Source organism: Meriones unguiculatus, chromosome 10 (genome assembly GCF_030254825.1).
Source record: "Meriones unguiculatus strain TT.TT164.6M chromosome 10, Bangor_MerUng_6.1, whole genome shotgun sequence".
In the NCBI taxonomy this organism is placed as follows: Eukaryota; Metazoa; Chordata; class Mammalia; order Rodentia; family Muridae; genus Meriones; species Meriones unguiculatus.
The window spans coordinates 85,394,568-85,538,746 of record NC_083358.1 but is presented as its reverse complement, the minus strand read 5'-3'; positions in this window follow the sequence as shown (position 1 = coordinate 85,538,746).

Sequence of the window (144,179 nt, the reverse complement as noted above, 5' to 3'; positions counted from 1 at the left end):
CCAACTGGGGAAAAATTGCATGATGGAAATGGCCGCTTGGAGAGCCCCCTTATTATTTTCCTAAAGGCTCTTTCAATGGCAGAGATCTTGGTGCTTACTGCAGAGCTCATGGTTTAGGCAACCGTCAGATTAAAACAACAAGGAGAGGTGATGGTTCTTAAGAGCAATTCAATGCAAAGAAATGACACCAAATCTGCCAGGTTTAAAATGTCCCCTGTTATTGATCACTTTATTTCTCTCTAGCCTTGTTTGTGAGAGTGTATTCATTTAACTGTCTGCCATGCTTAAAGAAAAAATTGCAAAACATTGAAGCAAGAATAGTAATGATCTTTGAATGAACTGAGAGAGCCATAGCAGGAGGCTCTGGTCACATTCCTTCTCATCTCTGTCCTTAGGTGATAGTAAGAAAATACTGAAGTACTAACCTGGCCTAATGGTTGTGGAACAAACTCTAACTGTAGGACACTGCGCTTTTGCCAAGGACTGTGACAACAGCAATACACTCTTAAGGCAAGAAACAAGTAACCATGATAGTTATGGGAATAAGAGTGTGAGCATGTGCCCCTGTCCCCAGCTTGGTTAGACTGATAACCGGTGTGCCACAGTAAAGAGTTCCATAGCAGCCTTTTCAGAATTTGCCCTTTGAAAGTATCCTTAAAACATGTTCTTAAAAACAAAACAAAAAAAAAATAACTTCATTCCTCATTATCTGGGCATTCTCAAGGTATATTATTTTCAATATTTTGATTTTTAAAACTGGCTAAATTTTTTCTTGTGTGGTCTTTTTGGGGTTCTGGGTGATGATATTTTTTAGCATGCCATCAACCTGGCACTGAATATATCTTGTTTATTCAAGTGTAACGTGGGAGTAAGAGCCAGCGAGCCTGGCCATAAATGAACTCTTGATCTGTACCTCTTTATGAAAACGAACCTACCACCTCTGGTGGCAGGAACTGTGACAGGGGATAACTGAGCTGAGCTCTGCACTGGAGCACTGGCTTGACAGATCGGCACGCACCACAGACAACCGAGGGATGGGGTTTGCTTTGGGAAAGAGCGCCAAAGCATCCTTGTGTATGCCTAGCAGGAGCGATTCACAAAGCTTTCCCAAGAGCAAACATCACTTTGCAGTGGTCACCACTGGCAGAGCCACTAATGAGCCCTAATTGGAGCCACTGAGCCTGCCTGTGCACATTAGCATCTCCAAGTTATCCCAATTAAGGGACAAGATACACTGGGGTGGGCATTGTTTGGATACCAGTGGCCTGCTTGGGTGTGCTGTGAGCAGCAAGGCCAAAGGCTGAATGCCTCTAACCACCCAACGTGTGACCTAATTGCTAATTGATGCACAACCTTGGGTGGCCTGCTGCTTCTTAATGATGTTCGAGACCATTTGGGGTCCTAGAACAACAAGCTTGTTTTGGAACAAAGCCAACAATTTATCTTCATTTATTGGTGTTTTACCCTTTCAAAGAAAGAAAAAAAAAAAAACGAACAGTGCAGCTTGTGACTAGGAAACAACTATTAGGTGTTATATGGTAATTTAAAGAGGATCATCACAGTAAAGGAGCAGGTGGACCCAAGTTACATGGTGTGTATGGTAATGTTACGTGTGGCAAATTTAGGAAGCATCAAGAGGTAAAGGAAAGACAGAGAAGAGGGCAGAGAGCACAACCAGAAACTTTGATTAACATTTGTAGCATTTATCTTAGAACTCACAGCCTATAGAATTGACATCATTATATGTTTGCCATGGTCCATTCTTTTCTTTATATTTCCAGGGTACTATTGAATGAATACATTTTTTTTGTTTGTTTTTTTGTTTTTTAAATGAATGGCAGAGATAAAGAAAGGTGGATTGTTTTGAAAAGAGGCAAAGAGGGGCTGACCAAACCTTCACCACTCTTTAAGTCAGTCATAGATGTCTCAAGCACTTAAGTTTCAGGGTAGACAAAGTGGTGTGTCCTAGTCAGGGTTATCATTGCTGTGATGAAACACCATGACCAACACACATTGTGGAGGAAAGGGTTTGTTTGGCTTACACTGTCCATCATTGAAAGAAGTCAGGGCGGGAACTCAAACAGGGCAGGAACCTGGAGGCAGGAGCAGATGCAGAGGCCCTGGAGGGTGCTGCTGACTGGCTTGCTCCCTTTGGTTTGTTCAGAATGCTTTCTTGTAGAACCCAGGGCCACCAGCCTAGAGTTGTCCCCACCGACACTGGGGTGTGCTCTCCCCCATCAATCACTCATTAAGAAGATGCCCTGCATCCAGATCTTTCAGAGTAATTTTCTTAATTGAGGTTCCTTCCTTTCAGATGACTGTAGTTTTTGTCAAGTTGATCTACAAACCAGCCAGCACCCAATAGAACTACTGCCTCCATAGAATTTAAACATTAACAGAGACGGTGATTTGACACAGACAAAACAATAATGGCTGAGTGGTATTAAGCTTATGAGTAAGTACTATTTAAGGAGAAGTCCCTGACTTAATCTAGGAGTCAAAAGAGTTTCTTTAAACACAGTCTATCTCGTGAGACTGATGACATCATCAGTTTTTATAAGAAAAATAACATTCAGACTGATCTTAAAATTAAAAAAAACATAACAATTATGTTTATCAAGTGTTTTATAATTTTGACCTCCACCTGGTTTTTTTGTTTGTTTGTTTCAAACACAGTGACAATTTAAGTGGTAAAAGATATAAATCATATAAAAAAAAACACAGAAAGAGAAGTAGGAAGACAGTAAAGAAAGAAATAGTGATGGGAAATAAAAGTGGGTAATAGAGAGGACAGAAATAGCCAACAATGAAAGGACCCAGTATGTTATAAAAGAAAAAAAGAAAACTTGTAATAAAGAAAAGATACAGAGATAAGTGAGATGAGATAAAGGGACACTGATAATGTGTAAACTCCTGGGGCATTTCCTCCTCTTATGTAAACTGCTGGGATCAGGCCTCCTACAGTCCTTGCATTATACTCTTTAGACATAGTTATTATTCATATTATAACTCCCTTCTAAACTCCAAAAAGCTGCTTTTTTCCATTGGGACAAAAAATGTTTGTTTGTTTATTTTTTTCTTCTTCTTCTTGAATTATTTCCAATGAAACTAACACAACAGCCTGAGAATTTTTATGGGTAATTTGGCAGCAGAAAAATTACCTGTGTATTCACTGTTTGATGTATTTATTTGGAAAATATTCATTATTCAACAAATATTTACAGCACTGGCCAAAGCATTGTTCAGGGTACCATTGGATGGATTATGGAAATCCACACATACTATTCACTATCTTCAATAATATTAAAGGCAGTTTCACTAGTGGTCCGCTCCTCACCCTTCTTGCTCCACCCATGGCCTGTGGTGTTCTTTCTTCATGTGTCCTTTCATAGGCCATTTCTGAAGAGTCCTGCTCTCTAAAGAACCTTTTCTATAATTCTTCTTTTCACTTCAAACTCACTATCAGGTCATATTTCTCCTCTCTGTAGAGGGTTGCAATGCTTTCAGCCCTCTAGTGGCAAAATTGTTCCTATAGAGGAGAAAGGGATTGTCTTTCTAGTCCCTAGGCTTAAAGGGGCATTCTGCTGGGTGAGATACCTGGATCCCCCACTTTAATATATATTTAATATATGTTCATATATATGGTTTAGTAGAGTGGCATACAGGCTGTTGTCTAGCTAGTCTAACGATGGCTGTCTACGAAGGGAAATTCAAGAATCCAGTAGTTGTTCAATACCTGAAGCAGGATGTTTCAGTTGGTCTTCAGTATAAGTTGTAATCCTGAAGTAGTAGGCTCTAATGCTCTTGATGGTAAAGGAATGAACTTGCCAGTGAGAGCAAGGAAAGCAGACAAAGAACAAAACTTCCTTCTTCTATGCCTTTTATATAGGTATCCAGTGTAATCTTTCCACCTCACAAGATTCAGATAAAAGGTGGGTCTTCCAACTTGAAATGATTTAGTTAGGAACAATCCCCCATGGTTTTAGTTAACTCCAGATTTAGTCAAGGTGATAACTAAGAATATCCATCACACTATTTCCTATACGAAGGATGCTGAAGTGTGTCAACTCCAAATCTCAGTATCTTAGCATTGAATTTAGAGATATGGTCTCTGAAGTGGTGATATGCTAAAAGTAGGTTTAGAGAGCAGGCATTGATACTCTATCTCTTCCATCTTAGCTGGGGGGATTCTAACACCCAGGGAGATACCGGGAAGCACCCAAACAGAGAAAAAGTATAGGATGCTGTGAAACATCAGCCTGTCAACCAGGAGGAAAGACATTGGAGAAAGAAACCTTATAAAAAATCATATTAGACCTTCAGCCTCTGTCATTGAGAAAATATGTTTCTGTTGTTTAAGATACCCAATGCGGGTATTTTGTCATGGTAAACAGAATAGCTCAATACATTTACATTTTCATAGCCAGGGAGTTACAAAGCTATAGGTATAGAACCCTCTAGGCTCTGGTCTCTGCTTATAGTTAGGACTTGGGTGTGTGCTGGCTACACTTTCTCACTCCATGCTACTTAGCAAATTTTTAAGTTTAGGTTACAGCTATTATTCGTTGTTTACAGTCTTCACATGAATCTATTAAAATGTCAAATAAAAAATAAGACCTATCCAGTCTCCTGTGCTTCATTTTCAAGTCCACAACTCTGCCTGCACTCCTGGAGGCATGTAAGCACCAGGGACAACCAGGTAAGACCTTATCCCAAACCCTTGCCTGCCACGTCACCCTAAAGCACACGGAGAGTGGTAAAATGCACCCTGTTCCATACACTCCATTTTCTGGCCTTTAATGCTTCCTGCTTTTCCAGAGGCCACTCTGGCACCAGGATCCCCATAGCATGCTGGTTCTAGGGACCCCAGAGGTTGCAGAGGTACTAACCATAGGTTAATACGTAATATCCCAGAGGCCACCCAGGCCACAAAAACCCCATGGGAAACCCCCTATTAGACCTGAAGTCTTGCTAGTCACCAGAACCCCGGGCCATTCAGGCCAGAAGACAGAGAGGAAACAGAAACCAAGGGGAAAAATCCAAAAAAACTCTACCCATTCAACAAACATAAACTCAGAAATCGGCATCTAAACCTATAATAACCAGATGGCTACAGGTTAACATAAGAATACAATCAATAACAGCCAGGGTAACATGGCCCCACCATAGCCCAGCTGTCCTACAAGAAGTCGTGGCCATCCTAACACAGCTGAAACACAAGAAAATTACCTTAAATCCAATCTTATGAAGGTGATGGAGGCCTTTGCAGAGGAAATGAATAAATCTATTAAAGAAACACAGGAAAATATGACCCAACAGGTGAAGGAAATGAGTAAAGCTGTTCAAGCTCTCCAAATGGAAATAGAAGAAATAAAGAAAATAAATTCTGAGAAAATCCTGGAGATGGAAAACCTAGAAAAGAGAACAGAAACTACAGAGGTAAGCATCACCAACACAATACAAGATATAGGAGAATCTCAGGCATAGAAGATATGATAGAAGAAACTGATATATCAGTGAAAGAAAATGTTAAATTTAAAAAGTTTCTGACACAAAACATCCAAGAAATTTAGGACCCTATGAAAGAACGAACCAAAGAATAATAGGAAGAAAAAGGGAGAAGATTTCCCACTTAAAGGCTCAGAAAATATTTTCAACAAAATCTAGAAGAAATTTTCTTTTAAAAAAAGAAATACCTATACATGTACAAGAAGCTTACAGAACTCCAAATAGATTGGATTAAAAAAAGAAAACCCTCTAGCTACATAATAATAAAAACACTAAAAGTACAGGACAAAGAAAGGATGTTAAAAGCATCTCAAGGTAAAACACATAGAAAGGCAGACCTATTAGAACTTTACCTGGTTTCTCAATGAACACCCTAAAAGCCAGAAGGACTGGCAGATATTTTGAAGTCTCTAAGAGACCACATGTGCCAGCCCATACTACTATATCCAGCAAAACATTTAATCACCATAGATAAAAAAAACCCAGGATATTTCATGACAAAACCAAATTTAAGCAATTTCTATCCACAAATCCAGAAAAACTATCAGAAAAACTCGAATGCAAGGAGGTTAGTTACCCCCCAGGAAAACCTAAGAAATAAATACTTTCATACCAGCAAAATCAAAAGAAAAGAAGCACACACACAGAGACACACTACCACCATCAACATCAAAATAACAGGAATTGACAATCATTGGTCTTTATTATCTCTCAATAGCAGTGGACTGAATTCCTCAGTGCTCATATGTGGGCTACTGGCAGCTCAGTCTCTATATGGATCTCTGAGTGAGGGGAATACAGTTGCCTGCTTTTTGATCACTTGCCCCTGGTGATGCAGCCTTGCCAGGCCACAGAGGAAGAAGATCCAGGCAGTCCTTATGAGACTTAACAAGCAATGGGCAGATGGCAATAGTGGAGAACTCCTCCTTTCAGCCGACTAGGGGAAGGGGCTGGGGGAAGAGGAGGAAGGGTGGGGCTGGGAAGGTTTTGGGAGGTGTCTTCAATCGGGATATAAATTAGTAAATTGTGAAAGAAATAAAGTTAATTTTTTTTAAAGACAAACTATTTGAATGAATTTAAAACAGGATCCATCATTCTGCTACATACAAGAAACACACCTAAACACCAAAGTTAGACATTACCTCAGAGTAAAGGGCTGGAAAAAAGTTGTCCAAGCAAATGGACCTAAGAGGCAAGACAGAGTAGCCATTCTAATGCCCAATAAAATAGGTTTCCAACTAAAATTAGTCAAAAGATATGGAGATGAAGACTTCATATTCATTATATGAAAAGTCCACCAACATGGCTTCTCAGTTCTGAATATCTATGCCCCAAACACAAGGGCACCCACATTTATAAAAGAAACATTGCTAAAGCTTAAAGCACACATCAAAACCCACATATTAAGAGTGGGAGACTTCAGCACCCCATTCTCAGCAATGGACAGGCCATTCAGGAAAAAACTAAACAGAGAAATAACAAAACTAACTGACATTATGAATCAAATGGACCTAACAGATACCTACAGAACATTCTATCCAATATATATATGTATATATATATATATATATATATATATATATATATATATATCCTTCTATCCAATATATATATATCCTCTTCTCACCACCTCATGGGACCTTCTCCAAAACTGAGTATGTACTCAGTCACAAAGCAAATTTCAACTATTTGGGGACTTTTGTGGGTACACTTGAGGTTTAAGACATGGGAACATCTATATAGTTTAAAGCTGTCGTCCATTTATGAGGCCATAGTTACTCTGGTACTCTAACCACACAAAGAATCAACCAAAAAAGAGAATTTCAGACCAATCTTCCTTATGAAAATTGATGCATAAGTACTCAATAAAATATTTGCAAACTAAATTTAAGAAGATATCAAAAACGTCTTCCACTATGATCAAGTAGGCTTTATCCCAGAAAAAATGAAAATCTGTAGGTGTAACCCACCATATAAACAAACTGAAAACAAAACAAAACAAAATGTGATCATCTCATTAGATGCTGAAAAAGCTATTGACAAAATCCAATACCTCTTCACAATAAGAGTCTTGGAGAGACCAGGATACATAGGACATACCTAAACATAATAAAAACAATTTACAGAAAGCTGAAAGTAAACATCAAATTAAATGGAGAGAGAAACTCAAGAAATTCCACTAAAAGCAGAAACAAGACAAGGCTGTCCACTCTCTCTGTATGTATCCATTATAGTACTTGAAGTGATAGCTGGAGCAAGAAGACAACTAAAGGATATCAAGGGGATACAAATTGAAAAGAAAGAAGTCAAAGTATCGCCATTCACAGAAATGATAGTATATATAAGTGACCCCAAAAGTTCTACTAGGGAGCTCCTAGAACAATAAACACCTTTAGTAAAGTGGCTGTGAATTTTATATATATATATATATATTTATATGTGTGTATATATATTACATATGTATAATATATACATAAATATGTACATACATACATATGTACATACACGTATACATATATGTATTATATGTATGTATTATATGTATTATATATACATATATGTATTATATATACATATATGTATATATATAAAGAAATTAAACAACAACAAACAGAATAACCAAGTTAAAAATGGAATACAGAGCTAAACACAGAATTCTCAACAGAGGACTCTCTAATGACCAAGAAGTACTTAAAGAAATGTTTAATATCCTTGGTCATCAGAGAAATGCAAATCAAAACAACTCTAAGATTCCATCTATACCTGTCAGAATGGCTAAGATCAAAAAAATCAAGGAAAGGTTCATGCTGGTGAGGATGTGGAGCAAGGGAATACTCCTCCATTGCTGTTGGTTCAATGTGAACGTCCACTTTGGAAATCAATATGGTGGTTTCTCAGAAAAGTGGGAATAGATCTACCTCAAGAACATCTATACTACTTCTGGGCATATACCCAAAAGAAGCTGCACCATACCACAAGGAAACTTGCTCAACTAATTTTAGTTTTGTTCATAATAGTCAGAACCTAGAAACAAACTAGATGTCCGTCAACTGAAGAGTGGCTAAAAAACAAAAACAAAACCTGTGGTACATTTACAAAATGGAGTATTACTCAGCCATTAAAAACAATAACATCATGAAACTTGCAGGAAAATGGATGGAACTAGAAAATATCCTGACTGAGGTAACTCAGACCCAGAAAGACACACATAGTATGTACCCACTTACAATTGGATATTAGTCATAAAGTACAGGATAACCATGCTGCAAACCACAAACCCAAAGAAGCTAAGCAATGAGGCGGATCCATGGGCTGGATTCTTGAATCTCACTGAGAAAGGGAAATAGATAGACATTAGGAGTGGAAGGAAGGAGGAGCCTGCATAGGAGTGGATGGGGATGGGAACAGAAAGGGTGAGGCAGGGGGAGAATGGAGGGAGAGAAAACTGGCAGAAACAACTGAATTGGGGCATGAGGGCATCACTGGGATGAGCCAAAAACATCAAACAATGGAAACTCCCAGGAATCTATGAGTGTGTACCTAGCTAAGACTCCTACCCATGGGAGATATGGAGCCTGAACAGGCCATCTCCTGTAACCAAGCAAAACCGCCAGTGGAGCTATTGGGACAGCAACCCAGACACAAAACCTTAGACCCACAATTTGTCCTGCATACAAGATATGCAGGGGTAAAAGATGGAGTAGAATCTGAGGGAAGGGCCAACCAATGACTGGCCCAGCTTAAGACCCATGCCATGAAAGGGAACCAACCCCTGACATTATTAAAGATATATTGCTATACTTGCACACAAGAGCCTACCATAACTGTCACCAGAGAGGCTTCACCCAGCAACTGATAGAAACTGATGCAGAGACCCACAGCCAAACATCATGTCCATCTTGGAGAATCCTGTGGAAGAGAGGGAAGAAGGACTAAAGGAGCAAGAGGGGTCAACGATAAGACAGGAAAACCTACAAAATCAACTAACCTGGGCCCATAGAAGCTCAGAGACTGAACTGCCAAGCAGAGAGCAGGCATGGAACAGACTGAGACCTTCTGCACACATGTAATAGTTGTGAAGCTGGGTCTTCATGTGGGACTCCTAACAGCAGGATCAGGGGCTGTCTCTGACTACATTGCCTGCCTTTGGATCCCTTTCCCCTAACCGGGCTGCCTTGTCTAGTCTCCATAGAAGATGTGCATAATCTTCTTGAAACTTGATATGTCAAGACTGGTTGTTATTCCATGGGAGACCTCACTTTTTCTGAGGAGAAGGGGAGAAGGGGGGGGAATCATGGAGGAGGTGATATGAGAGGAGGGACTGGGAGAAAAGGAGAGAAAAGAACCTGCAATTTGGATAGAAAGTAAATAAATAATTTAATTAATAAAAAATAAAACCCAGTTTGTCAATAAGGTTTTCTTTCATTTTTTTCAAGAATGGTAAACTTCCCCCCATAATTGTGTATAAACAATCTATACTTGCACGAAGAGGCAGTGGTCATGAATTTATACCTCAATGAGTTTTAACAAAGTTAGCATATCTGTCTGTCTCATGCCTGTCCAAAAGTGAAATCCTGACAAACTCAACAAGTATGATGCTTATTTATTTAAAGTTTTTTTGTAAATATTTTTTATTAAATTGAGATAATCATTCTAATTTGTAGTTAATTATTTTTAACCTTAAATAGATGTTCAATATCATCAGATGTGTTTTAAGTGTTTATTAAGATGGCCTTGGTTTTCTATCATTCTTTCTTTCTTTTTTCTTTTTTCTTTCTTTCTTTCTTTCTTTCTTTCTTTCTTTCTTTCTTTCTTTCTTTCTTTCTTTCTTTCTTTCTTTCTCTATGTTTGTATTTTGTACCACTTACCCCAGTAAGCAGGCCTGGAAATCACTGCATAGCTTATGCTCAAATTCACAGCATTCCTTCTGTGTAGGGCACTGTGCCTGTTTTCTCTGTGTTTTGTTAACATGAGTGACATTTGTGGATTTTGATATTAAATCTAGACTCCTGTAGTTGGTAGTGACATATGCTCCTTTTTATGTCTCCCTAGATTCCATTTGCTAATAATTTGCTTAAGAGTTCTTTGAAAGTATATTACTAGATATTTGCCTGCCCTTTCTGTGCTGTAAGTAGCATTGTCAAATTTTGGTATCCAAGCTATCATGAAATCATCTGGACGTATTTTCAGAGAAGTTCTCTGTAAGGTTGTGATATATGCTGGTCTTCTAAATACTGTAGTCTGTCCCCTTTTATTTTAACAGGTATAACTAGAATTAGATATTTTTCTGACCCTTCTTGGAACGTCATCTCATTCACGAAATATAGGAACTTAATTATGCACTGCTGCTCAGTCTACCTGAATCATGTGGTCTCAAAAGTGTTCCTTGGGTCTTCTAACTTTCTATTTCTTTTGCCCATAGCTCCCCTAACCCACATGAGTACATGAGCCACAAGTTGATGCTCTCCAGATCTTTTCTCAGTTTCATCTTCTCAGTGATGTCAACTTTGACTAACATGTCTAAGACCAAAGTTCCACGTAATACCTCACTCTGCCTGCAGTAGAATTTCCTATTTTTTTCTTTTCACACTTATCTGTTTTATTCTGTTACCGAGGAAGAAGACAAGGCTGTGACGAAAAGCAAGTTGAGGAGGACAGGACTTTTTTTTTTTTTTTTTTTTGGCTTATAGTCCACCAGTGAGGGAAGTCAGGGCGAAAATCTAGATGCAATAGTCACGAAGAAATGTTGTTTACTGGCTTACTTGGTACCACTCAGGCTAGTGCTCATCCAGCTTCCATACACAGCCTTGGAATGGTGCTACCCACACTGAAATGGTCTCTCCTACATCAACTAACAATCAAGGATAGGGTGTGGTGGTGCACGCCTATAATCCCAGCATTCAGGGAGACAGAGGCAGGTACATCTCTGCGAGTTCAAAGCTAGCCTGGTCTACAAAGTGAGTCCAGGACAGCCAAGGCTACACAGAGAAACCCTGTCTCAAAAAACCAAAACCCAAACTAAAACAAAACAAAGCCAATCAAAACAATCCTTCATAGTCATGCCCACAGACCAACTTAATCAAGAAAATCACTTAAGATTGTGTGTTCAGCCATGGATTGCTGCAGCCATGAATCATTTGAAGGAATGGGCGGGCATGGGAGCATTAGCAGGCCTTCTGGTGTTGGTCTCCTTGGTTTGCCTGTGGTGTATATGCAAGATTAGAGTCTCACAACAGCGTAATGCAGCCATGATCATTCAGGCCTTTACAGCCATTGAAGCAGGACAGTCTCCCCAAGCATGGTTGGCTACCATAAAAAGCTGAAATGTTATGCTCAGGATGCGAGGCTAAGCACTGCACTCAGGGTCAGCCGCTTTCGACCCAGAGAAGAGCATGTCTGATTGCATGCAGGTTGATGCCCCAGGTCCTGCCTCTGAGAAAAAGGTATCGGTCGGGTCTGATGCACTTTAGGTGGATGACACCTAAATGAACATCGGTACAAAGTCCCAATTTATTTCTAATATCAGAGATCAGACCTCTACTCTTGCCTGATGCATCTAAAACAAAAAGGGGGAACTGTAGAGAGCTGCATAATGCCGTGCCTTAAAGATGGAGCTGGTTTCCGCCTTCCACCTTCCCGATGGTGAGTGCTCTCTGTCACGAACAATTCCACATTTGGCTAAGGCTGAGGATCTGGCTTGCTTCCATGTATGTGGACCTATCTGCATTGCCCACGTGGCACGCTGGGGTTGGCTACCCAGAGGCTATATAAGCTGTGGGCTGGCTTTCCCCAGGGTCGGATGATTGTTCAAGGTTCCTGAATAAACTGCATTGAAAAAAAAAAAAAAACAGGATTCAAATAAAGGAATAAAATGTTTATGTGTTTTAAATTATCAAGAAAAAAAAAGATTGTGTGTTCAGGTAATTCTGGAAAGTATCAAAATGATACTTTATGATATCTAGATCAGAAAAGTAACAGCTTTTCTGTTATTACTATAATTTGGCCAGAAATTCTGGAATCATTTGGCTTTGTTGGGATTTGTTTGTTGATTAGTGAGTCTCACAAGAGCAGCAGCATTTGTTCTATTGAGCAGGGTTTCCCAAACACCTAAAACATTCTCAACATGTGTAACTATTCAATAAATGCTAGCTGAGAGAATATCTAAAAGCATGTCTTAAGTTTGGTTTATTTCTTTATCCCAATGGTCTTAAGGCTTTGGAATATACACATAAATGTATTCATCTACTTTCAGTGGCCATACTCATTGCATTGTATGAATATACTAGCATTCCTTACTCTAGTTACATTTTGAAGACATTTAGTTCATTTGAAATCTATGTGTCATTTGCACATTAACATTTATTTTTTGAAAATGAATTTAAGAATTGTGAAGAGTACATGGTACAGCATATTAAATGCTGTATTAACTCTTTAAATATACAGTGGTCAAAGTCTTTGAGGAGATTTGGCTAATCTGATTCATGAAAAATGTCTGTCATTTAACTTAAATGTCATATCTAGTATTCACTGCCAAAACAAATGGGCTTATTTTCTGTCAGAAATACACTATTTTTATTTTTAATTCAAATGGAGGTGCTTTGATACTCATCTCTATGACAACCATCTCACTTTGAGTTTCTATTTCCAAGACAGACAGAAAGGAGGAAGGATAGATTTAAAAAAAAAAAAAGACAAAGGCATGGAACTTCATCTTGATTTGTCACAGGATAAAGTGAGCGCTTGTCCCTGCCATATTTCTTAACCAAGTCTGAAGGTGATTATCCTGGGACCATACCTTACAAACGAGGTTAGCATGTTAGAAATCCTTCTTTGGCACCCGGAAATTTTTAGAACATTTTCTTTTTAAAGAGAAGCCCATGAAGCTGAGGACAGATTAAAAAAAAATAAGGTATCTGCCTTGTAAGGATTCTCAATTATTCCTGTTTAGACCCAGTGTAATCTCACTTGTAGAAAAACACCCAGAAGAGAACTATTATACTGAGAGATTATATTCTTAGGTTGATAACATGGTATCCTCAACTCTATTAAATATTAAGGAGCATTCCAGTGTATGTGACCCAATTTTCTATAAAATCAGAGCATGAGAATTGCCATTGTTCCACTTTTTAAACCATTAAATTGTGTGGTACATGAGCCACTTTGTCATATTATAAATTAGATCTGTATTCCCCTCATGAATTGTGAGGTTGAGTTGCTTTTTTATATCTTTATGGCCATTGTGCCTATCTAGTCCATAAACTGGTAGCTTACACCCCTTAGCATTTTTCAGTTATATGCATGTTTTTCAATTATTGGTTTTATAATATTTTATACTATCCTGATTGCTGATCTTTTCCTATTAGATGCATTGCAAAATATTTTCCTCTAAGACTATGGCTACCTTCTCTTTTTAACCAGGAAAATTCATGTCAGAATAGTTTTAGACTTACCAAGACTACAATTGCAAAGTTAGGTACTATTGTCTGAACGTTTGGCACCCTCTGTCTTTGTTGTTGTTGTTGTTGTGACTAAAAGAACTGAAGAGAGATGAGGCTTATTTTAGGTCACAGATCAAGGTGTAGAGTCCACCATGTTAGGGAAGTCAAGATAGCAATTGCTTGAAGCACTTAGCCATATTACATGTCTACCACTGTCAAGAAACAGAAAGCAGTGAATGTTTTCTAAGTCTTCACTTGTTTTTCTCCGTTTTATACAGCCCAGAGTACCCTGACGGGAAATGGTACTTCTCACAGCCAAGATGGGTCTGCCTATGTCAAATAACTTTATCAAAATAATAATCCACAAGCATGCTCAGAGTTCTATCTCCAGGTAATTTCAGATTTGCACTAACCATAGCCTCCCAAATTCTTAGGATGAAATCTAATCAGCAACGTGATAACATTGGGAAATTGAGCCTCTGAGCATTGGCTAGGTCATGAAGACTATACCCCTATGAGTAGAATTGGTATCTTATAATGTTCTAAATTTGAGACCAGCTTCCTTGTCTGTGTTTTTACCTTGCTGGCAAGAATGTGCCATCTGTGAACAAGGAAACAGGCTCCGACTAGAAATCAAATCCTGTAAAGGCTGATCTTAGCATTTCTGGCTGGTAGATTGTGAAAGCACAATTCTTCTATTTAAAGCTATCCAGTCTATTGTATTTTGTTACAGAATAACAAAGAGACTATGGTAATAGTACTGAAAAATTGTTGTACTCCAATATCTAGTTCCTTCAAATATTTTTTCCATCTTAGTGCAGAACACTTGTCACAAGTAATGAATACACCCTGTACATTTTTATGAAGTTCCTGCTTTATTTTTCTCTCTTGCAGGATCTTCTACTTAAGACACTACATTGCTGTGCTCCTAGTAGCTGTGATAACTCTCATACTTTTCTTTTCTTTCTTTTTTTTTTTTTTTTTTTTGTGGTCTGAACAATGTCCAAGTGAATTGTTCAATTGATTTTAGGAATCAATCTTCTCTCTATGTTCCTTTTGAAAAACATTTTACTCATTCTTTGATACTTTTTTTTTTTAAAAAAACATAGAGTATTTTTAAAGCAAATCCTTGCCCTACTTCCTCATCCAGGGCATCTCCATGGCCCTCTCAACTTCATGTCCCCTCTGCTTCCTTCCTCTATAATCAACTAATATAATTAGTGGTATGCATGAGTGTAAGTACCATCCACTAGAGCATGGGCACCTACCACGAGCCACACCACTTAAAAACAAACAAACAAATGGACTATCTCTCCCCAAGCAATCATTAGCTACCAGCAGCTTCTTGGGTAGGGGTGGGCTTCATGGGCTATTCTGTACTAGTAAAGACTACACTAGAACAGACTACACAATCTATCCTAGAATATTGGCTGAATTTTTAAATTATAACGTTTCTTTATTTATGATAATTTTGTATTTCTATAAAATGAAATATGATCATAGTCACTTCACCCTTATTGCCAACCATAACTCTCCCCATCTCCTTCCTAACTTGTTCCATTCCTAACTTCATATCCATTTTTTTTTTTCTTGAGACCCGCTAAGAGCAATTAATGTTTCCCATGTATGTATGAGTGTAGGGCCATCTACTGGAACACAAGAAATGTATCAGTGGGCACACCCTAAAAAAAATGATTCTCACTCTCCCAGAATATATCAAGTGTCAATAAATTATAGTGAAAGGAAAAAAAAAAAAAAACTCAACATTCCCATTGAGATTAGAAACTGGGTAAAGTTGTCCAATCTGTCCACTTCTATTCAATATAGTACTTGAAATCTTACCTAAAACAATATGACAAAAGAGGGAAATAAAAAAGGTATACAAAGTAGAATGAAAGTATAAGTGTCCTTTTTATTTTATTTTTTGAAGATAATAATATTATTGAAATCAAGGGCCCTAAAGACTACGACCTAAAAACTCTTAAAGCTGATAAATATGTTCAGCCAAAGTATCAAGGTACAAAATTAAAGCACAAAAATGAATATCCTTTCCACATACTAAATGACAAACATATCAAAAAGGAAAGCATGGAGACAGTATTACTCCCAATAGCCACAAATTAGAATTAATATGTGTGGGCATAAACATAACCAAGGAAATAAAAGACCCCATAATGAAAATGTTAAGACGCTGAAGAAAGAAATTAAGGAAGGCATTAGAAGATGCCTCGATCCTGTGTGTGTCTTTGACCAGCAATCACAACTGGTATAAATACATGAGTGCAATGGCCCTGAAATGCCCCAGATACATAGTTTCCCAGCAACATTTCCCAGATAGGGCTCTTACACTCTTTTTTATATTAATTACAGTTTATTTACTTTGTATCCCAGTTGTAGCCCCCTCCCTCATTCCCTCCCAGTCTCACCCTCCCTCTCTTATCTCCTCCCTGCCTCTCTCTAAGTCCACTAATAGGAGAGGTCCTCCTCCACTTCCATCTGATCCTAGCTTATCGGGTCTCTTCAGGACTGTCTGCAATGGCCTCCTCTGTGGCCTAGCAAGACTGCTCCTCCTTGGGGGGAAAGGGGTGTGTCAAAGAGCCAGCCACTGATTTCATGTCAGAGACAGTCCCTGTTCCCCTTAATAGGGTACCCACTTGGATACTGAGCTGCTGTGGGCTTCGTCCAAGTAGGGGTTCTAGGTTGTATCCAGGCATGGCCCTTGTTTGGAGAAGCAGTTTCATAAAAGACTCCTGTTCCCAGATATATTTGGTCCTTGTGGAGCTTCTGTCTTCTCCAGGTCTTTCTAACTCCCCTTTCTTTCATGTGATTCCCTGCACTCTGCCCAAGGTTAGGTTATGAGTCTCAGTATCTGCTTTGATACCCTGCTGGGTACAGTCTTTCAGAGGCCTTAGGTAGTAGGCTTCTGTCTTGTTTCTTGTTTTCTCCTATTTCCAATGTTCATCCCATTTGTCTTTCTAAGTGAGGATTGATCATCTTACCCTGGGTCCTCTTTCTTGTTTAGCTTCTTTAAGTGCACATATTTTAGTAGGTTTATCCTATCTTATAGGTCTAGTACCTACTTATAAGTGAGTATATATCCTGTGTCTTTCTGCTTCTGGGATACCTCACTCAGGATTGGCAATTAAAAACAAGAAAATCTTATGATATTTTAGCACTCTATTCCATGGTATATCCAGAGGCTTGAAGGAGAGAGGTAGGAGATAGGGCTAAGCACTCCATAGTCACTATTTTGCCCTGAATAAACCACCATCTCCTGCATAAAGAAGTTTCTCTGATGATGATCGAGAGTTGCACTGGTCTATGTGTATAAGGATAATATTCAGAATGTAGTTTGAATCTGTGTCTCTACAGAAAATGCATAGCAGTAAGGCTCATAACCCTTTACCATTGTGTGTTTTTCTTGGCCAAGTTTCCAATACCTGGAATCATTTCCCTCCAGGGAAGTGGGCCTTAAATCCAATCAGAATGAGGTTGGTGACTCCTATAGCATTCATACAATAGTGATTTCACCAATGGGCATATCTTGCCAGAGTAGTCATTACTATAGCTCACAGAGTTCATAGCTTGGTAAAGATGCTGATGGCTTTTCTCCCTAAGAACTGCCCCTCCCCCAAAGCATCTTTGGGCACTATGGAAACTCATCTTCTATTGCCTTCATATAGTGAGATTTGGGCTATGAATTTGGTGAGGAAAGCATAGATAAAAATTACTATTCTCATCACATTATGTAAAAGGCACATATCAGCATCACATTACTACAGAGACAGAACTTTCCTTGTTTCTTCTTATAATGGCACTGTTTTTTCCTTCCCTTTCCACCATATTCTTTGCAAAGAATTCACAATAGGCAGTCCAAACTTCAATTTTGTTACAATTCCTCTGAAAGTCTTTGCCAAGGAAAGATTTGTGTATTTGTTTATTTCCAGCCACTGAATTGTATCAGTGCTTTGTGTTACATTCTGCCCTGCTTTGTGTTAAATCACAATATTGCTGTATTTATTTTGTAGCTCAGGTTATTGTAGTTTTGCCTGTGATTATTTTTGTTCTGTTTACATGCAGATGTTTTCTTTTTTAAAGTTAACATGATAATACTCACTACTATTTAATGGCTTGTACTACTTTGTATAATTAAAAAAATTCTGCTCAATTTTACCACTTTTTAGATATATAATATTTTCCCAATTCATATGTTAATAAAATGAAGTAAAATGATCTATTTCTGCTTGAATATGTGTGTGTATCTGTGTGTGTGTATGTGTGTGTGTCTCCAAAGTTAAACTCTCTTATAAGCCATTAGAAAATGGAACAGGTATATGAAATCATGCTTTGTCAGTCATGGAAAATTGGTATCACTTAATAGGATCAGATTTTATTTTTGTGTATCTGTGAACTGTCCCTATAATTTGTTTAATAGATTATCCCTTTATCCCCTTTAAATTTAAAAATATTGTCATAGATATTTTCTCTATCAAATAGTTTTTTAATTATTGTTGAGGTGTGTGAATTTTTATTTACTAACTTATTTACTCAAACTTCAATTAATTATTAATTATTAATTATTTTGGTCATTTTTTTTCCCAAAACAGTCTTAGTTTGGAAATAATTAGCTCTTTATTGTTTACATTTTCTTTAGAAACACTAAAAGGCACTTTTCACACTGTCCTCAAACTCATTCTGTGTAATTCCTTCCTACAATGGCTCCTTTGTCCCCTGGAATAGTGATCTCCATTTTGACATTTTGGTGAGGGAGGTCTCTGCACTCCATCTGGACTCTGAACTGCAGTACCCTGGACCAGAAACCACCTCTTCATATAAACCTGAGTGACCACAAGGCTCGCACAGTCTTTTCTTTTCTTTCTTTTTTTTTTTTTTTTTTTTTGTGGTGTCAGTTTTGTGGTACCAATTTCCCGTGACCTACAAATCATGTTATCCTATGTCTGTCTAATGTTCAATTTTTTTATGAAGAAAGGGTAACTTTGAATCTATTTCTTCCTCATGTCTTGAAATTGAATTAATTTTCAGAGATTTCATTGAGGTTGCTCTCATGGCCAGCTTAAAATATACTTCAGGTGCAGACTAAACAGCAATTTAGTTTCAGCTGAAAAGTGGGTGTATATGTGTTTCTGGCTGGATTTGTGATTAGGCTTAATAGGTAAATAGTGTTTATTGGGATATAATTTAGCTGATTGACATGCACCTCTTCAGACTGAACATTTATTTATTGTTCTGTATTAGTTTTTCCTTGATATTTTAACTTTTAGAATAAAACAAGTATTAATTGTGAAACTGATTCGCATTGATCCTTTGTTAAATTCTTACATAGTTCAGAGAACAAATGCCATTATGCTGCAGCAGGTACTGGAGTTTAAGCACCAAATGGTACTTCAGTATTTAAGGAGATGTCCTCTTTGCCATGCCTACAAATGCATGAATTTTCTTTACTTTATTTAATGTTCATTTAAGAAAAAATCTGGAACTTCAATCGTTCCCTAGTAAAAATCTCTAAGTTAGTGTAACTATTTCAAATAAACATCCTTGGAGGCAAAAATAATCTATTTTAAACTGAATACAATATCCTGCCACATAATCTCATGCTAGTACAATTTTGGTGACTACTATCTTTTGCAGACAGAATCTGTCTTAAAGATCTATTTATAAAGCAGTTCAGCACGCATTGTAAACATTAAGGACACTCTGCTATTTTCTTTGGCATTTGGAAAGTACTGTTTTTGAAACCTAATTTTTTTTTATAGAGCTTGAGATAATTTTAAGAAATGTACAAAATTTTCTTTCAAAGGTCGTGAGCAGGTATAAATATAGCCATTTTAGAACATACTTCATCATCTTCCTCCAAGGCTGAAAAGTAAAGCATCTCTAAAAAATTGCAAATATGTGCTCATTTCCTAGAGTGGAACAAAACATAAAAATGTAGAAATGAGATTTATAGTGTTCAAAAAGAAGTGGGAAAGCCATCTTCCTGTCAGAGGGTGAGATCAAATTGAATGCTTTTGAACTCAGTGCAGTAATTCCACTTTCATTAAGGAGCCAAAAATTCCTTTGCATTAAGACTCTTGGATTTGTTGAACAACAATAAACTCTAGTCAAGAAAGATCTCAATCAAAGTATCGTCATGTTGTTGCCACCACCACCATCATCAACATCACCATCAGCATCAATCTGTCACACAAAACACAGAATTCAACAAGAGCAAGAAGAAACCAAAGATGCCTATAAAAATCACATTGAAAAGTAAGCCCTTGCCCCAAACTTCGAAATCGTTTTCCATATTAAAATATTTTATTTCCTTTTTTGCCATGATAACTGTTCAAGTCTCATCATGACACTGATTGTTAATGATTTATCTCTAGCATAGTCCTTGATTTTGGATGCTGTTAGAGAGTGAGAGAAGCACTCCAAACAAATATAAGTTTATATCTGTGAATACAGAAAAGCGCATTTTGATAGAAGGTTCTTAATTCAGAGGAGCATAAAGAATTTGAAGATTGCTTCAAAGGGTATTCAGAAGCACACACTTGAAATCCATGATAATAAAATAGGTACTTTCTTAAGAGCCAAGTTTTCAGGGAAACTTTTCACTACTTTTTTTTTTTTTTTTTTTGACCAAGATGCATTTTGAAGCTTGATGGCAGGAAATGTGCAAACTAGAGATATGTTAGTTCTCTGGCCCCTCTGTATTTGGAGACTAAAGGTACGATGAGCTGCTTTCGTATTTGGTTGAAATGCCTGGAGAAAGCAAACACTTTTTAAGAGAGCCGCTTATCTCCTACTTCTTTCAACTACCTTGACTCTCCTGTAATAGTTTGGCTTTTAATCTCTTCCAGCTGACACTCACTACCTCAGTCCTCTCTCACCAGCCCCTACTAATCCCCACAGTACTGGATGGCTCCAGAGCTCGCACATCAACTCTGTGTGAGGCCCCACTCACTGTGTAATTAAAATGATTGCCACTGTGATTGTGTTGTGCTCTTTGGAGGGTCAGGAGGAGTTGATCGGCTGTGTTATCGTGTATCTAAGAGCTCTGAAATTGTACCACAGTCAGCCCCATGCCAAGGTCAACTATTTTAAGAGCCGTGGCTTGTTTTTACCTAAAATGGGGCACATGCAATCAGTGCCTAAAACAAAGAAAATAAGAAACTTCAGGGTCACCTCTTCCCATCCCATCTAACCAACTTCTTTTCAGTTAAGTCCAACAGTATACAGGATTGGGATATTTTCTCTCTTGTTGTCTTAATTTTTAGGAAATCCCCATGCTTAACAGATCCAAAAAAACTCAGCTTTAGATTTCCTGTAACTTGAGACTCTCTTGCAAGCCCCCCCCAAGACATATTGCACTTCTAGAGATACTAAAATGTCTATTCATCCAGATTGCTTGAGGTTAGACAACTATGAAGCATATGCTTTTCCAAGACTAGATTATTAAAATTCTCTAGGGTACATTGAAATCTGCTTTCTTTTGTTATCAAATTTGACTGTGGACTCTGTAGTCAGTGCAAAGAATCTTCTTAATTTAACTCTGCTAGAAAATTACTGTGAAGTTAAGGAGGCAGCTTTTGTCCTTTTTTCAGCAACAGCAATGGCTCTGTTTTTGTAGCAGAAAGGGTTTAAATTAAGAAAAAAGCAAAAAGCTAAACAAAACAAAACAAAGACCATCTGATTAGGGAGTACAGTAATGAAACAAGCTTCTGAAGGCACTGGCAGAGGAGTCTAACCAAATTATGCTTCTATAACTATAACTATTCCTAGAAAATCTCACCAGAGTGGGGATGCCATAGGGCTGCCTGCTCTATATATTTTCCAGTAAAGACAGAAGAAAAAAAAACACATTTTTAAATTTGAAAATCTTTACTGAGGCTCTGTTTTCCATCTATGCTGATATCAGGGGACACAGTGAATGAATCCCTTTTCTTGCTGTTGGTGGTAGATGCCAACCAACACTCAAACAAACAAAGTCATAGTTTTAATTGTATGATAAAGTATGAAAGTACAAGCATTAAAGGTTTGATTTGACCATTTAAAACAAAATATGATGGGAGGAGAGGGCCATACTCATGATCAACAATTATTGAATGTTTCCAATGTGGGCACACAGGTGCTCTTGCTATCAATGTTTTATTGTCTGGAAATGGAGGCACAAACTTCTGACCTCGTCCATATTTCACAGCTTGTGGGCAAAGCAGCTTGGACTTGAACTCATTCTGCTATTAGGATGCATGTTCTTAGCTACTGGATAGAAGTCAGTTCTTATGAATTCAATTTTACTAAAATCTCATTGCACTGCACCCCCTTATAACTTGGGAAACAGAGAAAAGCCACTCTTCAAAAGCAACTTTTCCAATGATGACACTTGACAGCAGTGGTTTAACTTAAATTAGAAAGGTAAAGGACAATGAATCTTATTGTAGCTTTAGATTCTTAAGAGTTTTATTGTTATTATTGCATGTGGGAGGGACAGAGAGATGGTGAAGGAAAGAGGAGAGAGAATATGAATGATGAATGAATGAATGATTGAATGAGTGAATGTGTATACCATAGCATGTGTGCGGGGGCTAAAGGACAACTTTGTGGAGTGGGTTCTTTCCACCCACTTGTACATGGCCTCTAAAGACACAGTTCAAGTCTTGATGCTTGTATAGCTAGGGCTTTTCCTTGTCCAGCATCTTGATGGCCTTTTTAAATGCATTTGAAGTAGTATTTTATAGAACCTTAACCTAACTCCTGAAGGCACTGCATTTTTTAACACTTAAGTTGTTATTAACAAAATAAGTAAATGCCCCCAAGAAAAGGTAATATCATGAGGTATGCAGGTGATTACTTAGCATGCCAATTCAAAGGTAATTTTTTTATAACAGTAGTCATTTGTTTGGTTGGTTTATTCATTAAAATATAGGTATATACATTGTAAATGATGCATATCCCTTGCATATTTTATTCACTTTGAATATAGTCACAAAGATGAGGGGATACTAGAAATACAAAAACCGCAACACTTTCCAATAAGCATTTAATCTGACTTTAATGGGGATTAGTTATGTGAAGAAAATGGAAATTGATTATCAAATTCCCTGGGATTATGACCAATCTGAGAGAAAGACAACCATTTCTACAGACCTGGAATGAAACCAGTCCTTCACAATAAGCCCCTCTTTAGTACCCTTCAATTTATCAGACTCTTTTCAAGGCCCAAGTTACCTGTCAGCTCCAGGAAGGAAGACAGTAATGCTTTATAAAAGCTACTGGGATGTCTCACCACAGTGGGAAACCACTTTTGAGCTGACATCAACAAGCCTTGTTTGTGGGAGACCTTACAGAAATGACTCCTTTTCCTACAAGTGAGGGCTGCCTACTGTGGTGATGCTGAGGCCATGGGTGTGGACTAGGGACTTAAGGTCAGCCCTTGGGAGGGTAAGGACAGACTGTATTTTCTTTGCTTTTGCCCCATGAAGAGAACAAGCAAACTCTTTAGGCAAAGCCCTGGAAAGGAATGGTTGGTCAGCTGGAGCATGTTGTTATAGCTCTTTTCTATATTTTATTTGTTATGGACGGTAAACCATGATGATGCAACGAAAGGCTGCAGCCAGAAATTCCAATAGGCTGTTCAGTGCTGCTGCATGGAGGGCAAGTCCAACTGCTAGGAATTCTGATGACTTAATGGTTTAGGTCTCACTGTGTTACCCACTCCCTTCAAAGCTGAGGAAGACAGCGAGTAGGCACCCATCACAAATCCAGACACACACAAGCACAAAGCAGCTTTTAAAGAAGTGCAGAACCTTAGGCCAGTAAAAAGGTGGGTGATAATATAAGTAGGGAAAGTTGTTAAAATTTATTTTTCCAAAAAAAAAAAGAAAAAGAAAGTGCTCAAATACCTTTCTTTGTGCATATTTATATCTGCATGAATATAAAATGTCATTGCTTCTTCATCTTTAATACCTAGGGGATTTATAAGCATATTGCTTCAATAAAACTTGGTTCATCTGTACAGCACATGGCTCAGATATGCATATTTAATTACTCTGAAAGTAATTTACTCATACAGATGGTGGTATTAGAGGGTCTTACTTCAATTTAAATTACTTTCACTGGAAAAAAAAGTATTCCTTAGCTATGATTGCTGAGTAAAAATTTAACTTTTATAATATGTGGAATTCAGCTACTTACAGTCATCACGCTCAATAATGTCACATATTCAAAACAAACATTATTGTAAAATTTTGAAGCTATTCACAAAGAGTAAAATTGTATCAAGGTAATTCATGAGTCTCCCATGCAAAGTTCAGGGTGTTTCAAACTCATCCTGCAGACAAGAGTACAAAAATGAGCTTGGCCAAAAAAAAAAAAAAAAAAAAAAGCATAGGGGATCTCATCTGCAGTCGAAGGCAGCGAGCTGCACCCTTAGCCTACCACTGGGACTTAACTCACACATTCACCAACCTTATCAAGCCTGCCTCTCCCAACCTGGGAGAGCCTGGAAAGAAATGAGATTTCTGAGCCGTCTACCTGGGCAGACCTCAGAGAACCCCTGGTCCGTGGGCTCCCTTCACAGAGTCTTATTTTGTCTTTCCTTTTCTAGAAGAGAGCCAAGCTATCCGGACTGCCCCCCACTCCACCCCCCTTGCGGTTTGGTAGCTTCTAAAAATGCAGCATTCGTCCTGTGGAAAACAAGCCCCCAAACAAACACTATCCTTTTCAAAGGCAAGCCAGTCACAAAGGAAGACAAATAGCTCATAGCATTTTGTATTGATTATCACAGAGTAGCTGGGTATTAAAAATGGGGAAAATATAAATGCTTTTGAAAAAGATATTGTTTTCTATTATGAGATTGTAAGAAAGTGCCTGCGCCTCTGCTCATTCTTCACTGTGAGTATTTCTTTATTAAAGCACTGTGTCTCAGGCAGCGCGTGTGCTGTTCCCCACTCTGGTTGCTATGGTAAGTAGTCATGTTTTATTGAAAAGTAAATGGCCACCACCCACATGAATGGCTCCCAAATGGCCCTTAGCATAAGCTCCCTCCCTCTGCCCCTCACATTTTATGACTAACCTGTTTTTTTTTTAATAAACATAAATTTTATCTTTCGATTAAGGTAAAAAGCTTCTGCCTTTTCTGAAATCTATCGTTTGAAGTGGTTATGTCATTAGGACCCCTGAACAGAGAGCCCAACTTGATGACAGAGAAATTAAGGGGAGAAAACATTGCAAATGCGTCTCATGGGAAACTTCAAAGTGTTTTGTAAATTTCTTATATTGTCTGTATATTTTAGTTTATAATTTTATTCACCAAGATTGATTTTATACAATCACCTTTATTTCATAAAGTCCCATCGGCCTTAATCTTTGTGATCATACATCCGTATGTATATGTAATAAAAGCATATATGCTAATATACCTTGGGAGTGCTGCATTGCAGGATTTATTTTAAATAATAGAACCTGGAGTCTGCATAAAAGGTATTTTATTGGCGCATGCATATTTCGGAGATTTTTTTTTTTCAACACAGGTTTTCTCTGTGTGGCCTTGGCTGTCCCGGACTCCCTTTGTAAACTAGGCTGGGCTTGAACTCACAGCAGTCTGCCTGCCTCTGCCTCCCTGAGCACTGGTGTTCGGGAGACTATTGTAAGACTCATTTGTGGTAGGCAGCCATGCACCTGAAATAAGATTTCAAGCCATTTTCACTGTTTATATGTGTGTGTGTGAATGTGTGTACATATGTATGTATGTGTGTATGTGTGTGTATGTGTGCATGTATGTATTTACATATGTATCTACTTATCATTCCATCATCTACCATTTCTCCATCTGTCTTCTGTCATTTGCCTCTGTAAATGTAGTCTTTTCTACATGGCATTGGTCGCTTAAAGGGCAGCGAGTTACCACAAGATCAGTTTTCATTTTCGATCATCCCTGGTATATGTGTTTTCCTTTAAGATGCTTCTCCAGAAAGCTGGTATGTGGAGACCACACAGCAGCCATAATTTTGGACTAGGAATCCTCCACCTGATCAACAGCATCCCTTGTCTTTTGTCAGACTCAGTGGGAAATCTCTGACCCATGTCCCTTCTACTCCTTTCTGTCTTCAAATTTGTCTGGAAAATGACAGGGTTCAGTTGCTCACTTGGGACATGTTCCGTCTGACTCGGGGCACCAGGTTTCCTATCACTCGGTGTTAGCTGAATTGTTATCTTCTCACCAAGCTTGAAAACTACTACCATTTCACGAAGGAGAAAAACACAGGGCTGGCTGATGAGAAAAGATAATGGAGGGCGCTAGAGAACAGACTTTCTTAATTATGCCATTCAGGGACTCGCTCTGGCGGAACCTTCTCCCATCCTGCACTGTGCAAACTCCGTGTCACACGGTGGCCAGGGCCGGTGCGGCAGCGTCACGGCACAGGTAATAGAGTTGTACCTCAGACACACACAAGAGGAAACTTTTTTTTTCCTTCCATTTTTCAAGAAGAAACGTACAAATAAATAAATAAATAAATAAGGTGAACAAATGTGACTAAAAATTTTCATTTTACTCATTTTTCTTGTTTATTACACACTTTCTGTTGTAAGGCAACTCCCCTTCCCCCATAATTCATTTTATTGATTTTGATATTAAAGCAGTTGAAAGCACTCCATTAAGGAAAACTTACTTGCTAATAGGTAGAGACTAATGAGGCAGCGGAAAGTATAACTGAATAGCTTGCTACCTCAACCACAAAAAAAAAAAAAAAAAAAAAATTATACTCCATGTACAGCTAAGTAGGAGGGTCTGAAAAGAAAATAGTTAACCCTTAAAAGTGAATAAAGCATATGCTTTCCGGGAGGGAGGGGTACAGTAGTGATTGACAGAGTTACAGTAATATAGGAAATAAAGGTCCCTTGTCTTCTCGAGTAGATTGCTCTAAGACCAACAAGGAGATAACCTCAGCCTTTGATGGAATAGTCTTGGGTTGAGAAACAGCTTCATGGGTAAAGTGCTTGTTGTTAGGCTGTGGGGACCTAAGTCTTGATACTCAGCACCATATAAAAGTCAGGCATAATAGTGCTTGTGTACCTGCATGCATGCTCTCACACACATACACACACACCACACCACACCACACCACACCACACCACACCACACCACACACAGGAAAGGGTTTTTTTTAAAATGATTAAAGGTATACCTACAGACACATTTACAAACAGAACAAGTGAACATTGCCACTACTTCCATGTCTGCCTCTTTCTTTACTAGCTTCCTCCACCTTTTGTTTCCCTATGGACGTTGATCCTCATGCATACCCTGTATGGATTTACTGTTTCTTGTTCCATTAGCCACGTCTTTAACCCCCACTTCCACCAAAGAAGCATGTATGCAGTTTTGAATTTTGATAATAAAACTCTCCAGTATCCAATTCCTGACCCTCCGCGGATTTTCAGCTTCATTAACCTCACATTTGCTGACAGGTGGTAGTGCTTTGCTCTGAAATGCCATCAACACAAAATAAATGAAAACAAATGCAATTCAAGATACAAGGTGATACGTGCCATTAGAGATATACAAACGGGATGCTATGGGGTTTCGAGCTGTAAAATGCTACTCTCAGGGACACCGGGGAAGACTGGATTCAACAGACACAATATCAGAACTTAAGTCTAGGATTCCCAAGCTGTGTTAACAAAAAGCTGCCTCCAGATGTGTGACAGAGAAGCTTTCACAAACCTAATGGGATAACCAGATGCAGAACTCTTTGACTGCTTGAGAATGCATATATCCATGCTGGGAAACATATCCAGAAGCTTGGTAGGTTTTGTTTGGGAGGATTCATGAAAACGGAGATGGGCTTTATGCAGAAGCAAGCCAATTATTTCGACATGCCTGATATCTTGTTTGCATGTTAAATTCCTAATCATATTGAAATTAGCTACTTGGAGAACTGTAAAAGTTTCGTAACTATTTTCTTCCTCTTCTTCTTCTCTTCTTCTTTTCTATTTACATTCATCAGTGATGAAGACACAGTGAGCTATCTTTCTGTATGCACAGTCCTAAATTTTCTCAGTCATATGCTTCTAAGAAGCAAATGAGTGTCTTCGGTTTGGGATTTTTCACAAAAGATTCACGTTAAGAAATGATCTTTAATGCCTCCCTCTCTGACTCTGAGATGAGGCTAGAAGGGTACAGGGTTGGGGGAGAGAACCGCCAAGGCTTACTTGATTTGTGTGCATGTGAAGAAGAAACACCCTACTAATAGGAGAGAATTTATATCAGGGATAAAACAGAATGCTGTTAATCACCGCCCCCCCAAAGCAATACAAGAATGGCTGTTCAACAAGGAACAGCAGTTCAAAAGAGTAATAGAGAACCAAGTAGAGATAATTGGTGCTGGGTGAATAAAAGGAGGGAAAGTTGAAGTAGAGCTGGTCCTTAACAACAGCCTCTTTCCTGTCTAAGACGTCAAAGGACAGAGTGGTGGTAGGACCAGAGTCCATGTCCCTCCAAAGAGTATGTGAGTAGAGATGGAGATGATGGGTTCCTCATGGAACATTTCATTAGCTTATCACAGATCTGAATCAATTATGGGAGTGGCTGAAACTGAATAAACAGAACAATATTATACTTCAGCAAAATCTGATTGGATGACTGATGGATGCTGTTAGCTGCGACTCACTGGTCCGGTGTGCTTCCATTGTGTTGTAGGCATCTAGCTAGACTGTCAAGAAATGGCAAAGGAAAAGATTTTTCTATGCACACATTTTCAGCTCAGGTCGGCTTTGTACTGACTTGTTTTTGAAACCTGACTGGGTGTAATAAGATACTCCCTTTTAGAATCACATTATCTTGCTCAAGTATTGTTAAATACCAAATGAGTAGTATAATTCCCAATTAATTACAGAATAGTTCAATCATCAATTAACTTGGAAAAAGTGAGTAGCATGGGTTATTAATACACATAGATTTTCCTCAAATAGTCTTTTTTCCTTTCTCTCCTAACAAAATCTCTTCTAGAATTGAGTAATTAATGACATTACTGCATTGAAGAATTACCTTCCATATGATCCACAGAAAATAATAAATATAAAACTTTGGCATCTGAATATCAAAATAAATGATGTCTTGGCTATATTTTTGTCATCTGAGAAGAATGAACTTCAGTTAAGAAAATATCTCCATTAGATTGGCCCATAGGGAAGTCTGTGAAGTATTTTCTTTTTTTTTTTTTTTTTTTTTTTTTTGCAGTTTATTCAGGAACATTGAACAATCCTCAGACCCCGGGGAAAGCCAGCCCACATCTTAAATAGCCTCTGGGTAGCCAACCCAGGCGTGCCACGGGGGCAATGCAGATAGGTCCACATACATGGAAGCAAGCCAGATCCTCGGCCTTAGCCAAATTGGAGTTGTTCGTGACAGAGAGCACTCACCATCGGGAAGGTGGAAGGCAGAAACCAGCTCCATCTTTAAGGCATAGCATTCCGCAGCTCTCTACAGTTCCCCCTTTTTGTTTTAGACGCATCAGGCAAGAGTAGAGGTCTGATCTCTGATATTAGAAATAAATTGGGACTTTGTACCGATGTTCATTTAGGTGTCATCCACCCAAAGAGCATCAGACCCGTCAGATACCTTTTTCTCAGAGGCGGGACCTGGGGCATCAACCCGCATGCAATCAGACATGCTCTTCTCTGGGTCCAAAGCGGCTGACCCTGAGTGCAGTGCTTAGCCTCGCATCCTGAGCGTATCATTTTAGCTTTTTATGGTATCCAACTTCAGACTATCAAAGCAGATGCTGAGCCGGATGGGCAACTGTTGGGCAGGAGAACGGAATTTTAGGTAAGAACTGGGAAATAGTAAGAGCTGGAGAGGACAGGGTCTCCACAAGGAGAGCAACAGAACAAGAAAATTTGAACATAGGGAACTTCCCAGAGACTCATACTCCAACCAAGGACTATTCATGGAGATAACCTAGAACCCCTGCACAGATGTAGCCCAGGGCAGTTCAGAGTCCAATTGGGTTACATAGTAATGTGAAGAGGGACTGCCTCTGACATAATCTGATTGGCCTGCTCTTTGATCACCTCCCTCTGGAGGGGGGGGGGAGCAGCCTTACCAGGCCACAGTAGAGGACAATACAGCCACTTTTGATGTGAACTGACAGACTAAGATCAGAAAGGAGAGGAGAACCTCCCCTATTAGTGGACTTGGGGAGTGGCATGCAAGCAGAGGGAGGTGGGAGGGTGGGATTGGGAGGAGAGGAGGGAGGGGCTTATGGGGGGATGCAGAATGAATAAAGTGTAATTGATGAAAACTTTAAGAAAAAAGGGAAAAAATAATTTAAGAACCTTAAATGACTTTCAAAAGTATTTTCTTGATTACTGATTGATGTGGAAGGGTCTACTCCACTATGCTGATGATCCTGGATTATATAGGAAAAAGGCTGAGCAAGCCATGAGGGCAAGCAGTGTTCCTCCATGGTCTCTGCTTCAGTTCCTACCTCGAGGCTCCTGCCTAGAGTTCCTGCCCTAATTTCCCTTGAGGGTGTACTGCAACCTATGAAGTGAAATAGTCTTTTTTCTTTCCAAGTTGCTTCTGGTCATAGTCTCTTCACACCAATTGAAAATAAACTAGAACAAATGTCATGACAGAAAAAAATAAGAACCTAGGCAATAATGACGTAGATTAGTTTATGGGATGGTGTTATAAGTTCATATCAAAATAGGGCGCTGTGTTGGTAACAAGACTTTGGTGGGCATGTCCAAAGTGCCCTGTAACACTATTTCTAGGAAAACATGAACTAGCATCTCTTCATATCAGATAGGGAATCAATGGCAGACCAAACTAAGGACACCACCGAAGTCTTAACTTTGAACTAATGAGTTTATCAGAGAAACTTACAGATGTAGTGTGAAGAGTCCAGGGGTGCAGGTGACTTAAAGTCATACCTCAGCATGAGCAATGACTTAAATAAGCTAGAACCCTGGAGCTCACATTATGACTTGCAGGCAGCTGGACCAGTAGCAGAATCTCCTGTCCTCAGCAGTCCAAACTATTTATACCAACTTCTGAGAATAAAGGCCTTATGTATCTAGTAAATTTCAGTGACTTCCTGAGACTCTTGACTTGTTACTACTTCCTGAGCTCTCTTTTAACACTTCCCCAATCTTACTAAACTGAACCTCTAGAGTGAAAGGCTTTAACCCAGAGAAAAACTACTATGTACCTACACTCAACATCATTTTCGGGGGTAGCCATGCCAATATTCTGTTGACCTAAGAGGTTCCCTGAGTATGTCAGGAACCAACTCCCTGTTAGAAGAGAGGGAAGCCAGTTAGCTTTGATTTGTGGAGCATCAATCAGTAGTTAGAGATGTTAACCATACCAGGGTATCTGTTATTCATTCAGATATATAAGCAGGGCCTAAAAATGCAGGACTTGAGGGTAAACAGTAGCAGAAACTGTCACCAACTAAGGACAAAGAAGCACAGCTTAGAAAGCTATTCCAAGAGGGAGAGGAAGTGTGTCCATGAAAGATTTTCCTCTTATTTTGTTCCTAAATACTCTGGGTCTTCAGCTCCATAGACATTCAAAGCTTGAGCAGTTCAGTCTAAGAGCTGGCTAGAGTGCCAGAAGATGACACAGGAAAGCCCAGCATAGAGACTGCATCCAAGACAGGCTTGGATCCTGGTCAATGAGTGTGTCTTTTTCAAACGGAACTGACAAGGTTCTGCTAGAGGAAATTTTGAACGCATATTAGATGCTTTACAGAGGCTTCTGGAAACTTCTAAGTAGTAATAGAAACAATGTTTATGATTGTTGAAGGTTTTGAAATGTTAAGTCGAAAGCATAGCAAACAAACCAAATATATTGTTTGTTGTTTTTAACAAGATCTCAGTCATTTGATTTTATCAATAAACACTCAGGAGCCAGATGCTGGGGTGAAAGCCTGCTAGCTCAAAGAGGCACAGGAAGCACCCAGCTGACCTCCATACTCAGCCAATGACCCAGAAGGAATCTCCTTCTCCCACACTGTCTCAAAAACCCTTCAAACTGAATATTCCTCCCTTCAACCTCCTGTGTGATTCGCAATCCTCCTGACTTCCCATGGTTTATTTTCTTAATAATCCTATGTTCACTTCCTGTCAACTGGCTGCTTGTTCCACCTCTTGACTTTATTTAATACTTTATTTAATATTCAAGCAGAAAGAGCTTGGATTAAAGGTATGTGTGAGGGCTGAGACATACCACAGCTAGAAATAGTTTTTTTTTTCTAGTAAATAATATAACCTCAGGGTTCACAGTGTGAGCAAATATCCTGAAACAATTATTCATGTGAAAAATAACTTATTTATTGTCAGCCAACTCAAGGGCTCCCAAAGATGATAGATAAAAAAGATTTCACTGCATTTTTAGTGCATTTTGTCAATCACTAAATAAGTGAGAACTATATTTTATGGCTTTGTTGAAAGGGTGGAGAAATTCTGTGTAGTGTTACATAATGCTCAACAGAGACTTCTAGAAGCCTGTGACTAATCAAGAACTTCATCCCTGAAAATTCCCACTGCATTTGGTTACTATAGCAAAAATGGATCCAGAACTCTTGAAGCAATATCTAAAGCTTTGACAACAGTCATTGCTTAAGGAAGCACACAGTTCAAGAAGTCAAATGTAGGAAAAGTTGTAGGGAGTTCAATGCCTAGAAACTTTTATAAAGAACCGCAAAAAAAAAAAAAAAAAAAAAAAAAAAAAAAAAATTAAAAAAAAATAGTTTCTTTAGGGGAAGGGAAAGTTTAAAAAGTCAAAGGTTTGAGATTTTTTAATGTGACATTTGATAATATTCCACCAAGATATGGTATTTATGTGTTGACACAACTCATTCTTATTTCTTCTCTTTCTGTGTCATTCTTTTTTTTTTATTTATTACTTTATTTTTTTTATTTTTTTTATCAGTTACATTTTATTAACTCTGTATCCCAGCTGTGTCCCGATCCCTCATTCCCTCCCAGTCCCTCCCTCCCTCCCTCATCTCCACCGTGCCCCTTTCCAAGTCCACTGATAGGGGGGACCTCCTCCCCATTCATCTGATCCTGTTTTATCAGGTATCTTCAGGACTGGCTGCAAAGCCCTCCTCTGTGGCCTAACAGGACTGCTCCTCCCTTCGGGGGTGGGGAGACCAAAGAGCCAGTCATTGAGTTCCTGTTAGAAATAGTCCTTGTTCCCCTCACTTTGGGAAACCAATTGGTTACTGAGCTACCACAGGCTTTCTGTGTCATTCTTAAAGCTTTTTTCCTGTTTTTTTTCTTCCACCCCATTTTCTTCTTTCCATTCCCTTATTCTTCCTTCTTCCTTTTCATCCCCCTTTTCTTCTTTTTCTCCTTTCTCCTATTTGGCTCTTTTCCTTCTTGCTTTTTTTCCTCCTTTCCTTTCTACCTTACTCTCTCCTTTTCTTTTCCTTCTTTTCTCCCTCCTGTCTCCCTCCTTTCTTCTATCCCTTCCCATGTTATCCTGTTTGTTTGTTTGTTTGTTTGTTTGTTTCAGAAGATCTGCATCTATGGTCTGGATATTATGTCTCAAGAAACCCCAATTTTACTTAGTGACACTTTAACTATCAATTTCTCCACAAACTTCCTTATGCCTCTACATATATGCTGTTACTCCCCATAATTCACAGGAAAGGTTATAGATTTAAAGAGAAGCACATTCTTAGTATGACTGAAGTGGGAAAAATTAGTACTTTCAAAAGTAGCCTATCTCAGTGATGTTTAAACCCAAAATATTATCATAAAACCTCCACAGAGCTGAACTGATATATCTATCCCTAAATTGTTCCCTATTGTCTCATAAAGAGAAAACTGATTAAAGCACTTGCTCTGTAACTTTGCTTCTATGAGCTTCATTAATTCTCATCTCTAAATGTGTGTGCTTCATGTTATTACTTCAGACACTTAATTCTTTGGCCATATGGCTGCATTATAGTCTATATTACTGTGATTTTAGCTCCATATAGTCTTTATCATACTTTGCCTCACAACTTAATACATGTACAGATTTTGGAATGATTCAAGAAACAGGAAAGAAGATAAGAAATTAGAAAATGAGATACATGCCAATATTTAAAGTACTTGGATTTACCTGCTGCAAAGATCACTTAGTGGTCAAGAATACTTACTACTCTTGCAGAGACCCAGGTTCAGTCCGCAGCACCCACATGGTGGCTCATAACTGTCTGTAACTCTGGTTCCACAGATTCTGTTTTCCCCTCTGGCCTTCCTGGTTACCAGGCACTTGTGATACACAGATACATATGCAGGCAAACACTCCAACACATAAAATAAAAATAAACAATTAAAATATTTAAGTATTTGTGTAGCCCACGGGATGTTCAGTTTCCATGGAGGTTCCCTAGTAAGGGGAGCAGGGCTGTCACTGGTATGAACTCAGTTGTCTGCTCTTTGATCACCTCCCCCTGGCAAGGTGGCCTTACTAGGTCACAAAGAAAGAAGATCTAGACAGTCCTGATGAAACCTGATAGGCTAGCATCAGACAGTAGGGGAGGAGGACCTCCCCTATCAGTGGACTAGTGGAGGGTCATGGGGGTGGGTAAGAGGAATGGAGAATGGGACCCAGAGGAAATTAGAGAGGGTGTTACAATATTGTTATTATTAAATAGTAAATAAATAGAAAATTTAATCCATTCATTTAAAAATTTAAGTATTCATTCATTTTTTTGTCTCTGTATCTCCTCGTTATTTTATTTTCTCCATAGTACTTTTCAACTTCTGATGTGCTATACATTTGTTTTTATATCATATATACATGTATGCACATATAATGTGATACATGATTTATTTACTTCTTAGGATGACTGAGTCCAATTAGAAAGCTTCCTTGCAGACAGGTGTGGTCCATTTGCATGCACAATGCATGTGTAATGTTATCATGACTGTTAACAACTAGGATTGTATTTCACACACAGTAGGTAATCATTAAATATATGTTTAGTGAATATATCTTGCTTTGGGGGAGATTTATGATCAGTCTGACATGTAAAACATTTCTTTAGCTAATCATTATTATATATGATTGAGAGAAGATAGTTTATAGATAATAGAGAAGAGTTATTTTCACTATATAGCTTATTACAATCTGTATTCCTATGACTTTAGTTCCATATTGACAAGTCCAAATAAGGTAAAAAAAATGCTTTAAATTTTTCAAAGACCATTTTTTTGTGTGTGTGATGGAAAGAACTTACCAAAACTTCATTTAGTATGCCATTATGCATTATTTGTTGAAAAAGTGTAGTGTATATGTGTGCTGGATCAAAAACATAGTAACTATATTACAAGTCTTTTTGTTGGTATAATGTTCTTTTGGAATGTATACACCTTACCCTTATTCATTCAAATGCTGATTTCTCTCCCCTACTCTCTGGTTTCAATCAGGACATTGCATTGTGATGCTTATTCTAAGCATCACCTGTCTCACTTTTGTGTAAACATGACAAAATAAAACAACCAGCCACAATGTTGAGCAATGGAGAAGAAGGAGTAGGCAGGAGAGGGGAGTAGCCCGAGGACAAGAAGGAGTGGGAGGCAGAGGCTGGAGAAAGGTTTTGGAAAGACATGGAGCAATGGACTGGACCTAATATATCACAAAAAGCAAGTATAATGTATGAATCTAAATGTTAGAAAACTATGAGGGCTTGGAGGTTTAGGATGGAGGAACTGTTGCCCAGCATTATGTTCTAGCTTAACTAAATAAATCATAGTTTCTGTGGGGTGCTTTGGTTATACAGCTGTTTAGGATTAACAGCAGCTTTACTAAAAGATCAATCAATAGTAAATATTAATGACCAAATACAACAAATGGCGCCCAATTAATCTAAGTATCCACACCCTTTAAGTCATACTTAAACATAATTTGGTGGGGGGAATAAGCTCCCAGTGATACAAATCAAACTTAAAACCTGAAAACTCCTAGATCAATCACTGTCTCTTTAAGAGAGACTCTTAAAGAGGTCCTGGAGCAAAAGACAGCCTCCTGTGGGCAGATCTGAGACTTAATGAAACAAAATTGGCTGCTGCTACATTCTAACTGGAGGGGTACAGGAGCAAGGCTTCCTTATACTGTGGCTGGCTCAGCTCAACAGCCATGGCAGAGAAGAAAGGAACTGGAGGCAGACAAAACTCTAGATCAAGTTTGGCCTAAAAATGCATCTAAAATAAAAAAATGTCATGGCAGAGGGTGTTTTAATCCTTTTTGGCTTCATTTTGGCTGTCATAGTCATGGATCTGGTTGCAATATGTTTGATGGTGATGGTTCTTCTCCATGCCTTCTCCGAGAAAGTTCAAGGAGAAAATTGGAGAAAAAAACCAAGGATTAGAATAATAAGTTACAGACAAGAAAAAGGGCACTCTTCCTAATAATTAGATTAATAACTGCTAAAATCCAAAGCTCTCTGGCTGCAAGATACTTGTCAGCTCTTTCTGGTAAGGGTCCGCCAATTCATTTAAACATCAACTAAATTCCAAAAATAACCAACTGGGCTTTGTTTGTTACAGTGTAAATTGGCACAACTGATCCCAAACTAAAAATTTTCTTGTCTCTTTGCTTGATTTTCATTTAAAGGCTTTGAGTTACAGTAATATTGATTTGAATATATATATATATATATATACATATATATATATATATATATATTGAACAAGTTAGTGAAGGCACATGACTTTATTACCAACACAAAGTAAAAAGATTTCTGAGTTCAGGATCAAGCTAATTTACATAATAAAAGCCAAGATGGCAACTCCTGCTGCTTAGCCACTTTCAGAGATAGTCTAAGATTCAAAATAACAAAATTTTCCTTAAGGTTACCATGTAAATTCTTTTTTTTATTAATAATAGATGTTATGTCCTTACTCCTCTAAAGTTTGGATTCACAACAATTTTTGGTTTATGTAAAGAGAGATAATGTCACACTGCTCTGGAAACTGCCTTATCCTTTTGAATATGAGACATTTTCACAGGGGACAAATGTTAGTCATGTCTGATGTAAAAAAGACACAAGAGGCTTATAGATGGAAAAGTACTTGTCAGCTTAGTTAGGTCCTAAAAACTCAAAAATTATAATCCATATGTTTAAAAAACAAAACTATCCATCCCATATAAAAAAGGGGTCAAGCCAAAGATAGCCAAAATTAATGTAAAAGTCCAGGTATAAGATGCTTAGGGTATGCTTAAATGCTAAAGGTAAGAGGGAGTTTAAATAAAGTTCGGCTATAAAGGCATAACTGTCCATTCTATATAAAAAAAGGGGATAAGACAAATAGCTACAACATATCTAAAAACTTAAGCCTAAACCTCTAAACAGGTTCAAGAGGCCAAGGGTATGCTTAAATTCTAAATTAAAAATTTATATAAAGTTTGCTTAAAACATGCCTTTTCTATTGCTCAAGGCAACCAGCTTGTCTCTCTAATGGGAGGCCTTCTCTCGGGAGATAGATAACAGCTTGGCCTAGTACAACAGATGCTCAAGAGCCCCCCAAAAAAGATATTTTGATCTATCCAACCTTGTTTTGATTTCAACATGATAATGATTGTATGTTCAATAATAATGGTAACTTATATTGCTGATCCATTTACATGGAAACAACTCTGAAACTGAGACATATAAAAAACAATGCTTGGCCAATAAGTCCTTGGCTATAATAACCTCAAAATTTTATTATGCCATTCTTTTAATTGGTATAGATAAAATTGGCTTACAGTTTAGTTTCATCCTGCACATCTCATACATTTATAATTTTAGAACTGTATAATGCTTGTGAGAAATTATATGTTTGCAGAAAAAAAAATGACACTGGAGATGCTGGATCGAACCTGACAGGACTCATTCTTCAGCTTAATGAGACATTGACACATCTGTTCCAGCATCCCGCATGTTCCAGCATTCTGCTTGTTCCTGCCTCAACTGCTTCAATTGCTATTTTCTCATCAAAGCCTGCTCCCAAAAGATCTTTGAAGAAAGCTACTAATCTTTGAAAGACTCCCTGGAGCCTATCTAGACGGGGAGACCCCGCTTCCCAAGGAACAGCGAGACCAGCCTTCGGATGCAAGCCGCAAGAGGTTTATTTTGATACACGGGTACCCGGGGCGACCAAGCCTATCGGAGGACTTGCGCGCCTCTCGGTTAGGGTGACGGGTTTTTATAGGGCTCGGGAGCAGGAGGAGCAGGTAACAGAAGCGAGAAGCAGTTACAGGGTTCTGATTGGGTGGTTTGAACAAAGCCGTAGTTAAGTTACGTACCCAGAACAGGGAAGGCGGGAAGGCAGATTGTGAGCCAAGTCACGTACCCCCCGGAACCGGAAGGCGGGAAAGAATGCAGCGAGGTAGCTCTTGCTATACCACGCCTACTCTACATAGTGTTAACAATCGCTGCTATCTTTTGGTCTTTCATTTCCCCCTTTCCTATGATCATTTGAAGACCCAATCTTGGGTCTTCCAGATATGACCCCTTGTATCTTATAGATTATTTTTTTATAATGGGATCTGGGGTCCCTTCAGGGTGGATATAGGGGTAGTAAGCCAAGGAGAACTATTACAGGATCTCTCTAGGCTTTTAGCCCAGTTGCTGCAATATTAGTGTCCATTTCAGCTAAGCAGATGTCCAAGACAATAGCTAATGCCAGGGAGCCCCTTTTGACTTAGCATTTCAGCCTGCTAGGGGGGATTTGGGCGTAGATCCGTCTTCTGGAGCTTCTTCGAGCTGACCATTGGACCGTAGGCATCAGGGGCTAGGAAGGCTGAAATGCCAGTCAAAGGCTGGGCAATGGGGAAGTCCCAAGCATCTGGTTCGTTGATCCACCCGAAGAGGCAGGGAGCAATCATGTCAGTTTCCAGGAAGTCCAGATCTCAGCTTGCAGTCCACAGCTGATCCCAGACAGAGTTAAACAGGTGAAGATCTGCTGAGACAAATTCAGACTGGAGACAGGAGTTAAAATTTATCTATTAAATGGGAAAGATCAGGGAAAATCTCATCTGCGATCCTTTTGAGCTATGCCAGATCAAGGTCACATCCCTGAAACTCATGTGAAATTTTAGTACACAAAAGGAAATATACATAATTTTAAATACTCAGAAAAGTAACATATCAGCAAATCAAACATTTTGAGAGGAACAGGTAAAACTGCATCCCACTGAATGAGTATCAGTTAGCTGTTTGTTTTATAACCTTTATACACAACCTAAGTGTGTCCACAGTAACATTTTTTTTGTGGGCATAGCTGTTTGTAATTAGTCACGAATGAAGCTTGGCCATTTTTATACACTCAGCATATACTTTTAGTTTTCACTTTTACTTTATGTTTACACTGGAAAGTTAGGCAGAAATACATTACTGGCTTTTAGTGCTAAACCCTGGATGCTTGGACTTTCCTTAACAAAGCAACTAGAAGGAATAGGTTTAGGATATTTCTGTGTCAAAATCTACCCCAGAAATGGCAGATATTAATAATACCATACTAAAAGCTATGACTTTTGGGTCAGATACACACATTAAACAGATGTTTTTAAAATAACGAGAAGCACCTTTAGTCTATCTTTAGAAGCCAACAAAGGAAATTAAAATCTTAACCTGGTGACTGAATAATAAGCAGTTATTGCTCCATCAACTTATCAGAACTCTATTGATCAATGCCAACACTCTGAACTTTTAAAATTTTATAACATAAGCACAACAGTAGCAAAGAGGGGGGAGAAAATTAAAATATTTCCCATTTTTAATCTGCTTTAAAATATTTCTATCTCTTTATAATTTATAATTATATACCTAAAAAAACTACTTAGACTCTCCAATCTTTTGTATTTATCGACCCTGAAACATTTTTTAAACTAAATAATAACACTCTAGATTTTTTTACAACCTAAACTCCTATATTCTCAGACCCTACATAAGCTCCACTTATTTATCTTAAGACATGAGTCCTGTGAGCAAGGCAAACCTGTCTTTTTTTCTAAATAAGGTATCTAGTACTCTGTGGTTCTAGCCAATGAGCTGATCAATGAGCTAACAGTCGATCTAATTGTCTTTTCTCTAGCTGCAAAACTACCGTAAGCTTAGCATAGCCGTCAAGGTGTTCAGAGACCTGAGAAGGATAAATTATAAGCTAAATAAATACCAATCCATGTGCCAATCAAAATGACAGGGATGACTAGTTAGCCCATTACCTAGGCAGTGTCCCTGGCTCCTGTGTTCAGCATCCTGAACAGACGCAGTTCTGCCAGGCACATAAGATGAGAGACTGTTTCTGTGGAGAAAGAAACGAGAGAATGGCCTCACCTCGCCCTTAGCAACGTGAAACATTGACTCCAGGTGTCCACAGTTTTGGCTGGGCCCTAACAGTGGGCCAGTTGAGGCAGTATTGCCCAGTGGTTAGCATACCACAATCCAGAGTTGCAGTCATCTGTCGTTGTGCCCAAATCTTCTTGGAGACCTTGGGGGACCTACTGCCAGGATTGCGGGACTTCCTGTCACAATAAGCTTACACATGTTAAAATGCCTAATTCAGATTTCTGACAAGCTTGAGGGCCAGCATATCCGAGTTACTCTGTTTTTATCATCTGCTCTAAACTGTGTCCTATAAAACAGAATGCTATGATCTCTGATTCTAGCATATTTTCGAGATGCATGTCCTAGAAGTATATATTTTAAGACAAATAGACAAGAGACTAGGTAAGGCTCAACTGCAGTATTTAGCATGACTTTAAATCTGTTCTTTCTGAACTAAAATCAAAGCAAACCTTATAATCGGATACAGTTTATAGAGAGGCTAGCTAATCTTGCTGCTCCTACCACTTGCATTAAAATTGAACATTAAAAAGCTTTGCATTTAGCACTAATGACTAAACATATCTCCGGACCAGCATGGCGGCTGGCCATGTGTAACCGAACTGAGCTGGAATCCCTAAACAAACATGGCAGCCAAACTACAGCTTCACGCGTTCTCTATTGCTGAACCATCATGGCGGCTGGCCACGTGTAACCGAACTGAGCTGGAATCCCTAAACAAACATGGCAGCCAAACTACAGCTTCACGCGCTCTCTATTGCTGAACCATCATGGCGGCTGGGCACGTGTAACTGAACTCAGCTGGAAGTCTCAAACAAATATGGCAGCCAAACTACAGCTTTATGAGCTCTCCATTGCTGAACCATCATGGCGGCTGGCCATGTGCTAGCATTAGCACAGGCTGTGACTGACAATACCAAACATGGCCATTAGGTGCTGATGATACAGCAAACACTTCGGAGCTTCCATAATCCCCCACAACTAAAAGTTCCCAGTAATCGAACAAGCTTTAGAACCAACTGCATAACAGAACAATTTTAAACTGTAATTATTTTAGCCATACCAAACCTATCAGCTAGAATTTTTTTCCTTAAAAGAGCATAAAAAAACATTTTGTAATGAGGAATCACCAGCCTTTTAAATGAAGTATAACATTTTAAAATACAGTTTTTCTTTAAATCATATTAACTCTCTGGCTTTTTTATAACACATCCACTAACCTTCTGCGACATGCTATATACATTCAGATTTCTAGCTTTTCTTTTCTGGCTTAACCAGACATGCTTACTTTTTTGCTCTCTTTCTTGCTTTTCAGACAACATAAAAACTCTCACTAAAATCCTTCCCATTCTGACATGATCCTGCTGAAGCCCAGAGTCTACGTACGATTTGCTTTTTATAGGCAAAGCAAAAGCAAGTTACATTACTATAAAGAGGAGTTCTGAAACTGCCAAATTTTTTAAAATAACCTTCCTGCATCTGATAACATAAAGGTAACAACCAAACTCTAAGGAACTTAGAACAAGCTTTAAGGAACTTGGTGAAACTTCCCCTTTTCTTTGTCTCAAGATAAAGAGGGTGTAAACATGTTTTTTATAAACAAAGCAGCTTATCAAACAAACAGCTCTCCATAAGATACATTTCAAAAACTGCAATTTTCTCAGTCATAGTCATACCCAAATGTCTGATAAACTTTAAACAATTTTTAAAACCCGTTTTTGCAATATTAAAACAAAGTACCCCTTTTGTAGAAGTCACATGGCATAAACATAATCTTTAAAATTAAAACCAGATTTTAAAACCAGAATTTACCAGTGCAAGCAATTTAATTTTTAAAACCAATACCAATTTAAAACAAGCTATCCTTTTAACCTAGAAGGAAATGAGATTTGACCAAGGTTTTTCTTTTTTCTTTTTTCCATACCAAGATGGCGGTTACATTATAAAATCACATGGTGAAGTCAAGATGGCGGCGAGACACTGAGACACTTTAGACCACGTGGCAGCCTATACAATATGCGCTTATGGATCTAATAAGGCGCATAGGCACACATTTTGAACAAATTTCGTGAGGCCTTTCAGAACAGAAAACAAAAGGTAGACAAACAACACTCACTACACTTATGACAAAAATCAGGCAGACAGAAGACAACACAAACCGCGCGGTACGAGATCGGCGCCAAAGCGAACACAAACATTCAGATGGAGACCTTGTCGGAGGTCCGGTTCCTCTGTCTCCCAGATGAAGCACGTAGCCTTCTCTCAGGGGCGTCGCCCCAAAGAGTCCCACTCGGCTTGTGTTTCCAGACAGGAGGGAACCCAAGAAGGGTTACCTTTCAGACGGGGAAGCAAATGATTCCCTTACCAGGCACTCCTGAGACGTCTCCCAGGAGGCACGGAATAGAAGTACGAGCCCGTCGGCTCCTTCTAGTTTCCGTCTGATACAGATGACCTGGCCAAGTCCAGACCACAGGGGGACTCGAACCCCCTGGAAACGAACTCACACAAAGACAGACCGTTTAACACAACGATACACAAGACTCACAGAACAAAAAGCCGGCAGATCTTACCTCCCGACGCTGGGTCGGTGGTCCCTGGGCGGGGGTCTCAGATCTCGGTGGGACCTCCAAATGAAAGACTCCCTGGAGCCTATCTAGACGGGGAGACCCCGCTTCCCAAGGAACAGCGAGACCAGCCTTCGGATGCAAGCCGCAAGAGGTTTATTTTGATACACGGGTACCCGGGGCGACCAAGCCTATCGGAGGACTTGCGCGCCTCTCGGTTAGGGTGACGGGTTTTTATAGGGCTCGGGAGCAGGAGGCGCGGTTACAGAAGCGAGAAGCAGTTACAGGGTTCTGATTGGGTGGTTTGAACAAAGCCGTAGTTAAGTTACGTACCCAGAACAGGGAAGGCGGGAAGGCAGATTGTGAGCCGAGTCACGTACCCCCCGGAACCGGAAGGCGGGAAAGAATGCAGCGAGGTAGCTCTTGCTATACCACGCCTACTCTACATAGTGTTAACAATCGCTGCTATCTTTTGGTCTTTCAATCTTCATTGGTCCAGTATTTTAGACTGTTCCAAACAGGACTTTTATTAAGCCTGAAATTTCTCAACATTCAAAGACTTGGACCACAAATGCTATTGCTTGCTTAATTAACTCTTTTTTTCCCCTAATTTTCTTTGGGCCCCCTAACAGGATTTCTGCACATCCAAAATGTCAGCTAGAAGAAATCCATGAGAACAATGTCCAGTTTTCCTTAAAGGGGGTTGAGTATGTTTTTGGTTGTTTTCTTTGGCTACGAATTTTTATTGTCATTGGGAGATGTTTATAAATTATTAATGGTCTTACTCAGAGTGAAACAAAGTTATACTCAGGGATTTCTCTCTTTTCCTTTTCTTTTTTCTATCTTTTTTTCTTATAAGGAAAAAAGGGGTTGAAGAGAAAGGAATATTTAGGAATATCTTATAGAAATAAGACAAAAGGTAGATTATTGAATCTACTCAACTTAGAGTTTTATTTGTTATTCTCAAATAAGGTTAATTTTAACTCTAGTATAGGATCTTGCATATTAATACAAAAATAAGTATTTTTGATAAATTGGTATAAGCTTTAGTATATTGATACAAATTCAAGGTTACTTCCAATACTTTTAAACTGCTTTTAAAAACTGGTTAGAGTATTAGGTAATGAAAGTTAATTGCTAGTTAATCAACTCACAGTCATGTCAGACACTAATCTAATTTATCACAGGAGTATATATCCTAGGTTTAACAGATAGATATGATTTTGTAAACAGATCAATTACATAAAGATAGGTAGTCTTCAAAAACTTCAGAGATCTACAGAATATTGCATTTAAAATTGTTTTTATTATTTTAAAGATTCTTTGACAATGAGACAGGTCATCTCCTGGCAGCACCCTACCTACCTCAAAGAAGATGATGAGCATCAAAGAACTTCCATATGGAGATAGCTTCAAATGTGGCAAACGAGCTACTTGGGTAAAGAAAATAACCTCGCTTCATGACAGACAACTTCTGCCAAAAGTGGGCCAGCTTAAATGAAGGAAAGGTCAACTACTGAAATCTGCCAAGACAGGATAAGCAAATCCTAAATACCAATAAGGATAAAAATTAATTTAGGCATAGAACTCTAAACTTGTCAAGATAGATATGCTAATCAGATACTTTCTCCTAAGTTGTTAAATGCACATGGAGTGGACATTGCACATGTAGCTTTTACCTAACCATTTTCATAATTTCATAATTGTTATTGTATTGAAAGAAAAGGAACATTTATTAGACTTAAAGGGGGAAATGTTGGTATAATGTTCTTTTGGAATGTATACACCTTACCCTTGTTCATTCAAATGCTGATTTCTCTTCCCCACTCTCTGGTTTCAATCAGGACATTGCATTGTGATACTTATTCTAAGCATCACCTGTTTCAACTTTGTGTAAACATGACAAAAATAAAACAACCAGCCACAATGTTGAGCAATGGAGAGGAAGGAGTAGGTGGGAAAGGGGAGGAGCCAGAGGACAGAAAGGAGTGGGAGGCAGAGGAGGGAGAGAGGAGAGAGCTGGGAGCAGAGGCTGGAGAGGGGTCTTGGAAAGATATGGGGCGATGGACTGGACCTAATATTTATCACAAAAAGCAGGTATAATGGGTGAACCAAGGACCATTCATGGAGATAACCTAGAACCGTGCACAGATGTAGCCCATGGCAGGTCAGTCTCCAAATGGGCATCCTAGTAAGGGGAACAGGGGCTGTTTCTGACATGAACTCAGTGGCTGGCTCTTTGACCAGCCCCCCCCCCCCCCAAGAAGGAAGCGGCCTTACTAGGCCACAGAGGAAGATAATGCAGCCACTCCTGATGAGACCTGATAGGCTAGAGTCAGAGGGAAGGGGAGAACCTCCCCTCTCAGTGGACTGGATTAGGGGCATGGGAGTAGAAGAAGGAGGAAAATCAGGATTGGTAAGGCATGAGGGAAGGGGGTAAAACTGGGATACAAAGTAAATAAATTGTAATAAATAAAATATAAATTTAAAAAAATCTCTTGGTAAAAAAAAACTCTCATCTCTTTTATCATGATGCTCTTTTTATTTATTTATTTCCCATGATGCTCTTAAGTAGCCTCTTTTTCCTATCCTGTTCTAGTAAGAATTGGGTGTATCCTATTTCTGACTCATTCTGTCAAATCTTTCTTTGACTTGTCACTTTGTCTGACTTTCAATTAGTTGTCATTTTAAAACACGGTTGCTTTCTTCTAAAAACTAACCTTACCTTCATTGTTTGGATTTAGAGCTGTGTACTAAGGTTGTGTCTTATTCCAGCAGATCATTCTGTAATATAGAGTGTGCTTGCATTCCATTTGGATCACATAGACCTACAAGGTCTTTGGATGTGGTCCCTTGTCAGAGCAGCCATGATGCTGGATTAAAATTCTTCTACAATTAACATCTGTGTGCTGGAAGCAATCACATGTTGGATTGGTAGAAGCAAGCAAATGAGTTTCCTGGAGGCAGCCCACTTGTTTTTGCATGGCTGATGAATGGTGTATTCCTGGTGTAGGCAAGGCCCCAAGGATTTCCCTCAAGACTGCTTATTGTTGCTATACTGCCTTTTCATGATTGTCTTATAAATCTGGCATGGCAGAGACCCTTACTGCTTATTGCTTCACTCTGTTGAGCAGATTTCCTGCAGATTATTTTGAAAATGTACCCTCATGACATAGTGCTGTTTAAACAAATTGATGATTTCATAACCCCTGATGATGATTTTAAACAATTTCTGACTTGATTCAAGTAATGGAAAAACCTTCCTGCAGTCTATAAAGAAGTGCTAGGAGCTCTGTGGTCCTCCCTATGTAAAGCACTTGATTTACACCAAGAGGGGAAACAAGATTAAAACAAATTAATAATCAGGGAAATACATTCATTCTAGGTTTAGTCCAATGAAAAGGCTCAGGTGTACACCATGATAAGAAAGACCTTATGAATATAGAAACAAAGAATAAATTCTTAACTATAAAAGACAAGACAGACACCTGTTTCTTAGAAAAATCTTGACATAAAAACACTTGCTTTGAACATATAATGTACATTTGAAATAAGAAAAAGATAAAATTTCTGCTTTGAACTCATAATGAGCATATAGATAAAACCACTCCTTTAAACTTAAAATTAACAAACTATATAGTTAGCTATTAGGATCAATAGTCCTAATGCAACCCCTTTTTAAATGTAACAGCTGCATCTATATTTGAATGATGTAGTTTTTCCATAAATAGGGAACCTTTGTATTAGATATTAAAAAAATCCCAAGTCATTAACAGTTGTTGAGGCCATCCAGTTCATCCAAAACTGTATTTGTCTCTTTAATTGTCTGTATATATTGTCTATATGTATATATATATATATATATATATATATATCTTTATGTTTACATACATTGTGTCTTTGGGAACTTCCTTGTTTTATCTATTGTTTGTAAGTGTGCATGTGTATATGTGGTTCATAACAATCTGCTTGCTTTGTCTGCCAAATGTGTGTATGTTTTTGCATGCTTCTAAGTCTACTAAGTTTAGCAAGTGATAGGCAGTCTGGAGTGTTATTAGGACTCTAGCTCACTGCTGAGCCATTAAGTTAAAACGAACTAAGGTTTTCTTTTTACAACCCCTTGTATTTACAACAGGAAAATGTCAGGGCTGAGGCTGCTTGTATTCTGAGTTAAAAGAGCCACCTGGCTTCCCTGATTAAGACCCTGTGCTGTTAAACAACAAAAGTTTTTAACTAGAGAGATGTTTTGGTGGCAGAAACACACACACACACACACACACACACACACACACACACACACACACAACAGGCCTGAATAGCTCAATTGATAAAGCTTCAGACTCTGAAAGTTCATTGTTCAATTCTCTGCTCCCTCTCATCCTTGAGAGGTTCTTGTGACCAGCAGCCCCTGGGAGTTAAACTGTATATATAGAGTGAAACTGTATACAGAGAGAGCCCCAAATAGCAAAGTTACCAGCCTAAAAGATTAAGAGTCAAAGTATAGAGAGAAGTAACAACCACCACCTGGTCATCACCAACGCTGAGCTCCACCTTTATCATCCTGTGTGTTGGAGTTGGTCTCTAGCAGCTGCACTCTCTCAAATATATGTTTGAACTTACTGTGTTCTTTTTTCATTTCTGAGATATCTACAGTTACTGTACATTATTACATTATTATCATTGTTAGTACTGAAGAAGAAGGAAAGCAATAAGACATATTCATGAAGAAGGCAGAGAAAATGTAACACGGCTCTGGGTAGATTAGACAAAAATGTTATTGGTTTAAAAAAAAAGTCTTTTGCTGTTTGTTGGTGTTGCACACCTATAATCGCAGCATTTAGATGGCAAAAGCAGATGGCTCTCTGCGAGTTCAAGGCCAGCCTGTTCTACCGAGTACATTCTAGGACAGCCAAAGCTACAAAGAAAAACCCTGTCTTGAAGACCAGGAAAAAAAGAGCTGTTCAGATGGAATTTGAAGGGCATTTAAGGAGAAATTTTGTAATAACCAGCCTCAGGGACACAACTGACTCAGAGTTTTTCTCGCTTTTCCCTTTGATTCTGGGATATTATGATATCCCTTGGGATACAGAGACCAAATCCATCACCAGAAAACTCAAGTTGAGAGAGATGGGATTCCTACTTGCCAAGCCAGTTCATAGTTGACAAGATCACAAATTATTAGGATAAAGACCTGAGTGGCTGCCAAGGTATCTGTACATTGGACATAATAGGAAAGAGACCTTTCTCTCACTGAGATGAAAAAAATCCAAGTACCAGAGAGATTTATTATTCTTCAGGTCTCGAATTTAAGCTTACATTAATGAATACACAATGAAGATGAGTCACTACCATGCTGGAATCAACAATGGTATTTTTCTCCGGCTAAATTAAGTTGCTCTTTTTATAAGGGTTCAGAATGTGCAACATGAGTCACAAAATTCTCATCCTAGGGCTATCCTTCTTGTCAAATTTACCCAGAGCAACTATACACCTTTCTCTGGCTTCTCCTTAAATACCTCATTACTCTGTCTGTTTCTCAGTACTTGATTCTGAGAGCAAAACACAATAAGTATGTACATCTTAAAAATGACAAGGGCAATAAGTTCAAAAATACCTGTGATAGCACAGCTGCTAATATTTCAGTGTGCTGTCGTCCAGGATTTTTTCTTTTCACACTCATGAACAGTACGAAACTCAACAAACAAGTCAGCCCAAACAAATGTACATGAAGTACTGCAAATGGAAACAGTAGCATAAATATCTTCACTTCAAATATATTCAGACACTTTACTATGAATTGAGCTTGCCTCAGGTCATCATCTTTAATTATTATACAGAATTTTCATATACAGAGAAGTCACCATTATTTAATCAACCTGTTGTCTTCAGCCATTTAAGTTTTATTTGCTTTTTTTCATATTGCAATGTAGTGACATGCTGCACATAAATGTGTAATGTATCTGTAATCACTTCATTTTGATAGCATTGTAGACTAAATGCTTTTAAATCTTTCAAGGGTTTTGAAGCAGGTTGTTAAGTTACAATTCAGCCAAGCATGAAGGACTTTTTTCCCCAGAATATATTCCAACATTAAAAAACACACTTGTTTATGCAAAGAAATAAATACATATAAAACAAAGCAAAAGTACTCTGAAACTGTGGTATAATACCTTGTGTCGTTATAATTCACAGCTTCATTCCTGTTAAAGGTGAACATTCAAGACATGAGTCCTGATTTGTGTAATGAAATCACCTATTTGAACATCTGGTATTTTATTCTATTTAAAGCACTGTTCTTTATATAGTAGGGATAACAAGACTTTATTTTTCATATTTGAATTCTTACTTAGAATGACAAGAATGACACTGGTGGAATAGCCCAGTATGCTTGATACCCGAGTTCAATTCCCAGCACTGTAAACCAAAATAATAAAGGAACCACAAAAGTCGATGTCTACCCATCGTGGATTCATCATAATGTTGATATGTTTTGACACCTGCTAGCCTGAGATACACAGCAAATACATGAACTATATAGCAATATTTTGTTTAAAATAAATGGACAAATAAACAAATGATTGAGTACAAAGAACTAGGAAAAACAATTTGAAAGTAAAATATATTTTGCAATCATTATGAGCAAACAGGTTTTAATTATTACACCGGATGGTTTGCTATTAGTCTTTTAAGTCTCAAAAAGCAAATAAAGGATATTATACTCTGTAAACCTGGTAGCCATGAAAAGGCAAGCCAGATGAACCAGTTCTTCACTGGGAAAGCAAGAGACTCATGTGTTAAAAATATTCTGGAAAAGGTATCGGACGGGTCTGATGCTCTTTGGGTGGATGACACCTAAATGAACATCGGTACAAAGTCCCAATTTATTTCTAATATCAGAGATCAGACCTCTACTCTTGCCTGATGCGTCTAAAACAAAAAGGGGGAACTGTAGAGAGCTGCGGAATGCTATGCCTTAAAGATGGAGCTGGTTTCTGCCTTCCACCTTCCCGATGGTGAGTGCTCTCTGTCACGAACAACTCCACATTTGGCTAAGGCCGAGGATCTGGCTTGCTTCCATGTATGTGGACCTATCTGCATTGCCCACGTGGCACGCTGGGGTTGGCTACCCAGAGGCTATTTAAGCTGTGGGCTGGCTTTTCCCAGGGTCCAAGGATTGTTCAAGGTTCCTGAATAAACTGAATTGAAAAAAAAAAATATTCTGGCAATATTATCAAGACGTGCACTTAGTGATGAACTCCCAAATTCTTTAAAGTAAATCTCACTTTAGCTCCTCAAGTTCATTCTGGTTGCTTGGCTTATCCATGCACCTGTTTGAATGTCTGTTAGTCCTTGCACACGTTTATGACTTCTAAACTATGATGTACAATTAGAACACCAAGATACAATCTATGTTGCCATAAATTCATTTTCTGTATTATTTGTTTTGTTGCATCAAAAATGATATTGCCATGCTTAAGTTTTCTTTTCCATTTAGCAATCAGCCACTTCATACAAAACACAAAACAAAACAAAACAAAACAAAAAAAACATGTATATACTGGGAAGATATGATTCTTCTTCACAGACACTTCTGGATAAAGATCAGAACTCTAGTTAAAAACATCTACCCAGAATGATTAAGCAAAAGGTGCATTAATGTTGAGAACACAGCATGAAGATCCTTAAGCCATAGAGCTCCAGGGAAACCAGGAATATTAAGCATATGTGGCTGTATTTCCAAAGAGAAATATGAAAAAAAAAAACATTCTTTCATCTAGAAAGCTGAAAATCGGGAGTGAGTAATAACCTGCGTTATCTGTTGGGCCAGGCCACATCACGCTTCTCCAGCCGGGACTGAATGTGGCTAGTAATGTAAGTGACCCTTACAGCCAGAGCATCTACAAACACCCACAGCTGTGACCAGAGGTAGACAGTAGCCCAGAAGATCTCCACATTATCTGTATGGTCAAGACCAAGCCAGAGCCTGCCCCATGACCTAAGACATCTGTATAGGTTGCCTATCTCTAGAGCCCAACTTCTTGGAAGATAGGACATTTACCTAGAGTTGAGTTTCAATGTAATTACACTTCTTTGTGCATGGAGGATTGTATTATACCATGAAACTCCCCCCCCAATTATACTGGGCTTACATGTGTTATGAGTAAACATCCTGATATCAGACTCTTTAGATGTCTCGGTCAGGTTAGTAAACTCAATTTGAACCAGGTTTCCATTCTCATCTATTTGCAGTTTTCTTCTCAGCCTGGCACCTGAAGAGACTCTATTAAATTAACACATACACACACACACACACACACACACACACACACTTTAATAAGTTCTTATGGGCAATCATTTCATTGACATAGTGTTTGAAAATGGAAAAAAAGACAATTTATTCAGCCACTATGGATGGTTGGTGAAGGGAGTGATGAGATTCTAGAACATAAAGGAGCCATCTTGCTGTAATAGGGGATAGTTTTCTGTCTGGATTATAATGTAGCTACATGTTTCTATATATATGAGAAAGTAGCATTCCACCATGTAATCCAAATTGGATCAACATGTAAGCATTAGGAAATGGCAGATACCCAAGCTCTATTATACTAGCTGTGTACCATCATGTGATTATATAATTATTTAAAAATTATAAAGTTTTGAGAAACACTTAAAGAAATGCTCAATGTCCTTAGTCATCAGGGAAACGCAAATCAAACGACCCTGAGATTTCATCTAACACCCATCAGAATGGCTAAGATCAAATACTCAAGTGACAACACATGCTGGAGAGGATGTGAAGAAAGGGGAACTCTAATCTATTGCTGTTGGAAATGCAAACTTGTACAACCACTTTGGAAATCAATCTGGTGCTTTTTCAGACAGTTAAGAATAGCACTTCCTCAAGATCAAGCTATACCACTCCTAGGCATATATCCAAAACATGCTCAAGTATTCAACAATGATATTTGCTCAACCATGTTCGCAGCGGCTTTATTTGTTATAAATAAATCTGGAAACAACCCAGATGTACCTCAACTGAGGAATGGAATACAGAAATTGTGGTAAATTTACACAATGGAATACTACTCAGCAATTAAGAACAGGGAAATCATGAAATTTTGAGGCAAATGGTGGGAACTAGAAAAGATTATTCTGAGTAAGTTATCTCAGAAGCAGAAAGACTCACATGGTATATACTCACTTACAAGTGAATATTAGGCATACACTATAGGGTAAACATACTAAAATCTGTACACCTAAAGAAGCTAAGCAAGGAGGAGGACCCTGGGTAAGAAGATCAATCCTCATGCAGAAAGGCAAAGGGGATGGACAAGGGGAGAGGGAGAAAACAGGCAACAGGACAGGAGCCTTCCATAGACTCTGCCCAGCAAGGTATTGAAGGAGATGCTGAGACTCATAGCCAAACTTTGGGCAGAGTGCAGGGAATCATATGAAAGAAAGGGGAGATAAGAAGACCTAGAGAAGACAGGAGCTCCACAAGGAGAGCAACAGATCAAAAAAATCTGGGACCAGGGGTCTTTTCTGAGACTGATACTCCAACCAAGGAGCATGCAAGGAGATAATCTAGAACCCCTGCACAGATGTAGTCCATGACAGCTCTGTGTCCAAGTGGGTTCTCTAGTAAGGGGAACAAGGACTGTCTCTGACATGAACTCAGTATCTGGTTCTTTGATGACTTCCTCCTGAGTGGGAAGCAGCCTTGCCAGGCCACAGAGGAAGACAATGAAGCCAGTCCTGATGAGACCTGATAGACTAGGGTCAGAGGGAAGGGGAGGAGGACCTCCCCTATCAGTGGACTTGCAGAGAAGCATGGGAAGAAATGAGGGAGGGAGCATGAGATTGGGAGGGAATGAGGGAGGGGGCTACAGCTGGGATATAAAATGAATAAACTGTAATTAATATTAAAATGAAAATTAAAAAAGTTAAAAAAATAGATCTAGCTTTACTACTCCTAGGCATATACACAAAAGATGTCCCACCATTCAATAAGGACTTTTGCTCAACTATATTCATAGCAGCTTTATTTGTAATATTCCGAATATGGAAACAACCTAGACATCCCTCAGTGGAGAAATGGATACAGAAATTGTGGTACATTTACACAGTGGAATACTACTCAGCAATTAAACACAAGGAAATCATGAAATTTGCAGGCAAATGGATGGAACTAAAAAAGATCATCCTGAGTAAGGTATCCCAGAAGCAGAAAGACACACATGGCATATACTTACTTATAAGTAGGTGTTAGCCATATAATGTGGGATAAACATACTAAAATCTATAGTACTAAAAAAGCTAAACAACAAAGAGGACCGTAGGGAAGAGGTTTAATCCTCATTCAGAAGGACAAGCAGGATAAACATCAGAAGTAGGAGATGACAGGGAACATGATAGGAACCTTCCACAGAGGGCTTCTAAAAGACAACCCAGCAGGGTATCAAAGCAGATGCTGAGACTCATAGTCAAACTTTGGGCAGGGAGTCTTATGGAAGAAAGGGGGGGGGAATAGAAAGAACTGGAGGGGACAGGAGCTCCACAAGGAGACCAACAGAGCTAAAAACTCTGGGCCCGGGGGGGGGGGGGTGTTGTCTACAGAGACTAATGAATCAACTAAGAACCATGCTTGGAGAGGATCTAGACCTCCTATTCAGATGTAGCCCATGAGCAGCTCAGTCTTCATGGGAGTTAACTTGTAAGAGGAGCAAGCTGTCACTGGCATGAACCTGGTTACCAGCTCTTTGAGCAGCTTTCCCTGGTGAAGTGGCCTTACTTGGCCACAAAGAAAGAGGATCCAGACAATCTTAATGAGACCTGATAGGCTTGTATCAGATACTAGGGGAGGAGGACCCCCCACAATTATCAGTGGACTAGGGGAGGTACATGGGGTGGTGGGGAAGAAGGTATAGTGGGACCAGGAGGAAATGAGTGAGGGGGCTACAGCTGGGAAACAAAGTGAATAAATTGTAAATAATAATAATACTGAAAAAAATAAAATACATATTAGTTTATTTTTCTTAGCAATTTCAATATATACATTTAGCATCATAGTATAGCAGACTGGCAATGCGGGCTTATTAAAGATATTTTTATTTTTACATATTGGAGGTTTATTAGCATATGTATATGTTTAAATTTTGGAATTTTAGATGACAAGCTCTTGCTACATAGCACAGGCTTTTCTTGAACTCATAATCTTCTTCATCAGCCTCTCAAATACGTACATAAGCATAACATAAGCATATATGTTAGCATAAGCATGTTCTTACAGTATATAGTATATGCTTTTCCTTAGTAAATGTACCTATCCTGAAAAAAACAGTGCACTTCACAATTCCAAAAGTGGGCTGGATGTGATGGCTTATGAAGGTAATCTCAGCACTCAGGACGCTGAGGCTGGAGGATTGCCAAAAATTTGAGGTCAGACTGAGTTTCCTATGCAGAGTGATACCTTGTCATAACAAAGATAAAAACAAACCATCACACACAACAGAAATAGTCCCCTAAATTCCAAAAGGAATCAGCAACTTTAACGTATGCATAAAATTAGAGAAACCTGAGATTGTGTTTTGAAGATGAAGTTGGGTTTGCTCATTAGCTTTCAGCTAAACTGAATTTTAAAAATTTTGAAAGTGTATTTAAGCCTGTGGATTAATATGTTGGCTTTTTAAAAATAAACAGAACTTATGTAAACATGAATTCTTGATTTAGAAATTCAGTTAAAGGTGCCAGTGGCTTTGGTAGGAATATTTGTGTTTAATTTGCATAATATGGTCAATTATATACTTTGCATATTCTGTCATTTAATGTGTGGATGACCCGGGGCCAATATCGCTAAGCTTTCTGCATTTCTGAAGTTATGTGGATGATGGTAATATCCGTCCTACTTCTCCATAATGTAAAACACTAAATAAAGGTCAACACTGTTACCAATTAAAATGTCTGCACCGGGGCTGTTCCTTCACCTGGCGGAGCATGAGCCGACTATGATGTCTTTCTTACCTCAAGAGAATTCGAAAGAGGCATAATGCCATTTCCCTCATAACTACAAGTGACGACCATCAAATAAAACCACCGATCAAACATCGAGACAGGGCACACATGCAAAAGCTCTTCGGTAACAAATGTACAGGCATGCCCACTTCTTCTGTCATGATAGCTGCTGTGCTCGTCTCCCTTTGTGGCATTATTATTGTTTTTTTTTCTTTTTGACACCCAAGTTTTCAAGTTATCCTTACTCATTTAAAAACGCTTTATTGACTCTAGCCTTCGAAAATAAAGCTTGTGTTGAGGAGAACGGGTGGGAGGGGGGGAGGAAAAAATTATACGTATTCAACAAGTAGAAAATGAATAGAAGATGGTATGTCTGTTGCAGCCATGCATGCAGAAGTTCCAGGAGCTTCGTAATGATTGAAAACCAGACATGCATACTAATATTTCAAGTCTAAAACTATAGTTTAAAAATTAGCGTAACAGTCCTTAGTCCTGAGTGGGGTTTCCCTAGATTGTACAAATATGGATATAGACAAATCTCTTCTTTTCTACCTATTACTGTAAAAAGGGTTAGCAATGTGTTTTGTTACTTGTATCATTAGAAAAGAAAACTTTCCCAGAACTACCAGTTATAGACAGGATCTGAGATGACCTCCAATGACTGTTCTCTGCCTGGTACGCATTGCTTTTTACAGCCCTCTCTTCTAGGTTCAGCTGGACTCAATGACTGGCTAATAATGAACAGAATATGGTAAAAAAAAAAAAAATCAGGTCCTAGCCCCAAGGTTAGATTGGAAAATAATTAGTATTCTGATTCTGTCTTGGGCAATTCACTTTCCTTCTCTACTCTCTGATGACATCCAGCTGCCACCATCTCAGAAGCTGTCCTCTGGATAGAGCACATGACAAGAAACTGATGTCTCTGTGTCACAGCCATCAAGGACCCAACGTCTAACTGTACCCACAGGAAGGAGTTTGAAAGTCCTTTTCTGCTGGAGTCCGGAGGTGCCTGCTGTCCTTGTCAGCACTTTGTTTTAGTCTGGTGAGAGACTCTGAACTAATAAAACAAACACCTTGGTTATGCCTGGGATCCTGACCCAGAAAAACTGTGATACAGCTAACCACGTATCAGTGGAAATCATTGAATTTTGAAGTAAGAGAGAGCAAGAGAGAGAGAGAGAGATTGCAAGTGTTTGTACATGGGAATACAAAGACTACCTGCAGTTTAGTCCTCAAGAAAGCCATCTACCCCCTTTGACAAGACTGTCTGTCGTTAGCCTAGGGCTCACCAGTTAGGGTAGATGGGCTGGCAAATGAACTGCAGGGACCTTCTTGTGTCTGTCACTAGTGCTGAGATTATAGGCACATACCAACACTCTTGGAACTTAATAGGAGTCCTGGGGATTGAACTCAGATTCTTGTGCCTATGAGACAAGCACTTTACCAAACATGCTCCCTCCCTTGATCCTGAAAATACTTGCTAGGCAGCCTTATTTTTCCCAAACAGCCCTTTTTAACAATGAACTCTAAGGTCTATGTAAGTGTACAGATTTCATCTCTTCAATGTGCATCTGACTTTTATTCTTAGAGGAATAAATCCTACTTCCAGCTTTTTAGTGTATCATAGTTTTGTGAGCATAAACTCTAGAACCAAACATGAAGGAAGCACATGCGTTCCCTCAAAGATCTGGTAGTCTGTCAGAGCCAGATCAGATAGCAATGGACAAGTTGGTGATAAATGGATAAAAATGAAAAACATTGATAATGGCCTAAATAATGTACAATGGGGGCACAGTGGAGACACAAGCTTTCCCACGGTAAATTAGAAAATAATCCCCAAAGAGTTAATATGACTGTGTCAGTTTTTGCAAGAGGGCACTAACATGAAGGGTGAGGGATAGATCTTGATTTGATGCTACCTTCAGGTAGTATTTTATATAAACAAAGACAGAACCTTTTTTGTGAAGGCCATGTTGGGAAGCAAGCATGGCTGTGCTGTGTAGTAATTTCCTCAGAATGGAAATGCTCCCTCCTGGAGGGAGTAGAGGGACAGGAGACTGGAGAACCTTAGGAAACTCACAAGGCTAAGTCGGAAAATTGCAAGATTCACCAGGCCCCTCCCCAAGATAATGAGAGCAACAGATAACTGAGAAAGCTCTCTTCTGTGAGTTGCTTCCAAGTTGTGTGGAGAGAACCAGAAATGCACCTCACTGATAGAATCTCTGAATTATCCATGCTCCTCCATCTAACCATGCATGCATTCTTTTGAGCATAATCTCAATAAACTCATTGTTTCAGCAAGCTAGATTTTGGTAGGGTTGTATCTTTGTTCTGTGGCCAGCGCTATGTCTGGGATATATAGATGTTTGTTTGTTTCCCCAGAAAAAGTTACCCAATATATGCCATGCCAGAATTTAGAGTACATATTAATGGTGGAAAATGTTTCTGCTTGAGCAAAGAGCCAAATAATGAAAAGAATTAAAAGTCAAATAAAGGAATTAAGATATTCTATTGTTGGTATTAAAACATCATTACATCTCTTAACCGTAGGAGTAAACTAATTTATGCCATATAAAACTAACTCTGGCATAGAGGGAAGAATTGGTTTTGGTGCCAAATGAGACTAGTTAGGAGGCAATTAAAATAATCCACCATGATAATAGCTGCTATTGTTTTAAAACCCTCTGTAGAAACTAGTATATTCATTTAATCTTAACAATTATCTCTCCTAACAGAGATGATTCTATTTCACTTATTAGGAAATGGAGGCTCAAATAAGTTCAATGACCTTCAATATATTACAGCAACAACAAAATGCTAATTTGGAGAGCTATAAAGGGAGAAAATCAAATATAAATTTTAGAACTGAAAAATATAACAAAAGTTCATATATGTCAACAATATTACAGTGAGAAGAATGATGTTAACAGAAAAAAAAAAACAGCCAGTAAATTTAGAAATAAAATAGTGGAAACTATTTGCTTTTCAAATTAAATTCCAGAAATTAAGAGTCAATTAAAAGATTTTCAGAGACACGTGAGGTAATTTCAGGAAATAAAACATGTAACTGGAGTCCCAAAATATGATCAGAAATAAAATTAAATTAAAAAATATAGTAGGAAGGAAATGTCCTAAAGTTCCCCAAATTTGAGGTTTAAAAAGCTTAAAGGATACAAAGCAGAAAGAAAACTTCATATAGATGCATTATAATAAAATTGCTGCGAATACAATATAAAATGGAAAGTGGAAACCCATGAAAATGGAATGTGTACAGGAAGAAATATTATCCATGAATCATCAGCAATCATTCAGGGCAGCAATTAGTGAGGTGACATTTGTTATAAGTTAATGAAGCTCCTGAGAAAGAAGTTCCTTATCCATAATTATTCTTGGAGTATATAGGCTGAGTGTTACACTGGCCATCTTATCATGAAGTGTGTGTGTGTGTGTGTGTGTGTGTGTGTGTGTGTGTGTGTGTTGGGGTGTGTATTCACAGGTTGGCTCCCTGTGAATGAAATACTGAAAAGGAAGAGTAGAAAATAGTACTCCTTTCTAGACATGATATTTGAGTGGCTAATTCACAGTACTCATTTTTTTGAGAGTGTGTATTTTCTCTTTAGTATAAATAATTTTGAGCTGCCTTTCTGGAGGCTGCAACAAAATGAGAGCTGATTCCGAAGGAAAGACATCCTTCCTTCCTGAAATTTCTCAGGAAGCATCAGCTGCTTGTGATTCTTGGCACTCATCACATTGTATTCTATTTTTAAAACAAAATATGGTTGAATTGAGGGTGGATTTGATCTAAGTTTCTTAGTATCTAAGAACACGATCTGCACATAGTGAGCCAAATCCACCTAGCCTGTGGTGATGGACTCTGTCAGTCCTGGTGGTGAGTCCTATGGTCGCTGGAGATAAACTCTTGGAGAGACTATTGTATATCTGTTCCCCTCTACACCTTGTTTTCTTTTGAGGCTTCCCTAGAATGAATAAGCTTCTTCTGCCACAGGTTTATGCCATGACATGCAACTTCAGCATAGGCCCAAAGCAACAGAATCAACCACTTAAAGGCTGATATGTCCAAAACGAAGAGCCAAAGTAAGCCTTTCCTACTCATAAGTTTATTTGTGTCGTCTATTTATGACTGTATCAGAAAGCTGTACAATATGTCCTTTTGATTAGATAATTTGAGGGAACTAACTAACTTTAACTGACCAGCTAAAATTACTTTGGTTGAAAGGAAGAGCGACTTCAACTCAAAAGGACTTGCTGGTTGTAGAGAATTTATTGGTTTATGTCATTGAAAAGAAAATTTCCATTGGGAAGGTACTGAGTAACTTGTGAGGCCTCCTCTTAACAATGAAAGGATGTTAGTAATTAGCCTATAGATTCTATACACTGAACGGAAATGTAAGGGCAAGGAATCCTCTACATATTATATTTCCATGGGTACATTGCACGTACATGTAATGTTACAAAGTCATAACTGTTACTTCAAGAAAAAATATGCAATGGTGGCTGGTAAAGGAATAATGTTTTCTGTGTTTGTGAATCACGAAACTTTGAGGATCATAAAGATCATAAACGTTATCGTATCTCCAGTGCAAAATATAAATAGCTCAGTGTTCATTCAAAGCAGAAAAAATAACAGGTAGCTGCTGGAATTGGTGAAACCTGTCACGATAGACAAACACTTGAGTACGACAGCATTAAAGCACGAGCTGAAGAAGGGGTTGCAGGGAGTTGCCTTGGGATTTAGGATATACTACAGTGGGTGAAGAGAGGGCATCTTCTCTACTAAAATAAGTTGTCCATCATTGAGAGAAATGAAGCAAAACATTGTAAACATTAAAGTCAACTCAAAGCATTTGGAAGTTTTAGTGAAGCCTAAGACATACTTCAAAGAATTGTTTTGACAAAGAATCTTAATCTCAGATGCTTCTTTGGATGTGCACAGCTCTCTTAACCTGCTTCACACAGATTCACATGCCTCCTCTGGTGCCTTCCATTGTCTGCTGGTGACTCCTCTCTGAGCTCAGCATATGGACCCTGTCCTTGACTCTGCTCACACACACTCCACACACACTCAGCTTCTGTACTTCCTTGTTCTGATGTCCAAAGGTTACAGCTGAGGGCTCTCAGAAGTCATGTGTAACCATCTTTACCATATGCAAGTTATGCTCAGTTACTTATCAACAAATAGTGCAGTATCAAGAAGAAAACCTACTTTAGACCAGCAGTTCTTAATCTGTGGGCCACATTCACCCAAGACCACCAGAAAACACAATTCATAGCAGTAACAACATTACAGCTATAAAGTATCAACAAAGCAATTACATGATTGGGGGTCACCACAACAAGAGGAACAGCATTAGGAAGGGTCACGGCATTAGGAAGGTTGAGAAGCACTGGCTTAGACCTTCCTGACAATCTCTATTTTTTTTTTTTTTTTTTTGTTAAAGTCTTTATGATGTCATCGGTGGAAAAGGGAGATAAATGGCCTTCTTGAATCTATTTCACTGTTTACAGAGAAACAAATGTTAATTATCATGATGCCTTATACTTTCCTCCGGTAAACCAATGGCATAGTTTTCTTTATGCTGGGTCAAGGACAATAACTATACCTTCTTAAGTTCTATGCTCTACTAGGCCAAAACAAAAGGCTAAAGCTTCTAACAAATGTGTTTTCATTACACAAATCTAAACATGCTTGCTTCCTAGCTAGACGTTAAATCTCCCATGTCTATTAAGATTATAGACGCTTACAATGTTATATAGAAGTATATGACACACAACACAGATATTTACAGCAAGCTAAACTATTTGTTGCAATGCTTATTTCTAAATGAATTACATTGTGGGGAATGGCTAAGCAGAAAACTAAGAAATAGGGTCAGGTTCCTTCTGTGAGATCCCCCCTTGGAAAAATTACCCAAACACAATAATGCCACGTTATTGACTTAAGCACAGTTCCCAGTGACATGGCATAGCTGACCTGTAATTTTTATCCTCTATGATGCCAGCCCTAATAAAATGACACTTGTGAATGTAAATTAAGCTCGCAAAGGGGACAGATTGCATGATTCTGCTTTCTCTCAGATGCCTGTAGGCCATCACAGGTTCCATATGTGAAGTAATTATGTTCACTGAAGGAAAGAATAAATGCTGTCAAGTTGTGTACCGAGAGAGAAAGCAGCTATTATATTTCAGCAGTTGCTAGAGCATTGCCCCCAGACAGTAGCAAGATGTATAAGAAAATAAAAATGATGCTATATATTACACATCTGCCTTTACATTTGTACCTCCCTTCACATGTATATTATACAAAGGCAATAACTTACCAATGGGTGTTTCAGCTGTCTTCTTTGGCATGTTTTCCGTGGATCCATTTTGGAATGTGTGGCATGATAGTTACTGAAGGAAATATATAAATATTTGCTTCTTAGTTCTGTTCCCTCTGTTGAGCGGAGACGTAAGACATCTGGGAGACCTCTGATATTTAGTCTTGGCTTTTTCCTTGAATTATTCCTCGTATGAAGACCTATCCATGTCCACAGCTGCTTTCTTTATGCCTGATGTGAGTGGATGGGGAGCCTTTCTTTATTTTAAAAATGGCCTTATCAACTGAGAACGTGCCCTGCTTTTAAATGAACTCACAGGTTGGATCACAGGCAGCAATAATGCGGTATATGCGGTGCACTGTGTAATAGATTAATTCTCACTCTTAAACGTAGTATCTCAAGTAAAGAAGAAAATAACAATGCTTTAAAAGTTGTGTTGTTGTCAGCCTAGACCTCATGGTACTTCTCGGGGATGTTCTGTCCTTGCTTATTGAAAGTAGTTTTGAGGCACCTAAAGCCTGCATTAGGGCTTAGGCAATGAGCAGGAGGAATGTTTTCATTTGCCTCTTCTACTCACCCTCTGAGGAAGGAAGGTAACCTTTGATATTGGGATTGATCTCTTGCTGTTCTGCTGAGTGTCTCTTGAGGAACCTGTTGTACTTTACTGATTCTTTGATTGACAAAATAGGCTCAAAAAGGGGCTCTGAAACCAAACTAAAGGGCCTTGCGCACCAGCCTTCTTCACTGACAACAAAGCAAAACAAACTCTAGGAAAATCTTTAGAATCCTACGTTGGGTATTAAGATAAAAATATCAAAATCAATCCGCATACACATAATGGTGTTAAGTGAGAAGTGGATAGAATTGTTTACTTTTTACAAAGGAATTCTCATTAAATTAAGTAAGTGTTTCAGAGTAGATGACAAAATGTACTGTGGAATCTCAAACTCAAATCAAAGTAGATTTTGATGTAGAAACATCATTTAAGAAACCAGATTTTCAGAGGCCCTCTGTGGTATGCTCCTGTCTTGTTCCCTGTTTTCTCCATCTTCCAAGGTCTATCCCATGTGCTTTTCTGAAGGAGGATTGAGCATCTATGGGCAGAGTGCAGGGAATCTTATGAAGAAGGAGAAGGTAGAAAGACCTGGAGGGGACAGGAGCTCCACAAGGAGAGCAACAGAACCCAAAAATCTGGGCCCATGGATATTTTCTGAGATTGATTCTCCAATCAAGGACCATTCATGGAGGTAACCTAGAACCCCTGCACAGTTGTAGTACAAGGCAGCTCAGTGTCCAAGTGGGTTCCCCAGTAAGGGGAATGGGAGCTGTCTCTGAAATGAACTCAGTGGCTGGCTCTTTGATCACCTACCCATGGGCAGGGGAGGGCAGCCTTACCAGGCCACAGAGAAAGACAATGCAGCCAGTCCTTATGAGACCTGATAGGCTAGGGTCAGATGGAAGGGAAGGAGATCCTCTTCTATCAGTGTACTAGAGGAAAGGGCATGGAAAGAGATGAAGGAGGGAGGATGGAATTGGGAGGGAATGAGGGAGGGGGCTACAGCTGGGATGCAAAGTGAATAAATTGTGATAATTTTTTTAAAAGAAAACAGATTTTATTAGTTTTCAAGTTTATTATATTAAACTGGTTCCAAGTGACTTATATTATATCCATAGACTAAGGAATCACTCAGCCCTCATTGCAGAACCTTCTATTTGTAGTAGATTGTGATTAACACAGATACCCACAACTGACAAATGTACAGAGAATAAGATCTCATGGAATGCTCAGCCCTAAATGGAACATCTGTGCTGTAGACAGGGAGAAAATCTAAAAGCCAGCAGCTCTAAATAAGCACACAGAAACTGTCCCTTGGACACAACTCATAGGGCTTACAACAGCTTGCATAAGCTCCTGTGCAAACTTAAGCCAGATCAAATACCAGCATAAAGAAAGGAGGTGGAAATAATTTCCTACCCCTAACCAAAAAGAGCTATCAGCAATTCTTCGTTGCTGGGAAAGGAAGGGTAGGTTTTCTTCAGACTTACCGATTGTACCTGGCCGATTGTACTTTGACCATGCTCCCGTGGAAAGCAACACAGCTATGAATATGCCAGCAGCACAAACTGGTGGGTGGGAAAAAAGACATAAAGTTGAGTGTATTGGGAAGGGAACTGACTCTGGGGGGAGTTTGTCGAGGGGGTAAATAGGATCAAACTCGTGTGCTATTCTCAAAGAACTAATAAAAATAAAGCCTACTACATTCAATGTGAAAACCTTCATTCCCTGAGAACAGGATTTATGCCCTCACCATTGACTGCCAGGAGTCCTGTATAAAGGTTCAAGCAAAATGAGCATCAGAAGTATTTGTCCTGTGATAATAGATTTTCCTCTTTTTTTGAGAGAGAGAAAGAAGGGGGGGTGAGAAAGAGACATATACACATACAAACATGCATGCATACATAAACACACACACACACACAGAGAGAGAGAGAGAGAGAGAGAGAGAGAGAGAGAACAAAACTCAGTTCTCTCTCCAAAGTTTCAAAGTCTAAGGACAGTATAGACTACTATTCTTTTTCAATGTATCTTCCCCAGGGCTTTCTCCATCCTTCAGCACTGGATCCTCCAAAGGATGTCTAGAAGCCTTTCCAAATCTCAAAAACTTTCAGGAAACTCAGGGAATAAAAATTTGGAGCACATCATATTTTTAAAACCATATTGCATTAGTGACCCCTAATATGATAATAACACCTTGCGTTTGTCCTTCTTTGGTTGTTAATAATAGATGCTGAAGTCCATTAGGAAGAATTTGGAGAAGTCTGAACTACTGTTTAAACATCTAGTCAACTGCTCTCTGGGTTCTTTCAGGATATAACCGAACAAAGCTATCATGCTGGCATGTATGAAGAACAGGCAAAGGATGGTATTAAAGTAGAATGTATTTCTCAGGTCATCAAATGCCATATTTCACTTTCCAAGACTTAAAGGGACTCTATGAGTCCTTTCCATTTGTGTCTGTTAACTATCTAGATGTGTCTTGTATCCCTCTGGAAGGCCCAACTGAACAAAGGATGGTATGGTTAACTTATATAGGGTTTTAGATAGGTTATGTGCACATATTAAATTCATATTGTCTTATTTTTGTTGATTTCTTGTTTTTTTTAAAGTTTGAAAGTATTCATTGAATACAGATTCTTGATTCTCTTTTTTTACTTATTGGTTGTTCGCCTAATTTAATTTAATTTATTATTTTATTTTTAAGATAGAATCTAACAATCATAGTAACCTTAATAATCTAGGCTGGCTTTAATCTTCATTGTTTGATTTTGGTGAGTTATTCTTCATTGTATTCGTACTTCAAGATTAGACATTGCAAGTGATAATAATTTATAAAAAAATTATCCACCAATTAAAAGAATGCAGAATAAAACAACAGAGGGAAACAGATTGACCTGTTCTCAAGAAATAAGTTGTGTTCTCACAGCAATTTTTTCTGTACAATTAGTCAACACAATTCTTCTTTGATTAAGAAAGTTGTCACTGGCTAAAACTGTCCTGAGGAAGAAAGAGTTTTAATAGTTTGGTTGTTTTCTTGATTGGTCGGGTTTTATTATCTAGTCTGTTTTTATTGTTGTTGTTGTTTGTTGTTCGTAATGTTTTCAAAATTCTTGCATGGATCTCAAAGAACAAAGGAATTAGTCTAGGAATGGTATCTCTTCTCAGTGTCTGACCTGCTTTTAACAGATTCATTAAGAGAGAATTCGTATAACAGGCAGCTCTTCTATGTGAGGTAAACTCAATGGGCTGGGGAGAGACCCACTCACTGCCCAACCACTTGCCATGCTGAACATGACACCTACATGCAAAGCTGACCCACACTTACCATCCCAAGACTGGAGCTGCGGAGACAGACAGACCCTGGGACTGGTTACCCAGCCAGCATACACTATTTGGTTAAAAAAAAAAAGGTAGATGGTGGCTGATGGACAATAACAAAACAGATTGACTTCTGGCCTTCATGCACACCTCTCCCCCAGGAATGAGCTGCTTGCACACATGCTCACACACTTACACACAATGTGAAAACTTCAGAAGAAAAGAATTGAGTATATTAGAGTTGTATAAGCACAATCAATTTCAGAACATTTTCATCGTTCTAAAATAATACCCTATCTTTATTAGACTAATCCTTTTCTTGCAACAGTCTCTAGAAGCTACTGATCTACTTCTAATCCAGTGGATTAAGCCTACCAGTCCTGTCTACCTCACAATCAATGGACTCATACGTGAATCCATGTGGAAAAAAATAAAAATAAAAACCTCCTACAATGTATTACTGTTTGATCCACTTATTTCACCTTAGCATGCAAGTTTAGAGATTTGTCATTGTATCTGTTCTTCACTTTCATGAAAACTAACATCTCATTATAAGGATGCCACATTTTACTTCTCCATTCTATTTACATACATTTAGTTCTTACCACTTTTTGGCTAATTTGAATTATGCTACCAGAAATATATGGTTACTACTTTTACTTGGATGTCCATTCCATTTTCATTTCTCTTCAAATTGCTGAGTCACATGATTGCTATGACATTTGAAACAACTACTAAACAGTGTCAAACATTATTGAAAAAAAAAAAGCCCATCCTTAGAATCAATGACTAAGGTTTCTGAATTCACAGGGTCAAGCCAGCTTTTCCTTTATTTTGGTTACAGAACTTGAATGCCTGTGAAGTAATATGCCATTTTCATCTGACATGTGTTTTCTCAGCTACCAATTACACTCAGCATCTTCTCTTTCACATGTTTATTGACCGTTTATATACAATCTTGGTAGACATGTCTATTCAAATCTTGCTAATATTTTTAGGTTTTTTTTATATTAGTGTTTTTTTAGTTGTAAACAGAGTTTACATATCCTCGATACTATCCTGTGAGTGTGTGTCTATAAATAATTTGAAAACAGTTTCTCAAGTTAATGCAGACATTGGCTGACTACTCCCACAAGTTCTGTGCCATCATTGGCCCAGAATATCTTGCAGGCAGGGCAGGTTGTAGACGTAGGGTCTTGTGGCTGGGTTATTGGGCAGGTTTCTCTTTTGGTAGTCTGCAGAATACTTTCCTGCACCCAAAGAGACTAGAATGTAGGGGTGAAGGTTCCATGCAGTCACCAGTTCAACCTCCCTACATTTAATGAGCTGTGTGGTTATTTATCCTAGACAAGTGAATCCCACTGTCAGTTTTTGGAGAGCAAACTTCTGTCCTAGCACCAGTCTGCGTTGATTGAGGATCTTCATAAGAACCCCTCGATCAACAACCTGACACAGTGCAACACAGGCCCAACCTTGGAAGCCTTCCCTGGCTACAAAAGATGGCCAGTCCAGACTTCCTATTCTCCGTTCCTAGGAGCCCTCACTTGGGTCACCCTCATAGATTCTAGGAAGTTTCCACTGCACTAGATTTCCACACTGTCTGACATTCCCTGGATGGCCAGGAATAGCCTGGATAGGCCAGACTGGATATCCCAGAGACCTAGAGTAGAAACAAACACGACCGACAATAATAATAATAATAATAATAATAATAATAATAATAATAATTGAAATGATTACTAATGATATCCTGCTATACATATAGATTGATGCCATGTCCAGTTGTCATGAGAGAAGCTACCTCCAGCAGCAGATGGAAATAGATGCAGAGACCCATTATGAGGAGATGGTATCTAAATTTGAGGTCTCTATCACGTCTCTCCCCAGAAAGCTTGGGGAACCCTGTGGAAGAAAAAAATGATTGTAGGAATAAGAGGGGATCCCACCAGATCAACTAAACAGGGCTCACATGAGCTCACAGAGCTGGCAAAAAGCAAGCACAGGGCCTGCATGGGTCTGTACCAGGTCCTCTGTGCATATGTTATGGCTGTTAGCTTGGTGTTTTTGTGTGACTGCGAGGAGTGGGAGTGGGTGTGTCTCTGACTCTTTTGCCTGCTCTTGGAACCTTTTTCCTCCTATAGAGTTGCCTTGTCCATCCTTGCAATGAGGGCTTTTGCCTTGTCTTGTTGCAGCTTGTTTTGTCATGTTTGGTTGCTCTTTTCTGGAGTCCTGCTTCTTTTTGAACAGACACAGATGGGGAGTGGATCTGGGGGAAAGAGGGTGTATGTATTTATGGGTGTTGAGGAGATCTGGGAGATATGGAGAGAGGAGAAAATGGTTGAGATATATGGTGTGAGAGAAAAAAAAACTATTTACAATTAAAAAAATAAAAAATATGACAAAAAGAGAATGATTTCTCAAAGGTTTTGTTTTTGTTTTTATTTTATTGATAATAGAAAGATATTTCTGATGAGTTCCATTGTTTTGTTTTGTCACTTTTGTTTCTGATGTCATATCTTAAAACTCTTTGCTAAACCCAAGCTCAGAAAGATGTACTTGGAAACTCTTTTCACGTAAAGATATGGTTTGCAATACTGGTTAGGCTTGCAATACTGGTATAGGTCATTATAGCAATGTCATGTTGAAATCACATTGACTCTCCTGACACTCAGTTCACCATGACTTTATGTTGAAGCTTACTTTTGAAAGATGGCATCAAAAACATTTACCTTTATTGTTAGCATTCTCTTTCTGCAAAATTTGCACTGAGGCCCATGGCTGCATTAGTCGAATTCACTTTGTCTGGCATGCACATCTGCCAACAACTATAACTCATGGTTTCACATCCTAAGTTTGCTTACCAGGTTGTTGAGGTAACCACAACCACACGATCATTCATCTAGTTAACTAAAAACTCTCCCTTCCTCACGTGACCAGAAAGTGATTTATACTGCACAATACTTGAATCTATTAAGGTGACACTCTTCATTGTGATAGTGGATCCATGCAGACCAAAAGAAGAGAAACTAAGTTTACATTCCACCAATGGCCTGAAAGACTGTCACTGTCTTGGTAGGATGGGTATCTTAGGCCACAGAGTCTTAGAGTCAGTATAGGATCAGCCCTCCTGGACTGGAGTTTTCTCATGTGACTTCTGCTGATGTCTGGTAAATCACTCAATGGGCAAATGATCTTTGGAACAGAAACATGAAGGTGTTCTTGTTGGTATTATTATCATTACTATAATTATTATTACTATTATTATTGGGCAGCTGGAAAACTTGAATACCTAACTGTAAACCTCCAACAATGCAGTGCTGGTGCAGGTCGTCATAGAGAACCAGTGGCCATGGGAGGAGCATAGAATGTCTGTCACATATCTTCAGTGTGAATTTTTTTCTTTACGATTTTGGGGAGAGCATGATTCTGGATGAGGTTTCAGGGTTCTGTAAGTGTCCCTTAGTTATCCATGTGAGAAAATGGGTTCCATCCATCATCTACTTCCTCAGACTTAACAAACATTTAGAGTTTGGGATTTCGGAAGGAATTCCCCAAATTCTCAGATCCATTCCCATCCCCAGCCTCATTTATAATAACAGTATCAATTGCTCTCCCACATATGGTTCATAAGAAAACATCCTATCATTCAATTTTATGAGTTTTCTCTTGCTGGGTGAGAAATTAACATAAACACAGTGGCACAAAGCATGCTCATATATCAACTCACAGTCTCTATGGGTCTCATGTCCAGGCATGATTTAGGTAGGTTCTCCTCATCACAGATTTGCCAGCCTACCATACACATGTCATTGATGGCTGTGTTCCAGCCCAAATCCTTCATTTCATTCGTGTTCAGTTTGTTGCTGATAGAATTGATATTCTTGCAGCAATTCAACTCATCCTGACTTTTTTTAATTTTTAATTTTTTATATTAATCACAGGTTATTTACTTTGTATCCCAGCCATAGCCCCCTCTCTCATTCCCTCCCAACCCCACCCTCCCTCCCTCGTCTTCTCTCTGCCCCTTTCCAAGTCCACTAACAGGGGAGGACCTCCTCCCCCTCCATCTGACCCTAGCTTATCAAGTCTCCTCAGGACTGGCTGCAATGTCCTCTTCTGTGGCCTAGCCAGGCTGCTCTTCCCTCGTGGGAGGGGAGTGGAAAGGTACACTATTGAGTTCATGTCAGAAATAGTCCCTGTTCCCCTTATTAAAGAACCCATTTGGACAATGAGCTACCATGGGCTACATCTGAGCAGAGGTTCTAGGTTATATCCATACATGGTCCTTGGTTGGAGGAACAGTCTCGTGAAAGACTCCTGTGACCTGGTATATTTGGTCCTTGTGGCGCTCCTGTACTCTCCAGGTCTTACAAACACCCCCTTCTTTCATATGATTCCCTGCACTCCGCAGATGGTTTGGTTATATGAGTCTTATTATCTGCTTTGGTACACTGCTAGGTAGAGTATTTCAGAGGCCTTCTGTGGTAGGCTCCTGTCCTGTTTCTTGTGTTCTCCTACATCCAATATCTATCCCATTTGTCTTTCTAAGTGAGGATTTGTCATCTTACCCCGAGTCCTCTTTCTTGTTTATCTTCTTTAGGTGTATAGATTTCAGTATAGAGACCTATAACTTAGGATAAATATACTGAAATCCATCTTGACTTTTAGAAGACTGAATTAGTCTAGATAGGATATGACTTTAAGAGAGGCTAAGTCCCTCCCTTAGGTACTTTCAGCCTACCCATGTATACCTAGGATAACTTCCTTTTAGATTCACTCCAAATCAAAATCTTTGTATCACCAAATGTCTAAAATTTCCTTTCACCTTTGCCATAATATATTGGCTAGGAAGAAATCCCAATTTCTTCTTGCATCCAAGGTACACTATGTATCTATTGGGGTCATTTTGGATATCTACTTCATCATTCCAAAACCAATTTCATAGTTTTGCTTGTTTTGTTTCTTTTTCTTTACATTTCAGTTGATCGGCGTGAATATCAATTATGGCAACTCTTTAGAACCACATCTACTGGGAAACAAAGCCTCTTACTGATTTGAACCACTGCTGGTGTAAGAAACTCTGCTAAAACCTGATTTAATTTAAGAGCTGAAGACAGTGAGGCATATTCTTGACTCAACTGTCAAGTTACAAAGGAAAGACAAGAGAGAATATCATAGCAAATTTTTATTTAACTTTTTATTGATTCCTTGTGAATTTTACATCATGCACCCCAATCTCACTCATCTCCTAGTCCCTTTGTCCCACCTTCCACCCTTGCAACTTCCTCCCCAAAAGAAAATTTGAAAATCTTGCTGTGGAACTTGTGGTGTGTCACAGTGTGTCCCCAGTAAACCCTTTCATCTACATTTCTTTACTTGTGAATGTTCATTTCAACGAGCCATTAGTCTGGTTTGAGGTCTCCGGCTTCTGCTACATTATCAATATTGGATCCTCACTGGGACTTTTCTCGGATATCCTGTTATTACCCTATGTCATGGAGACCCTGCAGCTTTGGATTTGTAGGACTGGCCTCTCCGTGTGGTCCAGCAGTTCATAGATAAGGTAGACTTTGGGGTAGGCCAACTCAAAGCCTTGGATCTGTGCCTGGGTGGTAGCTGAGCTTGTCAGTGTGCTGGCTTTCCCACACCCACACCACAGTGCTAGGTTTCCAGCCCTGACCCAGGCTAACTCACCCAATGCCACAGCTGATAAGGGGCAGAGCAAGCTCCCCTGCTCCCATTCCCTTGGGATCAGCTCACCCACTGCCCACACCAGCAGGGCCAGCTCTATTCTGCTGCCCAGATGAGGCGCAGAGCCTGCTCTCCTGAGTACTGTAGCAGGTGAGGGGCAGGGACAGCTCTCTTGTTCTCATGCCTTCAAGGTTGGCTCACCGGCCACCCCTGCAACGAGGGCCAGCTACTCTGTTCTGTCCAGGTGAGGGGCAGGGACAGCTCTCCCACTTTCATGACCCCAGGGCCAGTTCTTCCACCTGCCACAGGTGGCAAGAAACGAGGTGAGGAGGGCATCTCTCCCTTGCCTGCCTTACCACATGGCAGACAAGTTGCAGGGCCAGCTCTCCCATGTTCAGGCCCTTGGGGACTGCTCACTGGCAACTACTGCAACCAGGGTCAGCTTTCCTATGCTTCCTGGGTAGGGCGTGGGAACCACTCTCCTCAGTACTGCAGCTGGCAAGGGGCAGAACCAGCTCTTCTGTTCTCATGTCTTCAGGGCCAGCTTTTCCATTACGCCCAGGCAAGGAGTGTGCCTAGCCCTGCATAGCCCACAAACATTAATATGGCCTCAGGTGGCAGCCCAGGACATTGCCTGGCCTTTGGTGGTAACAGAACCCCACGGCTTTAGGAGTATGGATCCACACATGACCTTGGTGGCAGGCCAGGCCAGGACCTCACCATGGCCTTAAGTGACCAACAGGCTGCCTACCCTCCAGTCTCAAGTTCTGCCTCTCTTCATTGTGCTCACATCCTTTTTCTTCTCTCTCCTTCATCACTCCACCACTTACTTCCTCACCCTAGTAGTGCCCAGGACTTCCTGGTGTTTGGGGTCATGTCAGGAGTGCTATGCCCTGCCAGTGCTGTGTGTTACTGGCCACAGTTTGTCTCAGGCATGGTCTGCCTGCCCTAGCTGAATGGCACTAGACTGACCTAGTTTCAGGCTTTTTCCCATAGGAAAAAATCTAAAAAGCACATTGTGACAATTTTTTTTTATTACGGTTATTTGTAAAATAAGAGGACCACAATTAAGATGAGAAGTATTTAAACAGAAAAACAAAAGGCTAAAGTACACTATTAAACAAATGATGACTATATGTAAAAATCATTCAGTTTAAACCTGTTGGTTGTCATAAATCTGCTAAAGAAGCTTGTATCAGGATAAGGGTCCAAGAATTTTTTTTTTTTTTTTTTTTTACTAATTGCTTGTATTTGTTTTATATTTAAGTGGTAAGAAATAATTATAAAGTAAGAATCTTTTCAGTTCTATCCCCAGAACTAGAACTAGACTTTTATTTCAAAATAAACTAAATCCATATGTCCATAAAGTTATTTTGTGTCCAGTGAAGAATAATAAGGCACCATGGCTGTGTGTGTGTCTGTGCATGTGTTCAGGCATGTGTTTATGTGCTCATGTGCACGCTGATGTACCGTTCATACATACACACATGAATTAAGTACAGAGTGAGAGAAAAAGACACATTGATGTTCCTTCAGTGGTATCTGATTTCCGAAAGCAAAAAATTTGCTTAGGGAAATTTATCTCAATGGTGATTTTGGTGTTTCTATGTAACGCAAAGCTTGACAAATACAATCCTTGGAATAGTTATGTAATCTGTATCTTCACATTTCTCTGATTTTCTTTTTAAAGAAAGATTTAGAATTGACCTAAGAGAACTCTTATTTTGCTGGAAAGATTAAAAAAAATAATTCATTTTTTCAAGTGCAAAACAATAACAAAATTTAAATAAAATGTCTGCTATGGAAATCCATGTGGTAGATAAAGTATTGGGCTTTAATGTTTAAAAGACTAGAGGCAAGCATCCTATGGAATTTACTGGAAAAAAATGGTTTTAAGTGAAAAGAAGAATACCAGAAAAATCAACACAGTAACAAAAATGGGAAGGAAGAAGATAAGCAGCCATGCTGTAACACATCCTATAGTCAAAGGTACGGGTTCTCTTGCGAAAAGATAATATAGTGAGATTTCAACACGAGTAACTACAACTACCTCACTATATTAACTGACCTTTAAATATGATTGTCCTTCTCATTTGACCAAATGACATTTACCTCATAAAAGAAGCTATTCATTCACTTTAGAAAACCAATATATGAAAATATGCTAAATTGACATTTAGAATTATCTCAAAATACCTTTATGATGACTTATGTTATTTCCATATGATTTGAATTTGAGATTTCAAAATGTATTTTAAATCCATTTACAATATAAACAGATATCAGGTGGCTAGTGGGAACAACTGATGATGATATTAGTATTTTTCTTAACAGTCAAATAATTGCTTTTTTTTTCCCCTCACGCTGAAGGAAGTTGAACGTGGTGCCCTTCTCAAAGGCTTACACCTGTATCTTTGGAGGGGGTGGAGCAGGAGACTGACATTTTATATACCTCAGCATTGGTTTATGATAGGAGAAACAATTTTTTATTTTCTTCGTCGGCCTGACAATTTGGGAGATAGCACAAGTCAAGCAGCAGGGAGTTCCTGGGATGCCGACACTGGATGACCCAGGATCCAAGATGCCTTCTAACTGCACATGAGCACAGCGTCCCTTTTGCTCTCCAGAACTTGCAAATCACACAGAACACATCCAATAGCATAATTTCAGTGAGCTTCATTCCATGGACATAGTTTTTAAGGGGACATGGACATCAAACAGAGCCCAGGAATTTTTACTTTCTTTTTTTAAATTTAATTTTATTTTATTAATTATACTTTATTCACTTTGTATCCCCTCATAAGCCCCTCCACCCTCCCTCCCCTTCTTCACTCATGCCCCTCCCCAAGTCCACTGATAAGGGAGGTCCTCCTTCCTTCTGATCTTAGTCTATCAGATCACATCAGGAGTGGCTGCATTGCCATCTTCAGTGTCCAAGTGGGTTACATAGTAATGGGAAGAGGGACTGCCTCTGACATAATCTGATTGGCCTGCTCTTTGATCACCTCCCCCTGGTAAGGCTGCTCCCCACAGAATTTTTACTTTCTTATCTCATGGAATCAGGAATAGAAATCTAAACTTTGTTACCAAGTGAAGCTCAGCCAGAGGTGGATTTCTGCACTCCTTACTCTTGGAGAAATATATTACATGACTCTTGCATATTAGATGGTAGTAACTGAAATACTCCCAAACACTTTCGGCTGTCAACAAATAATTGAGAGGGGGAAGGGAAAGCAGATAATTAATCCCCAGAATCAAAACTTATGTGATTCTTGAGTTTATCAGCCACTGCACTTTTTTTTTTTTTTTTTTTTTTTTTTTAGTATAACCATGAGGAGTAGTGAACTCTTTCAATGAACTTTGCTAATCAGAAAAGCTCCAAGGATACATGCCCTGTGTAAATGTGCGTTCCACGTGTATATCCTGTGTACATTCATATATAACATCCAATGTATATAAGTGTGCAAACATACATGTATGTATACATTATGTCCTGAGAATATGCATGCGTTTGTGTATGAAATAATGTCTGTTGTTCCCCATGAAAACAATGCCTAATTTTAGACAATTAATGAGCTTGGTTGGGTGATTCAAGCTTCAGGTTTGCATAGGTTCTAATGAGAGCTGCAGACTGGGGAGCATCAGCTGGAAGTCCTGCTTTTCACTTGTGCAAAGGATGGAAGAGAAGCATATGATAGCTTTCGCCTTGAGGTGATTCTCGGCTAGCTTTTCACTTAAGTCAGAGTCTCCTTTCCCCTCAGGGCTTCCTACAGACTTACCTACAGAGGCCTCTTTACAGGAACGGTTATTTTTGGACTTACAAACAATGGCTGAAAAGAGAAGCCTTAGCCAAATCTTTATTTGCAAATGGAAAACTAGAAATTTACTTTGCCTGTTTCCACTCCCTTCTCTTCACCTCTGTTATTTTTTTTTTATTATTTTATAAATAAATTTAGTGGAAGAAGTTGAGTTCCAAGTCGGCCTTCTCTCATACACACTGATCACACCCAGTTGCTCTTAGCTTTCATGCTAACATATTATCCAATTTATGATACATAAATTATGTCTTCCTGCCCTTTTGTTGTGAGTTATTTTGTGAGTTATTTAACATTCAATTGGTACAAATTGGAACCATGGAGTTTCCATGAAAAATAACCATCGCTTCTCCGTGGGCATTGATATTAAATTTAGTCATATTAACAGCATAATAACAACAGGCATAATCAGCATTACTTTGGACAGAGCATTATCCAACAAGACGCCGCGGATTAAACCATTTCTGTAGCACTAAATACCTGTCATTTTACTTCCATCACTTTTCAGTGGGTGGTTGATTGGGATAAGTGGGGAGCTTAGTCTTTTATGGAAATGTCTGTGTTGTTCAAGAAGTGTACCCTAAATGGCTGGCTGAATCCAATGCTCATTTGTCTTTAATATTTGTATAATCCATCCCGCCTCCTGTCTAAGGGTGAGTGTGGTATGGAGAGACACTTAGGATTAGGATGTGCTTTTAAAAGCTTTGGTTGCAAAAAAGATGGATTTACTATTTCTGTTTTGTGTCCTCAGTTGCTTTTCAGTCTCAAAATCCAATAAATAATATAAGAAGATTTATTGGACAATTGCAAATTGGAAGCAACTTTTAGTTGAGTACCCCCCCAATTGGGGGAGGGAATGAAAAATAAAAGAAGAAAACAGCTTAAGGAACATTGTGAGGAAGGGACTTGGCACAAAAAAAAAAATGTTTTCTGAGCACTGGAAGGTATATATGAATTCTCAGTAGTTGAGACAGCATGTACACATGCCCAGAGAGAATAGAATTGTTGAAAACTCCATGAATCAGAGATGAATAATATTTATATAGCTGCAATATTATAAACACTGCTTTAGTAAGGCCTTATCTACAGACAAAAAAAAAGGCTTTCTGTTAAAAAAAGCTGAAGCTAGATTGTGAGAGATGGTTGGAATGGAACTGGAAGGAGGTGGAGGGACATTTGGGAAGGTCAGTATGATTGTTTTTAGGTTTTTAGGATTAAAAGCTACCATTGTGTAATAAGAAATAGGGACTAAAACTTCTCTTTTAAACTGTAAGGTGGACTAGTACAGAAACTGAAAATAATGGGTTGAGTATTTGTTGGGAAGTAGGGAAAGGAAATTTCCATCAGAGCCTCAGGGAAGAGATGATGCCTAAAACAGGTAAATAAAAATATTGGTGGAATTTTCTTTTTAGAGGAGAAAGTGGTGGCTATAAAATTAAATCCAGAAGAACCACATGGGCAGCCCTCCCTGGAGTCTATGGAAGATGAATGGAGTAGGCAGAGCTGAGGCTGGGGCATGATTCCATTTCTCTGTGATGTCTATCCTTGGTTATCCACTTGACAACTGGGTGCACTTCAATTGTGGAATGGCCTATTTCAGGCTGGCCTATAGGTACGTGTGTGGGACATTTGATAATTGATAATTAATGAAGGAGGGCCTGGCCTACCTGGGTGAGTGCTACTCCTTGGCAGGAGGACCTGAGCTATATAAGAGAGGTAGATGAGCAAGCTAAAAGAAGCAAGCCAGTAAGCAGCTTTCCTCCACGATCTTGGCTTCAGTGCTTGTGGCCTTATTCCCACCCTTTCTTGGCTTCCTTGCATGGCGGACCTGCAACCTGTAGCCACATAAACCATTTCCCCAACAAGCTAATTTTGCTGAGTGTTTTATCACTGTGGCAGGGAAGAAAACTAGTCTAGACTTTCCTTCAGATTAAAACAATGTTTTCTCCTACTTCCAATGTCCATCCCATTTGTCTTTCTAAGTAAGGATTGATCATCTTATCCAGGGCCCTCTTTTTTGTTTAGCTTCTTTAGGTGTACAGATTTTAGTATGTTTATCCTATCTTATAGATCTAGTATCCCCTTATAAGTTAGTATATACTATGTGTGTCTTTCTGCTTCTGGGATGTCTCACTCAGGATGATCTTTTCTTGATCCCACCATTTGCCTGCAAATTTCATGATTTCCTTGTTTTTAATTGCTGAGTAGTATTCCATTGTGTAAATGTACCACAGAGAACCTCTGAAAGACTCTACCTAGTGTGTATCAAAGCAGATGCTGAGACTCATAACAAAACCTTGGGCAGAGTACAGGGAATCATATGAATGAAGGGGGAGTTAGTAAGATCTAGAGAGGACAGGATCTCCACAAGGACCAAATATATCTTGGCACAGGGGTCTTTTCTGAGACTGATTCTCCAACCAAGGATCATGCATAGATATAACCTAGAACCCCTGCTCGGATGGAGCCCATGGCAGCTCAGTATTCAAGTGGGTACCCTAGTAAGGGGAACAAGGACTGTCTCTGACATGAACTCAGTGGCTGGCTCTTTGACCTCCCCACCCTCAAGGGAGGAACAGCCTTGACTGGCCACAGAGGAGGACAATGCAGCCAGTCCTGAAGAGACCTGATAAGCTAAAGTCAGATGGAAGGGGAGAAGGACCTCCCCTATCAGTGGACTTAGAGAGGGGCAGGGAGGAGATGAGAAAGGGCAGATGTAATTAGAAGGGAATAAGGAAGGGGGCTACAGCTGGGTTACAAAGTGAATAAGCTGTAATTAATATAAATAATTAAAGAATAGTGTAATTTAAAAAAAACTGGCATGACAGTATGAGACAAAACACACACACAAAAAAACCCAATTTGTTTACATTTATTTAATAAGCAAGGAACAAACTTTTATTTTAAAGCAACTTTCATTCAGGGGAAAATGGAGCGATATAAAACAGGCTAGTTCCCCTCTTGGAATGCTCAGTTATCACTTGCAGTGACTCTGTGGCTTAAATTTCTAAGAGACCAGAGGTAGTTACTGAAATATGAAGACAGCCTACGAGCCTGGTAAAAGTATGACTTCCTTGTCTTGTAAATTAGATTTTAATTAGTTGATTGATGAACTGACTGACTGATTGTATATAAGCATGTGTGAGTCTGTGCATTCACACGTGTTTTTGGTGAAAGTGTGAAGGCCAGAGGACAACTTTTAAGAGTAAGCATTCTCCTTCAATCTTGTGTATGGGTCCCAGAATCCACCTCAGGTCATCAGGCTGAAGGGAGGGTACTTTTGCCTAATGAGCCATCTCACCAGCCCCAGGAATCATAACGTTTTTCACTCTCTGGTTTTCTTTGATGGAATGAAAGTTTTTTACGTCTTTGATTTTGTGAAGTATGTAACAGATGCACAGGATCTGAGAAAATTCCCAACCTCAGGTAAAAAGGAAGCTCTCCTTAGAGATCCTCAAGGAAACCCTGGCTTGATTGTGGGCATGCCCAATAGAGCAGTAACACACACCTGAAAACAAAATTGGGGGAGGAGGGATTATTCACATTCTTTCATCCACTGTTTTCTCTCTTTCATAGATATAAATTTAGAATTCATCATTTGAACCTGAAGATAGAGCCTGATGCTTGAGGTACACTTAAACTTTTTATGTGGTAAATGTTGACAAGCATGTTCGTTTATTTACAAAGAGCAAAAGGTGTAAGGTTTTATAGCTCTGCACACATAAGAGTCTCCAGGTGGTTCTCACAGGCCAAGAAAAGCCATCAACACCTCAGTTCACAGCTCCCAACTAGGCACACCTCAGAACAACTAAGAGCTAAGCGCAGTATTGTATTTTGTGAGAACAACCAAGACTGTGCACATTTAAATATTTCCAGCAACAAACTGGTTTCTCCTTAAGGCCTTTTGGTGGGGGTGGGGTGGGGCATCTTTTTAAATGTGTGGATTTCCTTCCCTTTCAATTCATAATGAGAATTGGAAGAATACATTCTTCTTTGTGGACTATTCTGTAGAAATGAGGCCTTTAAATTGCTGTGTAGTTAAGGGACTCTTTGGCCCAACAGCAGATGTCACACCACAGTCTAGATTCATACTTGCCTTGTGTGCTTGAAGATAAAAACAAAACAAAACAAAACAAAACAAAAAAACGCCTTCTTGCTTTTGCTTTTCACTCTTCGTCAAGGTAACTATCAAGACAAATGTAATGAATGGGAATGCTGGGTCCCAGCTAACTCATTATGGGCAAGCCGTGTGCAGGAGCTGTACTTCAAGCTGTACTGTGCTAAATGTGCAGTCAAATTAGCACAGACAATTACTGGGATGTTGGAAGTATTCAGCTGTTAGGCAGCTTCTCTTTTGATCTGGCCCTGCAATCTGGGAGCTGATTGTAGACAAATGTGCCTTTAACTTAATATTTGTTGTTACGCCGACCACTCTAGTAGTTCAAATGTGTTCCATAATGCTGAGACCAAGAGCTATTCTGGAAGACACACAACTGTGAAGCTGCCTAACAAGAGCGGGATTGGGGTGGTTCAGATGGTCAGACAGAGCATCTCAGAACAAAAGCAGACAAGTGTCCCTATAGGTTTTCAGAACTGCGGTTTTTATTATCTCTTTTCTAGGCAATAAGGATGAGTGAGATATTTGATTGGCAGGGGAGCCATTTTGAACTTGCAAAGACATTTCAGAAGAGTGGACATTGCACATATCTGTATTTGAGGTATGAACACTTGGACCAATAGCTTGTATAATGTAGCAGTTTCTTCCAACAGAAAGCATTCTGTCTTTCTGAGGAGACACTTCACTAAGGTGTTGAATGTTATAAAGCAGTGGTTCTCAACCTTTCTAATACTGCGACCCTTTAATCCAGTTCTTCATGTTGTATTGATTACCAACCATAAAATTATTTCGTTGCTACTTCATAACTGTAATTTTGCTACTATTATGAACAGTAATGTAAAGATCTGATATGTGACTCTTGTGAAAGGGTCCTTTGACCTCTTTGGGGTGGCAAAACACATGAGAACCTCTATTCTAAATGGAGGTGAAACATTTCGTCGTGCATCTTTTTTAAAACTCAGGAAGTAAAGAACTCAAAGCTTCAGAAAATCCCTAAAACTAACCAGGTTTTTTAATACCCCCTCCCCCAGTTTATATCACTCTCAACCAGACAAATAGACACTCTCTAATTGTCCTGCTCCCTGAAAGTGTTTCAGGTACAGCTTTCCATTGTTTGTGAGTGACCACACATGCTGGAGTGGGCTAATGGTGACGCATCTATCTTTGTGTATTTTTTGTGCAGGGGGGTCCTGGTTTTTTTTGAGACAGGGTTTCTATATGTAGCACTGGCTGTCCTACACTTGCTTTGAAGACAAGTCTGGCCTCAAACTCTCAGAGATCCGCCTGCCTCTGCCTCCCCGAGTGCTCGGATTACAGGCACACAGCAATGCACTTGGCTTGTCTTTTGTGTTTTTTATCCTCATCTATACTCCTGTAAGCAACTCCAAGAAAACTCATTAACTCACCTACATGGGTAGACATTTGTTCAAGTCTCCCTGGTGCAGTGTTGCATAACAGTTTCATAGTATATCTTGGGTAGTATAACACAGTCCTCAGGAAAAATATTTAAATGTGCTACAAATGAAAATCGTCCCTACATGTATGTCTCAGTAAATAAAATACTAATAAATACAGTCTAATTATAAGCCAGTGTCAAATTGTCTACTCTCTGGATTAAACCCAGAGAGCAGTGACAAGAATTGCTTTTTTGTTGAGACTTAGCATTGATGGTGAGGTCTTTCTGGCTATAATCCACACTAAAGTTGCTCTTCCGGGTCAGCTGTGGCTGCTGTGTCATTTGAGCTTTGTCTCCTGAACCACTTGTTGCCACATTGGCTGTGAGAAATTTTGTAATCTCATATTCAAAAAAGGAAGCCTTCGCTTGTCTGTGTGTATGTGTCTGGGTGCTTCCGTGAGTGCAGGGCTCTGGAGCTGGAGTTACTGGCAGGTGTCAGCCAGCTGGTGGGTGCTGGGAAGTTAACACAGGAGCAGCAGAGACTCCTAACAGCTGAGCCGTTTCTCTGTCCTCTCACCTAAACCCCAGATAGTATTTCTGAGTGTCCAAACAAAGCGACTGTGTTGTGTTTTTTGTTTTGTTTTGTTTTGTTTTGTTTTGTTTTTAACCCATGGAGTGGTCTAGTTTGGTGGTTTACCTGTATATACCTGCCTACATGTTTGTGAAGCACAGAGGTCAGCTTTAGGTGTCTTCTTCAATATTTTGCACCTGTTCTCTGAGGCAGCGTCTCTCACGGGACTCAGAGCTCTCAGTCTGGCTACACTGACTGAGCAGCCTCCAGATTACAAGCATGTGAGTGCAGGAGAAGCAAAAACAGTTGCTTTCTCTTGCCCATCAAGCCTCTTATCTACAGTATTCTTTTTCTTTGTATTTTGTAACTAAATTGGGAAGAGGTATGTATGAGACGGGATCTCAATGGCACAGACTCCGGCCTTAGCATCCCAGGTGGGATACGTCTACCGCGGGCAGCCTAACTTGCTGCAGGTTGCACCAATGGTAGGCCAGAAGGGTATGTAAACGCTCTTTCCTCGTGCCCAGGCTTTCTGTGACGTGTTTCTGACTTCCTGTCGGTAAATTCGACATCTCTCCCTCTTCTTCTAAACCGCATTCTCTCTGTATGCGCTTAGTGTTTTCTATGTGGTCATCCAGAGTTTCTATTTTCTTAATCATGATTGTTCCCATTCTTCCCGATATCTTCCAAACCTTCCGCTTCTGAAAATATTTTCTATTTCCTTATTTCTTTTCACCAAGTCCAGGAGGTTTTAAATTTGCAACATGTGAAAGATGGTGGAGAATAAGAGTGGGTAAAGGAGACCAGCAGGAGCATGGGAAAGATGAGCTACACCTTGTGGTACTGTTATTTGAGAGCCAGTGAAGGAAGAAGGTCATAAGGAAAGGAATGGGGTAAGAGAAAGGTGGAAGAGGGGGAATGAGAAGTCAGCTCAAAGGAACCAGGCTCCAGGAAGGATGAGTAACTCAGAGAAAAAGAAGGAGGTCCTGATTTGTCCTTTCCCTTGTCTCTCTTCTGAATGACTCCTTGCAAAAAGCCACAAGGAACCCCGGGTCTAATTTCAGCCAGCAATGAAGCCTAAACAAATAAATACAACAAAAAGCATGCAAGCAAACAAAAACCCTGTATGGCTCCAAAATATTTATTTATCAGGCTGCTACATCAGTCACACTAATTATCCTGTAATTGCCAAGAACTGAAATTAATGTGATTTTTGTGGAAATCCACAATCCATCTCAGGACTAATTTCTGTCAATGAATGTACTCGAAGAAAACCCTCGGTTTAGAGAGCATATTTTATTCCTAGAGGACTTGGCAAAATGACATGGGGATGGGAAGGGCTGTAAGATGTAATGGGGTGCTTCAGCGCTAAACCTGTTGTTATCCAGCCAAGTCAGTCCATTCAACACTGCCGGATGATAAGGCAGATACAGCAGTAAGGCTGTGCAGCGAATCTGCTGCTATGAATCATCAGACTTTACCTCTAGCCCCAGGAAACCCCTGAAGATGGCAGAAGAAGAAGTTCAGTGATCTCAGAATCTTCATAATATGCCCTCAGCCATACATAGCTGTACAACAAAACTGAGTTATTTTTTGTTTAGATAGCAGGTGTGAATGGGGGAGGCAGAAGCTTTTGCTCCTGATCTTTCTCAGCATATACAGAATGTACTATGCATGGGGCCCAGTGGGAATGTGACCCGCTCCGCGTCTGTGACTGTGGACTTGGTTAAGATTTTAAATTCCACTTTACTTTCATTGTGTGGCTGTTTCTCCTGGGGAGTGTCTCTCTGATATTACGGAAGCCGGAGTGGAGCTAGAACTCTGGGTTGTGTTTCAGACACTTTAGGAGAGGCTGAAAACAAGAGACCATTTCCCGAAACATTCAATTTGAGCCTGGAAAACACTGTTTACACAGCCCACAGTCAAGGCAGCTGCTTCAGCTATTTAAATGGTATAATTACACATTTCGGTTCTACAGTGCAATAGTAGCAGTGAGTTTACTAGTGAATCTCAAATTGAATGTACCAACTCCTATATAAATATTACAGGTAACCTATCAATAGCTACTGCCAATTATAACTGAACTGTAATTTGGTCTTCATTGGAGCTGCAGTAGTTGAAAAGCACACTTTTCTTCACAGTGTTGAACCTTCCTCCACCCACCCCCCCCAAGACGAAAAAAAAAATAGTTGTCAGCATAATGTCTTGACATTCATGATGCCAGCCTGTCTTTACTAGTGTCAGATGTGAAAATAAATAGATATTAAACTGTCAGTCAATGAAATTGCAAAGTCAAGAACAGCTCTAGCTGTGATCCTGTGTGTTCTATTTGATGGACACAGGTGTTTAAGTGTTATGAATTCAACAGGACCAGGGAACAAGTGAAACATTTCTAACAGTTCTATTTGCTGAAATATCCGAGATGAACTTTGCCTCATCTCAGGACTTCACTAGAGACTCAGAGGTTTGAGAAAGTGCCATAGAGTCTTTCATGGTTTTCATCGCTCAAATGTGAGGAGTTGGCCTCAATTTCTTCGGGTGCATTCTGCAATCATCTCTGTGTGCAAGGTCTCCAAGATCAAACAGAGAGTACCTAGCTCCCCTGCCCTTGAAAACATCTTTGTGACAGACACCAGGCACGTGACTAGTGTATTTTTTTATTTATAAGATACTTAAAGTTTATCATCTGTCAATGATAGACATTAACCCTGTTAAAAATTAGCAGTCATCTTCAGTATGCTGAGACCAGGTAGCTCTTAGTTTCTGCTTGGAACAATTGTGATACATCACTTACAGCACCTGTCACCAGTTAGCCTTTGTAATTATTACTGCTACTGTTTTTATGACTCCTTCTTAGATGTGAAAAGGCTTGGCCTCCTGCTGATACAGACTTCTAAGTTATCAATGAGTGTCAATACATTTCCCTTTCAATATGTCTCATTAAATTACCCTGTAAGGAAAGGTGGTTTTATAATGATATCATAAGCAGCACCCTAGACTTGGATACTAGGTATGGTGTAAAGAAAGCCAATGCCTGATCCAGGAGACTCATAAACTGCATTTCTATATGCAGCACTTGTAACAAATGATTTGGACGTCATCTGGCCAGTTGACATGTCCCACCTGATGAAAAGTTTCTGGAAGCTGAAAAAGCATCATTTATGCTTAACTTAAATTGCATGTAGAAAGTTCCAGGTAAGAGTTCCTCTACCAATTCCTCTACACTACAGTTGTTACAGCATTTGCTTCTCCAAGGAAGAGAGGAGAACACACGGTTGTATTAAAAATCACAGTGGCTAATTAGAAAATGGGATTCAACAGAAACACATCTTCCCAGATCAGACAAAAAGAAAAAAATATTATTCTGCTTGACATCTTCAAACAGATACTAAATTTCAGGTAATTCTGATTTTGGGAATGGGTCGTGTTTGTGGTGATTTTTAATAGAACACAAGACTAATGCTGATGATCTATAGAACACTAGAAAAAGCTGGAGAAGCCAGAACGCCACAGGCAAACCTGACTATCCTGCTTATGAGAATATACATGTAGAACTCTCCTTTTCCTTCAAGGGTCTCCATTTTTATCACATCAATTCTTCACTGATGACTCTAGACATGTTACCATCCCCTCATCACCACCTCTGGTAGGTTGCAACAAACGCTGCCAGTTTTTCTCCAGTCTTTGCATCTTCTTAGAAAGTACTTGCCATTGCTTCCATTCAGAGACAAAGGGCATTTCTCTTTTCCCTGAATATGGCTGGGATTGACTCTGAAGGACAAGGCAGAACAATGGTGATAATATGCCAGCCCCAGGCCAACATGAAAGAATTCTTGCATTTTGGGGATGCCATATCAGCAAAGTACAGCCAGCAATGCACGGTACAGTAATCGCTAGAAAGCCAGACAACCCCCAGAAGTTGACCAACCACCAATAGAAGAAAACCTACCTAAATCCAACTCATGGCTGAAAACTCACCCGGGTGTTTGTGGCCTAAATTACTGTCCCATATTGCCAGATCACAGCAAATGTTGAAAAAACACAGCAAGCACGAACTGATACTCCCTTTTAAACTCAGTACAATGCGATTATGGTCTTCATTAATCATGGTCACTAACTAGTGTCTGCTCGGGCCAGTTTGGATGACTTAATTATCATCCTTTGTCTCTCTCCCTTCTCGGGAGCACTGCTGTGGATTCCCCTTCCCCTGCACACTGGCAGGATGACCTTCTTCCTGCTTTTTCCCTGACAGTTATAGATGCTACTTTTAGTTTTCCTTAAATGTTAGTGTTCCTTTGGGATGCAGCCTGGGTCATTTTCTCTGCCTCTCTATGCTGCCCTGGGCTTATTTCATTTGTTTGGATGTCCTCAACTTGGACATGTACTGATGACATCTAAATATGCCTCAGGTATATCTGTCAGACACGAGGGATATCTTAATAATGGTATCTTACAAGTATTTGGGACTTTATAAACCTTTGAATTTGACCACAATTCATTCCCCCCATCCAACCCCCACCATCTGTGACTCTCAGTATAACACACCTAAGAAACTAAGCTGTTCTTGCCCCCTTCTTCCCTTTTGGTGTCTCATATGCCACCTTTGCTAAGTTTATGACCACAGGTCACCAGCTCAGACCATTGAAAAGGCCATCAGTCTTTTTGTTACCAGTCTTTCCCTAGAATGCCTCTAGTGAGACATTCCTCTAGAGAAGTACTCTCAGGGCATAATCTCCTTTGAGGCCGCAGTTACAGGTACAGGATGAGCCTGTGAATAGGTACCTTAGAAGAAGAACGATATGCTTGAGCATCTCAGTGTCCTAGTTTAATAGCTCTCTGACTTTGGGCAATGTGGTTTCTTTGAGCCTCAGTTTCATCACACATGTAATGTAACCCTGAAACGTCATGAGTGTTGAAACATGTAAGTTATGCTGGGCTCTTACCAAAGGAACTGATTCACTAGACTATTTCACACCAATTTTACAGTCTAACTTTATACTTTACATAATTCTTCAAATAGCTTCACTTGTCAACTGTTCTCATCAATATGTTTATGTACTCATGGCCTTGAAATTCCAAATGTATTGGCCATATTTACTTAGCATCACTTTCCTAATAGCTGCTTTTATCTTTATTAATTTAAAAATACTTTTAATATCTCAGTCATGAGGCTGTGTGACGTAATTTATAGTGCTTATAGTTAATGTTTGGTTTGTTGGATAGTTGGTTGACAACACTTAAATATGGTCTATTTGGTTAGATTGTATAATATTTGCTTCCTTCCACCTTCCTTTGCATAGACTGTTCACTGTTTCTAGAATAACCTTAAAGTCTGGCTTTTCCCAGGCATTGCTGTTTCTTTTCTGTGACTTTCTAAAGCCTTATATTCACGGAGAGGTTGCCAGCTACACAATCAAAAGAACACAGTCCACACCCACTTCTGACATCAGGTACAAGCTATAGGCCACCTTCAGTTTCAGTTAACATTTACAGCGATGGTTTCTTACAGCAAAAGGATTCAGATTAAAAGTAGCAAAAGAAAGAAAGCACAAGGTGCATCCTGGCAAACCACTAAACCTAGAGGTTTTGGTGACCTACCTCATGGCATTCCACTCTCTTATGGTATCTCTCCTGGAATCAATGTGTGACAACCTGACACATCAATGTGCTGACAGCCTGCAGAACTGTCCTTACAATTTTCACTGTGTTTTAATGGTGTAACCATGATTGTGCAATGCCTACCCGCTAGATGTAAGATTCTGGGTAGTCTGATATCCTTTTGACCATTGTTAACCTTTCTGGCTTAGCCATCTTTCCCTATAAATGCTATCTGGCAGGGACAGAATCTGTCTAAAGTCATGTGACCTCACACAAATGCACTCTTAATAGGCACGACATTTCAATGAATTAGATCTTATTATTTGAAACCAAGGTTAAAATTCACACATTAGTATATATTTATTAACTCAAATTATTGATATTGATGTGTCTCTCTCTCTTTTTTTTTTTTTTTGGATCCACTTATTTCCGGAGGTTCAAGAACAAATGCTTTGACACCAGAAGCGTCTTTTGTTTTCCTGCAGTGTGACCTTGGGCCCCTTGTCAAACATTAGTATTCTTATCTAAAATAGGTGAAATTGTACTAATATTATTATAGGATTATTTTAAAGCATTAATTAGATAATACATACAGGATATTTATTAAAACATCTAGCTATCGTAATCACTTAATAGCAACAAGTTATATGATAATTATCATTTTCCTTTAATATCTACATGGATTGCATCAAACACTAATCTTTTTATTGTAAAATGAGAACAAAAATAAAAGGTGTTTTAAAAAGCTCATGAGGCTCAGGGACTATATCAGTTTTCATTTTATATTATTTGAATATATTATATATTTGAATATATTATTATATTCAAACCATAAGCTATTAACTCAAAAATTAAATTCTTGTTTATAAAGTGAGATCTATTCTTAGGAAGACATTGACAACCCTGTATAAAGTAAACTATGCTTTCTAGGCATTTTCTTCACTGCAGAAAACTAATTTCAAAAGTGAAAATGACGAATTTATAAAAGCTAGGTAACATTTCATAGTTTGTAGTTGACAATGAAAATCCAGTCCTAAATTTTGGATGACCTTAACAAAAAATAACCTTGAACTTCCAACCAAACTAAAAATCCTAGTATATACATCAAGGGCACACTGAAGAAGTAACTTTGCTTCATAATGGGTTTTGTTTAAGGCATTTAAGACTATATGCTGGCTGTTGATGAGGAGGGGCAAGATGGCGGTGCCGGGAGGACTCTCATTCTGAGCAGCAGCACAGCAGGATCAGCACAGTGACCAGCAATCAGAACTCTCGGCCATAAAACACAGTCATTGTGTTTCCCAGGTGAGAGGATACCCCACGGTGGGGGATTCAATCAGCTTTTAACTCACCCGGCTAAACCACGGAAGAGATCCCGGTTCCGCCAGATGCTTGGCTGCCAGCCCCAGCCCCAGCCCCAGCCCCAGCCCCAGCCCCAGCCCCAGCCCAGAGCCACAAACCAGTGTCTCTGGTCACGGTCCCAGACTGAACCTTGGGCACCACACTATCAGAGACTGGAATTTTCAGTCGAGAGATAACCCCAGGGTACAGGAAACGATTGGGACCAGCCTTAGGTCACCCAGACATCCCCTGGAAAAGACTCGGGCGGGTTCCACGGGCACCCCAGGAGCCAGTCCGGAGCCAGAGCCAGGGACCCAGGTTCCGGCACAGAGCCCTGCCTGCCTGCGTGCCTGATTCGCCGCCGGAGATAGAAACGGCGGGTCTGATCTCAGAGCACTCAGCTCACCCCCAACCTGAAAAGGTCCCCAGAAAATTACCCAGCTTAGGGAGGCACCCAGGCTCCCAAAAGCCGCAAAGGCAGACACAGGCAGTTTCTGCGCACCAGATAGCTGTCAAAGACTGAGCCGCCATCACACAGCTGTGCTCCAGGCACAGGCAGTTTCTGCTGCCAGCCAGCTGGCGGACACTGAGCAGTGTGCACCAGGGCAAAAAAAGACACTGGGAGTCCGTGTCTCCAGAGAATCCACGGGGAAGGAAGGAAACTGTACTGACCTAAATCACCCAATCCTTCCCTAGAAAAAGTCTAGCAGTCTAGTGGGGCCGAGGCGCCAGCACTCAGCTGTGCTCCAGACACAGACACAAACAGTTGAGGCGCGCCTGATATCCAACTGGGTCACAGCAGCTGATCATTAAATTTACAACAAGAAACCCAGAAACAGGGCAGCTGCCCTCAGGACTTCCCTGGTTGAGAGGAGAACCCTCTCGACTAACAAAGACCACAGTTACCACTCAGGTCTATATCCCTGAGGTGAGCAACTCCTGAAAAAACACCAGCCATCCAGGGACTATACCCAAAAAGCTGAGAAGATATCCTTCAGGAAAAAACAGCTTTCTGCAAAGGGAATTCTCTCCACCACAGGATACCCAGGAACCACCAGAAAATAACCTCAAACACCTAAGATAACACAATGGGTAGAGGCCAGCGTAAAAGCTCAAGCAACAAAAGACAGAGCAATATGGCATCTCCAGAACCCAGTTACCCAGGGGCAAGTAGCCCTGGACACCCCACCGTAACTGAAATCCAAGAAGATGACCTAACAAGTATGCTCATGAAGATGATAACAGAGGAAACAAATAAGATTCGTAAAGACATAGAGGAAGATAAACTCAAACAGAATATTGCCATCCGTAAAGAAATAGAGGAAGCTGCAGCCAAACAGTTTATGGCCTTTAGAAAGGAAATGCTTAAAACACTGAATGAAATGATAGAAACAGAGGTGAAGGAACTAAAAGAAAAACAGGAAAGTACAATCAGACAGGTGAAGGAAGTAAACAAAACAACTCAAGACCTGAAGATGGAATTGGAAAAATTAAAGAAAACACAAATGGAAGAAATAATGGAAAGGAAGAATCTAGGGAAGAAAACAGGAACTACAGTGATAAGCATAACCAACAGACTACAAGAGATGGAAGAAAGAATCTCAGGTGTAGAAGATACAATGGAAGAAATCGATGTATCTGTCAAAGAATATGTTAAATCCGAAAAATTCCTGACACAGACCGTCCAAGAAATGCAAGACAATATGAAAAGACAAAACCTAAGAATAATAGGTATAGAGGAAAAAGAAGACTGCCTTCTCCAAGGCCCAGAAAATATTCTCAACAAAATCATTGAAGAAAATTTCCCCAAGCTAAAGGAGAGGCCAATTAGAATACATGAGGCCTACAGAACACCCAACAAATTTGACCAGAAAAGAAAATCCTCCCGCCACATAATAATCAAAACAGTAAGTATACAGAACAAAGAAAAAATACTAAAAGCTGCAAGGGAAAAAGGCCAAGTAACATATAATGGCAAACCCATTAGAATCACACCTGACTTTTCAACAGAGACTATGAAAGCCAGAAGGGCCTGGATGGATATCATGCAGACCCTAAGAGAACACAAATGTCAGCCCAGGCTACTATACCCAGCAAAACTCTCAGTCCTCATAGATGGAGAAAACAAGATATTCAATGACAAAAACAAATTTCAACAATACCTACAAACAAATCCAGCATTACAGAAGACACTGGAAGGGAAAATACAACCCAAGAAAGCTAGCTACATTCAAGAAAACACAGGAAATAAATAACCTCACTTCAGTAAAACAAAAAGCAAACAAGCACACAACCGTATGACCACAACCAACATCAAAATCAAGAGATCTAACAGCCACTGGTCATTAATCGCTCTCAACATCAATGGACTCAACTCTCCAATAAAAAGACACAGATTAACAGAATGGATACGTAAACAAAACCCAGCAATCTGTTGCATACAAGAAACACACCTAAGACACAAAGATAGACATTACCTGAGGGTAAAGGGTTGGAAGACGACTTTCCAAGCAAACGGACCCAAGAAGCAAGCAGGAGTAGCCATTCTAATATCTGATAAAATAGACTTTCAACCAAAATTAATCAAAAGAGATGGGGAAGGACACTTCATACTCATCAAGGGAAAATTCCACCAGGACGACATAACAATCCTGAACATCTATGCCCCAAATACAAGGGCACCCACATTTGTGAAAGAAACATTGATACAATTTAAAGCACATATAGATCCCCACACATTAATAGTGGGAGACTTCAACACCCCACTCTCAACAAAGGACAGGTCAACCAAACAGAAATTAAACAAAGAAACAATGTCTCTGACAGAGGTCATGAATCAAATGGACCTAACAGACATTTACAGAACTTTACACCCAAACACAAAAGAATTTACCTTCTTCTCAGCACCTCATGGAACCTTCTCCAAAATAGACCACATAGTGGGTCACAAAGCAAGCCTCAACAGATACAAGAAGATTGAAATAATCCCATGTATCTTGTCTGATCACCATGGAATAAAGCTGGACCTCAACAATAACAGAAATAACAAAAAGCCTACACACACATGGAAACTGAACAACTTGTTACTAAATGACAGCTGGGTCAGGGAAGAAATAAAGAAAGAAATTAAAGTCTTTCTAGAAATCAATGAAAATGAAGACACAACATACCCGAACTTGTGGGACACAATGAAAGCAGTGCTAAGAGGAAAGTTCATAGCACTAAGTGCCTTCAAGAAGAAATTCGAGACAGCTCATTCAAGCACCCTAATGGCTCACTTAAAAACCCTAGAAAAAGAAGAAGCAGACACACCAAGAAGGAGTAGACGGCTGAAAATAATCAAACTCAGGGCTGAAATCAATCAATTGGAAACAAATAAAACAATTCAAAGAATCAATGAAACCAAGAGCTGGTTCTTTGAGAAAATCAACAAGATCGACAAACCCTTAGCCAGGCTAACTAAAAGGCAGAGAGACACGACCCAAATCAACAAAATCAGAAATGAAAAGGGGGATATAACTACAGACACTGAGGAAATCCAAACAATCATTAGGACTTACTTCAAAAGTCTATATGCCACAAAATTTGAAAATCTAAATGAAATGGACAATTTTCTTGATCGATTTGACTTACCAAAGCTGAATCAGGACCAGGTAAATCAACTAAATAGTCCTATATCCCCCAAAGAAATAGAAGCGGTCATCAAAAGTCTCCCATCCAAAAAAAGCCCAGGACCAGATGGCTTCAGCGCAGAATTCTACCAGACCTTCAAAGAAGAGCTAACAGCAGTTCTCTTCAAACTATTCCACAAAATAGAAACAGAAGGAATATTACCAAATTCATTCTATGAAGCCACAGTCACCTTGGTACCTAAACCTCACAAAGACTCAACAAAGAAAGAGAATTTCCGGCCAATCTCCCTTATGAACATTGATGCAAAAATACTTAATAAAATACTTGCAAACCGAATCCAAGAACACATAAAAGATATTATCCACTACGACCAAGTAGGCTTCATCTCAGGTATGCAGGGGTGGTTCAATATACAGAAATCCATCAATGTGATCCACCATATTAACAAACTGAAAGAAAAAAACCACATGATAATCTCCCTAGATGCTGAAAAAGCCTTTGACAAAATCCAACATCCATTCATGTTCAAAGTATTGGAGAGATCAGGGATACAAGGCACATATCTGAACATAGTAAAGGCGATATACAGCAAGCCTATAGCCAACATCAAACTGAACGGAAAGAAACTTAAAGCAATCCCACTGAAATCAGGGACAAGACAAGGCTGCCCACTCTCTCCATATCTCTTCAACATAGTGCTGGAAGTCCTTGCTAGAGCAATAAGGCAGTTGAAGGAGATCAAGGGGATACAAATTGGAAAGGAAGAAGTCAAATTATCACTATTTGCAGATGATATGATAGTATACGTGAGTGACCCCAAAAACTCTACCAGGGAACTCCTACAGCTGATAAACACCTTCAGCAAAGTGGCCGGATACAAAATTAACTCAAAAAAATCAGTAGCCCTCCTGTATACAAAAGACAAAAGGGCTGAGAAAGAAATTAGGGAAACAACACCCTTCACAATAGCCACAAATGACATAAGGTACCTCGGAGTAACCCTAACCAAGGAAGTCAAATCTCTGAAGAAAGAATTAGAAGAAGATATGAGAAGATTAAAGATCTCCCATGCTCATGGCTTGGCAAGATTACCATAGTAAAAATGGCCATCTTACCTAAAGCAATCTACAGATTCAATGCAGTGCCCATCAAATTACCAACACAATTCTTTACAGACCTGGAAAGAAAAATTTTCAACTTCATCTGGAATAACAAGAAACCCAGAATTTCTAAAACAATCCTCTACAATAAAAGATCTTCCGGAGGTATCTCCATCCCTGATCTTAAGTTGTACTATAGAGCAACAGTTTTAAAAACTGCATGGTACTGGCATAGAAACAGAATGGTGGATCAATGGAACCGAACAGAGGACCCAGAAATAAACCCACACACTTATGGACACCTGATCTTTGACAAAGATGCCAAAACCATACAATGGAAAAAAGATAACATCTTCAACAAATGGTGCTGGTCTAACTGGATGTCTACATGTAGAAAAATGAAAATAGATCCATACTTGTCACCCTGCACAAAACTGAAGTCCAAGTGGATCAAAGACCTCAACCTAAAACCAGACACATTAAATCGGCTTGAAAAAAAAGTGGGAAATACCCTAGAACTCATTGGTACAGGGGAAAACTTCCTGAACAGAACACAAACAGCACAGGCTCTAAGAGCAACAGTCAATAAATGGGACCTCATGAAACTGAAAAGCTTCTGTAAAGCAAAGGACACAGTCATCAAAACAAAGCAAACACCTACAGATTGGGAAAGAATCTTCACCAACCCTTTATCTGACAGAGGACTCATATCCAGTATATATAAAGAACTAAAGAAGCTGAAAAGCAGCAAACCAAGTAATCCACTTAAAAAATGGGGAACAGAGCTAAACAGAGAATTCTCTGTAGAGGAATACCGAATGGCAGAGAAGCACTTAAAGAAATGCTCAACCTCATTAGCCATTAGGGAAATGCAAATCAAAACAACCCTGAGATTTCACCTTACACCCATGAGATCGGCCAAGATCAAAAACTCAAGTGACAACACATGCTGGAGAGGTTGTGGAGAAAGGGGAACCCTTCTGCACTGCTGGTGGGAATGTAAACTTGTACAACCACTCTGGAAATCAATCTGGCGCTTTCTCAGACAACTAGGAATAGCGCTTCCTCAAGTTCCAGCCATACCACTACTGGGCATATATCCAAAAGAGGCTCAAGTACACAAAAAGGACATTTGCTCAACCATGTTTGTAGCAGCTTTATTTGTAATAGCCAGAAGCTGGAAACAACCCAGATGCCCCTCAACTGAAGAATGGATGCAGAAATTGTGGTACATCTACACAATGGAATATTACTCAGCAATGAAAAATAAGGAAATCATGAAATTTGCAGGTAAATGGTCGGATCTGGAAAGGATCATCCTGAGTGAGTTGTCCCAGAAGCAAAAGGACACACATGGTATATACTCACTCATATAGACATACAAAATAGGACAAACCCACTAAAACCTGTGCATCTAAAGAAACTAAGCAAGAGAGAATATCCTATCTAAAATATCCAATCCCCATCCGGAAAGGCAAAGAAGATGGACATCAGAAGAAGAAGAAAACAGGAAACAACCTAGGAACCTACCACAGAGGGCCTCTGAAAGCCTCTGCCCTACAGACTATCAAAGCAGATGCTGAGCCTGATGGGCAACTGTTGGGCACAGTGAATGGAATTTTAGGTAAGAACTGGAGAGGACAGGGTCTCCACAAGGAGAGCAACAGAACAAGAAAATTTGAACACAGGGAACTTCCCAGAGACTCATACTCCAACCAAGGACTATTCATGGAGATAACCCAGAACCCCTGCACAGATGTAGCCCAGGACAGTTCAGAGTCCAATTGGGTTACATAGTAATGTGAAGAGGGACTGCCTCTGACATAATCTGATTGGCCTGCTCTTTGATCACCTCCCTCTGGTGGGGGGGGGGGGAGCAGCCTTACCAGGCCATAGTAGAGGACAATGCAGCCACTTTTGATGTAAACTGATAGACTAAGATCAGAAAGGAGAGGAGAACCTCCCCTATTAGTGGACTTGGGGAGTGGCATGCAAGCAGAGGGAGGAGGGAGGGTGGGATTGGGAGGGGAGGAGGGAGGGGCTTATGGGGGGATGCAGAATGAATAAAGTGTAATTGATGAAAAATTTTAAAAAAAAGAAAAAATAATTTAAGAACCTTAAATGACTTTCAAAAGTGGAGGAAAACATGGAGTTAGTCAATTGGCATAGAGCACGTCTCGCCCCTGGTGGCAATGGTCTCCTGTACCTACTGAGACCTCGGACACCACCACTGCTAGTTCTAGAACTGACGCAGGATGTTCCAACGAGGGGGTTAAGGCTTCTCATAATATTTCCTATAAGCCCACACCTGTTTGTCTATATCCCCCATTTTATTCATTATTAGCCAGATAGAGCCAAGTAATTGTGGTAATGATACTTGCTTTTTTGCCCAATGCTGGAATGCTAGTAAATTTAGGTATGCCTTGGTTACTCTCATGCCTCGCATGCCCCTCACGCTATGACTCTCTTCAGACAGAAAAGGGATCTTGGAACTACAGCCACCATTGTTACTACCATCTCATTGGCGGCTGTTGGAGCTACCACCGGGGCATTAGCCATGAGTCATACTGGGCAGACTGCTCAGACCCTGAACAATCATTTAGCCAATGTAGCTCATGCCTTAGTTGTACATAAAGGAATTAATGCTCAACTAAAAGGAAGCTTGATGGTGTTCAATCAGAGGATTGACCTCGTGCAGGAGCAAATTGATACCGTATGGCAAATCGCTCAACTTGGCTGTCAATGAAAATATGCTGGACTTTGAGTCACTAGCATATAACATGAGAATTTTTCCTGTGCTGCAAATCTGTCTAAACAATTGTCGAGCTATATTTTAGGTAATTGGACTGGAGAATTCGATACTACGATGGAGCAGCTGAGAGTGGCCATTGTCACAGTAAATTCTACCAGAGTGGACGCAGGACTAGCCACAGGATTATCATCATGGATTGCTGCAGCCATGAATCATCTGAAGGAATGGGCGGGCATGGGAGCGTTAGCAGGCCTTCTGGTGTTGGTCACCTTGGTTAGCCTGTGGTATATATGCAAGATTAGAGTCTCACAACAGCGTGATGCAGCCATGATCATTCAGGCCTTTACAGCCATTGAAGCAGGACAGTCTCCCCAAGCATGGTTGGATACCATAAAAAGCTAAAATGTTATGCTCAGGATGCGAGGCTAAGCACTGCACTCAGGGTCAGCCGCTTTGGACCCAGAGAAGAGCATGTCTGGTTGCATGCGGGTTGATGCCCCAGGTCCCGCCTCTGAGAAAAAGGTATAGGACGGGTCTGATGCAATTTGGGTGGATGACACCTAAATGAACATCGGTACAAAGTCCCAATTTATTTCTAATATCAGAGATCAGACCTCTACTCTTGCCTGATGCGTCTAAAACAAAAAGGGGGAACTGTAGAGAGCTGCGGAATGCTGTGCCTTAAAGATGGAGCTGGTTTCTGCCTTCCACCTTCCGGATGGTGAGTGCTCTCTGTCATGAACAATTCCACATTTGGCTAAGGCTGAGGATCTGGCTTGCTTCCATGTATGTGGACCTATCTGCATTGCCCACGTGGCACACCTGGGTTGGCTACCCAGAGGCTATTTAAGCTGTGGGCTGGCTTTCCCCAGGGTCCGAGGATTGTTCAAGGTTCCTGAATAAACTGCATTGAAAAAAAAAAAAAGACTATATGCTAGTCTCCAAATTCTAGAGAAGTTTTAAGCAAGGAGGTATAAAATTTTGTCTCTGTCAGTACCGAGTCCTATTATTATGGTATAAAATGAAAAAACCAGCCATGTAAAAGCTCTATTTTTGAGGAATTCAGGAGTGTCTCTAGGGACAAAGAAGGAATGTGAACTCCAGCACTGAAAGCAAATGAGGGACTGTGGAAGCTGTTTACTTCCTGGAGGGCTTTGCTATTGTGTAATCCACCAAGTGCTCTGTCTGCTTGTGGGGAGAGAGGAGGCCAGATTAAGGGCCACTTCAGGGAGGAGTATGGATAGCGAGACCCAATCTGAAACTCAAAGTACTGGAGCGTACTTAGTGCAAAAACAGTATAGAATGGGTTAAAGTCAGAAATCCTTTACAGAAAGATATGAAGAGACTCGGAATTTGTCCACTTAGACCCAGGTTGTGGGAGGAATAAATTATGCTCTTATATATTTCATACCTTCTTTAGCATATAGAGAATTTCCAACTTAAACAAACAAACAAAATCTCCTAGCTATTGTGAATAGGGCAGTAATGAACATTGTGGAATTCTGTGTAGTTGGATATCTGTGGAGTATCTGTGGAGTCGGATATGCCGTCTTCCAGGCATCTGCCAATGACTGTTACAGTGGGTCTTACAAAAGAATTTTTTAGTCTTTTGAAGATTTATGCTGGGGTGGCTGCAACAGCCTGCAATCCCACCAGCAGTGAATGAGGACTCCCCTCTCCTACATCCTTTTCAGCATTTGTCTTCAGTTGTTTTGTTGATCTTAGCTCTTTTGACTGCTTTGAGATGAAATCTCATGATTGTTTTAATTTACATTTTTATAGCTGCCAAAGATGATGAGTACTTTTAAATATGATTTCTTTGCCATTTTTATTTTCTCTATTGAGAATGCTCTGTTCACATTTGTAGCCCATTTTTCAGATGGGTCATTTGTTTCCCTAACTATGTTTATGCAATTCTTTATATATTCAGGGTATGAATCCTTTGTCAAGTGTGCAGTTGGCAAAAATTCTCTCCCATTCTGTGGGTTTCTTCTTTATGTGATTGTCTTCTAAGTGATGAATGGGTAATGAAAGTGTGGAATGTATACACAATAGAATACTATTCAGGTGTAAAAAAACCCAAATAAACCATGATATTTTCAAGTAAATGGATGAAACCAGAAAATATATTGAATGAGATAACCTACACCAAGAAAGACAAAGGCCACCTGAGGAAAGGAGTAACACCAAGAATGCAGGCTGAAACATCAAGGAATTATACAATTCTTATACTTATCTATACTTATATGCAATATGTAGACATGTAGCTTAAATAAACCTAGCTGACTCAGGGTGACCATGGCATAAGAGTCAAAGAATATGTAACAGAAATCCAGTACCAAGCATGTGAAACCTCTCATTGAGTTGTTGGTCAGTGTTGTCGATCAGGGCCATCCAAGTGACCCCTAAAACAATTTAGGCTGTTGCTGTTGCCCTTTGTTGTCCTTCAGAGGTTGAAGGTAAATCTGTATTGCTGGAGAAACCACACACTTCAGACACAGAACTTGGAAGATTCAAGTGGGATCTAGCCAGGAAGCCTTCTTCTTGTGGTCTAGCTTTTACAATACCAGAAAGTACTATGTAAACTGTCGAGGGAGAAAAACAACTGTGATGGCAATAAACTATAACAATGATGAACATGGTAAGATATATCCACAGGTACAATAGCACTATTCACATATTGGCAGTCTAATGGAACTTGAGGCTTACCCAGTAGGAGTAAAATCATAATCTGGTACTAGAAACTTGGCTAACTATCCAGAGCTAGTTGGATCATGGATCTTAGAAGAGAACCTACCATCATCAGTTTACTAGATCAACATTATTCCTAACTGCATTCTAAAACCTCTCCTTGGATCTACAGATAAAGCTCCTACACCTTATTATTTTTTCCAATTTAAAAAATGGGGTACAAAGCTAAACAGAGAATTTTCTCTTTTCTATTTTATTTATTTTTTATTATTAGTTACATTTTATTAACTCTGTATCCCAGCTGTATCCCACTCCCTCATTCCCTGCCAATCCCACCCTCCCTCCGTCATCTCTTCCCTGCCCCTTTCCAAGTCCACTGATTGAGGAGGACCTCCTCTGGTTTCATCTGACCCTGTTTTATCAGGTATCTTCAGGACTGGCTACAAAGACCTCCTCTGTGGCCTAGCAGGACTGCTCTTCCCTTGGGGGGGTGGGGAGGTCAAAGAGCCTGCCTTTGAGTTTCTGTCAGAAATAGTCCCTGTTACCCTTACTATGGGAAACCAATGGGTTACTGAGCTACCACAGGCTTCATCCAAGCAAAGGTTCTAGGTTATATCTATACATGGTCCTTGGTAGAGTGTCAGTCTCAGAAAAGACCCCTGTGCCCAGATGTATTTGGTCCTTGTGGAGCTGCTATCTTTTCCATGTCATACTAACTCCCCCTTCTTTCATATGATAGAGAAGATGGAAAGATCTCCTGTGCTCATGGATTGGTAGGATTAACATTGTGAAAATGGCCATCCTGCCAAAAGCAATCTACAGACTGAAGGCAATTCCCATCAAAATACCAACTCAGTTCTTTACAGACCTTGAAAGAAAGATTCTCAGCTTCATATGGAGAAACAAAAAACTCAGAATCTCCAAAACGATCCTGTACAACAACAGATCATCTGGAGGTATCTTCATCCCCGATCTCAAGCTGTACTACAGAGCAATAGTAGTAAAAACTGCATGGTATTGGCATAGAAACAGAAAGGAGGATCAATGGAACCAAATAAAAGACCCAGAAATAAACCCACACACCTATGAATACTTGATTTTTGACAAAGAAGCCAAAACCATTCAATGGAAAAAAGACAGCATCTTCCATAAATGGTGCTGGTCCAACTGGATGTCTACATGCAGAAAAATGAAAATAGATCCATATTTATCACCCTGCACAGAACTAAAGTCCAAGTGGATCAAAGACCTCAACATAAAACCAGATACTCTAAATTGGTTAGAAGAAAAAGTGGGGAACAGCCTGGAACTCATTGGCACAGGAAACAACTTCCTGAACAGAGCACCAACAGCACAGGCTCTAAGAGCAACAATCAATAAATGGGAACTCATGAAACTGAAAAGCTTCTGTAAAGCAAAAGACGCTGTTGTCAGAACAAAACGACAGCCTACAGACTGGGAAAGGATCTTCACCAACCCTATATCTGAGAGAGGGCTGATATCCAGGATATATAAAGAACTAAAGAAGTTTAAAAGCAATAAATCAAGTAATCCAATTAAAAAATGGGGTATGGAGCTAAACAGAGAATTCTCAGTAGAGAATAGAAGAATATAGAATGGCAGAGATAAACTTAAAGAGATGCTCCTACACCTTATTAAAGAACTTTTTACATACAGTAAATGGAGATGGTTAGAGAAAACCCACTGCTGTTAGTAATGCAGAGATCTATAGACTATGGATAACTCAGCACCAAAAGAAACATCTACAATACAAGCCTGCACCTACATTCATGTTACCTTAACACTGTGGATGCCTAAATAATACCAGAACAATAACATTATATATTAATAGACATGTTAACACAGAAGGGCTAGACAAAAAATAATACAGACAATTAATGACCACTGAGAGAGAGAGAATTAGCCTTTTCCAGGGATGATGAGTTATCTGATAAAAAGATGGTATCTCTGAAATCATACACACATGCTATAACAAATGGACTCAGAAGGTTTAATTTGTATATTCATGTGCATATATGATATATTATGTTTATATATATTCATACATCAACAACAATCAAAGAAAAAGAGATCACCAAGGGAATAAGAGGGGAAACATGAGATGAGTCAGAGACGGAGACATGAAAGATATTGGAAAGAAAAGTGGAAAGGGAAAGCAATCTAACTATATTTTAATTAAAAATGTTAGTGAAAAGTCAAATAAAATTACCCTGCAACTGATGATACTTGAATGGAATCTGATGTTAACATATTCAAATGCACTGAAGGGACATGCACCCCAAACAGACAGTACAGTGTCACAACAGGTCAGATCAGTATAAGCTCTCCTCTCAATCTTACTAGCAGTTAGGGAAGAAGGGCATTTGTGGAGGACTGTCAGCAGAATGTCACACACCTGCAATGAACCTCTTTGACCTCCAGAGACAGAGCTAAAACGTTTAAACACAGGAGATTTAAAATGTATCAAAATGTTGAACGATATTTAAGTATAAAGTACATTAAAAAATGAAGATGTGAAATGACTAAAGTAGAACATCCAGAACAAAGATGTAGTCAAGTGTGGTAATTTGAATGGGAATGGTCCCCATAGGTTCACACTTTTGAAAAGAATGAAACACAAAGAAAAGTAGTCCCTAGTTGGTAGAGCTGGTTTAGGGAGAATTAAGAGGTGTTTTGATCTTATTGGAAGAGGTATGTCACTGAAAGTGGGTTTTAAGGTTTCAAAAGACCATGGAAGGCCCACTCTCTGGTTCTCTTTCTGCCTTCAATTTGCAGTCAGCTACTGCTCTGGGTCCATGTCTGCCTCCCTCCTGCCTTGCTTCCTGCCATGATGGTCATGGACTCACCCTCTGAAACTCTAAGCAAGCCCCAGTTAAATGCTATCATATGTAAGTTGCCTTTGTCATGGTGTTTTGTCATGGCAATAGAAAAGTAACTAAGGCATCAAGAATATCAAAATAACCTAATGGAAGATTAGATGAGCATTTCCACACTGCTAACATGGAAATATATAAATACAAATAGACATATTAAAAGACAAATGGAAAATAGACATACAAAAAGTCTTTTGCCACACAAGGCAACAGTCAGTATTTTCCTCGGTAACAGTGATGATAGCGCCAGCAGAGAGAAACTTCAGCCCATGGTCTGAGGATTCAGGCCACCAAGGTAGGAAAGGTTTGTAATGATAGCACGTGAGGTGGCAGATAACATTGTGACTGTAGTTAGGACACACAGAGACAAATGTCCTTTCCTTCTCTTATTCTGCCCAGGGTGCCAGGTCATTTGGTTTTGGCAGCTCATATTCAGGGTAGATTTCCAGGCCTCGGTTAATTCAGAAAACACTCGACGGACACGTTTGGAGATAGGTTTCTTAGGTGAATCTAAATCTAGTCAAGATGACAACTGTAATTAAGCGTCACACTCAGGTTCTGAATATTGATCTCTTCAGGACTATCACACAGTAAAAGAAAGGAGCTGAGAACTTCCTAGATTTAATGAAAATACAATGAACAATTTTCAAGCAGAATTAAATAAAGTATGAGCAAATGAAAAAACAAATTATCATAAACCCATTCATACAGCACAGTAAAAATACAATCATTTGACTTAAAGGCAACTAAAATAACAAAAGAAGACAGGATAATAACTTCAATGTCTAAGAAAAGAAACTGTCAATAAATTCTAGCTAAGAGGTGGTGTTATCTAAAACTGTTCATGACAGAGTGTTTGACATTATCTGATTCACAGATCCTTACAGAAGTACTTCTGTAATCCCACCACTTGAGAGGCTGAGGCAACAGACTGGTGAATTTGAGCTGAGACTACATAAGGGAACCTTAAAGAACATAAAAAACAGAAACCAAACAACTACAACAAACAAACAAAAAGTTAGGATAGCTAACTCCTGGCAGAAAGAGATTTCTTTTTTTATTTACATTTTTATTTTTTTATATTAATTACAGTGTATCCACTTTGTATCCCAGCTGTAGCCCCTTCCCCATTTCCTCCCAACCTCTCCCTCCCTCATCTTCTTCCATGCCCTCCTCCAAGTCCACTGATAGGGGAGGACCTCCTCCCCTTCCATCTGACCCTAGCTTATCAGGTCTCATCAGGACTAGCTGTCCACCTCTGTGGCCTGGCAAGGCTGCTCCCCTATCAGGGGGAAGCAGTCAAAGAATTAGCCACTGAGTTCATGTCAGAGACACTTTAGGGGAAAGAAACAAATAAGCCATGAGATGCTAGAAACAGAAAACAACAGCGGAGCACATCTAAATAATTATTTGCAACATAACACACAGCAATTCTTTGTTTTAGAAATGAGCTACCAAGAACTGTACATGCAAAGTGATACCATTTTGTATTAATGCCATAATATCTTTGCACTGAGGGCAGATGACAGCGAACATTAAACTTAGAATAGCAACTTGATTTGAATGAGAAATGTCTCCCATGAGCTCAGTTGTTTGAAGCTGTTGTCCAGCTTGTGGTGCTGTTTGGGACAGTGATAGAGCCCCGATTCTCAACATTCCTAACTCTGCCGTAGCTCTTTAATACAGTTTCTCATGTTGTGGTGACCCCCAACCATAACTTTATTCCATTGCTACTTCCTAATTGTAATTTTGCTACTGTTAGGAGTTGTAATGTAAATCTCTGTGTTTTTTGATGGTCTTAGGTGACCTCTGTGACATTCGACCCCCAAATGCATGACGACCCACAGGTTGAGAACCACTTGCTATGGAGCCTTGCTAGAGGAAGTGCATTTATGTGGGTGAGCTTTGAAGTTTTACCACCTGGCCCCATTTCCAGTTCTCTCTCCCTCTTTTCCAGCGCGCGTGTGTATGAATGTGACTACTCTGCTTCCTGTGGGGCTCATGCCTCTGCCTCCATGTCTACTCCCATGATGGAGGATATCCCTTCTGGCACTAGAAGCCAAAATAAACCCATTCTTTCCTACGCTGCCTTCACCTTTCTCAGGGATATTTTTATCACAGCAACAGAAAAGTAACATGTCTGATAAAATTGAGGCCTATCTACTAAACAAATAGAAATAAAATATTCAGGTTTTAAATCAGTAAAGAATAGAAAGGCAGTCCCGTATTTGGACTCCAGAGAAGACAGAAACAACTCTCTCATCACAAAAGACTTGGAAAGTAAAGAGTAAAATGTCAGATAACAGAAATATATACAATTATAACATAGTAGACAAACAAATGTAAACTGCATTGAGTCATTGAAATGAAAACAACTTCAAATCAGCTTAAAATTTACCTTTGTGTTACTTGTATAAAGCAAATCTAAACATAAAAAAGTAAAAGATATAAATATGCAGAGTAAAATTCAATAAAACATCATGGTATTCCATTCATATTAGATGGAGTACAAGATGGTGTTAGGGATTTTAAAAGATCAGAACAGTTGTAAAAAAGCCAGTTTTCTTTCTTTCGTTCTTTCTTTTTTTTTTTTTTTTTTGATGGTGGGGGAGAGGGTTGGTATCCTTTTCTTTCCTTTTATTTTTATTAATTACAGTTTATTCACTTTGTATCCCAGCTGTAGCTTCCTCCCTAATTCTCTCCCAATTCCACCCTCCCTCCCTCTTTTTCTCCCCAGTTCCAATGATAGGGTAGCTTCTCCTCCCCTTCCATTTGATCCTAGTCTATCAGGTCTCATCTGAACTGGCTTCTTTGTCTTCCTCTGTGGACCAGTTTTCTAAAGAGACAAAAGGATAAACTTTCTAATATTTCACAATGTATTCTTAATCTATATTAGAAAACAAATTGACAGAATTACAAAGAAGAATTGATTAATTTAAAATGTTATTGGCTGAATTTAAAGGTATCCAATAATTGGTGGGTTACTGGAAAATTTATATCTCATTTAATATCTGACTAGTTTCATAACTAGAAACATAGATAGATTATAGATGGATATAGATATGTTATAAATACATTCATGTAGATTGACATTATTCTAAAGGACAAATAAAATAGTCATGAAGATTGGCATAACAGATTTCAATGGAAATCTCACAGCAAAGAAAGAAAGAAAGAAAGAAAGAAAGAAAGAAAGAAAGAAAGAAAGACAAGGAAAGAAAGAAAGAAAGAAAGAAAGAAAGAAAGAAAGAAAGAAAGAAAAGGACAGAAATTAAGAAATTAAGAAAGAAAGAAAGAAAGAAAGAAAGAAAGAAAGAAAGAAAGAAAGAAAGAAAGAAAGAAAGAAAATCATTACCACTGATCATGATCTCTAGAATATAACTGAATTACTACAGTTTTCCTCCCACCCATCTCAAGGCATCAAAAGGGGGAGGGGTTAAGTAGACCTCCAGACTAAATGTAAAATGAATGAATAACTGTTGCCCACTTCAAAACTGGACAAATATAAAAAGATTATATGCAAAAACCATATAAAGCTACGATTAAAGAGGTTATAGGAGATTTTTATCATTAAATGTGAAAAAAGAAAAGAGAATAGCTTGAAATCACTGAGTAGATAACAACACCGATCAAAAAGCCAAGCCAAACCAAAGAATTATTTAAAGCAGATAATGCAGACAAAAAGATATTGAGCTAGGAATAACAACTACAAAAAACAAAGTTTCTGTGGCTCTAAGGTAGAACTAGGATAACTAACTAAATTAAAAGTGAAAAAAAAATTGTCATGACAAAGAAACTAGAGGAAGAGTTTTAAAATACCTTCAAAATATTTTCAGACAGACCTTGAACTTACTCAACTCACCCCCCAACAGCCTGTTTAAACGGTGCTGGGCACTGACCCTAGTGCTTCTTGTATACTAGACAAGCATTCTACTAACTGAGCTATATCCCAGGCCTAAAATTTATCATTTTAAAAGTGATAATCAAGCATTGATTATAATTCATGGTTCCTAGAGAGCCTGAATAGCACATGAGAGGAAAAAAAAAAACTCATTTTTTCACAGACATAGTAATTACTTACACAGGAAACCACAGATAAGTTATAAGCTATTAGGAAGGATCACAAATATCAGAATGCAGTATTCTGGTCACAAATTCAATTTTTAAAAGTGAATTAGAAAATGTAATGCTAACGCTTGTCATTTCAAAGGGGCAAAGAAATTAAAGTGATTATAGTAGCACATTTCAGAAAATGCTCAGCCTCTATATGGAAAATAATAAGGCTGTGTTCAAAGATAAAATGAAGACCAAGCAAGTGAAGTAATTAAATCTGTTCATGGGTGGAAAGACTCGATGTTTGTAAAACATTTCTCCAAAATAGTTTCCCCAAATTAATGTGTTTTTAAAAAAAAAACAATTTAATTTTTAATCTGAGATTTCTCAAAGAATTTGACAAGTTAACACCAAAATGTGTATGGAAAATGCAAAGGTCGATATAAAGAAAATTTGGGGGAATTATAAGGTGAGAGGATATGCTTCCAAAATTCTTTTAAAACTCCAACAATCGAGCACTATGGGTTGTGTAGAAAAACATTTTGGAATACAATAGTGTCTGTGACAACAGACCTATGAATTTTAGGGTTATTATACTCGACGAATAGTAACTCTTCATGTCCCAGACACAGCCCAGTTTAACAGAAGAGAATAAACATACATGTTAACACATAGTGCAAACAGCCCTAATGTAACTCCATTCCACTTAACCTACAGATAGAGGTCCTAAGGGGGATTTAAGGTCTAAATGTGAAACAAAGGAACAAAAACAACAACAAAAAGCCCAAAATACAGGAGAGTTAACCAAGCCTCAGGCAACACACTGACGCTTAAGCCAATAAAGGAATAAAAGTTACTTTGATGGCTTCCACATCAAAGCCGTCTCTTCAAAAATGAATACTGATACAGAAGAGACTGCTGTGTATTCACAGCTTCTGTTCTTGTGATTTGCATGTCCTGGTACCACTGCAGCGGTCAGAGTGGTAACTGGGTCATAGGGTTAATCTGTGGATGGAGGAAGGAAATAGGTTACTGGCAATATTGTTTCTCAGGTGGACCTCTCCCAGGTCCTGACCTATCTCCCTCTCTCTCTGCTTCCAGGCTTTCAGGAAGGGAGCAGTTGTGCCCTGCTGTTCTCTTCCATCATGACATCTGGACCAATCAAGAGGTATAAGTACAGAGAGAAGCTGGTGGATTACTCACCAAAACTGTACCAAATACATCTTTCTTCCCTAAAGTTGTTTCTGGCAGGTATCTTGGTCACAGTGACACAAATGTAATTAACATACCTATTTATCTGAGAATTTCCAAACAATATACATTGTTACTCTCTTTTTTAATTCTTTAGCTATCAAACCAACAATACAACCCTGTTAACAAATTATTACGCCTTCTTTCAATTCTTTTTGAGAAGTATTTATTCAGTATAGTCTCCATCTAAGGCTTTGTGACACATAGTTGGCAATGCATGAGCAAACTTTGTTTCCGCTGCCTTTTTGTTTTTGTGTTGGCAGTTAACATCCTCAGGAATATGCATAATGTTCCAGGAGCCTCCATTTAGCTTTGGAAAGGTTTCAGCAAAGTAGTTTTGATTCCAGATCCCTGAGTTGTTGGAGTTCGGTATGAGGCTTAAGAACATGATGGGATGCTGTCTTGCTTGTATTTGATGGAAGTGTTACTTTCTATCAAATGCCTGGCAGTGTCAAATGTTCACAGAACCCAAAAAAGAACAGCACTATCAAAAGACTTAAATGTGTGTGTGCGCATGTGTGTGCGCGTGCGTGCGCACACAGACAGACACACACACACAAACACACAAACACACACAGAGAGAGACAGAGACAGACACACCCCATCACCATTTGCTGTAATTCTACCCCTTTTGTGGCTACCTCATTTCTTTCTCTCAGTAATATTCCTAATTGAGAGCTTGTTTCAGTGGGCAAATTCCCAGCTTGAGTCATCTTTGTTGTTCTGGGGGAAGCAGAAATTTCCCATCCATGTTTAGACAAGCGTGTCTAGCTTAAAAAGTCAAGGGAGTGGGCATAGGAACAAATGTAAACATGTTTATATATATGTTCGTGTGACTGTTTTCATTTACCATACATAAACAGTCTCCAGCGGAAAGCAACCCTCTGTTTCAGCTCTCCATACCATAAGCTCTTCCACTGTAATCTTGTTTCCCCCAGTAGACCTGGTCCTAATTTGTCTTTTCTTTATCTCAAAATTCCTAGGCTGTCAAGCCAAGTTACTCTTAAAAGGACTCTGGGAATTGCAGTCAAGAAAAAGATATATTAAAGTATCATTATTCAAACATAAAAATTTAATAAAAATGTTAACTAGGTTTCCCTGAGGTGGGGGTGTTTAGGGCTTGCTTTTTTTGTTTTGTTTTTAACAGCACAATTACATTGCTTCAGATGGAGGTCAGGTGAAGCACACAGCACTTGCTTTTTGCAGAAAATGTGAGTGTAAGAAAGGGGAAAAAAATCTCTCTACCATTGTATACACAACTTTCTTTCTTGTGTAATTTTAAACTCTTAATTTTTCCCCAGTTTCTAAAGGCAGCTCAATCATGAATGATGGTGTCTTCTTCTTCTTTAATCTATGACATCTAATCTTTACTTTCGGCTTTGCCAGTCACATCTCACTGTGTCTCATTGCCTGTGCCCTGACATAATACATCATGGCCAAGGTGATTCGATATTGTGTGACATTTTTTTTTTCTCAAAAAAAAAAAAAGACAGAAAGAAAAAAAGATATTAAATGGTGGCGGAAGATATGCCTGAAACATGTCAATGTGGGTCCAAGGGGCATTGTTCTTCCCTAATGGCCTCTGCTCTTAGAGTCTGGCTGAAAGAGTTATTATTCTCCTTTATATACAAACACCCTTAACCAATAGTGTCTTCTTAGGTGTAATGTGTGCATTCCTACCATCGGAACACTACTTGGTTAAGCCGCTTTCCTGTCTGTTTCTAGTCTGTTCAGACACACCCCTCAGCAGGTGTCCAGCTCCATGAGTCAATGCCTCAGATTTCCTATGGCGCCTACGCGGTGCTAGCTCAGCCCCATAGTTTGTAACCATGATAAACCAGAGAGAAGTAAGCAGAGCTCAGGAGTCTGAGCATCCTGTTCAGAACAGCTTCCCAATGCCTTGCTTTGCTCACAATAAATGAACAATGAGCTCCTTACATGCTCACCTCGTATGGCAAGGAGAAATTATACGATCTCAGTTGAGTTAAATAAGGGAAGCTGCATTTAGAGTGAATCCCCTTAAATGAGCAGGTCAATAACTAGTTTACAGAGACCAGAGCACCTGGCTAATGGGGGAAGAAAGAATTATGCTTGTCACAGAGAAAGAAAGATGCTGTCCTGGTTTAGTGCTAACTAATTACATTCATTACACTGAGAATAACTCCGCAAGTGGTCGGCTGCACTAGTTAATTCATTAGCAAAACCAATCGGCAAACCACAAACAACAACTGGGGGGCAAATTTCACCAATTCCAGTGGAAGGCTAGGAAACAAGATTTTTCTTACACAAGGCCCAGAAAATGACAGTGCCAAGCTACATAGGTGACTGTGTATGTCATCTTATTTTTTTCCAGGATTTCAATGTGGAACAAGGGCATTGTGGCTGAGGCAGAGAAAAAGCACAGAATGATTTCAGAAGACACGGGATGTGCGAGTTTCACTGTTAAATCACAGCAACAAACAGAAAACAAGTTGCACAGAGGAACATTTCACTGTCCTGGCTTTCTAGTCGGACCTTGAACCAAATGTAATATAATCAATATTACCTGTTTCATATATTACATATGAACCATGGTATAATGCCTTGGAATGTTAATATAATTTAGGTCCATCCAACAAGAAAAGCGTGGAGTGGTTTTTGCTTATTGAACGAACCACTTGTGGACTGAGTGAGTCGATGGCCGTTGGAGCAAGACTCCAGTGTGGCGTAATTAGAATGCTTCCCACTCGTTCTCTTTATGAGTTCCTGTGCATTTGATGTGCATCAGGGTCCGACAGGGGCAGCAGCAACCTCTGTAGAGCAAGCAGGTCATGTTTTGATTGTCATGGGGCTCTAAGAGTCTTTTTCAAATGAATGTTTGGAAGTTTTACTGCGGTTAGTTTTTACTTTCACATATCTATGGGACACAGCCTTTGTCTGTTCTTTTAGGGATGAGGGGATTCAGACACGCAACTCTGGAAAAGAAGAGAAAAAGGATGATCAACGTACTGAAACTAGCTTTTCCCTCCTGTGTCCTCACTGAGCAGCATAACAGGCTAGAATTTCAAAAAGCATTTTTTACTTATCTTTTGGATTTTGGAGAAATCACTAATTTTTTTCAGTTACAGAGTCTTGCCCAAACATACTGTTTCTGTGGAAAGTTCCTTGAGAAGCCCAAAGAATCATAGATAGAATTAAATATGTATCTTCAAGAAAGTTTTAGAAAAATCAAGGGGACTCAAGTAGATTTCCCATGTCCTTCTGCCCCAACACGCCTTCGTTAGCCAGTCTTCTCTGTCATAAGTATGTCCCGTTAGAATAGATTGCTACAACCGAGCCTACGTGGACATGTGATTGCTACTCAGAGTACTACAGAGCTTTGAAAATCACTGTAATAGCATACTATAGTTTTGTGTATGGCATAGTAAACATTAAATGATGGATTTTATTTCCCCCACATACTCATGCTTCACAGGTTCATACTAATCCCTGGAAAACCACTGCTATTTCTAAATGACTGTAGTTCTAGTTCTGGGCATTCCATGATGCCTTATAATGGGAACCATACAGTGGAAACAGCCTTTTTATTTTGGCTTCTTTTACTTAGGGATATACATTTATTTTTTCTCTGTAGCTTTTAAAGTTTGATAGGTAATTTCTAATTAATTTTAAATATTGCCCTATCATCAGTGGGTACCAAGATTTATCTATGCAACCCCTGAAGGATATCTGTAAGTCTAAGCCACTTGGGTGATTATGAATAAAGTTACTGTAGATACTTATGTATTCTATGAGCAGAATTTTGAGTAGACATAAAATTATAACTCCTTAGAGTCGATACCAAAGAACTGGACTGATGGATGATGTGGTCAGAATATATTTAGTTCTATAAGAAATTTATAAAAGCTATCTTCCAGAGGAGGTATACCAGTTTGCTCCCACTAGCAAAGAGCAAAAGTTTATTTGTCCTTCATTGTCACCACCATTTAATGATGTCAGCGGTGTGGATTCTGCCACTCCAACAGGTGTCTAATGGTATCTTGTTTTATTTTGCATTCCTGTTAGCTTATGGCACTGTGCATCTGTTTTGCTATTTATTTAGCAATTGTATTTAGTCCTTGGTAAGATGTCTGTTAAGGTATTTGACCCAGATTTATTTTGTTTGTATGTTTGTTTGATTTTGTTTTTTGAGACAACATTTCTCCATGTAACAACCCTGGGAGTCCTGGAACTCCCTTTGCAAACCAGGCTGGCATTGAATTCACAGAGATCCACTTGCCTCTGGCTCCAAAATGTTAGAATTAAATGTATGCTCCATTGACTCAGATTTTGATGATTCTCTCCCCCCCACACACACACCCTCTCTCTCCCCCTCTCTCCCTCCCTCCCTCCCTCTCCCCCCTTTCCTTCTCTGTTGATTTATTAGCTCTTAATAGATAGGAAACATTTATTAGGTAGCCTAAGCACCTACATACACATTTTGTATATAAGGACAAATTCAAAGGAAAGAAACTATGACAGAGATGAGAAAAAGCCATCGTTAAAAAGGCTTTCAATAATAATTTCTCAGTAGCAAGTTTATATGGAAAAGTTCTACTAACCACTGTTATAAATATAAAATATTAAGAGTAAAAGCACAAAGCATAAGTACTTTATTGTTCCACGTAACATCAGAATCAATTAACTACAAATAAATTAGGTAAGCTTGATGTCTGTGATTTGGGGTGAGCCTGTGTTTGCCTTTATCCTCAATAACTGACAAATTAGCCTCTGCAGCCATGAGGAATCCATGTGACCTGTTTGTTTAGAAATTATGTCATAGATCCTCTATTGATATTTGAAATTAAAGTGCTTTTGAGTAGAGGCCCTGGAATTATGCAGAGGTTTTTAGTTTTTGCCTTTTAGAAGATTTTATTTTCAATTCAAAGATTTTATTTTCAATTAGGTTTCGCGGTATGTGTAGCTTGGGGTTTCTTAAGCCCCATTGAATGGCTACATGTATAACCAATTTTCACTTTGAATATTGCATTGAGAATTCCGCTTCGTATTGAAAGCAGGCAATGTGATGGCTATTGCACGTTCAGAAAATACCTACTTCGGAGAGAACATCTTAAAGTAGCAAAGTAAAGAGAGAGGACGCATGGGACCACATGTTGGAAGAATGCAGATTTACTTCTAATTGTGATCTCTTCTGAAGCAATTATTCTCACCTAATTCCTCCCAAAATGTAGATTGGATTCCATGATTTCTTCCTTTTGTACAGTAGTCAGTCTGCCAAGAGAACTTAAATACACAATGAACAATTTTCTCTGCTCATGTGTTACTTTTTCATATAGGCTGTGAGGAAGGAAAATGATCATACAATTGGCTGAATAACTGCCTCAGATACTGTCTCTGTTAGGGCAATTTGCATCATCAACCCACTGATGAATTAACTTAAGTTGGCCTTGTCTGGGGGACTGTTCGGTAGGTGCTGACCTCTACCTGCTGCTGAAATGTGAGAGCTGCCCAGAGTGTACTGCAGAGTATGGGTGAGGGCTTCTCAAAGCAAAGCCACACAACCCAACATTCTGATCATCACCAGATAATTTATGTTAGCAATACTTTTTGTAAGACAATACTGAAAAGCATTTAAACACAAACCTGAGACAAATATGACTAGATTAGCTCTTAAGAGTAAAAAAAAAGCTCTTGTTTGATAAAATTAAAATATTAAAATTCAGGGAAATGTCCAATTTAACAGACACACACACACACACACACACACACACACACACACAAAAGCTCGTCAAAAGAATGAATAGTTTTGGTCCCTCATAATAAAAAGTATAAAGGTTCATAACATTCTTACCAAGGGTAAAAATAAAAAATCTATGTGTAAATGATTGTGTTTATAATGCTTTGGGAAAAGGTTAACTACAAGCCTTACCAAAACTGCTCTCATTATCACTATCATCACTGTCACTGTTACACAAGTTTTTTTTGGGTTTGTTTGTTTGCTTGCTTGCTTTTTAAGGGACAGTGTTTAAAAGATATCTGGCTGAACTATTAACTGTATTTTCTTTTCTCCATTTTGTCCGTTATAAGACAATGAGCCGAAACAAATAATAATAATAATAGTAAGTATAGCGGTTCCCATCCATTCGCACCAAGAATAAAACTAGAGATTCTATGTGTCCCAAGAGAAAAGTTAGCCAATGCTTGGGAAGACAATGACAGTTTATTAGAATTCTCATCTACACTAAGAGAAACAAAGATATACAATTTATACAAAGCTACCAGAAACATATACACATCTTCTTTCTTCCTCAAGGGTGACACAACTGAAGCTGACATGGTGGCTGGCTCTTTTTCTCCCTTTGTTTCTAATTTCTGTGTAGCAGAATATGCATGGAAGTGGCCCCAGACCGTTGCATGAGTTGCCATCTGGAGGTAATGGTGACTTGGCTTCTCTGGCCAAACAATGGTGCTAGAGACAAAACGACAGGTGCTTGGGGGAAGGAATCCAACCTATGTATCTGCATAAGGATCCAACGTGCTCTGTCCTGGCACTTGAGAGGGTGAAAGTCATTTTCTGGGATTTTTGTGAAGTTTTTACACTGACACATATTTAAACATAGAATTGTTATATTATTTGTTTATTTATTTTGTTATTTGTTTTCTCTCTACTACTGAAGCTCAGTTAGAATAAAGACTTGTTTTTGTTCAGGGCAACAATTCAGTGGAAGGGATAGAGCCTGGAACACAGTGACACTTTGTGATTGAATGCATGAAGTTATAATATGGTATGCACACACACACACACACACACACACACACACACACCACATACACAGTATGGTAAATCCAGTAGCTAGCCTTGGGCAATCTGGCTCAAAAATGCATGCTCTCAAGTCATTACTGTTTACTGGGCCTAGCTTAATGCAATCTAAGGCTATTCATTTGCAATGCTCTATTATGCCTTTAATTGGTTTCTCTGTGTCTACATTTGCCTCCCTACAATTCATTTCTCATTCTTCACCAAAATCTTTCATAGATCCATTTTTCTTCTCTTCAGTACCTTATCAACATCTTTATATCAAACCTAGATTTTTCTCTTCTGATTTGTATAAAGTGTGTATAGAGGAATAGAGACCCAAGTCATCTTAACGACAACCTCTTTAAGCCAGAAATGATACTAGAATATGCAACATTTGAAACAAAGCCTGAGTTGAGTCCTAGCCAAATTACATGACCAAGAGTAAATATACAAAGCCAGAGATCTGGAACAAGGGGAAATGGACACCGAACAGTGGCTAGGAGGGTCTGGGGGTGTCTTGGTTACATTGCTGTTACTGTGGTAAAACACTGAATCAACACAGGGGTAGCTTATTTAGTTTTATAATTTTCATGTCATAGTCTTTCATTTAGGGAAGTCAAGGCAGAAACTCAGGTCAAGAACCTGAAGCATTTGGCTAAGGCTGAGGATCTGGCTTGCTTCCATGTATGTGGACCTATCTGCATTGCCCACGTGGCATGCTGGGGTTGGCTACCCAGAGGCTATTTAAGCTGTGGGCTGGCTTTCCCCAGGGTCAGATGATTGTTCAAGGTTCCTGAATAAAAAAAAGAACCTACAGCTGAAACCGTGGAGGAACGCCATGCCATTCATTGCTTATTCTCTGGCTCCCTCATGCTTAGCTTCCTTTCTTATATGACCCTGGATGAGCTGCCTGAGAAATAGCACACCCTACAGTAGGCTTAGCCCTCCCACATCAACTTGTCATGAAGACAATCCTTCACAAACAACCCTGACCTAAGCAATTCCTCAACTGAGGCTTTTGCTTTCTGACTCCAGGCTGTGTCAAGCCAGCAATGATGGCTAACTGGGATGGGAGACGTTTCTGAAAAATATCTTGCCACTACATCCATTGTCCCTCGCTGGATCTGCCCATTCTTAAAGAGAAGAGTGAGAAGGAGTAGGCCGGGTGAGTGTGGATTCCAGTTACAACCCACAGAACAACTTCACTTACAACACTGTTGTGAAGCTCAACCAGCCTCTGAATAGCTTCACTATGTAATTTTCAGGAATATGTAAGGTATTGTAAAATACTTCACACAAGGTCAGTTAAAGTAGCTGTCAGTGAGCAGCTGGACAGTATAAAAGGAGCAGACACGGGTAAAGGACCATGACTGTTGTCAGTGAAAGACTCACAAATATTTCCGAAGTCAGTCCCAGCTCTAAGACACAGTGCTGTCCAGTCAGATTTATAACCCGTGATTGCTTTACAAGTAATTTCTAAATCTAGCCATCAAGCAAAGAACATTATCGGTGTCATTTGTTTTGTTCTTATCCGAGATTTAGGAGTTTGCAACAGTCTGGCAGCCAGTGCTATGATTTTCACGTAGGGACATATTGCTAGCTACTTAAACTTAGCTCTTCTACCTCTTAATTTAATATCTGTAAATTCAGATGACATCCCAGATGGTTTGAGCAGAAATTCAAAGCATTGACCTTGTCTAGTGCATATTCTGTCACAATTGAGGAGTAACCTTCCATGAATAACATAATTAAAATGTTAAGTGCAGTGGCTTGACAGAGTCTGAGAACACTAAGAAAGTGGCCATGTCTAAACAACACAGTAATGCATTTTGTTGTTTTCCCTTTAATGTCAGTGTCCTAGAAAAGATGTTTGGGCTTTTCTCTCAAACTGTCTTTTCTTTTAATCTTACACGTTGTTATTTGAACAATTTTATGTAAGTCAGTAACTGTGTCTGAGTTTGAATGTTTTTCTTTGTTTCTGAGACAGAGTCTTTCTAGGTAGTCCATGAACTCATGATCATTTGACTTCAGCTTCAAGTATGCTAGGGTTATAGGTATGTCCATATACTTGACTCTGAGTTTCTGATTTTCAGCTACAAATGAAAACAATGACAATGGTGTCACTACAACTTTGGGTAGCTGTGGTGGTCAGTCCTCATGCTCAGCTTCACTGCATTTAGAATGAACTAGGAAATGATGAATGAGTCTCACTTGGTGACATTCATTAGGGTGATTTCAGAGAGGACAAGCTGAGGGCCAAATGCTTACTCTGAATGAGTAGCACCATTCCAGGAGGTGGGGGCCTAGATGGATTCAAAAGGGAAAGGGAGAAAGACAGCAGAAGGGTGGCCTTCCATTTCTCCACCTTTTCGCTTCCACGTTGTGAACTATTATGCTCCCACTCTTCTTGCTGTGAGGGACTGAACTCTGTGAAACCATAAGCCAATGTTAAGTATTTCTTCCCTTGAACTGCTTCTGTCCCGTGTCATAGTGATGAGAAAAGTAACTAATAATCCCAGTTATGAACTAGTAAGATGGATCAGTAGATAAAAGTACTTTCATCAAGGCTGACAACCTGAATTCAATCCTCAGGACCCACGTGGTGGAAAGAGAAAACTACTGTCTAAAATCTACCTTCTAATCTCCACCTATGCACCCTGGTATGTATGCATTCACACACACACACATACACACACATAAAATCAATAAAATGTATTTTTTATTTACAAACAAGTTTAAAAAATATTTAATGTAGGATGATGTTTAAATTGGTACTGGATTTAGGACACTTCAGAAACCTGATATTAATTTCATAAATACTTACCTACTTGAAATCTGGTCCTGTTTTTAAGCATTGGATTCATGTCCTGCCTGCCTGACTTACACATGACAAACTACATTCACACAGAATGAGACCTCAGCTTCAGTCCCACTAATTCAAAACACAATGAGAAACAGAAGCAGGACTTTGGAATTTTTATCTTATGAATCAATCAACTGTTTGCTAAAATATTGTGGATATTTAATAATATCCTTATTAAAAATCTCTCATGGGTGTATGTTCACATTTAAGCTTCTTTTCAACACAGAACAGACATACACAGCACATGTATGTATATGTAGATATAGATGTAAAATACACACACACATATATCCTGGTTAATTACCTCCACTGCTTGCCAAATGAAGACAAACTTTCCAGGATAACTGTATCAGTTTCTTTTCTCATTGCTAGGACCTGACACAAAACAACTTAAGCTAGGGAGACTTGGATTTAGGTGACATTTTATGAAGAGGATTGCATGACAGCAAGAGCATGAGGCGTCGTGTATGGCCAACTGGGAAACAGACAATGGCAGAGAACTGAGACCCCAAGGCTGGTCCCAAGTGACCCACTTCCTCCTGCGAGGCTCCATCTCCATAAAAGTTTCCCAGCCTTCCCTAACAGCTCCCGCAGCTGGTGGTTAAGTGCTTAAGCCCTTGAGCCTGTTCTACACTCAAACGTAACCGTGACTTAATGGAAAGCATCATTTCTTTTCTAAACCGCGTGTCTTCTTAGGTCAAGTCTCCACGTGTTTGTCTTGGTCTGATTGCCCTCCGCGCAGTCCGTGCTTCTCTTTAACCTATCAGCGTGGCTTCTGTGTGATTTAGGACTGGAGGTCACCTCCTTTTGCCTGGGCCTTGCTTTTACTCCAAGGTGAATCTGAGTTCCTCACTGGTCTTTTCTCCCATTCACCTTTCGCTGTAATACCTGGCAGTCTTTCGAGAAACTGTTGCCTATTTGCCCAATTCCTTGATTAATATTGGCCTACACTGAGGGTAGACTTCCGTCTGGCACCACGGCACCTTCATTGTCAGAGAGCTTTAGCCGCTAAGGAAGTATCTGCCTTTCTTGCACAAAAATGTAACGGAGATTTTTCTTTAAAATATGTTTTTCCTTTCATGTGAGAGTGCATTTGTGTCTTTGTTTAATGAACTGTGAACTCACAGAACCACAGTGACTAAGTACTGGCTTCTTAGTTATCGACATCATGGTTTTTGCCAAATACCAGTTAATCAAAGATAAGTATGCTGCTATATGGTTTGAATTTTACTGATATGGAGCTAGTTGGACGGGCAGTTGAATGGAAGCATAGTGGACAAATAGATGATGGATGGATAGACAGATGATAGGTGATGGATAGATAGATGGATAAATAGATACATATTTAGAAAGAAAGATGATAGAGATACATAGATTGATTGATTTGCATATACATGAGCTGACCAAAATGGAAAGATTATTATATATTCTTTCTTCTGTGTGGCTTCCTTCCCAATAAGGAACCTAGCAGATGAATCTCCAAGAATATGAAGCTTAATATAGCTGTTCAGAAAGGAATCACTGTCCTGTTTACTGCACTTATCGACAATTTGTGAAAGAAGAGACCAGAAATCAGTCTAATTACCAGAGGGCCAGTTGTGCTTGTTAACACCAGCTCTGTGACCAAATGTTATTCTACAGTTGTCACATCACACGAGGGTTTCATTACCAACATAATAGTGAACAAGATCACATGAAAAGCTATTGATTGATCTGCCACACAAGGGAAGGACACACTTGTCTCTATTATAGCATGTTCCGTCTCTGACTCTGTGCAGCAGATGCAGCCCCGCGATCCCTCTTGCTGGAGACGTGCAATTTCAATGCTGCCTTGCTTCTTCTCTAAGTGTTTGCCAATTAGAGTCCCTGTCCGATTTGCATATGTCATCAGTGGGCTGAAGAAACTAAGAGATTATCCTGCCCCAGCTCCTCCTGATCTTTAACCAAGGCTCCAATCGATTCTCTTGAATTGAATCCAGGAAAGGCCTGGGCTGTGCAGTGTTTACTTTATCAATTGTCATTTCTGGCAATAAAAACAAATGACTGCTTGGGTTAGTTTGGCTTCACGTATTTTGTCTAAGACTCAGCAATAATTAAGCAACCCAGAATGGAGCCCAGAGAGAAAACCAGCCTGTTTTGCAGGCTCTGCTCTAAATTGTCAGAAGTAAATGTCAGAAGGGTTGTGATGACCCCAAATGAACTAAACTCACCAGCACTGTGGTCCTTGGCTCTTGTGTTTAGGCTGCTTGCTTTCCAAAAGCTCAACAGACTTTTTTTTTTACCCCATTTTTTTCTTACAAAGAAATTGTCATCTTTATTTTTAAATGGACTCAGTGGAGAAGATAACTGAAAGGAAATTTGTTTCCCATAGGGAGCAAGAGCAAGGCACCATCTCCTCCGTTGGAGAGTGATTTCTCAGGCACAAGGTAGATCCCTCAACTCCACTTTCCTGTTTATGCTTGTTGAACAGATACAGTTTAATGAAGTATACGAAATACTTAAAAATTGTCTACCATTAATAGTTTAATTAAACTGACACATACTTCAAAAGCAGAGCGACAGAAAACATTAATTTTGGTTATAAAGGGCATGGCATTATTAAAGTGCAATTAAAAACAACATTTGCTTACAGTTAACAGCTAAAACAATTTAATTATTTAACACTGGATTGTCACTTGTGACTAACTTCACCTCTTTGATGTGGAGATGTTCTGTGTCCCTGTTGATTGTTAACAGTTGAGTCCCTGGAATACCAAATGGAATGGCATTCTCAGAGTGACAGCATCTACATTCAGAGGCTCTGCTACTAGCTTGCATTGCAAAGCATAAAAATTTAACCAACAGCCTCTGTAGGCTCACAGCCACCCTGTAAGTGAATTGTGACTACAGAGCATATGTGAAACAAAGTTGCCCATTGTCTGGATACTCAGTGTTGTGCTTGAAGTCTTAGTCAGAACAGTAAGATAAGAGAAAGAAATAAAAGGGATACAAATAGAAAAGGAAGTGGTCAAAGACGCATAATATTATAGTTTAAAAATATATATAAAGACTCCACTAGAAAACTCTTAACTCTGATGAATACTTCCAGCAATATAGCAAGACACAAAACTAAAATTCAAAACCAAAAAAAAAAAAAAAAAGAAGAAGAAAAAAAAGAATCTCTTTACCAACAGAGAACTTGGTAAGAAAAAAAATGAGAAATGAGGTTAGAAATAAAAGGCAAAGAGTATTAAGTGGGGTTGGGGATGGGAGGACAAAATAGACAAGAAGGTTGGAGAGTGATAACTAAAGCTAAAGACCTTGGAAAAAGCCATATGCAAATCTACTTTTATAGAAGCTTCATAGCATGTAAGTATATACACATAAAATGAGTTTAAATGGAGTTCCTAATGTGAGAGTAAGAAGCCTGTCCCAGACTTCGAGAGCTACAAACAAAAAGGCCAGGGGTGAGTTACCTCTTTCCAAACTGTTGGTCAGTAGGGTTCCATAGATCTCCCCAAAATTACTGTCCATTGCCATTATTCTGGGAAGCTGTCCAGAAATCAATGGCATAAGACCCTATTGCTGAAGACATTGCCTACTTGAGTCATAGCCCATGAGAAAGTCAAGCCACTACCAACCTGGAAGGTGTTATAAAAACTACAGGAGAAGCTAAATAATCAACTACTTAACTGTGAACACTTCAATATACAATAATTATCTATCTGGTAAGATATGACCATTGGTGCAAGAATGGCATGATGGTGGCGGGCAACCAATCTTTATTTTAATTGTACTTAAGACTCCACTCTATTAGAGGAAACTCATTGGACCAAGGTGTTGTCACTGGGTGGGTCATAGACCCTTCAGGAGAAATTACTATTATTCTGTTAAATGGACATACTTTATTAAACTGCCCAGTAAATATTTATCTTTACCCACAGTGAAACTTTCCTTCAGAAAAAAAAAAATTAAAATGAGACAGATAAATATGACAGTTGTTGAGCAACGTCAGCTCTGAGGTGTTGTGCCGTAGGCAGTGACACATGAGCAGCTGCAGAGGACAAAGTGGGGGGTAGAGGGACTTCAGGGTAAGTGATGACATCAGAAAGAGCTTTCCAAAGGGCCAGGACTTGAACAGAAGTTAGAGAGCAGCACTTAGACTCTATAGATACGCACTTGCAGACCAAAACAATACAAAAGCAACACAGAGTGCTAGGCGTTTTGCTATCCTACTTGAATGAAACAAATGAGAGACGTGCACTAAGGGCAGGGAGACAAAAATAAACTTAAGGTTCTGGGTGATAGGAAATAGCAGAGACTGAACTAAAACTTCATACTGAAAGACTGGGGTTAACACTAGACAGGATCTGGAACAGTGCAACTCCAGGCCTTCGCAGTCTAGGATGGAAGTATGACAGAACCTCACGGCAACTAAATCACATTGGATATCTACTACTAGGCCAGGTTTTTCCTAAAAGGTCTCTGTGCTCATGGGCCCAGTGAGACATGATGAGAAGTCGAAGTGGGCAGCCAAGGGTAGAGTTTTCACGTTGTGCTGTTCTTTCCTGCTTTGTCTTCTGTGAGTTCATGGTAAGTGTGTAAATTGCAGAAGCCAATTGCTAGCAAAAGAGGACAGGTCAACTAATTTAATTTCACCCAGGCAATCTTGCCAGCTCACTCAGTGAATCAAACAATAATCCTTTGGTTAGTGGATCAATAAGAAATTAAGGGGCAATTAAAAAGAAACGAAAAAAATTAAATATTTACATTGACCTGGAGCCGAGGATTTTTTAACCCCTCCCAGAAAAATCTGAAAAGCAGTCAAACTCATTATGCCCTTCCTCTTGTTGTTCTGAAATTTTTTAAAGCAAAATTAGAGAAGAGTAAAGCAGTAAAAATCTAGAACAGTTTGGATTTTAACCCTCAAACAGCCACCATCATCATATTCATATAGGGGTGCAGCATCCCTTCTCTTCTCAATAATGGAAGCAAACAGGGAGATGGGTAAGAGGGCAGGTTGTAGAGACAGCAGTGAGTGAGTGTATATTTTACAGAATAGGAATCAGGGTTTCAACGAATCACTGCATTTGCAGCACTAAGAAAAAAAAATTCAAAATAAGACTCATTTCAGCTCAAGCGTCCTTCCACATACTAACGCAACTGTGAACTCTCTCTCTCTCTCTTTACTTCACCACAAAAGCCAAGCAAATGTTGATTTTTTTTAATGTTTCTGTTTCTTTTTCTTTTCTTCTCTCTCCACCCCCCCCCCCCTTTTCTTTCCTTCTTGTTATTACAAAAAAGCAAGCTACTTTCCTGGGGTGTCTGCCTAGTGTTTTATCTCTCTCAGAGACTAATTATAGCTGCAAGCTGGAAACTAGAAATACACGCTTCGGTCTCACTCTTCAGCCGAGATACCGGTTAGCGGTGGATGGATCGCATAACCTCGCCATCTACTTCTGTCTGAAAGGTGCAGCGTTCTTGCTTACCTATGGAAAGAGCGGTGCAGGTGGCAGAGCAGGTAGCTCTTGAACGCTTGGCATAGAGATACAATGTAACAATGAAATGATGCAGTTTTTTAGAGCAAACGCTCGGTTCAGGACTGGAACTTTCTAATTCTGGTGTTCTAGGAAATACTCCCGGAGCAAAATACCACTCTCTGATAAGAGGGACACCCCTCAGCTGGGCGTGGTGATGCCTGCCTGTAATCCCAGCACTCTGGGAGGCAGAGGCAGGCTTATCGTGAGTTTGAGGCCAGCACGGTCTACAAAGTCCATTTAGCGGCATCATAACAAGAAACACAAAGGCAGAACAAAAACTGTCAGGAAAGCTAGAGAGCTAAATAGAATTTTCTTTTTTTTATTATTTATTTATTTATTTTTTTATCAGTTACATTTTATTAACTCTGTATCCCAGCCATGTCCCGATCCCTCATTCCCTCCCAGTCCCTCTTTCCCTCCTTCATCTCCACCGTGCCCCTTTCCAAGTCCACTGATGGGGGGTACCTCCTCCCCATTCATCTGATCCTGTTTTATCAGGTATCTTCAGGACTGGCTGCAAAGAGCTCCTCTGTGGCCTAACAGGACTGCTCCTCCCTTCGGGGGTGGGGAGACCAAAGAGCCAGTCAGTCATTGAGTTCCTGTTAGAAAAAGTCCTTGTTCCCCTCACTTTGGGAAACCAATTTTCAAAACAGATTTCTTTGGTACTAGGACCTAGAAGAAGTGAGGGATCCACGGTGCCTCCCGAATGCGCACCATCCCTGGCTGCTGAGCTACAATAAGAGACCTGACAGGCTTTACGTGGTTTAGAGCCTGTGAACGCACTAACCTCAGAAGCGGTGGGTTGGCATGTGGAATCTGCCTTTTCTCTTGATTTGTAGGTGTTTTATGAGACAATATATGCCATCGTTTCTTTACATTTCACACTTAATCCCGCAAATAGAGTGGTATTATGTGAGAATCTGCGTGGGGCACTTAAAGACCCTCACACCATCAGTAATGCAATTAAAATTGGCATTTATAAAAGTATACTTTGATTCCCAATCCTGTTTTTACAAGTACAAAATCACATTAGAAAACAATGTGATGCTAATTAAAGCTTTGTCACCCATAAGACCTTAGTGAATTGCATCTGTAATAGGCTGTGATGCAGAAGCAATCTCTGCCGATGGAACCTCAGCAGAATGTGACTGCCTTTCTTGTTACTCTATTAAAATCAATGCTACTGCCATGTATCCCACTCTCGGCTTTTTTATCTCTAAACTGAGCTTGAAAAGTCATTTCATCCAAAGTTAAATTCAAAAGCAGAAAAAAAAAAAAAAAAACAACCCTGCTTTATATTTGCATATTTAAAAAGCAATCCAAAGGCCAGGGATGCTATCGATTTTCCTGCTATAGATGAAGAGGATTGATTGGTGCATCAGCATATTCTACACGGCATACTTGAATCTTACCTTGCAATAACAAAGGTGGTTATTTGGAAGAATATGGATTATTCCTCATTCCAGGTTTACCTAAAAGCTATCTGTGAGTTTATAAAGTCGAAATGAAGGAAATATTTTATTTGAACATAATGTGAGGATAAGAGTTCATTCAGAAATCTGGTGGTCACCTCTGACTGATCTACAGAGTGACAGTTTAGTGAAATCCAACTCTACGGGACACTTACACGTGGAGTTCGGCATAGCTCCTTTGATTCCAGAAGCCTTCTCTACAGCTCTGATGATGAATGAAGTAAAAAAGCCACATAGACTGGAATCTCAAAACTGTCCCAAGCTTGCCTTGACCTTTACAAAAGGCCATAGTTGCTACTTAGCAGCTACATTAATGTAGATGCCCGTGTGTGTGCGCACGATTTAAATAGCACGGGAACTATGCCATTTTTATATTGGAAATGCCATCTCAGTAACGAGTAACAAAACTCACGGAATTTTAAGTGACTCACACAGCCTTGCTTCAAATAGTAAGTTGAGCACTAATCGGGCATGAAAGAAATAAGAGGCATGAACCACTGATATATATATATGAAGTCAGTGATAAGAACTTTTAAGTTTCTGAGGATTCTTGGGGAGTTGTAGTATATTGAAATTATGTTTGTGATGGCTGTGTATAGCATATGGTTATAGATAGGAAACTAAGCAATGAAAGTTTCTGCCCTACTGTCTCATTCATATGCTCACACTTAGCGTCAGCTGGCCTGCCTATCTACCTACCTACCTACCTACCTACCTTCCTTCCCACCTACCTATCTACCTATCTCAATGTTACCTACATGTTGATCTTGATAATTCAAATAAATGAATAACTGGAGATGAAAAAAAAAAAACCTGAAGGCTCTGAGACACCTCCCTAGAAAGAACTGTATACTGGCGAAGGGACAGCAGACAAGTGACCCTTCAGTGTGCCCAAGATAGGTAAGAGAAAGAGCATGCATGCAGACAAGAGCTCATTTGGGATTGTGTCAGGGCAAGTAAAAAGAGGCATTGTGCATAAGGCAAGTAAAAAGAGGCAGAGATCTAATGGCAGCGCATGAGCAATCGGCGAAAAAGAAAACATCAAATGCATGCACATATTTGGAAGAAAGACCCGTTCTGTGGAAAGATGAAGGGTAGTGCAGGAAACCAGGCAGGAGACGGGAGGCAAAAGTGCTTATTTCATCTAGCAGGGGAGTGGCAGCCCTTGGAAACACAGCCCATAATCACAGTAACCCAGTAACCAAAGCAAACATGAGGAGCAGGACTCCGGATAGAAAAGGGAAATCATGTGGCTATTTTCTTCCCTTTCAAGCTCCATTGTGCTTCCTTTTGTATCCCGCTCTTCTTGTCCTTTTATTTCCCTCTGAGAGGAACAAACAAGCAAAAATAATTTACAATCATAGATTACCAGTACCCACAGTCCATCTGTTTGGTTTCAACACAGCAGAATGTGTGAGTGTTTGTATTTTGGGGCGAGACCGTGGGCACTATTGTGTATCAATGAAATGATCCGATGTCTAAAATCCAGATTCTGTTCAGTTACAAAAAACAAAACAAAACAAAACAAAAAAACAAATCCCACTTGTCTAGGCTATAATCCTTCTTAAAACTGCTCTCAGGGATTCAATGTAAAGAATTCCCCCTTGTTTTATGTTTTAAGGGAGTCAATTGCTTCTGGAATGAATATTCACAATACATATCCCCACAAAGGACAGTGACTACATCCCAAAGTGAAACCTGTAAACAGCCACTGGCTGAAGAAATTTGTGGAATTAGAAAAACCGGACTGGTTAAAATACATGACTGCATTCATTGTCGCAAAATGATTGGATTCATGTCTCATCAAATTTACATTGTGAAGACTGAATATAGTATGATTAGGCGTTATTTTAACAACGACATTAAAATACAATTTAAAATAAAATGGTCCTTCATATCATACTAATATCAGTGTTTTAAATAACAAAGGACTTTTTTAAGGAAAGGATTAGCATTTTGTTTCAATCAGTACAAGCAGTGAGATTCCAGTTGGGGTCTCAAAGATTCAGGATTTTATTAATATTCCAGAGATGCATTTGTGTTGCCTCTGGGTGCACTGAAAAGCCACTTAAACCTCACTTAAAACAGCACTACAGGATCAAATTGATGTGCATCAACCATTTACAATAAAACTTGATTATTATAAAGGCATACATATTTGCATAATTACATGTTTGATTTTTTGATAATGCAGCACACAAGACAAAATGTTGCTTCATGGAGCAACACAGCAGCAGAAAGCACCATCTGCTGTGGTATTTAATGCACTGCACACTGATCAGAAATGTGGAAGACGGATTTGAGTATCAAAAGGAAAAAAGCCCCAGTTATGTTTACTCAGGCTCTAGTCTGGCTGGCTGGATCACGTAGAAAGGAGAAATAAAATGCAGGAAAAACATGGTATGAAAAGGAAAGACACACGCATCTGTAAACACAGAGATAAGTGGTTTCACGGACAGGGGTAAAAGGCTTGGGTATATGTTTATATGACGTCACCCTTACATTTAGCAATTCTGGATTCTATGTTTAGAAACGAAACACTTTAGAATAATTGTTCATGAATAGAGTCATCCTTGAGGCAGCTTCCATTATGCGTGTTTGGAAGGGAGAAGGAAAAAGTCTTCATTTTTCATTGTGCTCTAAAATGAGATGGGGACGAAGATTATCTTAATGGAAGTAGTCATGATTTTTCTTTATCTTTCATTGTTAATTTACTTAATTTTGCTTAAGCAGCATTCCTCATTTTCTTACAATTATACAACTCATAATTGCAGCACATAAAAAGTTAAAAATTAAAGTGTAAAAAAATGGAGATTCCCTTTTCTGAAAGGAGTGTTCTTAGGAAAGGGTTGAAAAGCCAACAGAATGCTCACATAATCACACACACACACACATACACACACACACACACATACCAATATACACACACAAATGAACACACAAATACCACACATCACAATACCATACAAATACATCACACAAATGTGCATACATACGCACACACACATGGACTCAACACACAGGTACACAAATATATACATATATATGCACATTCTCACATACACATATACACATATACACATACCACAAAGTATACATACCACACACAAACACATACCACCCATGCAAACACTTACATACAAATCACATACACATACTACACAGAGGCACCCACATGCCACACATGCTTATACACACATGTATGTACATACATATACCACATATGCAGATACTCACTACACACTCACCTAAAATGCATACATCACACAACATACCTGTCAACCACATATGTGCACACAAACACACACTGCATATATAAACACATACAAACACATTCACAAAACACACACATACATCACACACGTGCCCATAAATATCATACACATACACACACACTAAGCATGCACACCCACAAAGCACATACAAATATCACAACTCCAACATTCAGATCACACATTATACTCACATTTGGATTCCTGCATACAAACCACACATACACACGCAAACAACACATATTCACATTCTTGCACACACAAGGCCCACACAAACACCACATAACACAATACCACATATGCATATCTTAAACACTATACTCATGCAAATACATGCATACAAACCACATACATACATACTACATACTACACAGAGGCACAAACACATACACACACACACATGAGCCTAGAAACCTACTACAGAACAGTACATGCACATCCGTGTACACATACATACACACGCATACACATACCCACATCATACACTACATACTACACACCATACACCACACATGCACACACATGCACACACATACTACACACCTGCACACACATGAACTACACCCATATGCAACTAGATGTACACAAATTATACACATGTACCACAAACAAGCACACACATACCCACACATTTACAGACACTACACACAAACATATACACACATCATATGCTCACATCTATCCACACATACATACAAACATGCACACAAACCGTATATATCTTATACATACACATACTCCGTGTATACACATATACATGCAAATATATGCACATACTACACACACACACCACACACACACACACACACTCAAATGTAGATAGGCAAAACACCCTTTACCAATGTCTGGCAGAACACTTACCAGAGCAGAAAGTACATTTGTGGGGCAAATGGAAACTGTTAGGTCACAGGTGTGTTCTTGTCCTCTGGAGGTTGGAAACATGAAGATTCAAATTGTTATTTTTTGCCTGAGCCAGGGTCTCACGGTGCATCTCTGGCTGTCCCGGAACTCTCTATGTAGACCAGGCTGGTTTTGAACTCACAGAAATCTGCCTGCCTTAGCATCCTTAGTGCTGGGGTTAAAATCCTGCCCCACTCTGCCGGCTAAAGGTGCAGAGATCTTAAGGACATGGATGCAAGGTGAGAGCTGCTCTCCTCAGGAGGGAGGGTGACTTTCCATCACAAAGTCTCATTTAGGGCCAGTGAAACCGTGTCAAACCACGAGTGCTCTGATCTAAGACTCCAGCCATGAGCATCCCCCATCTCGCCGAGGAAAAGGGCTCCTACAGACCAGGAACAAGCAGTGAATGAGGAGTATTAAAAGCGGTAGATCTGAAGAAATCCAGGGTCTACTGATAGCTCAGAACCAACATGTTGTAGGTAGTGGGTACCAAGTCTTGTTTGTATCCTGTATAGGAACTAGGAAGTAATACCAAGTTTTGTGTTAGTAAGAGTTCTAAGGGTTGAGAGAAGGATGTTTTCAGGAAAATTCTTTAAGGTTTTTTTTTTTTGTTTTTTTTTTTTTTTTCAAAAGAGAGGAAGCAGAAATTCAAGGAAGCAAGACTCCAACAGCTGCTGGAAAGCTCTCATATTTGGAGCTGGTTCTGGAGGACTCTAGGCGAGACACTGCCTGGAGTTTACTGGCCATGTTCATTCTGTTTCCTGGCTGGGATGCACTGGCAGAAGTGACTCCATCGACCGCACACAGCCATCTGGGGAGGTGAGAGGAAGGTCGGGGAGCAGGGGCCAGCCCCAGGTAGACTTCTCCAGGCTGGCTACAGACCTGCAGTACAGGAGGGACATGGCGTGGGGTCCACTGCCAGAGAGGTCATCTGAGTACACACGTACACACATCCAGCATCCAAGAAACAGAGGCCCAAAGATATTCCAAAGTCTCAGGTAGGACAGTCTTAGAAGAAGCTGAGAGGTGGAAATTCATGGCTGCAATTCCAGCATAGGGAAGCTGAGGTAAGATCAACACAAGTTTGAGGCCAGCCTGGGCTCTATAGGAAATTGCAGACCAGCCTGGGCCACAGGATAGAAATGTTTCCGAAAATCAAGAGATCTGCAAGAGTGTGTCTGTGTGTGAGTGTGTATATCCTCTGTGTGTCTATAGCTCTGTCATTGTCTGCATGCCTGTGTATGTTTGTGTCTGTCTGTCTGTATTTACGCTTATATGTGTGAGTGAGTGTGTGTGTGTGTGTGTGTGTGTGTGTGCATATGTGTGACTTTTTCTCTGTTTGCATCTGAGAATGTGTCTGTGTGTGGGAGTGTTTCTATGTATGTGAAAGAGTGTGTGTATCTGTGAGTGTGTATATTTCCCTCTCTCTCTCTCTCTCTCTGTGTGTGTGTGTGTGTGTGTGTGTGTGTGTGTGTGTGTGTGTGTATGCGTGTGTGTGCATTCAGGTGTATGTGTGTTGCAAAAAAAGATAAAAGCCTCCAGAAAATGTACCCTGGGATTGCTGGAGAGAGATGATTTTTAAGTTGTAAATATTAGTATTAAATTCCCTTTTGAGGAGTTTTACTATTTGTTTTTGATTGATTCCTTTTTAAATGTTTAATGTTTCTTCTCTGATTATGGTAATAGATACATTTAGAGTAGAAAAATCACATCTTGTAGGAAAGGACAAATATGATAATAAAATTATCAGAAACAGTCAAAAACAAAGACAGCATTTAAATTTCTTACAGAAAAACCATAAAACATCTGCCAAATAAACAGAAAACCATTGATTCACTTACAGCCCTTCATTTTTCATATTAAATTTTATGGTAAAATAAATAAATAGCAAATGTAGAAAGTTCAAACTATACTGGAAAAAATATACCATGCTCCCATTCTCAATAACATCTTTCAGTCTTCTTTTGGCCAATTCCCATATTCAAGAGGCAGAGTATTCCCACAGCCCAGGGTAAAACCTACAGGTCACAGAGGGACAGGGCCTGGGATTCCAGCCAGCTGTCCTCCACAGAATTCTCAGGTATGTCGGTGGGCAGCATACCCTCAGGTTTGAAATCAGCCAAGGAGTTGTGGCTGTCCCTGACGTGGAAGGAGCTTGGACAATGTTCCTAGCAGCTCAAGGTGAGCCTAGAAGGGCTTCAGTAGACTCTAAATCTTTCCACTCCACCAATATTTAGCTATGCACACAGGAAAGGGGGTACACCTTGAATCACATTAGAGCGCGCTAGCCCTTCCAGCCCTCTGTTTCCTAGTATGCACGTATGAACTTATGTCAGGGCTGCTGGTCCTGGTAACACAAACATTAGCAATCAGACGGATGGGCACAGTGAACCGTCCTACTGGGGTTTTCTGAGTATCTCCAGGTTTTCTAGGGCAAAACAAACAATGACAAGCCAGTTACACACACACACACACACACACACACACACACACACACAAAACTAAGATTCAAAAACAAGATGACAATTTTATAATGAAACTGAGAGCAAAAGAACCCACAGACCCCTGAGACAAAAGGAGGAGCGGGCACGGGCAGGCTCAGCCCTGAAGGCATGGAGATCTCACAAATTCCAAGAAAAAAAAAAATACTATGGAAGGGGGAGGGGGCAATCCAAAGTGATCCAATCAACAAAACCACCCCTTGCTGAACAAGAACAGCTGGAAGATAGGCGGGGATAAAAACAGTAGCTGAACAGAAGTGGCAGCATGAAAAAAAGAGGTGCAGCGGAGCTCAAGATCCATCTTAGCATCCTGCTGCAACACCAAATGAACAAGGAGTACATACAAGGGATGCCAAAAGACAGAGTCTTTGCCCAGGGGGACAGCGGCTGGTGAAGCACATGGTTGGCACATGACTTGCTTGCTACGTCCTCTTGAACTAACCTAGGCTGCAGAAGAAAGAGACGCCCCGCTTTAAAGAACCACAGAAGTGACGTCTTTTGGCCTCTGCTTGTTTGAAAGCCACCGGCACCTTACTCGGGACTCTGAAATAACACTGTTATTTTAAAAACACAGAATGGGGAAAATGATGACGAGGACGGAAGTGCTGCAAAGCGTGGAGGAGGTGAAGCCGCAGGCTTGCTGTTCTTGCCGGGTGTCCCCCACGAGACCCCGGTGCCCGTGGATCCGTGAAAGGCGAGCACAGACTCGTCCGCAAACCAGCCACTGGCTACTCCGGCTGCTTGAGAATTCAGTGCTCTGGCTTCCAGGAACGCTCAGGGGCATGGCGTGACACCATCTTAGTTAGAAGCACAATGTGCCAGGTAGGCTGGCCGCCAGGTCGTGCCTGTATCTTCTCCTCCATTGGCGGAACGCAGGAAAGAAAGAGGCGGCAAAGATGAAATGGCTTCAGAAATGAAGACCCAGCATTATCATGTGGAAGAACCCGACGGCATCCCGTCTCTCAAGGGAGAGACTGCGACTAAAACGAGGAGAGAAATACAGTTTAAGAACAACCCAAGAGGAAATGGAGATTCTGGAAAACAGTCTAGTAAACTTCCCCTGAAAGCGAAAGCCGTCAAACTGAGAAAATGTAAATACAGTTTATTCAGTTATCTTAGGTCTGTGTATGTGTGTCTGCATGTGTGAGATCATGTGTGTGCACAGGTGTGTACATGTATGTCCGTACCCACATGGGGGTCAGAGGTCAACCTCAAGTATTATTTTTCGTGTACCATCTACTGATTTTTTTTTTTTAAGACAGAGACTCTTACTGGCCTGAAATTTGTCAAGTGGACTAAGATATCAGGCCAGTGGGCTTCAGGGGTCCATCCACCTGTCTCCAGTTCCCTGCACTGATACTATGGCACACACCAGCACACCTGGATCTTTTATTATTATTATTATTATTATTATTATTACATTTTATTTGCTTTGTATCCCAGCTGTAGTCCCTTCCCTCATTCCCTCCCAATCCCATCCTCCTTTCCTCATCTCCTCCCTGCCCCTCTCTAAGTGCACTGATAGGGGAGGTCCTCCTCCCCTTCCATCTGACTCTAGTTTATCAGGCCTCATCAGGACTGGCTGCATTGTCCTCCTCTGTGGCCTGGTCAGGCTGCTCCTCACTCAGGGGAGGTGTCAAAGAGCCAGCCACTGAGTTCATGTCAGAGACAGTCCCTGTTCCTCTTACTAGGATACACACTTGGATGCTGAGCTGCTGTGGGCTACATCTGAGCACGATCTTTTTCTTCAGTGTGAGTTCTAAGGATGTAACATAGGTCCTTATGCTTCCGAGACAAGCAGTCACTCAACTGGCTGAACTAGCTCATCAGTCTGTAAATACAGTTTATAGAGGTGAACCCTGAGACTAGAGATTCAGGCTATCAGGAACAATCACTCCCTGCAATCATCATGGATGACACACATAGGCAGACAGCACACACTAAATTAGCATCAAAGTTAACCTCGCCAATAAGCAAAACAAAACAAAACAAAAAAACTTCCAGTGTTACAGATAACCATTATCAAGTAAAGGCAGTATTCCTGGGTTAATTGATACAGTTCAGATAATCACATAAGCATCACCAGTATTTGTTATTATTATTTTTGGTTGAATTTAACAAGTCAGATATGAAGTTTCTGTCAAAGAAATATAAGTCAAATGGAAAACTGGCAGAAACATGGATAGTTCACAGACAACTAAACACATGAATTAGACACTTGAGCATACTAATAATGAACACAATTAACACATTTCTTCACGTAATCAAAAATACCACACTTTCTCTGTTATAATAGGAAAACTTCAAAACTTTGTTGAAAAGTAAATTCAATAGGGAGAAAAAAACGAAAACTTTCTTATTCAATGCTGACAATACTCATTATAGAAATATATACACACATACACATGCTTTGGCCACTCAGTTGCACTTAGAAGAATTTGTGCCTTTCTCATTTTTATTCATTGCAAAAAAAATTGGAAGCATCCATTTATATCATGGTGGTCAAATAATCTTGATGTACACATAAAATGTTATGTAGCCATAAAAGAGAGAGTGAAGATAGCCTTGGTACACTGATAGAGAAGGCTCTCCAGAATCCAGAATTAAAGAAAGTCAAGAAACAAACAAGCAAACAACTGAAGAAAACCAAAAAAAAAAAAAAATTCAAGATCTGAAAACAGAAATAGAAGCAATAAAGAAAACAAACTGAAGAAATTCTAGAAATGAAAACTCTAGGTACATGAACAAGAACCCCAGATGTAAGCATCACCAACAGAATACAAACAATGAAGCGAGAATCTCAGGCATTGAAGATATGATGGAAGAAATAGATGCAATGGACAAAGAAAACTGTTAAATCTAAAAAACTTCTTGACACAAAACACCCCCCAAATCTGGGAGACTATGAAAAGACCAAACTTAAGAAAATAGAAATAGAATATTTTCAATAAAACCATAAAAGAAAAATTTCCTAACCTAAAGAATGAGATGCCTATGAAAGAACAAGATGCTTATGGAACACCAAGTAGATGACACCGAAAAGAAAGTCCTTTTGCAACAAAATACTCATAACACTAAACATTCAAAACAAATGAAGAAAACTAAAAGCTGCAGTAGAAAAAAGTAAGTAACATATAAAGGCAGACTATTAGAACTACACCTGATTTATCAATGGAGACTCTAAACCCAGAAGGGCCTGGACAGATGTTCCTCAGACTAAGATTCCATCTTGGACTACTGTGCCCAGCAAAATTTTCAATCACCATTAAAGGAGAAAACAATATATTTCATAACAAAGCCAAATTTCAACAATATTTATGGACAAATACAGCGCTACAGAAGGTAGTAGAAGGAAAACTCCAGCCCAAGGAGGTTAATTATGCCTACACAAAAATATAGACAATAAATTACCTCACACCCATAAAACTGAAAGAAGAGAAGCAAGCCAAACACACACATACACACACACTCACACTAACCCCCACACACTAACACCACCACCACCACCATCACCATCACCAAAATAAAAGGAATTAACAATCAGTAGTCACTGATCTCTCTCAATATCAATGGACACAATTTCCAAATAAAAAGACATGGACTAATGAAATGGATGAGAAAACAGAATCTATCTTTCTGCTGCACACACACACACACACACACACACACTTCTCAACATCAAAGATACACATTTCCTAAAAGTAAAGGATTAAAAAAATTATTTTCCAAGCAAATAGAACCAAGAACTAAGCTGGCATAGCCATTCTAATATCTATTTTTATAGACTTTGAATCAAAATTAATCAAAAGAGATGGGGAAGGGCATTTCATACTTATCAAAGAAAAAAAAAACCCACCATGATTTCCAAACATCTATGCCCAAGATGCAAGGGCACCCACATTTGTAAGAGAAACATTAAAAAAGCTTAAAACACGCATCAAACCCCATTACATTAATAGGGAAGACTTCAATACTTCATTTTCACCAGTAGACAGGTTATCCAAACCAAAACTAAGCAGAGAAATAACTGTTATGAAGTTATCACACTTTATGAATCAAATGAGCCTAAAAAGTATTTGTAAAACATTTCACTCAAACATGAAAGGATATACCTTCTTCTCAGCATCTCAGGGAAATTTCTCCCAAATTAACTGTATATTTGGTCACAAAGCAAGTCACGAGAAAATTAAAATAACTCCCTGTATCTTATCAGACCAGTACGGATTAAAGCTGAACTTTAACAACAACAAAAACAACAGAAAGTCTACAAATTCATGGAAACTGAACAACTCTGTATTGCATAAATACTGAGTTAAGAGAGAAATAAAATAGGAAAGAAATTAAAGACTTCCTAGAAGTCAGTGAAAACAAAGGCACAAAATGCCCAAACTTATGAGACACAATGAAAGCAGTGCTAAGAGGAAAATTCAAAGCACTAAGTGCCTTTATTGAGAAATTAGAGAGACCTTATAATAGCACTTAAAGAGCCTACCTGAAAACACTAGAACAAAAAGAAGCAAATTCACTGAAGGCGAGTAGATGTCAGGAAATAATCAAAGGGGTGAAATACATTTTAAAAAGAGAGAGAAAGAAAGAAAAACAAAGATAACAGTACAAAGAATCAATGAAGCAAAGAATTGGTTTATTTATTTATTTATTTAAAAAAATCAACAAGATAGACAAGCCCTTATTAAATAAAAGACAGCCAGAGATTATCCAAATTAACAAAATAAGAAATGAAAAGAGGGACAAAACAACACACTACAAGAAAATCCGAAGAATAATTAAGAATCATAAATCATTAATTATTCAAAAACATGTACTCTATACAATAGGAAAATCTAAAAGAAAGGATAACTTTTTGGTAGACACTACTTATCAAAGTTAAATCAATACTGGATAAACAATTTAAATAGACCTGTAATCTCTAAGGAAATATAAGCAGTCACTGACAGCCTCCCAATGGGGAAAAAAAAAAAAAGCCCAGGGCCAGCTGGTCTCAGTCAAAATACTACCAGACTTTCAAAAAGAGCTAATAATAATACTACTCAAGTCATTGTGTACCATGCCTGTCTTTCTGTTCCTGAGTTATCTCATTCAGGATGATCTTTCCTAGTTCTATTCATTTGCCTGCAAATTTCATGATTTTCTTGTTTTTAATAGCTGAGTGGTATTCCATTGTGTAAATGTATCAGAATTTCTGTATCCATTCTTCAAATGAGGGATATCTGGGTTGTTTCCAGATTCTGGCTCTTACTAATAGAGCTGCTATAACCATAATTGAACAAATGACCTTATTAAATGGTGAGACATCTCTTGGATACATGCCTAGGAATGGTATAGCGGGTCTTGAGGTAGCACTATTCCCAATAGTCTGAGAAAGTGCCAGATTGATTTCCAAAATGGTTTTGCAAGTGTGCACTCCTACCAGCAATGGAGGAGGGTTCCCCTTTCTCCACATTCTCTCTAGTATGTGTTGTCATTTGAGTTGCTTGTTTTTTTATTTTTTATTAATTAATTTTTATTAATTATAGCTTATTCACTTCTTAGCATTTAGCTTCTTTAGGTCTGTAGATGGCTATCCTATATTATATGGCTAATATCCACTTATAAGTGATTGTATATCATGCTTGTCTGTCTTTCTGCAAATCAAAATAACTCTGATTGCGGAAAGACAGGTACTCAACTTCATATAGAAGAAAAGGAAAACCAAGGATAGCTCAAACAATCTATATAATAGAAGAATTTCTGGAAGTATCACCATTAATGATCTTGAGCTCTACTATATAATAGTAAATACCCTATGGTATTGGCATAAGAACAAATTGCTCAATGGAATCAAATCAGATATAAATACACACACCTATAGACACCTGTTTTTTGATAAACCAGTTATACAATGGATAGCAGATAGAAGAATTCAAATAGATCCATATCTATTACCCTGTACAAAACTCAAGTCCAAGTGGATCAAAGAAAACCTTCAACATAAAACTGGACACACTAAATTTAATAGAAAAGAAAGTGGGGAATAAGACATGGTAGAGGAGACAACTTCCTGAACAGAACACCAACAGCTCAGGCTCTAAGATCAACAATTAATCAATGGGACATTTTTATGAAACTAAAAAGCTTCTGCAAGGCAAAAGACATCATAAATAGAACAAAATGGCAGCCTTCAGATTGGGGAAAGATTTTCACCAACTCTACATCTGACAGAGGGTTATTTTCAAAATACATAAAGAACTCAGGAAACTAGACATCGACAAACCAAATATCCAGTTATAAAACAGGGTACAGGTATAAACAGAATTCTCTACTGAGAAATATCAAATGGCTGAGAAGCACTTGCAGAAATGTTCAACATACTTACCCATCAGGGAAATGCAAATAAAAAAGACTCTGAGATTCAATCTTACATCTGTCAGGACAGCTAAAATAAAAAACCACTAGCAAAAGCTCATACTGTTGAGTATGTGGAGCAAGGGGAACATTCTTCCATTGCTGGGGGGAGTACAAACTTGTGCAGCCACTCTGAAAAACAAAATGGGGATTTCTCAAAAAACTGGAAATTGATCTGCCTCAAAACTCAACTATATTACTCTTGGACATATAACTAAAAGATACTTCATCCTACCAAAAGTATACTTGCTCAAATATGTTCATAACAGCATAATTCATAATAGCCAGAAACTGGAAATAAGCTAGATGTCCCTCAACCAAAGAATGAATAAAGAAAGTGTGGTGCATTTACACAGTTGCTAAAAACAATGACATCATTAATTTTTCAGGCAAATGTCTGGAACAAGAAAAAAAAATTATCTTGAGTTAGGTAACCCAGACCCAGAAAGAAAAACATGATATGTACTTAGTTATAAGTGGATATAAAGGAAAGGATAATCACAATATAATAATCTACAGAGCAAGAGAGATTAAATGACAAGGAGGGCTGACAGAGGAGGGGAGATGCATGGATCTCCCTGGGATGGGGAGATAGAATAGATATTGTGGGTGGAATGGGGTGAGTTAGGACAGAAACGGGAGGAATAAGGTGGGGGAGAGATGGAGGGGAAGAGACAAGTGAAACTGGGAGATATTCAGGGGGCAAGATAGGAGCCTAGTACAATGGAAACTCCGATTAATATATTAGTCATGTTAGTATGACTCTAAGATTCCTAGTAATGGGGAATACAGAGCCTGAACTGGCCATCTCAGGACTTCCAATGGAGGAATTGAGACACCAACCCAGCCAGCCACAAAACCTTTGATCTAAAATTTGTCCTGCCAGCATGATGTACTGGGGTAAAGGTAGCACAGAAACTATAGCTAGCCAACTACTGGTCCCATTTGAGATCACAGGAAATCTACATCTCACACTGCCTGGTGGACCAAAAACCAAAGGCTGGATGGCCTGGAGATCTAGAATAGAACCAAACACATCCAGAAAAAAGAATAGATTCCTAATGATATTCTGCTACACTCAAAGACAGGAGCCTGGCATAATCACCAACACAGACGCTATATCCTGCAGCTGATGGAAACAGACACAGATCCATAACCAAACATAAGATAGAATTCAGTGAATCCTTCAGAAGGAGAGGGAGGCTTGGAGGAGCCAGAAGGATCAAGGACACCACAAGAAAACCCACAGAATCAGCAAAGCTAAATTGATAAGGGCTCACAGAGACTTAACCGACATTTAGGGAGCCTGCGTGGCTCTAATCTCGGCTTTCTGAATATATGTTATAGGTTTGGTGTTTCGTGGGAATCCTAATAGTAGGGGCTGTTTCTGATGCTTTTGCCTCCTTTTGGGACCCTTGTCCTTCTATTGGGTCGCCTTGCCCAGCATTGATACGAGGAGAGGTGCCCAGTTTTATTGCAACTTGATACGCCATGTTTGGTTGATATCACTGGGAGGCTTGCCCTTTTCTGGGGGAAAATATAGAAAGAACAGATGGGGAAGAAAGAGACCTGCGGACCAGCTGCGGGAAGGAAAGGAGGGGAAGCTGTACTTGGGGTGAAATACGTAAGAGACAGCTGCCACTATTAGATTTTTTATATTTTTTATTTATTCATTCTTTTATAGGGAAGCTTGTAAGGACAGAGGGTGGACATGGAGGCCTAAGAAGATGGGTGGGATTGGGGTACATGGTGTAAAATTCACGATGGATCACTAAAAAGGTTTTGTAAGGCAGAAATGACCAATTTGATGACGGAATTATGAAAGAAAAGACAGATGAACAATAGTGAGTGACTTTCAAACTTCAAGCAACAAGGTGGATCGCTGTGCTGAAGGAAAAAAAAATGAAAGAGTCCCAGATTTCCAGAGGGAAGCACAACCCCAGTCTTGGTGTATCGGTTACTGTTGTCATCACTGTGAAGAAATACATCACTAAAGAAACTTAGAGAACGAAGCGGTCTTTAGGCTTGTTGTTCAATGCCTGCTGTCTGTCAGGATGAGAAATCCACAGTAGCAAGAGTGTAGGTTTACTTGTTGCACTACTCCATATCAGGGGAGCAGAGATCAGACAGGAAGGTCAGTCTGTAACACCGCAGGCCCCACTCATGCCGATGCATTTCCTCCAGGGACACTCTACTTCCTAAAGGTCCCGTAACCTTCGAAAGCAATGTCATTACCTGGGGACCAAGCATTTTAGCCAAGTGGGACATTTCACAATCAAACCATCGCACTTGGATCTTTTTATGTAGGAGAACCATGATGTGTATGTGGGAGAGTGTTCTACTGCCATTCAGGAGGTCAGAGTTGAAGCTAGAACTGAGATACAAACTATGGAGTCATAGGCCTGAAAATGGCATCTAAGCCAGGACGGTGAGTAAAGCTTGCATGTGGACATCTAATGTTTAAGTCTCAGAACAGAGAACAAATGGGATTTGACCCTGGGAGATTTTTGTAGTCAGAGGAAGAGGAGACACAAATAAGTTTTGGAGGAACAACTAAGGAAGCCATTTCCAGTTCCGGGCTACATGGAACTGTGTAAGCCAGGAAGAGACAGAATTTTGAAAGAGGAACGGTGGCTCACTGAACTCTGCTGAAGGTTCTGATGAGATGATAGAGGGAGCAACAAGCAGGTCACTAGTGAATAACTGGGTTGAGGGTTAAGGCTCTTTGACATCAACATCAAAGCGAACATGAACTGAAGTACAAAGGCAGCAATTGTACTCAATTACTGGTGGAGCTTTGTTAGAAATGGGTAGAAAAGTGAGATGGGTGGAAGGAGGTGGCCTTACTCCAGAAGTGGTAGATTTGTTTCACGGGGTGGAAAGAATTCTCCACAGAGCATTACAGTACTCAACGAGCTTCTGCAAAAATGGGAGGGACGGGGACTCAGAAGAGAATTGAAGGGCCCGCCAGGAGTTGGAGGAGGACACCTCAGGATGCGGCTTTTGGAGCATGTCGCAGAAAGCATGATGTTGTTCTGTGCGGTATGAGGCAAACAGTAAGTGAGAGCAGGGGTAGAGATGTTCATGAGAGCAGTGGTGACTCAAGGAGGGGAGACAGGAAGAACGAAAAGGACAGAATGACAGACATTACTGACAAAGTAAAGTCAGTTGAGAGAGGAAGGATAATACCTCAGCATAGTGTACTGAAGCCTGATACATTTTAGAAACGTTACTTAGACAAGTAGATGAATATGCCAGAACATAAGGTGTAAGAGCTGAGATGGAGTTATTAAAAATGATGAATGCTCAGATTGTGTTCTGTAGATAACATGGAGCCATTGAAAACTGTGAAAGGTTGTAAGAAAAAATGATACACTGCACATTAGCCATCTTTCTATAATTTAACCATGCTAAATGGCTGAGATAATCAACTCTCAAGAAAAAAAATTATATTTGGCTCACAGTTTCAAAGGTCTCAATCTATGACTCAGTATTCTTGTTGCTTATAAGCCTATGGGAAGGCTGCCAGTCATGATGGGACTGTGTAGTAGACCAAACCCATCCAATCTATAACCAGGGGTCTCAGAGAGAAAAGACATCAGTCCCACTATCCCCAGCAAGAGCATACCTCCAATCACCTAAACACCTTGCATCAGGCAGCACTTCTTAAAGACTCTTTCACCTCTCGGGATCAAGCCTGCATCATATGGGCATTTAAGAGTTGTATATCCACAGCATAACAGTCTAGAAATCTTTGGCACCTGTGGGGAGGTCCTTCTATGTCCTAGGGCTTTCTATGGGCATCAAAATTGGAAACATTAAGATTCCTTATATAAGAATGCATAGAATCTGTGTGTAACCCATGCACCTCCTCACAGGTGCTTTGTTTTAATTTTCAAAATGTTTTCTGTGCTGAAGTAGGAACTTATCATCTCACACAAGATTGCTAAATAATCTCACTTAGCCCATCTTGGATTAAATCATCTGTCGATTATTATAGAACCTAATACAATACAAACGACATTCAAATAGCTGTTATATTGCATTGTTTAAGAAAGGATGAAAACTCATGGTCTGTATATGTTCAGCCTGAGATGCAGAGTTTTGAGCTACATGACTGACTCTTGGGTATGGCAATGTAGATATGCAGCATTTAGTTAACTTATTTGAGTGATACAAGGCTAATTATGAATCAAGAGGTAATTACAATGGCCCAAGGGAAAGACAGAAATATCTTGAATTGAGGCAATAGCTGAAGAATGGGAGAACACAGATTAAAAAGCTAGCAAGATTTATTCGACAGACCCCGTTTGTCAAATAGTGATAATCCTATGCAGGAAGTAAATGTAACCCTGGTGAGCAGCCACAATTAAAGAACCACAGAGAGAAGAGAAGAGGCAGCCAGAAAGACACTGGAGGCTCAGGAGAAAATTGTGTGCTTACTCCAAGTGAGGAGAATAACAGGAGAATGATCATAAGAAAGAAAAAAAAATTGAGAGAACAGAACAGGAACAGAAAGCTATCCACTGCAACACACATTTGCAAAAACGAAAACAAACCACAAGAAGTTCTTTTTAAAATTGTGTTGTAGAAGAAGCTGGAAAATTGGAAATAAGGAATTCTACAGAGTACATAAGAAACGCTGTATTGGAGTCTTCGTTTCAAATTTGGTCAACACCAGTGTGTCCAGAAGCCTTGCATTGTTTTATGTTAGTGAACATAATGCACATGATAATTTTTCTCAGATTCACTCGCTGTCTTACTTCCCAAACTCTATTTTCCACAAAAGGTCATAAGGTCCTCCAAGGTAATTTGTTTTTACCACAGGGATTTTGAGGAACATAACCTTAGAGGTTGAGAAGGAAATACTGGGTCTGAGAATAGATTCTGCAATCAGTTAGCTACCAAACCTCCCTAGGCTTTTGTCTCCTCATCTATAAAATGAAGTATTTGAATTAGATGACCTCCCGGGTCTCTTCCATGGCGAGACGTCTCTGAGTCTGTGAATTTAACCATTATCTCCAAAACGTCCTTGTGACTCTTGCAGTGCTCTTGGCAATAAAACTGAAAGTAGCTGGTCTGCAAACTACAGCCAGCCTGCCTGCCTTACTGTTTACTTAAAACAAGTTTCCTTTCCTTCTCGTAGCTTCATGAAAAGGGAGATGCATTAGCAGAGCTGGATCTTAGAACTATAGAAAAGGAACAAGCAAGTTGCTTCACCCAGATAGTAATTAATATTCATTTGTTTGGGGTCTGTGCAAGTGTACATGCTCATGTGTAACCATAGGGCAGTGTATGTGCACACATGTGTGACAGCCAGAAAATAATTGCAGATGTCATTTCTCAGGTGTCACCTCTGTTGGAAACAGTCTTTTACTGGCCTGGAACTCACCAAGGACAGACCAGCTGGACATCAAGTTCCACAGGTCTTCCTGTCTCTGTCTCTAGCCAGTGCTTGGATTAAAACCATAGCACATGGTCCTCCACACCCTGCTTGTTTTAACTGTGGGTCCTGGGCATTGAATTTATGTCCTCCGATTGAAGGTAAGGACGCACCTACTGACCCATCTGCTCCAGTCCCATTTAGGTATGCCTTGCTTGAACGAATGTAGAAATACATACTCACGGATAACGGATGTTACTAGGACCCTTTCAACAGCATCCCTAACTGTGTACCTTTGAAACCAATATCTCCAAAAATGAACACTTGATCTCTGGCTGGCCAGTGAGCACTTAGAGGAAGCAAATAAAATGATGCTTACCCCTACTTACTCTCTGTCTGTTTGATTCTCTCCATGAGCCTCTTCTTCAAATAAACACAGAACTCCAGCACACAGGTCCCTCTCCACCTGAGGAAACATGCCACCACCCTTTCCTCAAGGTTGCCAGCAGCTCACATTCCCTGGCTCTGTCTCTTGTACCTACCCTTTTTATGGAAAGAAAAGAAGAATCTTTTCCCGCCCCCAGATAAGAAGAGGAAAGCAGAGACACTGCCTGTCCCTCTAGCACATGGTTCTCAATCTTCCAAATGTTGTGACCCTTTCCTCCTGCTACTTCGTAAATGTAATTTTGCTACTGTTATGAATCCTAATGTAAACACCTGTGATTTCTGGTGGTCTTAGGCATCCTTTGTGAAAGGGTTTGGTGAATAGCAAAGGAGTTGCAACTCACAGGTTGAGAACTGTTGTTTTAGTCCATTCATATATACAGTATATTATATATAATTACATATTATATACATAAGATATTATATTGTGTATTACATACATAATATACATTATATATTTTACCTTTTTATTTGTTGTGTAGTCTGCATTCTGCTTTCTCATGCTTGTACAGGACCCACAAGTATGGACAGGCAACTAGGCAAATTTTATACTCAGTCCAGAGCCCTCTCTACCCCAGGGATGGCCTGGACTCTTCTAGCCAACAGCTTCATCTGTCATGGATTCTGTCTTTTTCAAGCCAGAAAGACACTGATTTCAAGGGAGCATCATCGTGATCTCTCTACTTGGCTCTGGCTCCAGACCACCCTCAGGCTCAGTCAGTGGAAGTGGGACAGTCATCCTATGTTCTCTAGTTGGTTTTTTTTTTGGTCCCTCTCCCCAGTTTTTCTCTCTGTAGGTTGGTCTTCCATAAAGCAGACTGCCCAACTCATATATATATATATATATATATATATATATATATATATACTCATATATATACATTTATACTCATATATATACATATATGATCTTATATATATATTATATATGTATACATATATACTCATACATATGTATACATATATACTCATATATATGTATATATATACTGCCCAACCTATCCGTGGATCATAGAGTAGGACTCAGTCAAATGAAGGAAGAGACAGATGGGGTACTTTTGACCTTCTCTTTCTTTTTATTTCATTTCAAAAATGTTTTTATTTATTACAATTTATTCACTTTGTATTGCAGCTGTAGCCCCCTCCCTCATCTCCTCCCATGCTCCTCCCCAAGTCCACTGATAGGGGAGGTCCTCTTCCCCTTCCATCTGACCATAGCCTATCAGGTCTCATCAGGACTGTCTTCATCGTCTTCTTCTGTGGCCTGGTAAGGCTGTCTTTCACATCAAATCCTTACCGCCATTCTTTTGCAATAGAGAAGGAAGAAGGATACTAGGCTGGATAGCCAATGTCTCGGTAACATATGTTAGTTTGACCAGAGAGTGGAAAAAAAGGAAAGCATGGAGGGAAGGCATGGCTGCCTCTGTCTCTGGTTCACTCTGCATATTTCTGGGTTATCTAATACAGTAACCTATTTCTCCTTTTAAGGTTTTTCCTAATCTGTATTTACACAATATCAGAAATCTACCCCCCAAGTCCCAAATGGCACTTTGCCCAATAACCTTCATTTGAAAATCCTAATCTTTCTAGAATGGTGTTTTCTTCTGTAGAGCTTTTTAAAATTTTTTCCTCAAAGTTATTTCCTTAAAGCACATTGAAGCAAGTATCTGACTAGTGGAAAAAAAAAAAACACTCATTTGAACTCAATTATTAATGTCAGAGAATGGCTCAAAAGTGCTAATGCCAAATACCATCCCATCCCATTGGTTACTACAGGAGATTTTCACCTGGCTTAGACATGTGAGAATTAGGGCTGGGGAGATGGTTCATCAGCTGAAAGTACTGGCTGTTCCTGGAGAGAATCAGGGTTCAATTTCCAGCATTCACGTGGTGGTTCACAATCATCTATAATTCTGGTTCTGGCAGAGTATAAATCCCCTTTCTAGTATCCTCGGGTACCAAGCACACATGTGGTGTACATATATGTATATGTAGAAAAAACACATATACTCATGTTAAATTAAAATGTTTTTAAAGGTGAGAATTTAGGCCTTGATTATACATAGTTTTTCTCTACTTGTCAAAACCAAACATGAAAAAAAGTTAATTTCTGTTGTGACATGTCTACTTTCTATTCCAGATAATTACTTTAATGCATATTGCTGAATGGGAACTTTGAAATTATTGTCATGTGTAAGAACATGAATAAAACTGATCCATGTCTTAGGATTCATTGGACACTGGCATAATTTTAATTTATCACAAGAACTTTTTCTAGTAAAAGATTTTTAACACTATTACACCCATTTTATTTGCTTTTTTAAAAATCTTATGCCACACTCTAGGCAGATTTTAGCATTGTATCCAAGTTTTAGTTTAGCTTTCTACCGTATTCATGTACCAGGAATATAAATAGATCAGACAGCTTCCCCCAACCTGTATCTTGCCTGAATTACAGTGCAACTACAAAGAGACATTCATAATTTTGGTCAGTCTAAGTTTAACTTAGGGAAGAGAATTTGAAATTTATTCCCAAATTGGGTGATGATAACTATTGAAAGAAATCCCACAGCAGTTATCCAGAACTTATTTACTGAGCATTATTTAAGATTTTTGCCAAAGGAAGCTACATTGTTTTAAAAGAATAACTACAAAGTCGGGAG